Source organism: Apostichopus japonicus, chromosome 5, assembly GCF_037975245.1.
Source record: "Apostichopus japonicus isolate 1M-3 chromosome 5, ASM3797524v1, whole genome shotgun sequence".
NCBI lineage: Eukaryota > Metazoa > Echinodermata > Holothuroidea > Aspidochirotida > Stichopodidae > Apostichopus > Apostichopus japonicus.
This window is the reverse complement of record NC_092565.1, coordinates 2,194,580-2,307,028: the sequence shown is the minus strand read 5'-3', so window position 1 is coordinate 2,307,028 and position 112,449 is coordinate 2,194,580. Positions and strand designations below refer to the sequence as shown.

Here is a 112,449-nt window from a genome sequence, read left to right as displayed (position 1 = left end):
ACTTGCAAGGAAATGCAAAGAATGTTTCTATAGTTCACATTTTCTCATTGGTTCATTCCTTCCTTTTGATTCAGACTTACAACAGCTCAAAGAATACTTTGTAACATGATGTTTTTTCAAGATTCAATAAAGTTGCATGAATACATTTGGTCAGGTGATGAAGTGAAAGTAAAGCAGAGTTCTGGAGGCGATTCAAATACCTCTTTTCAAATCAGCAGAAGAAGGAAGAAAATGTATCTTTATTCTGTTCATCGGAAACTTATGCAATTGAATATTTCATTGTCATAGAGATTTAATATACAATGTTCACTGTTCAGTAACGTACCGGCAAATGGTATGGGAAGGAGGGGCGGCGGTGAAGGGAGGGTAGCCATGACCATGAAAGGGATGCTATTGCCTCCTGTAGCTTATGTTTTATATGAGTGATTATAGCTGTTGATGTAGTCGACCATGTCATATTGTCAACTTGTATTGCACATATAAAAGCTATAAAAACATCCAAACCCCGTCCTCGTCACCGTCCCTTCCTCATTACCTTTCAGTCTTTCAAAATGCAACAATTGAAAACGACGTGATCAAGTTGGCTGCTAACAGATCAAAATTTAATATTTATAAAGATGGTTCTAATATTTTGTATCAAGCTAAATATACACTTCTGTATTTATGTGTGGAACTCAGTCATTCGGGGAGGGTGGGGGGGGGGGGACATATCCACGCAAATGCCGCAGTTTCAGAGGATCAATAAGCACATCAAGTCACTGCGGACTAAACAAAGTCTTGTACGAATTCCCGATCCCCGTGTTTCCCAAATCTACTTGCATAAACTCAAAACCCTATGAATCCTGTTTCGGGTTTCGAATAACCGTGCTATTTCCAGCCATTCAGATCCCTAAATAAGATTAGTCACACGATGTTATCGTGTTTGACTTATATAAGTATTGTCCCTTCCTCATTCAAAACGGTACTGAGATGTGAATATGTATTGTTTGTTGAAATTTCAGGCTTACTCCAGTTCATGATCGTCTGCATATATGAATATAATTGTAAAAGGACACAACTTACAGCAAGAACTCTCTTTCGAGCATTATCTTAAGCAACCTATTGTGAATAAGAAGATTTCACGGAATCCGTTTTTCTTTTAATGTTTGCTTCGAAGTCATCGATAGTATCGGGGCATAAGCCTATTGTACATTTACGTATTGGAAGGAAACGACATTCTTACTGCTTGCTGCAATGTAAACAAAGAAAAGCGTGAGCTTCTTGTAAATAAAGATATTCAGATCCGTTGTTATAATGAGAGTAAAACAGGATGAATAGAGATTTCGTTGAAGGCAGTTTCGTTCACTGTTACCATTAGATTGTATCCAACCAACAATATTAATTTGAACTCGTTGAAAGTTAACTCGTCAAATGGTTCAGTGGGTGGAGCAGTGAACTGGTAACCTGATGAACTGAGTTCGACTCAATCAATGATTATACACGTTTAAAAAATCTTTTTCTCTTTCAGCAGTCCACGCTGAAGTCTTGATATAGTAATTCAACCATATAAATTACTAGCTGATGTGATGGCCGATGCTGTTAAGAGGGTGACGAAAGACTCATTCCTCGTCGGTCGTGTAAATCGTGGCTAGGGTTCAAGACAGGCCTCTGGCGATAATACCTCTGGCTGTGGCATGGTGCTTTTTTGTGGCCTAGGATCCCGTACCATGTCTCCCTTGTTGTCGCAAAAGAACCCGGGAGGATGCGCAGAGGGTCGGTCAAATCGACCAGAAGCGTACTAGGTGGCGTGCGTGAATCCTTGCCTTTGGCCAGAGGTGGTGACATCTCTGCGACCGGCATGCTTGCAGCCACCGTCCACTGAATACGTGGCCTGATGAGGCGCTATTCTCCTAAAAGTAAATCGACGGATGCTTTTAAGAGCCATATAATTATTTTATATTAAAAAAAAACACCCTGTTTCAAACTAGCGCCATCGAATTCTTTAAAAGCCGTTTTTCCCCCTTGTCACTCTGAAGGTGGAATGAATTTTATTGTAATGGGTCAAATACCCCGTTTTGTGTTTTGGTAACTTCAGGAACCATATTAACTTTGATATGCCGTGGACCGTTAAAAACCACTCCCCTCAGTCTAGCTAGGATTGTATTCTTATAACACAATTACTTATTTTTTGTTTGTTTTTGGAATGACCCTTTTGAAACAGTTGAGGTTCACTAGTTATATTGACTGGACCTTTTAGTTAATTACACAGCCCATCAGACTAGTTCCTCGGTTGCACTACAAAACTCAATGGGAGAAATTATGATTATATGGTCTCAAATGACATGTTTATAATATATTACAACTTTGTTAAGGGCAAATGGTGTTGAATGCCATCCAAGGGTGCTCTGTTGCTTATATGAAGTTTAACGAACATATTCTGGTTGACCTCAAAAACAACGGATTTACATGAACTATAAGAACTGCAGTGAGGAGCCGACGTCACCATCAAGTTAGCCTAAACGAATATTCCAGAAAATAAAGTATATTTAACATACATATCTTGACAAAATACTGGAATCGCTACAGAAATATTATTAGACTCAAAGTTGTCTGTTTTCTTTGTATTATAACATATCAAGACTAAAATTCTGTCTTATTCATTATTTAGGAGAGTTATCAAGTTAAAGCAAAATCTATCTGTCGATCATTCTCCCATGATTTAATATCGGGGATACTTTTAAGAAAAGTCACCCAGGAAGAACCTGGGCACGAAAACCAAACTACCGAACGTCTGATCCGCTCTCAACCCAGTCCCCTTGCATCGAGACTGTGACTGTGTGATCATCGTTAAGTGTGTATAACCATTCCCCTCGAAAGGGAACAGATACTACACATGATCTTCGGGGATGTCTTCAACTCTTTGGTCTATCTGTTCGTTGTACACGTCTCAGGATAAAACTTGTTTGATCTCGGAAGAATGTTATCCGATTCCTTGTTCTTTATTCTATTTGTTTCATAAGTCAATGAACTGCATTCTGTTGAACAATGAACAAATGAAGTTAACTGCCATTTCTGGAATACCATGTAGTCCCCGTTATGTCGAACACGTAACTCACTAATGGACTTTATCGATATACTTAATGACGAACCACATCTGCCTTATTTGAAACAAGTTTATAACAATAGAGATTAATGCCATAAAAGTGGACCATTTGCTTTCATACTCCTCAAACCTGTACGACAAGATGTTTACACTAAGGTGACCAGACGCCGATTACAGTGTGTTGTCCCCGATGAACAAGTGTCCCCGAAAATGTCCCCGATTCGTCAAAATGTTCAGGAATTTCGAAAATATCCCACATTTTTAGTAAAATAATTGTAAAAACAAAATTTAGTCAAGTGTGCAGTCGCAGAACGGAACTAACCAGTATTTCAGGTGGGCCAGTGTAAAGTGCTAGATCGATCTAGCCTAGCACTCTTTCGTAAAGTAAGTAAATTTCATCTAAGAAAAAGCTACATGTTTGAAAATAAAATTGATTTTAAAAGTGCTTCAAAATATCACCATTTTACATCAAAGCACCTTAGGCACTTGAAAATTTTCCAAAGGGGAGGGGGACACCACCTCCCCTTAGACCCCTCTCCCATATCAGTCACGCAATAAATGTCCCTGATTCCAGTCAGGTAAATATGGTCACCTTAGTTTACACTATATGAGCAGGCGAGAATTCACAGTGAACGTTCAGCGCTTTACCGGCTTCCGGTAACACGTATCAATTGAGCATTCAATTGATGTATGTATAACGACGAAAAGACATTAAGCATATGGACATTAATTTACTCTTACTTGAGGTACGTCCGTGAGGCTCATTTGCTTTCATTATTATTATCATTTGCTGCAAAATCAACTTTGGGGGCATATTTTCTCGCAATCTGGGAAATCAAACTCGACCTCTTCAAGGAAACTTAAGGTCCCTGAAAAAGGAGCCGTGTAATGATATCCCCTCGGTAGGAACAGGGACGATTATAAAAAAAAAACCTTTCATGGGTCCCAAATGAGCAAAATAGAAGACTGAAAATTAAATTCGTTTACAATTCGATATTTGTACAAGTGGATAGATCCACTTATGTTTTTGTATTACGCTGTTTGGTCAAAGTAACGTAAACCCGGTCACGATGTGGTTCAAAACGGTACTATTATCTGGCAACAGCACTAAAATCCAATGGCGTGCGCAAGGAGGGAGGGCGGGAACGCCCCCTCCTTCAAAACATCCTTCATTCGAATCTGGCTGTTTTCATAAAATTTCAGCCTCCTTTACATAATTCGCCGCATCTGTTAATCCATGTATATACACTATATGATTATCTAATAATATCTGTACATACCCTTCTTAGAAGAGTCTTAATTAAGGTTGCAGAAACACACCCAACCATCATCTGGTGTCTATGTGTTATATGAACGACATACCCCCCGAAAGGTAAGAACATGTTTATTCCACCCTGCAGGGAAATAGCAACTTAAAAGTTCTTTGACAGACAAAGGTGATAGCTTGAACAAATCAAGATATTACAGACCGATTCTCATTTGCATTGATTTTTTATAGACTTATTATTTATTGCAGTACCTACTTTCCGTTATAAAGTTGGTCTTTCCAAAATAATGGTGGATCGAACATGTTGAATTTTTGAGCATGTATCTAATAAGTTATGCTTTAAATGTTTTCAGTGTCAAGTGTGTAAATTCAGCTTGAAAATGGTAAAAAGAATGAAAATGAAAAGAAAAAAAGAAGAAGAATAGCTAAAGGAATAGCCATGTTTGCACCTCCTGGCAACACTTTGTTATCATGACCTGACAAAATGACACACTCATGACACAAATTTCAATCCTGATATCTCCCAAATATTTCGATTTGCCTCTTGAAATGGTAACGTTTTATAAGTTCAACAGACTATTTTGATCTCAAAATATCAACTTTCTTGAAACCTCGGGATAATGATATAATTAGGTGGTACTCAATAAAGTAGGAGAGTGTATGAGGGTATAACGAAAGGTCCAAATAAACGGTTGAATGATTTCGGTGTTTTCCTCAAACATTCGACCTTTTATAGAAGTTTTAAGAAAATACCAACATTTCCACGGACTTTGGTAGGCCTATAAAAAAAAAATTTAAAAAAAAATGATAATTTGGCGGTTAGCTAGCTGTCAATTTCCTCGTAGAAATGAAACCGGGCATTGCTTTGACGTCGGTGTACCAATGTGCTATGCATAACTACTTGCAACGTTGACTCGAATTTTCAATGATTACAGCAGCCTGGGTTATTAATACACATGTTTAGACCAGGGACGATTATATAAGAAAACCCCTTTTATGGGTTCCAAATGAGAAAAATAGAAGACTATAACTTAAATGCGTTGACAATTCGTTACTTGTTAGTGGATAGATCCAGTTATGTTTTTGCATGACTTTTCTCTGGTAAAGTAAGGCAAACCCAGTCACGATGTGGTTCCAAGCGGTACTATTATCTGGCTACAGTACTAAAAGCCAATGGCGTGTGCAAGGAGGCGGCATTGAGGGAGGGCAGGAATGCCCCCTCCTTTACAAGATCCTTCATTCGAATCTGGCTGTTTCCATAAATTTCAGCCTCCTATACAGGCATCTGTTTATGCTTGTATACAATATAATTCTCTAATAATATCTGTACATACCCTTCTTAGAAGAGTCTTAGTTAAGGTAGCAGAAACACACCCAACCATTATCAGGTGTCTATGTGATAGAGATGAACGACATCCCCCCCCCCCAAAAAAAAAAGGGTAAGAACATGTTTATTCCACCCTGCAAGGAAATATCAACTTAAAAGTTTTAATTACGAGCAACAAACTCAAACTGTGGGTTGGGGAGGAGGAGGGGGAAGAGGGGGAGGAGGGGAGAAGGGGAGGAGGGGGGATAGGGAGAAGGACTTGTTGATCACATGCAACTTAACCAGAAAAGATAACGATGATAATCGCGTTGGGTTTGTATAGTTACATCTCCTATTATTGCTTCCAATGTGTAATTCATAATGCTGCAGCAGCTGGGAACATGTCCAAAAACAAACGGTTCTGATATACCAATGGGAAAATAATTACATTTCTATGTAAAGGACGGCGAGGAACTCTAACCCCTGAGAAGAATGAAAAAAACTATAGTACGTCTTCATGTACAACGTATTTAAAGCATAACATATCACCAGATTCTAATTATATCTTAAATTTAATTTTAATTAATATTTTAATTATTTATTTATATACTTGTTTTCCAGGCTTTACAAATATAATCTAACATTATTTCAACTGAAAGCGTGAATGAAATTTTTTTACTGTTTGTTCCTTTAATAATTACTTACGAACTAAGCGTTTTCTTCGAAAGTTTGAGGATTTGTAAAATATCACAGACTGGGATAAACTGTCGATGTTTCTGAAGAGAAAAAGAACTGTATACACAGGCGTGACATGACTTAATCTTTATAAAGTAAGTTATATTTCATATAGTTTAATGTTTGTAGATTATAACATAACGGGACGATTCATTCTCTACCAAAATCCCTCCGTTCTTTGTTTAAATATTTAGATATCTGTGTGGTCTGCTTGTATCACAATGATCTGCATTTATGAGAGTTTGTCGGGAACGTCTTTCGACCTCGGTGCAATTTATCATGAAGTAGGTGTAACTCTTGTCCATGTAAATGACGTAGTCCTAGACGATTTAAGGGCACCTCTGTGAAGGCAAAATAGAGGATAAAACCACAATTTATATATGTATATGTTTTTCTTTGTTTTAATTGGTATCATTTTATTTTGACTAAAGGAAAAGGCATATTTACAATAGGATACTGTAAGGCAAAAACGCCCTACTTCTTTTGTCGAGTTGAGTTATTTGAAATGTTATTATTTCAGTTTTAGTCTTAATTTGCTTCTGCATGGTTTTAAAGTGTTTCTGTTTTGGCTGCCAAGTTACATCTTATAATCTCTGAAGCAGACGCTAAAATTATAAATAACAATAAAAAAAAATGTATCATCATAGATGTAACCATTTATATTTGTTATATTGTACAGTATAGGTAAATCGGTTTCGAATCGACCAACCCTCTCTCAGCCTTTGAAATCCTCTGCACTTCACTGCATGGTTAAATATTATATTGAACGAGTAGATTGGAATCATAGATGATACCGAGTTTAAGATCCATTAAAAACATTACTCCATTTAATTGGTTTTGAAATTTAAGCGTCTTGGAATAAGTATAGTCAAGATATCGGATTTATAGGAAACGTTTTTCACCTTATTGCGTTTCTCTTCACACTTGTTGTCGTCGGATTAATGGCATCTTATAATCACTCATGGTCCTTGGCGACCTATTCCTATATGTCCTGACATCACATGTCTTACACAATTTTTTTTTCTTTTCTGTTTTCAAAGAAATCGTAACCACTCATATTTTCACGCAACCGAAACAGTTATTGAGGGAATAATTGGAGCATGACTATATACCCTGAGTTTATTGAAGAAACTTGTGGTTGTACCTAGCGATAATATGGATTTATTACGCTTTTCCTCAAACAAAATCATACAATTCGAACATGGAATTAGGTCACTATATACTTTTCGGTATAACGGTTCGCTGCCTACGAGCTCTAAATTGCTGTTTGATATATTGCAAGGGAACACTCTTACCGAACTTTCAAAATTGTGACGGAGACCTCGGATTGCAAAGTCGGCAATCACTATAACGCAAAGTCGATAATTACTATTACGGTTCGATTTGTCCAACATGGCAGCATACAGAAACGCTATAATCAAAACCGAAGCCAAAGTGAATTAATCAGGTAACACACATGGAGTCTATGCATGCTCAGTTCTTCAATACCGTCCTTACCTTTGGGAACCATCTCACACTGTTGTTCTGACTAAATCTGGTGCTATTTTGGTTATGAATCTGACAACAGCAGAGTAAATGATGTCATCACGGCAATTTAGATGAAAATGGTTTTGTTTTAACTTCATAACATATAACACACTTATTCACAGAGGAAAATACAAAGAAATACAGAGTTCAGCAAACATGCTAAACGTATCACATTTCAAGGGTAAGTAATGATTATAATAGGAAAGTCAAAACATTTGAAGGGACCACCTAACCGTTTGTGTGTGTACGTGTCACTATCTATGTCACTGTCATTGTCATTGTTACTAAAATTACTAACAATAATCTCATATAATGTTTACAAGCTACATCAGCAAAAATGCCTCATGTGAAGCACAAAGAATCTCTTGACCTATTAACTTCTTTCTAGTTATTTTGTTATTAAGCAAATCCCATTCGAACATTCAGGTGAAAACCTAACTGATATTTTTAAATGTTTAAAAACCTGGTCACGTATTGTTTCAGTTAGCTTATTACATGACCCAAACATTTTACTCCAGTTGAGAGTATAGTGCCTTTAAATTCATCCTTCGACTTAACACAGCAACGCGGTGGCTCACCAGAGCAGGCAATTAACTTTCCCAGTAGCGGATTAAGGGCGGGGCAACAGGGCACGTGCTCCGGGCCCCCACATTTTGGGGCCCCCACATTTAGAGTATCATAAAATAACAAAGCTGTCTTAATTGTGATCCACAACATTCTTAGCATGTAACGTTGAAGTGATGCGTTTCCCATGCTGTTTTCGCTGACTGAATATTATTCGCTACTCAAATCAAGGCAGTCACTAATCAGTCCGAGAGAAACCATGGATCGAGGGTGTGATTTTCGTCTCAGTGAAATAGCCTGTGTACCGCTGAATACAAAATATTTTCAAAAGAACTAAAGAATGGTCAATGTATCTTTTAACCCAGGCAATTTGCATACTCTTAAATACAGACAGCAAACCTGCAGTGTGGTTTCGATATTGCTACATGAATAATCTTATATGAATGGGACACACTAGGCTGTAGCGTAAAGCCAGGATGAAGAACATGCTTCAATCTAAGAAGTACAGCAAAAAGCATTGAGATATAAAAAATATTATTCACAATGGCAGTTGGTGACCGAGATGGAAACTTTTCTTGTACTCAGCATACACATTGATCTCTACCAAAGACAACAGGCTGCCTAAACAAATCGGCAGTTCCTGGCTTTGTCATCGAAAATATTTTACCAAAATGACAGATCAACTCTAAAGGGGTCTTGTGTCATTAACTTATGAATTTTAATATCCCGAAATTTGGTATAAAGCGATTACAATAAAGCGATTACAACTTGTAAAAGTGTGCTTATTAGGCTTTAGTAATTTAATGCTCTTATATCTAAAGTTCAGAAAAAAAGAAAATGATTCTTGTGCTGAACGTGTCACAACTACATACTAACTATGATATTCGTCCAAGCTTCCCTTCTTTAGATATTGTGCTTACAAGGTTTTCACAAAGACAAATTAAGATCTTAAAGTGACCAAGCCGTCGTCCCGGTATAAACCAATGCTGTTCCGATTTAGCTTTTTCTCGAGGTCGCTGAGTATGAACAGACCAACAGTTACATATATAAATATAAATAAATATAAATAAATAAATATAAGTAAATAAATAAATATTAATAAATAAATATATATATGGATATAAATAAATAAATAAATAAATATATATATATGTATATAACTCTAAATGATACCTTAGGTCGACATTTACATTGACTTACACACTAAATTTTATCTAACCCTAACCCTTTTTTCTAACCCTAACCCTGAACCGACCCTAACCAAACCTTGTAAATGAACGTTTTAGAGGACGGAGAACATTATAAAGCTATTTCCGACGATAAAAAAGTTTCTTAAAATGGTAGCAAAAACATTAGGTGTACACTGAAATGTCGACCTAAGGTACACTGTCGACCTAAGGTCGCTTTTTTTTACCATACACTGTCGACCTAAGGTATCAAATAGACATATATGTATATATATATATATATATATATATATATATATATATATATATATATATTTATTATTGTCAAGGATTTTAATTATTATTTCAAGTGTGACTCAATATCATTTAAAGCTACACGACAAATCACCTTGCATGTTTCCGTCAAAATAATAAACTAATCTTCTAGATGGATACTATCCACTTTAAAATATCTCTTGATTAGTGTCAGGGAAAGCTATGGTTGAAAATACCATTTCCGTGAAACGGTCATCAAATTATGATTTTTTTTTTAATTTGATGTTGATGCCCAGTGATGATATTTCATCATTTCCATAAAGACATATGGTATTCCATTATGTATACTTGGGCGGGGAGTAAAGAAATTACTATTCCGTTACCATGACATATTTAAATATTACTGATTGCCTGAGTGTATTTGTTTGTAAGCTGTGTATAGATAAATACGTTTTATGAATGACAAATTAGGCATAGCGGCTGTCACATAGTAACTAAATAATTGCCTTAGTGTGACATTTGAAGCAGCAGTAATTTCTTCTGCTTCATTAAACTTTTAAAGTAGAAAGGCAATCCTAAAAAAAAGGTATTCATATGTCATCAATGTCCGATCCAAGCTGCTATGAAATTAGATGCTCAAAGCTTAATTTTCAAAACAGAATGATTCGACTACTACCATCAAATGAGTTTCCCTTTATTCGTCTAATTTATCTCTATACATTATCTTCGCATAATCTGAATAATATATATGTATATATATATATATATATATATTAAATAAATAGTTAAATGGATATATAGATATAACTGAAGTAAATTTTGAAACGTTGTTCTTATTATAGAGGCCCTCCTGAATAAAACTACAAATTGAAAGTGTAAGGATGAGCAACGCTGCTGCAATGCTTGTATAGGCCTAGCAATGTTAGGATTGGTATAACGTTACTGATGCGTTAACTTAACACTAGCCTACCATGGTGATGGCAACGCCTGCGCTTTTTCATCGTATGCAGATATATACCAGGTCTTATTACTAGAACTATAAGTTATGAGCATAACTAACGTTAGGTCTAATTTGGTAGGCTATGCTAATTTATGTAATACTCGCCTACCTCCTTGATAGGCATAGGACAGCATGTTCAATTAACAAACGGCTATTGGCTATTAGCCATCATTGTGATGGTTCGTAGCCCAATATTATAAAACTTAAAGTTGAAAGACTTTTGGTGTTATGCCTCTCTGTACGCAAAGTGCAATGCACGAAATTAGGTGTCCTTTGCAAGTTTATATTTGTAACATTATAGTGACCTACAATTATGAAATCTCCGTCATTGGACGCAGGGAAGAGTTATTTTGTACGGAATTTTGACAGTTTCGTAGCCAAAGATCACAATAAAACACGTATGTCATTCAAAAGCATTGGGTGAAGTAATTGTTAGTAACAGATAAATTCGTGGCTTAGCTGCACAAAAGTAGGGACCACCATATGTTACTGTTCAAAGGGTACGTTTGACTGTCTAGAAATTGTTGCATTGCACGTAGCCAAACATACACACATACACACACACAAAGCAAAAGCTGAAGGCTTAGGCTGGGATTATAAGCTATGCTGACGGTAATGCAATGGACATCAAATTTGAGATGTCCATATTGAGATGACATCATATGAGATGTCAAGATTGTACATATCCACAAGTGTAGGCCATAGAGTGCTATGATGTAGGGAAACTTTCCCAAGTATAGGCCTACTATATTTGGTTTGCATTAATCATATAATTGAACAACCCAACATGATAATGCTATTTTTTTATTTGCAAGCTTTTGTCTTAAAAGCTTAGGCACACTAGCATCACCTGCCAACATAATTTCTTGGTACTATCCAGGCGCGTATCCAGGATTTTCAAACCCGGGGGGCGCGAATTACTATCTAAGCGGAGCGCCACCATCGGTTGGCGCGCATCGTACAAGAAAATTTCTTGTTTTGAAACCCCCCAGATCACCGGAAACGGCACTTCTAGGGCTTGAAATGACCAACCAGATGTACACTTTTGCCTGAGAACCAAGTATTTCCTAATAGTTTTTTTTTCCATCCATAACCTTTTTGAAGATTGTCAACCCGGCACACATCATGTTCGACCTGATCGCATCTCCTGTGGGTCTTTGCTTTTGTAGGTGATTCTACGTCGCGGCCCACAATACCCGTCAGCCCCACTTTTCAAGGTTTTAAGCCCCATATTTGTTGAGAATTTGAAAATTCACATTTCTCGTGAATAAACTCACTTCAAAACATACCCATAATTTTGTACAAAATTTCATCTATGGACAACCAATATAGAAAAAACTTCCTTCAACCCCGAACAGACCGGTCAAAATTGCACGAGTAGAGGGAAGTGTGATGTAGAATGTTGGTCAGAAATTTTCGAAAATTCAGACACAGTTAATTTATTGGTGTACAAATATTAAAACCTGTTATAACGGCTATTATAAAACTTGGTTGAAGGAAATGAAAAAAATAGCAGATATTTCCGAAACCGAACACTACACACATAGGCGTAGGAGGCGCGGCGGCAGTGGCGGAGCTAGGGGTATTTGTCAGGAGTGGCGAGAATGGTCTGAAGGGGCGCTTCCGACACTATCTAAGCGGAGCGCCACCACTGGTTGGCGCGTAGCGTACAGAAATTTTTTGAGTAAAGATACTCCCTAGATCGCCGGAAATGACCCTTTCCGGGCCTAACTAATTTGCAGATAAACGAAGAATAATGTGTCATCACCAAATTACACCAACAAAATGTGACAAATGTCAATAAGTAGATGAGAGCGCAATAAAAAAGTCAATAATCTAGAATAAGTAAAAAGTGGTAAAGAGCTGAAAAAGGCGCCGGCAGTCCATTTGAGTACGTCAGGGGGGCATCCGCCCCCTGACCATATGGACGCTCCGCCACTGCGCGGTGGGGGTGCAGGCCCTAATTCGCCATTACTAATGTAAAAGAGAGTTTTGACATAATTGGACCTCCCTGCTTTTTATACATCTACATGAGACATGTCGTTGTTTACATTAGCATCCCGCGGTATACTGCGCAATTTTAACGGACCGTACGGTAAATGATGGCATGCGATGTAATAACCGATGCTTGCTTATATGATATTGACATGAACACGTTGAACTCGCGCTTTGCGCGCGAAAATTTTTGGTTATTTTTTCAGGCAAGTCGGACAGTTTTGAGGCTTTTCATCCTGGAACGCCATTTTCATGCTCACTGATATGATGTGATATCTGTTGTTTGCGTTACAAATTCGAACAGGCGCGTAGCGAGGAATTTGCCAAGGGAGGGGAGAAGCCTGTAGGCAAATTATCTAAGCGTAGCGCCACCATAGGTTGGCGCGAAGCGTACAAGCAAATTTTGGCCGAAAATGTCTCCCAGATCGCTGGAAATGACACTTCCCAGGCCTTGTAAGTTGCCTCTAAGCACTTTCTATTTTGAAATTTCTTAGCGATATCATTTAAAAAAATGAGTCCCAAAATGAGTCATGTTGCCCGACGACACGGTCGAGTTCGAGACCAGCCACAGTTGGTTTCATAGCACAATTCTACACACGCGTTATGCTAGACCATATATAGTATATATATAGATCATTAGTGAGAGAGGAAAATGGAAACGTCAAAAAATGGAGTTGTTGGTGTAAGGGGTAGGGTGAGTCACACTTTTGCGAAATCATTGATCCGTCACTGGCTACCCTTCAGCGCTGTAATGATGTCACTGTTCTTCCTTCTCTTCCCGGTGTCTTCGCGTTTTGCCTTTACTCCCTCTTTTTCTCCTTTTTCTCTCTTTCTTCTATTTCTTTTCCCTTCCTTCCTCTCCTCCTCCTCTTTTTTCCCCTCTTTTTCCCTTTTTTCTTCTCTTTTTTTCTCTTCTCTTTTTCTAACCCGGGGGGCGCGCGCCCCCAACGCCCCCCCTGGATACGCACCTGCTATCATCATTTGCTTCCCCATAATGATCAAACTTAAATCTGACCTCTCCCAGATTGACAAACCACACAATTAAATCCTCCCATAGGTATGAAGAAAATAGGATTGGCGGTGATTTCAGTTTGTCATAAATGTAGGCCTATGAAGTAACCACATATAGAACACCATTCATTACGATAACCAATATCTAGCTCCATGTTAGACGTTGCCTAACTAACCCCCCAACCCCCACCCCCTTCACATACACCCATCATGTGAATAAATATTGCAAATAACCTGCAGCAGGTAAAATGCCGAACTTGCATCATACATGCCTGTAACAACATGTACAGAGATTATATATTACGACACTTAACAGTTTGAGATTACTTTGTTATTTCTCATGAACCAACCAAAAGAGAACAAGAAGAACGTAATAATTGCAGATACTACATCTACATGTTTCATCTATTGCATCTATTGCATCTACAATTACATCTACAAAGATATTAGAATTACATCTACAAAGATACATCAACATGCAGATATTGCATCTACAATATTGCAGATATTGCATCTACATTGTATCTACATCTACATATTGCATCTATATATATTACATCTACATCCACAATACATTCACCTTCATGGAATTTTAAATTCTGAGCTTACTCCTTTAGGTGCCGAAATAGCATTTTCGGCAGTAGGTAATATCAACCAGTCGTAATTCTTATTACAATTGCTTAATAAATTCTGTACAAAAAGATAATTTAGCGTCATATCAACGCTAGAGCAGCCAAGACTGAAACAAAAAGGAAGTTGTCATCGACAATACAGCAATGCACTGGAAACATGTTTATGAAACCATTTATTCCGTCATATGCGTCTTTACATTCGTGTTATTTATAGTAGCCGCTACTTTCAAGTTGAAGGCGCCCTCTTATAAAGAAAATCAAATGTGTGTAACAATTCTTCTTGGCTGAGCAATGTCACTTAATTTGTAGTCTTAGACTGTCATAGGCTTACATTTTACCTAAATGATCTAGTTTGCATTTCATCAGTAAGTTAGTTAGTTGGACTAAGGAAGCTTCCCTGGACTGATATAGTTAACTGAAGATTGTCACCACGTCATAACAAACTGGCTACTTGTTCATCGAGCCTAACAAACCTTAAAATCCAGAGCTGTTATACTAATGGTTTTGTAACCAATCCCCACTCCAAAACAAAAGTAACAATTAATGAAAATATATTAAGAACATAGTAACACATGTAATGTATCTTTAATTTCTCGTTCCAAGCACCGTTTTCAGAATAAATTTATACCAGTATATAGCTTCAACAGTTTTTACTTTGCAGTGACATTTATTAATTCTATCAATTCATGCGACACAGTTAACAGTTACAACAATTGTGTTAATAGTTCACGCGAGATTATTGTAATATACAACGTTCTGCTCGTTTGTGCATTATAGTCTCAACATTTGCTTGAACACTTGTCTGAAGTTTTGATTAAGCCCACAGTAAACCAAGGGGTTTGTGACTGAATTCATTGTCACAGAGAACAAAATCAATACTATTTCCCCATGCATTAACTCTGTACCTCCAATGAGAAGAGAGAAAAACAAAGGAGACAAAAACAAAACATTTGTAATAAATATAAAGAAGTTGACTTTTGTCAGTTTGATTTCATAAGAGGAGAATCGTCTAAATGATTGTCTTTGGTTACCAGTCGTTTCATTATTTTGTCCAGCGGATGATGATGATGATGATCGGTTTGTTGATACAAGAATTACTGACAAGGTGTTTCTTACAGGGTCATGTTGTCTCACTCTTTGGCGACTTTTGCGTACAGTTCGAAAAGTCAGGACATAAAACAATGGAATTATTACAAAACAACTAACAAATGTGATAATTAATCCGTAAACTCTGTACGAACTCCTGAAAAGGTTATTCTTTTCGAAAAAGCAGAAATCCTTACCGAAGAAATGTTCTGTTCCATACGAAGTAACGGAGACTGCTAAATATATCAGTATATTGAAAATCCATATAAATGCGATCTCCAATGTTATAATTCGCTTGTTAAACAGTTTTTCATATACGGTGCGGCTTTTTGTCACAAGTACATACCTATTACAAGCAATCAGTATGAGATGTTGTATCGAAATAGGACCAAATATGCGACTCGTGTGGTAAACTAATTGACACAAAAATGAATTTGAAATCACAGTCTCTAATGAAGCAAACGCGACGGCCAGTAAAGGTAACACAAGGCAGCAAGATCCAAAATCAGAAACAGCTAAACTTGCTAAATAGCTATTTGCAACAATCCGCAATTTTCTGCTCTGGGTGATCGCAAGTACTACGAGAACATTACCAAAAGATCCAAAAATAAATCCTAAAATGCATGATATAATTAAGAAGTATTTTAAGATTGGTGGTATCGGCAAAGGTAAGTAGTGTAGAAAGCTTGGATCCAGTGTACTGTGCGTCATTACTAAGATTGGCTGGTCGGTCGTAACGTTTGTGTATATTCCCATCCTCTTTACTGGACGTTTCCTCCTTTATAATAACTCCAGTACCGCTGCTTTTACCACGGGGCACTTTGCGGGTATCCACTGAGCCTTTCTGAAAATAAAATCAATTTCATATAGGTGTAGGGTAGGAACTGCTATAAGTCCATTAAACAAAAGCACAAGTATACTGTTCAATTATCAGTTAATACTTTGTATGGTTGAAAATACCTGGGCGACACTTCCATAATCCCAAATGACGTTAATGTTGCAAGGTTCATGGTGGATCAAGAGGTTTATCGATTTCTTTGTCCTTTACAATACCCACAAATTGACAGTTGCAACAAATATGCCATTTCCAGTACAATTAGCAAACGTATGGTTCCAACCATATCACAACAACATTTGACAGTGGATGGATTGATAGACCTTGTCCATGTGCTTAAATTTTCAAAGTTTTACTAACTCAAATGACATGTTATTCAATAATGTCTTGCTTCCAGTGATTGAAAAGGAGGAAGTTGAGGAAACATCCTGGGCTAACTGTAAAGGGGTTTTCTCTGTCCCTTTCATTTTTCCTCAGAAGAAAAACATTTCACTTGTAATGACAACAAAATTTCACTTTCATTTATAAAAAATGAACAGCTCATCTATACCGGCCGCGCTCCTTACGAGGACTGCACATGTTTTGCGAAGTCCGATATATATATATATATATATATATATATATATATATATATATATATATGTATATATATATATATATATTTATATATATATATAAATACATATATATATACATATATATATATATACATATATATATATATTCTTGTCAAGGATTTTAATTATTATTTCAAGTGTGACTCAATATAATTTATCTTGAGTAAAGCTACACAACAAATCACCTTGCACGTTTCCGTCAAAATAATGAATTAATCATTCTAGATGGATACTATCCACTTTAAAATATCTCTTGACTAGTGTCAAATAAAGCCGTGGTTGAAAACACCATTTCCGTGAAACGGTCATCCAATTAATACCTTTTTTTTTAATTTGATGTTGATGCCCAATGGTTATATTTCATCATTTTCATAATGACATATTGTATTCCATTATGTCAACTTGGGCGGGGAGTAAAGAAATTACTATTCCGTTACCATGACATATTTAAATATTACTGATTGCCTGAGTGTATTTGTTTGCAAGCTGTGTATAGATAAATACGTTTTATTAATGATAAATTAGGCATAGCGGCTGTCACATAGTAACTTAATAATTGCCTTAGTGTGATAGTTACATTTTCCAACATGAAGAAATGTCCTGACCACATTTGAAGCAGCAGCATTATCTTTTTCTTCTTCTTTTTTCTTCTTCATTACACTTTTAAAGTAGAAAGGCAATCCTGAATAAAGTATTCAAATGTCATCAATGTCCGATCCAAGCTGCTATGAAATTAGATGCTCAAAGCTTAATCTTCAAAACAGAACGATTCGACTACTACAAGGGCGTAGGAACCGGGGGGCTGGGGGCGCCAGCCCCCCCCCAGTGAAAAATATGGTGGAGCGCAAGTATCATTCAAGTCAGAAAACCCCTTTTTCATTTCCAAATGAGAAAAAAAATCTCATTTGGAGCACCAAATTGCATCTAAGGCCAGGTGAAAATGCAAAATTATTTACAAAATGTAGTGGGTGTTGAAATGTGCTATATTGCACTAAATTGCATCTGAGGCCACCTGGAAATGCAAAAAAATTCCAAAGGGACACCCCCTCCCCTTAGACCCCTCCCCCAGGCCGGCCATCAGTCTTCAGCCCCCCCCCCCCCTACTCAAAAGTACCTTCCTACGCCACTGGACTACTACCGTCAAATAAGTTTCCCTTTTATTCGTCTCTTTAATATCTTTGCATAATCTCAATAATCAGAAAATTCGTGACATCTGTTAAGTGTTCTTAGCAATTGAGATTGAAATTGAGTTCACATTTGACATACATTTCAATTGTTTTCGACATCAATATTACATATAAACATGTACTTGATAAAACAAACGTTAAACAACAAATGTCTTACAAGAAATGTTATAGCAACCTTTCGTGGTCTTAACAAAGAACGTAGAACACAATCATAAGGAAATGGAAGAAAACGGGGAAAAAAAGAAGAAACAAATAAAAGAAAAGAAACCAAGGCAAATATTGTTGTAAGTCATAGTACATACCTGTCATAAATAGATAGATTGCATGATAACAAATCTACAATGGAAATAGCTATATATCTCACTAAGGCAGATATACCTTACATTCTGTGCTTAATGTATTTTGTTTAATGATTCATCAAAAGGAGATAGGTAGACTGTTGTCCGACAACTCATGTATAGATACATTTAACACTGAGAAGAGGATAATTCCAGACATTGGTAGCACGCTTAAGGCCGCCTACTGCTAGCTCGGCAATCAACATATGTAAGACATGAATAATATGATATGATTGGCATGGCTAGTATCATAATTGTGTGCATGAATATTGCTATGTAAGAAACATTTGAAAGCGCACGGTAATTAATGGCCGTTGAGTGATTTGTGTAAAACATGCGATATTTACATTACCTTAGGTAAAGAAATTACAGTGACTTAGTATTAAAGTTGATGCCATATGGTAGAAATATTTCTCTCTCATACCTGCTGCCATACATATAATTATGTTATATTTGACCTGTGTTGTAACTATATAATCATGAACATGTTGACAATTAACAATTCATAATCATGGACGTTAAATATGAATGTAGGAGACTGACTTCGGTCAGCTTGCGGCTTTGATAAGCCAATGAGGCTTCTTCGCGAGTTCCTGCTTGCAGGAGGATCTAAAATACATACATATATATACATACATACAACATTTGATCTGAAGTAACAGCGCACCACTAGCGCACAGTATTAGTTGGGCATTCCGTGCATTTGGAGATATTGGGAGTAAATTGAACGCATGGGGAATCACAGGAGCAATAGAGGATTACTGAATTAACTTGTTGATGGTTAGTCATTCATAAAAGCCTAAATAGAAATTCTCCCTTTGAGATAAGACACACTGTGGCTGACGTCATCTAAAGGAATGTGAGGTTATAGCTTTTCGATCATGATGTAACAGTTAGAACGTAGCTAAATGCATGCTCTCACGAACCTTTCCCCCTATGGTTGGGGAGGGGGGGATGAGGGTAAGGGTGTTCCTTAGACGTTGGAACTGCTGAACTAGTTATAACCATATAATGTCAAGTACACAAACTCTTATAGATAATGAAGTGTAAGGGAAATATTTAGGGAACGGGGAATAGTGACCATCGTTTCATATCAAGAAAATGCGAACTTTAACTGTCTGATCACCAGAACTGTGAATATGAAGGGTTTAAATTATATGCGATGATATTTTATCAATCAAATAGGCTAGTACCTTACATTCACAGGACGAGTGTTAATGCCTGAACAAAACTTCGCCAAGTTTGTCACTTTATGGTCTACCTTTTGATTACACAATAGATATAATATTATTTTCTTTTATTTATGAATTTTGTATTGTACATCTGACAATAAACGTCTGTTCACATGTCTTCTTCTTTATATCAACTTTCCTTTCATTATAGCCTCTACCAATATAATTACGTACTTTGTTTACATATCATCAACTTCATTGTATCCTTCGTCCATGACTTGTCAATCACGTTGCAATGCGTCACGTGATTAAACAACTACACAGCTACAGGACATGTCCTCGTACGTCTCGTGGTAACCATGTATACATCAATGAAATGTAGCGCTGAAAGCTCACATTCACAATCGGAAAACCCGTTTCTATGTTTTACAACAAATTAGTCAATTCATGGTGACTCGAGACGAAAAACTTTTCCTTTAACATATACATAACTGATTGGCACTGTTAAGATTTCCGTAGTGCTTATAGATATCAACTTCAGAAATGTTTAATTAATCTTGTTAATTATAAAGTGCACGGGAATATTTCTGTTTGGGTTTTTATTTTTTAAATTTGCAGTTTCATGTATGTGTTTGTTATCGTTATTATTAGCTGAAAATTGATTTTGTATTTAATGATTCTTTCTCCTCTTTTGAGTGCGGTCTATATAAATGTCTGCTGCCCTCATATATTTCTACAGGACCATCATTATCCAAATTGAAATCTCGATGTGCTAACGGTGTGGTACATTTTACATATTGATCAACCAGCTTATATATTTTTTTAATAATTCCCTCTATTGTTAGTTGAATTTCAGCTGCTCTGTTACTGTATCCCTTTGGGTGATCCTCCTTATCTACTCTGTATTTTTACTTATGTGTTTCAGTTATTCATTTCATTTTTATCATATGTGTCAACCATGCTCATTAAACTGTCTGTATTATGTATGGCGGGCCATCAGTCTCAAATCGTTGGGAATCGACTTATACCAATTTAAATCGACATATACCAATTTTCTTCGACTTATACCAGTTTCCAGCAGCTTAAATTGACTTATACCGATTTAAATCGACATTTACCAGTTTAATTCGACATATCATCGATTTAAATCGACATATACCAATTTAAATCGACAAATACCAATTTAAATCGAAATATACCAGTTTAAATCGATGATATGTCAATTTAAATCGGTATATGTCAATCTGAATCGATATATTTAAATCGATGATATGTCGAATTAAATCGGTGGAAGACAGTTTCCTTGGACTTATACCAGTTTCTAGCAACTCAAATTGACATATACCCATTTAAATCGACATATCATCGATTTAGCTCATTAACATATTCCAAATCCCGATTTCGATGATGATTGACATGTGAAGATACATCACGTGTAGTCACCTGACAAGGCGGGCGAGTAATTAAATAGTTATGTCACTGTTAATTATGGACAATTACTTGCAAAAAGATTTCGGTGTAATAATAAGGCTGAAAAACTGATATGTCAATGAAGTGCAATTATCTCAATGCAAACTGGGCTTGTCTACTCAAACACGTGGAGCTAGTATAGGAATACTTTAAGCTAAATACACATAGGCCTACAGTTTACATACACAGATGCAATTACCTACTCCAGTTACACCATGAACAAAGATGATATTGTTTTGCAGTGAAGCCTACTGTAAGGTTATGTTTTACTCTAGCTATATATATATATATATATATATATACTTGACATATATTGTTAGACACACCTGTTTCAGAGACTAAAGTGTACAGGGCGGTATTTGCTATTTTATTAGTCCGAAAGACTAACTAAAGTAATGTTTTGTAAATACTATACTTCCAATGCATCTTAGTTTAAACTTAAGTAGAATTAATATTTTTTAAATATTAACACAAATAAGAAAATCGTATACTTTAATCAGTTAATAAATATAGAAGTATGTACAGCCCCCAAAGAACAAAGACATATGGAAAGTGAACAGCTTGCAGTGAAATGCGATGAATCATATTTTAATCGTATTAAGCAAATTGTTTTTGTTGATTTTGGAGATTTAAAAGAAAAAATATATTCAAAAATTAATAACTGTGAAAAATAGTTTTAATATACTTGATGTGGTTTGTTGTATTTAAGTAGAGTCGGTACCAACAGTAACTGCACTTGATATTTCTTGTTCACGAGTAAGTTTCAAGCGCTTACATCATTGCTTTTTCTATGTAACTTGGCTCAGACCGGGTTATATAGTCTCTGGGCAATGAAGTCACTTTTACAAGTAAGGCGTATACACATGGTCCCATCAGATTTCATAAACGGCTGGTCTAGACAAATAAAATATTCTAAAGTCCCTCAAGGCGGTCCTCTGTCTTCTCTACTGTTCACAATTTATGTTGATTTAATACGATCTACTTCTAAATGTACTGTGGTGAAATATGCCGATGACACTGCTATAGTGTGCAATGTATCAAAGCGAACGCATCAGGCTGGCCAAGCAAGTTATCAAACTGATGTATCAAATATTGTAGATCTGTGTGATGGGAAGAATCTAAGACTCAATCGAAAGAAATCCAAGGAAATGGCTTTAGAGAATATAAATATTAAACATGAAGGTCTTGTATCATGTAAGTTAACTAAAATCTCAATTAAAGATGCAGATGTAGAACGCACTGATCATACAGTATATATCTAGGTGTTTGTATTGATGATAAACTGAGTTTCACTGGTCATATAAGCAGAAAACTGAAACGGGTGTACTTCATAGTCTCAACTCTATCGTATATAGTTCCATATGTTCATGTTGATGTATAAGGAAAAGAGCTTTTACTGCCAATATCTTACCACACCTAATATATGCTGTTTCTGCATGGTATCACTTTTTACTAATAACAGATAATAAGAGAATTACTTCTATTTTAAAGTACTGTTCTAGAATTTTTTTAATAGATTTTGACTTTCTTATGAGTACTGTAAACAATGCTGCTAAATATGAGTTCATTAGAAGTGTAAATTGCATACAGAGAAATGACAGACATTCTTTGCATACCGAACTTAGCTCTCTATTTCGAGAAACTACTAGCCTAGGTATAACTTGCGAAACAATGCAATAACACCAAAATTCAGAATTAACGTGTATAGAAAAAGCTTTATTTATCGTGCTGTTATTATATATATATATATATATATATATATATATATATATATATATATATATACATATATATATATATATATATATATATATATATATATATATATAACCTAACCCTATATATATATATATATATATATATATATATGTATATATATATATATATATATATATATATATATATATATATATATATATATATATATATATATATATATATACATATAAACAACGTGGAACTGTTTTGTTTTGTTTTGTTTTGGGGGCGGGCGTCCCAATCCCAAGAACCTCCCTCTCATTTCAGTTTTACGTACATATCATGTCCTGCGATAGTTTGTTGCAATGGAGCAGCGCCATACGCTGTTAACAGATCTTTTTGTATTGTATAGTATATATGCCAATTTCGTGCTTTTACACTAAACACACTATATACTCAACAAGAATTATCGCGTGATTGAAGTCAGTTTAAGCAGCAAAATGATGAGATAAGTAGATACAGGTGTAAAAATTTACACGATGGATTAAACGTTACTGGCTGCGACTTTGACACCTGCACAATTCTGTCTTCTGATATACGGGCTACAAGTGTTGAATAATTAGTTCAAGAGGTTCTAAGATGTGTTGCGACGAATACAGGCTAAACGCATTGGGAACCACACCATAATTATGTACAATTGATCGTAGCCTTACAGATATACCACTTGTCCCGATCTGTATAAGGGATGTGTTAGTGAGAACAGATCCTTTGATCATAAAAGAATTCTGGCATATATTAATTTAGCATGACACGGGTAACCAAATCCGCCGGACCCCCCCCTCCCCTCCCTTCATGAAAATGCAGGCGTTAGATCTGGGTGTAGGTTTTTTTTCTACACACCAGTAACTGTTGTAAAGCCATATGAAAAGACATTGCCTTGATACAAGACTGAAAACCTTGAACTTAAACATTTTAACTTGTTTTCATGTCGGCAATTGCTTGAGCTCCTCATTTCTCGACTTAACATGACAACGTTAATGAGAAAATACGATGGAACAAATATTCATTTCTTGATTGCAGAAATTTCATCAAGGCTAATATTCGCTCTCGTACAATGGGTATGTATGCAAGGCGGAGATTCAGATACAGGCTTTAAATTTTCATTACATATATTAAAGTAAGAAACTGTTTAATTATTTAAGACTTCGTGTACTCTGAGTTATGTTCACAGACTTAAAGTATGCAAATATTACAGATCTTTAAAAACAACAACTACCAATGAACATATGCAAACATGTTTAGTACAGTCCCTCTCAGAATCGAATTGCTTATAAATCAAAGAGGCTGTACTACTCTAGTCTTGCTATAGCATGCGGACAATTACGTTACATCCTCATGCAGCCAACTAATATGCTGAGAAATTATTATTGTCCAAACTTCGATAATGTACCATGGTCTTGCTGTTAATTTTTTATTTGCAAAGATAAGATATCCCGAGAAAGGGTGATTGTGGTTCTTACCACTTAGGTGACCACAGGTTCATATATTCCCACGAGTTGTTTATTATTACCTTACATTGCACAATCAAGTACACCTCTTGAAATCGTAAAGACTGTCATCAAGTACTCGCAAATACATGTTATAATTCATATGCATAACGTCGTTACTCTTAATACTGTTTCTTAAAACCAGTATTTTGTATCTGTCTTAAAAATTAAAAAAGAACAATAAAAGTTCTATTATTGAATACAAACTGAATATTTAAACAACACCCAGCTCTGTGACGTGTCACTTTGAGTAAACGTGCAGCGGTTTCATAAGCGACAATTCCATAATCCTTACTGATGGATAAAAAACACTTAAGCCATTTATAATACTTACAGCCAACACAGTTGTTGATACACACAATACATGAATTGCTATAAAATGCCCCTGTTATCTCACTGGCTTTACATTTCAGACTGAAGTTTCAGGAGTTGGTAAGTTTCTTTTGATATACTATTTTCATTAAACTATGTTTATATCTACGGTGAATCCTAATGGCTGAGAAAAATATTGCTTAAAGGTTAACACTCTGTCTTAATATGAAGTAAACTAGTAGTGTTGAATTTGCAAGTTGTAAATACTTCCACAAAAAGACTTGTTTTTCATCTGTTATACCAACAACAAGTGGCAAAGAAATGGTGCAATAGATTACTGCAAGTTGGTCGGCTATGAACGGATGGTATTTTTAGGAAAGAAACTTTGTTGAGGAGATTTGCCCTCAAAACAACAAACTAACTGAGCGGCATAGTAATGTCAAACTGTGAGACGAGTGTTATAGGCAAACATTTAAGGCGAAGTTGAAAATGTATTTTCTTAGGTAACTGTACTTGTACACCAAGAAAGGCTTTTAAGAGAATAAGATACCATAAAAATACTAACATTCATTTAATAAGATTTGAATATCCATAACATGAACTTACATTATGGATCAGCTTGTCGAGGTTCATGCATACCAGGTGCGTATCCAGGGGGGGGGCGTTGGGGGCGCGCGCCCCCCGGGTAAGGAAAAGAGGAGAGAAAAAAAGAGAAGAAAAAAGGGAAAAGGAGGGGGAAAAAAGAAAAGGAGGAGAGAAAGGAAGGGAAAAGAAAAAGAAAAAAGAGAGAAAAAGAAGAAAAGGAGGGAGTAGAAGAGAGCCAAGACCTCGGGAAGAGAAAGAGGAATAGTCATAGTTTAAGCGCTGATCCCTATTATATACACAGGGTAGCCAGTGACAGATCAAGGATTACGGAGGGGGTGTGCGCCTCACCCTACCCCTTACACCGACAACTCCATTTTTGACGTTTCCATTTTCCCTCTCTCACTAATGTATCTATATAAATACTATATATGGTCTATCATAACGCGTGTGTGTGTATGGACGCCTTAAACAATTGTACAAATTGTAGTACAATTGTGCTATATGGAACCAACTGTGGTTGGTCTTGAACTCGGCCGAATCGTCGGGGAACATGACGCATTTCGTGAAGGGGGCGACCGCCCCCCCCCCCCGAGCAAATTTTCTTTATTACATCGCTAGTAATTTCAAAATAGACAATGCTTAGATGCAACTTACAAGGCCTGGGAAGTGTCATTTCCAGCGATCCGGGAGGCATTTTCGGCCAAAATTTTTCTTGTACGCTTCGCGCCAACTCATAGTGGCGCTTCGCTTAGCTATATAGTTTGCCTACAGGCTTCGCCCCTCCCTTGGCAATTACTCGCTACACGCCTGTTCGAATTTGTAAAGCAAAGAGCAGATATAACATCATATCAGTGAGGCAGTGAAATGCATGTTCCACGATGAACAGCCTCAAAAAACTGTCTATGTGTGTAGTCAAAGGCGTAGGAGCCCAATTGGATTTGGGGCTGTAACGACTTGCCCGAAAAAAAGCCGAAATTTTTCGCGCGCGAAGCGCGCGTTCAACAAATCGATGCCAATATCATATAAGTAAGCATCGGTCATTACATTGCATGGCATCGTGTACCGCACGGTCCGTGAAAGTTGCACAGTATACCGCCGGATGCTAATGTAAACAACCAAATGTCTTATGTAGATGGAGAAAAAGCATACAGATCCATTTCAGTCAAAACTCTTTTACAGTAGTTATGACGGCCAAGCTTAGAACTTTATTTTAATTACCAAGGAGATCATTTTTATGCTATTCATTGCTATTTATTTTTCTTTCAGCAGGTGCCAGAAAAAAATGGGAAAAAATTGGTTGCGGGGGGGGGGGGCTGCAGCCCCCGCCTCTTACGGGACCTACGCCTATGTGTGTAGTGTTCGGTTTCGATATACCTGATATCGGAAATATCTGCTATTTTTCATTTCCTTCAACCAAGTTTTATAATAGCCGTTATAACAGGTTTTAATATTTCTACACCAATAAATTAACTGTGTCTGAATTTTCGAAAATTTCCTCACCAACATTCTTCATCATACTTTCTTCTACTCGTGCAATTTTGACCTGGCTATTAGGGGTTGAAGGAGGTTTTTCTATATTGGTTGTCCATAGATTGAATTTTGTGCAACATTATGGGTATGTTTTGAAGTGATATTTATTCACGAGAAATGTGAATTTTCAAATTCTCAACAAATAATGGGCTTAAAACCTTGAAAAATGGGGCTTTCGGATATTGTGGGCCGTGACGTAGTATCACCTACAAAAGCAATGATCCATAGGACATGCAATGAGGTCGAACATGATGTGTGACTGGTGAAAATCTTCAAAAAGGTTATGGATGGAAAAAACTTTTGGGAAATACTTGGTTCTCAGGCAAAAGTGCACATCTGGTTGGTCATTTTCAAGCCCGAGAAGTGCCATTTCCGGTGATCTGGGGGGTATCAAAACCAGAAATTTTCTTGTACGCTCCGCGCCAACCGATGGTGGCGCTCCGCTTAGATGGTAATTCGCGCCCCCCGGGTTAGAAAATCCTGGATACGCGCCTGCATACACCATGTCATTGTATATATTCCATGTCACACACGGATTGTCTTCTAGTTTAAGCAGTGGCGTAGGAAGGTACTCTTGAGTGGGGGGGCTGAAGACTGATGGCCAGCCTGGGGGAGGGGTCTAAGGGGAGGGGGTGTCCCCCTCCCCTTTGGAATTTTTTGCATTTCCAGGTGGCCTCATATGCAATTTGGTGCAATATAGCACACTTCAACACCCACTCCATTTTGTAAACTTAATTTTGTATTTTCACCTGGCCTTAGATGCAATTTGGTGCTCCAAATGAGATTTTTTTCTCATTTGGAAATGAAAAAGGGGTTTTCTGACTTGCGGAGCGGGGGGGGGGGGGGGGCGGAATGATACTTCCGCCCCTCCACATTTTTCACTGGGGGGCTGGCGCCCCCCCCCCCCCCCCCCCAGCCCCCCCCCCGGTTCCTACGCCCTTGAGTTTAAGTATTACAAGTTAATTCTACATAAGTATTAGCATTGAAAGCTAATTGCCTGACCGTCTAGAGCTTAGGACATTGTACCCATGTTGCCTATATTTATGACGGTGACTCAGGTTCGAATCCTGGTCACTTAACGATATCATTCCTGGTTAAGATTCATTCGCTTATTTCCTTATAGCCTATTCAGTAGACCACTGTGCTCTTTATAGCATGATGGCTTCAATTTTGAAACACGTAGCACTTGCAACTGGCAAATGATCTGGCAAATTAATTTCTCTGCTTTTTAGATATCTAGCTTTTGCAATGTTTTAACAACATACACATCTATATATCGTAATTCAACACCACTTTGATGAAAATGTGGGCAATTTCCTAAGTATCGTCACTTAATAAACAATCAGTTTCGATAGTTAACAGGCGCAATCTACATAAACAGAGTGATCACTTGCGTGCAGGTTCGATGACGTTATTGGGAGGGGATGTTAGCACTTTGGCCCGACAAAAATTAAAACAAAGTCTTGAATTTGACATAACTCATACTCCTATAGCTTCCTAGCTCAAGCGTCATGGATGTTGACACCACGCTATGAATAAATGAACAATCAAGTCATCCATATTTACATTCGTCTTTTAATCCATGGAAATTCTTAATCATATCACATCATATCAAGATTTTGAGATAGAACATCAACACTTCGAGATAAAATGTTCAAAATTTGAGATAAAAAAAACTTCGCAATTGAATGGTAAAATGTATAGGGGGCCTATTACATTTTCGAGATTAAATGTAAAACTTCTTTCATTAAACGTCCACATTTCCAGATGAATCAATGAATTTTCTCATAAAAAGTCGTAATTTTATGGTGAAACGTCACACTTTTGGGAAACTACACACTTTTGTGTATCTTGTCTGGGTTTGTAGCTTTATCATTTGTTATTATTGTATATATATATATATATATATATATATATATATATATATATATATATATATATATATATATATATATATATGGCATTACTTGAAATATTATTGTTATATTACATTTCAGAATATAAACTGTTTTATTCCTTTTTATTTCTAATGCTGCAGGTAAGAAGACATTAAGTGGGCGTAGCATTCCTCATATAACCTTCAACAACACCAACATGCGTGCTAATCTTATTTTGTGTATCTTGGCTGGGTTTGTAGCCTTATCATTTGCTACTATTGCACCTTTGTACCGAGTCAATGAAAGAATACAGGGCAGATATCTGGTGACTTTAAAGGTAAATAATCACAAATAATATTATATATATATATATATATATATATATGTTTATGGCAATACTATTAAATATTACTATTACTATTATATATTACAAGTATTTATTAATGACAGAAGTGGAATTTAACGGCTAATGATTACACAGGAATACAATAAAATGGCCTGCAAACACTTTCACCGCTACGTTTAATAATAAAATTGGGTTTGAATTACATCAATGTCATCGAAATATTTCAATTATGTCGACAAATTATTTATGCGAATAAAGAGTTGCCTTCTTATTCGTAGGCAAGAAGAGTAATTAATACTTCTGTGGATTTCAGTGTGTCTTTTTGCTAAAATGATATAATAATTTTCCCATTTTCCAAGAGAACCGTGAAACTGCTTAGCCTGCATGAGTAACGTGCACATGAGTCAAAGGTTGGGTGGGTGGGGCAAATTCTATACCCAGAAGCGGATGAAGGATTTTATATAGGATGGGTGTCATTATGGGGTCGTTAAAGCCGACTCCATGTGTAGGGGTTCTCTGGGTCTCCTTTTACCAAAAGTTTAGCCAACAAATACTGCTTTCTGCGTGATATTATGACTATAAATTAGGTCTAAGGTTGAACAAATAAATAATGTTGAATTTTCGTGCGAGGTTGCAAAGGGGGAATACACAGCAACCCCATGATCGGCCCTTTAGAACGTCTTGGGCACGGTTTTGTACCCCATTGATGGTGGAGGTTACCCCTCCCCGTGCACTTGTCACTGTTACTGCACTAGGCGTAAAGTACTATCATGATTAGAGTGAGGTATCACTAGAGTGAACTTGGTTTGATGTTCGTGTCTTTGCTCCTGTGTGACATATTTTGATATGTAAACTATGTATTGTTTTGGTTCAATCAGTGGGGATGGCATCAGTAGATTGCCAACATTTCGCCGGCTGAAGGCAAAATCACCCGACTGAACCACCTCCCCAGACAAACGATCGGAGGTGGGTGCATGGGGCCATGGCCTTCACCCTCTCCCTGTATACCTTAAGAACGCCACTGTATAACTAACAGATTGTAATATTAAGTTATTTAAAACCCAAAACATCACAATAGAAACAGAAGTGACTGTGTATTCTTTCTTTCAGGAAAGAGTCAGTTTGAAGGATGCAGCTGAGGATATTTCATCCGCATTTTCCGTATTTCAATTCAAATCCGGCAAAATCTTGAAATTTGTCAAATTGATTAACACTTTGTCGGTTGAGCTCAGTGATGACGCCCTTGACTATGTAAGTACTTTTAGCATTCATAGGCATAACTTATATCAAAACATTATGGAATTTAAAGTAACCGTGATAACGAATTTCATAGACACTACGGAGGTGGTGGGTGCATGGGTCTTTGACATACTTCTAATAAGTCGTGAAAATCTTGCTCTACCTCAGCTGCATGTCCTCGTAGACATATACTGGAAACATCTTGATTAAGTGCGCATATACTCGCATTTAGAGGCTTTGTACACGTGTCAATAACAAGGGCGATTCTGCTTTTAATCGTTCTTATATTGTTGTATTTTTATACTTACTACAAGTCTGCTCTACGCCTCATGATCCCGGTTCAGCTCCGTCTTCTACATAACCAAATTTAGTGTGTTTTAATAGTCTAAAGTTTTCCTATTAAGTTTTGGTTTTTAATCTCCTTCGTATTTAAGAAAGAGAAATATATGAAATCACTTTCTGATAGCTATGACCAGTGGCGTAGGAAGGTACTTTTGAGTGGGGGGGGGGCTGAAGACTGATGGACGACCTGGGGGAGGGGTCTAAGGGGAGGGGGTGTCCCCCTCCCCTTTGAAATTTTTTGCATTTCCAGGTGGCCTCAGATGCAATTTGGTGCAATATAGCACACTTCAACACCCACTCCATTTTGTAAACTTAATTTTGTATTTTCACCTGGCCTTAGATGCAATTTGGTGCTCCAAATGAGATTTTTTTTTCTCATTTGGAAATGAAAAAGGGGTTTTCTGACTTGCGAAGCGGGGGGGGGGGCGGAATGATACTTCCGCCCCTCCATATTTTTCACTGGGGGCCTGGCGCCCCCAGCCCCCCGGTTCCTACGCCCTTGGCTATGACACTAGATTCTGTATTCTGATTGTCATTAATACGACGATTGCTTTGAACAAGCATTTAATATAAATATTATTTAATATAAATATTATTTTTTCATAACGCACCGTAGGTGAGAAGCCTGGATAGTGTTCTATTTGTTGAAGAAGATGGCGTCATGAAGACCATGGCTGTTGAATCTTGGGGATTGGACCGAATAGATCAAAGGAATCTCCCTATGGATGGAACTTATGCCACTCACGGTAAGCAATCTACAGCAGGAAGGTGCGCTGTGTATTTACAGTTATAGTGATAGCGCCAATGCTTGATTAAATAACTTGGCAGTCTGTATGAGTCACTTGCTAGCAAAATATACAATTTACGTTGATACGTTTGCATGCAGAAGGTCATGTGAATAGCTGCCACCTAGACTGTAGCTAGGGTTGAGAATTAATTATTCATGCTGTCAGTTACCCTTCCTATATATGTAATGCACTGATGATAAGATATTGTACTCTTTCTACAATTGTGCAAACATGGTACTAAAGTTGGTGTCCTCCTCAAATTCCTTGAGGCACTGAACTGAAACTTGGTGGTGGGGGGGGGGGGTTTAGGGAGGGGGTAAACACAACAACATGGGATTGACTTACCATTTTTGAGGTGAGAGTCAAAAATCAATGTGTATGAGTTGCGCGTGTGTGTATTCTGACTGAGGACTTGAAAGGAATTCCAAGTCCTCAGACGACATTTGAAAAGAATCACCACGTCCTCAGAAGAATTCTATCATGGAGGTTGGTGTATACGTGGATTTTAATTGAATCGAAAACAGACCTTTATATATGTGTTTGTATGGGTGCGTGAACAAAATAGTGTGTCCTAAATCGTAAGGCCGATCGACCTGAAAATTGGTGCGTTGGATGAAGTGTATCTGTGACTTAACCAAACAAGTATTAACATATAATGTCAAAGAAAAGTAACATTCAAGGCTAATGTTCTTCACATCATCATGATCATATACCCATACTGTGTTGACATTTACAACTCAATGGTTTTTAACATATAATGTCAAAGTAAAGTAACATTCAAGGCTAATGTTCTTCACATCATCATGATCATATACCCATACTGTGTTGACATTTACAACTCAATGGTTTTTAACATATAATGTCAAAGTAAAGTATCATTCAAGGCTAATGTTCTTCACATCATCATGATCATATACCCATACTGTGTTGACATTTACAACTCAATGGTTTTTAACATATAATGTCAAAGTAAAGTAACATTCAAGGCTAATGTTCTTCACATCATCATGATCATATACCCATACTGTGTTGACATTTACAACTCAATGGTTTTTAACATATAATGTCAAAGTAAAGTATCATTCAAGGCTAATGTTCTTCACATCATCATGATCATATACCCATACTGTGTTGACATTTACAACTCAATGGTTTTTAACATATAATGTCAAAGTAAAGTAACATTCAAGGCTAATGTTCTTCACATCATCATGATCATATACCCATACTGTGTTGACATTAACAACTCAATGGTTTTTAACATATAATGTCAAAGTAAAGTAACATTCAAGGCTAATGTTCTTCACATCATCATGATCATATACCCATACTGTGTTGACATTTACAACTCAATGGTTTTTAACATATAATGTCAAAGTAAAGTAACATTCAAGGCTAATGTTCTTCACATCATCATGATCATATACCCATACTGTGTTGACATTAACAACTCAATGGTTTTTAACATATAATGTCAAAGTAAAGTAACATTCAAGGCTAATGTTCTTCACATCATCATGATCATATACCCATACTGTGTTGACATTTACAACTCAATGGTTTTTAACATATAATGTCAAAGTAAAGTATCATTCAAGGCTAATGTTCTTCACATCATCATGATCATATACCCATACTGTGTTGACATTTACAACTCAATGGTTTTTAACATATAATGTCAAAGTAAAGTAACATTCAAGGCTAATGTTCTTCACATCATCATGATCATATACCCATACTGTGTTGACATTTACAACTCAATGGTTTTTAACATATAATGTCAAAGTAAAGTAACATTCAAGGCTAATGTTCTTCACATCATCATGATCATATACCCATACTGTGTTGACATTTACAACTCAATGGTTTTTAACATATAATGTCAAAGTAAAGTAACATTCAAGGCTAATGTTCTTCACATCATCATGATCATATACCCATACTGTGTTGACATTTACAACTCAATGGTTTTTAACATATAATGTCAAAGTAAAGTAACATTCAAGGCTAATGTTCTTCACATCATCATGATCATATACCCATACTGTGTTGACATTTACAACTCAATGGTTTTTAACATATAATGTCAAAGTAAAGTAACATTCAAGGCTAATGTTCTTCACATCATCATGATCATATACCCATACTGTGTTGACATTTACAACTCAATGGTTTTTAACATATAATGTCAAAGTAAAGTAACATTCAAGGCTAATGTTCTTCACATCATCATGATCATATACCCATACTGTGTTGACATTTACAACTCAATGGTTTTTAACATATAATGTCAAAGTAAAGTAACATTCAAGGCTAATGTTCTTCACATCATCATGATCATATACCCATACTGTGTTGACATTTACAACTCAATGGTTTTTAACATATAATGTCAAAGTAAAGTAACATTCAAGGCTAATGTTCTTCACATCATCATGATCATATACCCATACTGTGTTGACATTTACAACTCAATGGTTTTTAACATATAATGTCAAAGTAAAGTAACATTCAAGGCTAATGTTCTTCACATCATCATGATCATATACCCATACTGTGTTGACATTTACAACTCAATGGTTTTTAACATATAATGTCAAAGTAAAGTAACATTCAAGGCTAATGTTCTTCACATCATCATGATCATATACCCATACTGTGTTGACATTTACAACTCAATGGTTTTTAACATATAATGTCAAAGTAAAGTAACATTCAAGGCTAATGTTCTTCACATCATCATGATCATATACCCATACTGTGTTGACATTTACAACTCAATGGTTTTTAACATATAATGTCAAAGTAAAGTAACATTCAAGGCTAATGTTCTTCACATCATCATGATCATATACCCATACTGTGTTGACATTTACAACTCAATGGTTTGCCTTCTTCTTTCTTGTTATGTTAAAGGTGACGGCACCGGTGTAAATGTCTACGTCATAGATACAGGTATCGCACCAAACAATATAGACTTCCAGGGGCGTGCCGTGGCAGCTTATGATGCTACTGGTAGAACTGACAACGGGGTAAGTTAACCTAGAATATTTTCTAGGTCATCGTAAAAACGAAGCTGTTCGTACAATCTGTGAAATAATTACACTCAGACAGAAAACTTTCATTTATTTTTGTTAGTCACAAAGAAAGACCACTTTACATTATTTGCAACAGCTATGCAGGTGTATGTTAGTTGATACGTTCAGGAAAATAATCTGTAAGGAAAGTCTTGTGATAACTTGAAGTGGATAGGCTTTGAATTCGATGTTATATCAATGTAGAATCATCGTGCTTTTAAAACGGCGATTTCAATCACTGTTTTTATTCAGGAAAGTCCGCGTATCTGTATAGTCTATAATAGCAACGACATGTTATATAGGCCTAGACTGCCTAGTACATTCTGTACAGTTTATTGCAGCTTTGTTTATCAACACGGTTAAAGCAGACAATCACTGAAATCCATTATTTTATGTTTTTTTACTTCTATTTATAAGTTTATATTAAAGAAAGGTCTCAATTAAAAGTGTTTATTTGATGAAACCTTACTGAACTGTTACTTATATAACGCATGTTGGCAATTTCAGCTCTTTCGAAATCGAAAATATATAAACATCCCTTCAGAACTAACTATACACATGATCCTTCGTCATATGTAGGGCGAAGATTGTAATGGGCATGGCACCCACTGCGCTGGTACAATTGGAGGACATCTTTACGGTGTAGCCAATAATGTGAATCTATTTGGTATTCGAACCCTTGGCTGTCTGGGATCTGGATCAACGGCAGACATTGTTGATGGTAAGCTCAGCTAGCTCTTACAGAAATATATAGAGTATAGCTATTACCGATGAGGGGAGGCGGAGAGGCGCGCAAAATATTGTATAGCCTACTGATCAATAACTGAAGACGGAAATATTTTCAAATATAGTAAGAAGGCCTGAAATATAACCGTATCGTTTTCACCGAAACCCGAAAAATCTTGGTCGGTTGCGAAACTTTTGAACTTGGTATCCTGTCCCGGCAGTGGCGTCACCAGACTTTTCAGTCTGGGGGGGCACAGGGGGGGGCACCAGCATTTGATGGGGGCACTTAGGTGGATACGGATCGCCGTCCTGGGGGAGGGGTCTAAGGGAAGGGGGAGGGGAACATTTTCGCATACGGAGGATGGGCTAGATGCAAAATGGTGCCACATTTGATGCTAAATTCGATCTGAAGATGTCTCCAGAAATTGCTATTTTTGAGGTAATGATTTTAACAACGCGCAGAATTTTGCAGAGGATATGAACCACATGCTATCGATATTATGCCTAACCCTATCAATAGAACCTACATTTATTGAATTAATGTGTGCATGACCCCCGACTCCTTTCTTGTCCTTCTCGTGTTCTCCCATTATCTATTAAGATGTAACAGGTTCCAGCATCGTTATTGGCTCCTATCAGGGATCTCACCATGCAATCCAAAGTTTGATCACACATCGAGTATGGCTCAGTATGCAGGTGTGAACATTCGCCATTGTTCCTACAAGCATCTGACCTCAAATGACCTCTGCACCCCCTACACAACAGGGTTACTATATGGGTCCACGAATATAGGCAAGTATGGTGCCTGCGGACCCTCACATTCTCACATTTCGTCAGCTCCTAACCTGTCAACCTCAGACCAAGGCAACATTGCGGTATACCCTCCCTTCTCACAGCAGGTCCGGATTTTCGGCATTTCACAGGCATCCAATTCACGAGAGGTAAAAGACACACACAGACAGCAGACAAACACTCTCACCCATATGACAAATGCACACAAGCAGCATGACAATGAGTCAACTGCATTAAAAAAGGAATAGAATGAACTTGGAAGAGTAATACCTGAGAGAAGAATAAAGGTATATATATGAGCACTGACACATTCAATGTAAATATCGACACCTGTTGTGATGGCGCGGGTTAGGACTTCGATACCCGACGGTCAAGGATAAACTTTTTCATTTTTTCGCAGCTCATTTGAAGAAAATACGAAATACTGTGCTTCTTTGTCCTTATGAAAAACCAACTCAGATGATGGGAGTTGAATATAACAAAATATATACATTTTTTTTATCAACCCAAATCTCAGATGGGGGGCACTCGGGGGGGCACTAGGTTTTCCAGGGGGAACGTGCCCCTACCCTCCCCCCCCCCCCTTGGCGACGCCACTGTGTCCCGGTATGTCCTAACAGCGGTCGACAATTGCCATAGTCGCGCGTATATGTTAGACTCCAGAACAGCAGTTGGAATCAGGTGAAAAAAGGGACACCATCATTTTCTGAAGTCAGTAGTTTCCTTTGGTCCCCTCTACTCTCGCTTCTTTACCTGGTGCTTTATGAAGGATATATTCTTTCAAGGACTTCCTCTAGATATTGTACAGAACTACGGGTGGTATATCTGAACATTATTTGCGACATAAACTTTTATGTTAGACTTCGAATGGCCCTGTGTTGTTGTTCCCATGCATGTGTCAGTTAGTAAACAAGGAAAGAAAATGAGAGATGAAATGCATGGGAGAGGCTTTGTCGCACCAAACTCAATTTGGTGGTTAATCGGTTTCTTTCTGGGATTTCTTCATCTCTGTCGAACAATGTATTGTTAGTTAGAGGTTAAATCACATTTTTCACCACACATTGCAGGAATGGACTGGGTGGCTACTAATGCCAATTTTCCAGCGGTAGCTTCAATGTCACTCGGGGGATCTGCCTCACAAACTCTTGATCTAGCAGTTACTAGACTCTCAGAGGCGGGAGTAATTGTCTCTGTGGCAGCTGGCAACAGTGATGCTAATGCTTGTTTATACTCACCTGCAAGATCATCAGATGTAAGTTAATTTTCCAAACGGACTTTTTAAGAGAACACGGAGAGAACGATGAGTGTGGGGATAGAGAGGATGATGTCTATAGAAGATAGATATATACCGCATGATAGCACTTGTATCAGTTCACATGATGATGTGAAACTTGGATGCACGATATTGAGCTGATCATGCGAACAACAGAATTTATTGAATTGGGAAAGTGAATCCATGTAATAAACATAAGATTCCGCTCTCGATATTACTGTACATATTTTCCGCGCTATATATCATACGATATATGGCATTGATTGAATTTTCGAAGTAGACAAAGGAATAAGTATAGGAACAAGCTGTTCTAACTCTACGTTTGAAATTTGAGACTAGTTTGGTTTTTAGTTGCAGATACACGCATCCCAGTCAGCAGTGTAGGCTACCATTTGAAGTAAGGAAACCAAGGCCATTGTGTTTGCAATGTCTATAGTCCGCAACTCAGGGATGCTATGCACTGATAGTCTAACAAACTGTTACATTATTCTGCTTTCGGTTCTAAATATATTGCCCATTAAATATATTGCCTATTAAACTATGAACAAAGTATGTGACTTGCATTCGTTCCGGTATGCTAACTGTTAACCAATAGTTGTATTTATTGCACTGAATCTGCCAAACAGTTTTTCTCTAGCTTCACATGTGACCAATGGGTGCCAAATTAATTCATCATTTTACTTGAAAACTTTGTGTAGTGGTTTATTATTTTAATTTTCAAAATTGATTCTACCAGGCTATCACTGTTGGTGCTACGGACACGGATGATTCCCGTGCTTATTTCTCCAACTACGGAATCTGTGTGGATATCTTTGCTCCTGGTGTCGGCATCACATCAGCATGGATCGGAAATGATGAGGCTACTAGTACAATTAGTGGTACATCCATGGCATGCCCTCACGTCTCAGGTAAATGACGTCATTCTCACCTCTTAAAGATGGGCGAACGTCTACAGTTTTGGAGCAAGTTACATGATTACGATGCATATCCCATACAACGTATATGGAACATTCATGTCTGTGCATCATACATACATGGAACATTCATGTGCATCATACGTACATGGAACATTCATGTTTTTGTGCATCATACGGCATTGCTTGTTGAAATATGTCATATATAATAGTGGACCAACAGACCGAAGAGAGGCATGGACGTTGTTCTTCATCGTAATTGGCTATAACAGCAGGCTCATTATATATATCATAAATATATTTCTACAATGTTAATGTAAAGATATTTATCTTGGAAGTGCGTGACTCCATTTGAATCTAATAAATGCAATAGGAATGGTCACATAAACATATTTCAACTGTGATGTTTGGCTGTAATGATGCTGAGGGCAGCAGAAGAGTGCTCAACCTCGGGAATGACACACCCTTCGAGGCGATACTGGAACATGTATCTTTCCTTTGAAGGGGCAAACAAAGGGGGTCTCAGAGTTCTCCGACAAATTAAATCTCTGTGGATGCCGTGCCACAAATTACAGTATTTGAATATTTTCCAATTAATGTGTTTACAATTTGATTTGATTTTTTCAACAAAAGGGCATTTTAAAGAAGAGAAGAGTATATTTTAATCACAAAAAGGGTACTTTTTACCAAATAGGGGCCCTTCTTATGTATGAATAGGGCGGGCACAATTTAGTTTTTTCAGAAAATATGTCTGCCTCTTGTTTCCCCGGCCGCGCCGCCAGTTCAGGTGAGATAATAAAATGAAAGATATAACATTTGCATACATACTTTTTAATAAAGTCAGAAAGCTTCGGTTAAAGAGCAAATCAATCTACACAATTGTTACCGTACTGTTTCTCTTTCCCCATCGCAGGATCTGCAGCCCTTATTTTGGAAAGGCACCCTGACGCCACCCCCGAGATGGTCAAGAGTACTCTTTTGTATGATGCTACTCCAGATCTGGTCACTGATTCTGGTTTCCTCTCTCCAAACTTGCTCCTGTTCAGTCACTAAGCTAATATACCAGAACGCTTAAATGGGAGATAAATATTTCTCTCTCTTCATCTATACCTTATAATATAATCAAAGTAACTGTCCTCTTAAAGTGCGACACGTTCACGGTCCCAGGTATTATTATATGTTTACAAAGTTTATCATAGGTTTACAAAGTTTATCATATCTTCATATGGTTACAAAGTTTATCATATGTTTACAAAGTTTATCATATGTTTACAAGGTTTATCATAGGTTTACAAAGTTTATAAGATGTTTACAGAGTTAATCATATGTTTACAAAGTTTCTGTCTTACATGTCATCGTATTGACTGTCACATGTCTCCATTGTGCCTTTGCTGTATCATTTTGCAACTAAATGCTCATTGACACACCCATGCAGCTTTTATTGTTTACATTTCTGGGATTATTAAACAGGTATTAAACATTACAAGCATCACACACCTTTAAATATTTATGTTGAATTTTCTTTGCGCCTTGCTTTTTTGTTTCCCAATATGACCATATCAGCCACAAATACAGTGTGGAATGATGAAAGGCTTAGTTACTATTATTTTAATGATTTTATTAAATAATTCCTAACTAAATGAGTAAGAAATTGAACCTATAATGGGGAACAATAATATAACATACAGCAACTGACTTTTGTACCATCTATTAACCAAACTACTAATTAAGCGAACTGAGGTGAATTTGAGAACAGTTAAAATTCGCATTCCCATCCCACCTTCACCCCCCCCCCCCCCCCCACACTCGCATACACCTCTTTCTCCTTCAGCGGTTTAAATGTTATTCTAATTATCAATCCACTATCTTTCAATAATGTGATCTCGGTTTCTAAAACTGACCTACTCCATAACTCGAATGCTAATGCGTTATTCACACTTTAGGGGGTTATTATGGGGTTGTAAGGGTTTTTTAAGCCCCCCTCCTCGTGCAGAAGTCGGTCTCAATTCTGAACAACATTCAGCAAACTTTTCACCCAAGAATGATCGAACAAAAATAAATAATAATAATTAATCAAATATGTTTTCCCTTTACATTTGCAATATTAGCGTACAAATGTGGAATCGAAAAGAAGTTAAATTGGAACTACTAAATTCACAACTATTGGATTAAAGCGACAACTGATAAGGCGGGTAACACGTTGATATTATCTGAACGCAATACGAGAGACGTACGACCTTATTCACATTTAAGAACGCAAGGGCGATTATCCCCGAGGAGAACTATCAATAAAGAACAAGACGCATTCACATTTAAGAACGATTGAGATTTGTATTAAGTCCGCTTGCGAGATTAATATACTGCGCAGGCGTGAAAACTTCATATCAGCTGTTTACCGTATTTCCCTGTGGTTTGACGTTGCCACATGTGCTGTACTATTTTGGTACGTACTACTCCATACAGGCGCGTAGCCAGGAATTTGCCAAGGGAGGGGCGAAACTCTAGAATCGGCATTGCAAACTATCTAAGCGTATAGCGCCACTATGGTTGGCGCGAAGCTTACAAGAAAATTATGGCTGAAAATGCCTCCCAGATCGCTGGAAATGGCACTTCCCAGGCCTTCTGAGTTGCATCTTAGCATTAGCATAAAAACATATAAAAAATATAAAAATATGCTCAAGAGGGGAAGTGGGGGCGGCTGCCCCTTCGCCCCCCTCCCCTTGGCTACGCGCCTGACTTCATACCACTGCGCCGGTGTAACGGTACATTCGCATATATCCCCATATTCAGTAGAGTGTTCTAGTCCACCTAGAACAATTTACAGTACATTTAGTTTCCCCGGACCTATTTTACAAGGCATGTTGGTACATACCCGGTTCGAGTCACTCCAAGATGTATCTCGTCCATTTACAGAGTGGTGGACAATTGACAATTGATAATCATGGACTTTAAATATGAATGGAATAGATTGACTTCGGTCAGCTTGCGGCTTCTTCGTGAGTTCCCGCTTGCAAGAGGATCTAAAATACAATACATACTGTCTCCTTACACGTGGGAAACGCTTACCCTCTATTTGCACAGTGATGCAGTCAGTCCCCAGCCAGAGACGTAACTAAGGCCTGATGATGCGGGGGGGGGGGGGGTGCAGTGGCTGAAATTCGAACTGGGTGGGTTATGGAGCCAGAAAATTCCGACTGCTGCCTTGTACCCCTCCCTCTGTACTACTCGTCAACAATATCATGTTGAACGCGCGCGTAGCGCGCGGATTTTTTTCTTCGATACATGTGTACCACTGGCCCTCACTTCACACACACTTATTAATCACTTTGGTTAAGCAAGTAAGCAACTGAGTATAGTTATCTGCTTGAAGGCTACATAGATTACTGACTTCAAAAGCTATGTTAATGTTACAAAGGGGAAAACTTTTTATTTTCAACAAATTATATTCAACGACATAGAGAATTACCCAAAAAATACAGTGCATTTTACTAGCACGCTTAATATTTTTTTCTTTGGGGGAGGGGGTGGGGCTATTTATCAGTCACATGTAAATTTTTAAATTGTTTACTTCATTCCAACTGAGCAGTCGGAATAGAGTGAACAATTAAAAATTTTGCAGAAAAATGTTGAGTTGACGAGATACGATAAGTTGTCAATTAAACATTTTGCAGAAAATTTTTCAATTGCTCAGTTGGAATGAAATGAACAATTGAACATTTTGCCAAAAAAAATGTTGAATTGACGAGATAAGATAACTTGTCAATTAAACATTTTGCAGAAAATTTTTCAATTGCTCAGATAGAATGAGGTGAAGAAATGGAAATTTTGCAGCAAAACTTCCAATTGACGAAACATGAAAAGTTAAAACATTAAACATTTTTCAGAAAATTGTTCAATTGCTTAGTTAAAGCAACTGAGCAGTCCAACATTTTTCTGATATTTGATAAGATTTTATCTTGTTATCTAAACAATTTACCGAAAATGTCAACTTATGGGGCAATTTTTTTCTTATGTTGATGGCACCTTTAAGCTTCCGTAATTTTCTGTTTAGAACATGTGAACTTATTACGATTTGTCTGTTTTGACGGGAACTTCAACAAGATAGGATGTATCAACTGAGTTTTGGTTCCATTTCTCTATTAGGTCCCTTAAGGGAAATTGCTAAATGTGTTTGTGTGTGTCTTGGTGGAGGGGATATGTTCTGAAACCCGGGGGAGGGTCCCCATATCTTTGGCATAATATTTTAGGTATCTTGATGCAAAATGATGTATAATAGTACATTTTACTATAATGGTTAGCTGGCATTATTTTATTTTTATTTTTTTTTGTCATACAGAGGGTGTTTTGATTCCTCATGGATCTTGATTCAGGACAATTAATGTTTGATTAGCATTTAGCATTAAACAGTCATACCATGCACACATACATCAATAGAGCACCAAAAGGCATCAAACTTCTGTTATATCCTAGCCTATTATAATTTGATAAATGTCTGGTATTTAGTTGAATTATTATGTCACAAATGTTATATTGGCTTGTATGGTTAAACATTTTCAATTTTTGTAGTTAGCTGTGTGATATAACGCCAAAATTATGACATGCAATCTCCAATAAAAAAAGTTGAGCCAGTAAGCCCGTAAACATGTATAAGTGTCACAATAAAAAAGATCATCCTATGAACTCAATCAATGCCTGAGATAGTTCAGTTGTACACAATACAGTCTACACTCAACCAATATGGTGAATGTTAATTATTTTTCATTGAAGTGGAGCTTAAACATATTAAAACTTTCCAGATGATAGTTTATTTTATGTATGACTTACAGCGTGGCATTTACTACTCATAATATTGCTTTCAACTTGCAATTTGCACAGATTCGGTTGCACTAATTCTAATCTCTGACCACCAATGGAGGGATTATGAAGTTAACAAAAGACATGTCTTGACGATTTTCTTTGCAGTCAACTTGTTGCTGACAATAATCCTGTCTTTCACTCTAACATATCATGAGAGAAAATTTCGTCGGCTGCAAAGACAGGCCATTGACATTTTGATGCGGTGTATCGCTCGAAATTTATTTTCACCTCATTACTTCATCAAGTAACAAATAAAAAGGCGTGTTTCTTGGTTCTGGAAATTGTGTTCAAGATAAGTTCTCATAGTAATACATTTTTTCCTCAGTCATGTTTGTGTGTTAATGAAACCACTTTTACATTACTCAGATGGGGATGAACAATGTTTACTGTTGTAGTCTATATCGGGGCGGCTAGTACTATACTCTACTGTGTGGGGCTGCCTGACCATAACCAAGCCATGGGGATATCCCTGTTTAATAACTTGTTTAATTGGATGAGAAATTAATATATTTTAGGGATGCCTTTAAAACACACTTACTTTGCAAGCCTAAACCGTTCCCTGTAATAAATTGTTATTTTAGATTTTAAAGGTTTTCGCTGTATGTTTAAAAATACGTTTTAAGAAAAAGTCACACAGGAAAGACCCTGGGCACGAAAACCAAACTACATAACGACTGATGCGCTCTCAACCCCAGTCCCCTTGCATCGGGAATGCAACGACATATGTAGTTGAGGGACACAGTTAAGCCAATGGAAGTTGGCTCGACTTCCTCTATCTACGGATGCCAATAAGCTAATTTCCGCTACATATACTGATATCCGATGACTATTTCCCGAAATGGACTGATTTCAACGATTGTTAGCCCGAATTACTGGTGTTTATACGAACCGCCTTTTGTAAGTCCCTGAAAATGTCCCGATATTGTCGTATTCAGGGAAAATACCTTCAAAGTGGAATACAGCCTCACTTATTTTATGCAATAGATTGGTTGTAAGCATTATTAGGGATAAACTATACCCAATTGCCAAAACAAAGAACCGACGGTATATGGACTTCGTAGTTTGCATTCATGCAATAATAGAACGAACACGTAAAGTAAGTCTCCTCTGGTGGATATTAACTTCCAAAAGTGACGGGAAAATTAAGATGGAAACCAAATACATTTTGCTACTGACACCAAAACGCACACTGGGCATGAATACTAAAAAGTTGAAAACAAATTTCACGATTCTTGCTTTTGATTGGTGGCCTACATATCATCATAACTGGAAACTCTACAGAAGGCCCTGTTTTGGACTCTCGCATGACGACAACAAAATATGTTTCCTGAACATCTTTGGTTCACCACAATTCAAATGTTATATCCACAACTGTTCAGCAGGTTTGGACAAAGGCTGAAGAAGTCTTTTTTATCTTTTCAGAAAGTGACGTCTCGGGACCTCAAATGACCTTCGCATGTATATGATATGATCGCATATATGTACATTTAACTCACACAAACCACTGACGAAATCTCAGCAAAATCGAATGAAAAATGACGAAATAGCAGTCATTTAATCACGGTGGCAAAAAGTGACAGAATTTCGAATTTTGTATAGCTCAGCTGAAAGCTACTGAGCTAATAACAGTTCCCATGGACTGCATTGAAACTAAGACATAAAAATACATAAATTAGTAACTTTACTGATACTTACCAAATTGGTATAGTTAAGAAATACAACGATGACGGCTCGTTTACTACCTTAAAATATGTTAGTTCATTTTGATTCGCCTTGAGAGAAACACGAATCCGTGACATCATTAAATTAATCAGTACTATATCAAAATATTGTGTCTAAATGATTGGCTTAGTTCCTATATGTTTACATAAATTAATACAATATGTAATGTCATTAAACATCTCCAAGTGAACTCGGAAAAGCTTTATTTATCTCTTTAGCCAAACCATCTGTTGATTCCCAAGAGAACCATACTCCTTGAAGGTTTGGAGATTACAGAGATGATAACTTGCATGGATAAAAGCAATCGAACTGCTTAACAACAGATTAATTACTCATCGAGTTGTAACAGAGAGATTTGGATGTTTGCTTGCGATAAAAGGTGACAACAGAAGGTAACCAATATTTTAATTTACTATATTTCATTTGAGTTATTACAACAATATCTCAACATAACTGTTAATATATTAGTTATAATGATATATATCCCAAAAGTGGTTGCATGGTCTAATGCTGCATTTTCGGTTAAATGTTAAATTCTGACCTATAGTCATCTCATTGTTATACACATGACTGTGTATACCTTCACTATATAGAAGATATTTGTATGTTAATTAGTTAATACAGCACTTATATGTATGATAAGCTACAAACGAATAAACAACGAGGAAATATTAATATCTGAACACGACGACACTTATCTCCGTTATACTAAAAATTTAAAACACGGTCAGTTTTCTACTATTCTTTCTAGCTTTATATCCTTGCTCTTGATACCAACTGTCTGTGATTTGTCGTACAGGTGCGTCAGGCATGTATATATATATGTTGCACACCGAAAGCCTGCAATCCACGTTTTCTACTTTGGTAACCAGCTTTCATTTTTGAAATGGCCTTACTGAGGCTCATCAATGAAAATATTGCAATATTTAATTCATTAGGTTAGTACAGTATAGATGCAACGCAACATTCAAAATCAAAACGTAAGATTTATGGCCTCAAAGCAACAACAAAAACAACATTTTTGCAATGCGATACAAAATTGACAAATACGGTGTGAAATGTTCTCCTGGCATGTTCTGTTATTTATAAGAAGTTATAGGAATACGTTTTGGTAGAGTTATTAACGTTTTAAAAGCATGGATTCATATTCAAATTTAAAGTGTACATACTAAAGTATTCGACCTTTCGTTCATTCAGCCGTAGAGAACGGAGCATTCGATAAATTCAGAGAGTCATGACAACTCTTACTTCAAGCTTCAAGGGCGCATATCACCGCATTATGAACAATCAAGGTTTAATCTCGTCATAATTCGCCGTGTAATTTCGAATAGATTTTTTTTTTCAAATTTGAGAATATACAATTTCCAGAATAAGTGGTAAAAAATTCGAAGAACATGACACGCACAGACGTCGCAATTGAATTAAAAATGTTTAGATTAAATGTCAGGAGTTCCAGATAAAACTCCTAAATTAGACACCAAACTACGAATGTATGTATGCGTGTTTGTATGTATGTAGGCATGTGTGTGTAGGCATGTATGTATGTATACACGGCTCATTCATGTTTTCTCTGCAGACAATATGCGCTTACTTTTCGTCTGTACGTTGCTGATAGCAGCCTCGATTGTTGATGGAAGGATAGCTCCGATGCACAAAGCACGTGCTGAGGACAAGATCGACGGTTCTTACTTTGTTGTGTTTCAGGTATGCTTTGTTTTGTCCATTGTTCTGCAATTAAAATGGAAAGGTAGAATGAAGTGCGTAGGTTACGGGCATGTATCGTACTGCCGTGAAGTGTTGGAATATACAATGAAGTGTTGGAATATTCAAATAAGTGTTGGAATATACAAATAAGTGTTATAATATACAATGAAGTGTTGGAATATACAATGAAGTGTTGGAATATACAATCAGTTGTCTAAAACAAAAATATTATGTCCAAAGCAAGACGCTTGTATGTTTTAAGAAACGAAACAATCGATTTGTTCCCAAAGTTCCCACACTAGCTAACTTAGTGGTTGGCACTGTAGTTCCGTACGTTGTCGTCGTCTTAAACAAAAACAAATGATCTCACTTACTGCAATATTAGTAGAGACGGGGGATACCTGCATATATCTACCAACACCTACTATTATGTATTAGTAAATGCATGATATCATAAAATATTTAAAGGCTGTAGCCACCGGTGTCATGAGGGCGCGTGCCTTCTCCCTCCCCGAACTATCTCCCGGATGGCTTATATTTATAAGACCCCCCCCCCCCCCATACAACGTCGTATACACTGGCAGCGTTTAAAATTTCACTACACAAATGTAGTTAATATGTAGCACTTTGTATCTAAATGCATCAACATGTACCACTTTTCATATAAGCCCTTTTACCGAAACAAACATTTCTCATTTGAGAGGGGGTGAGACCATTCCCAAGGACCGAAGTCTTCCAAAATTTGCTCCATAAAAGTCTATGGCTACGGGCCTGAAGTTATACCGTAATATAGTACTTGAATACATCAAAGAAATAATAATGTACGTGGTAAACTGGTAAACAGGATCGTGACCTAAGTTCACGTATAATGTGTGCAGACTGAAAAGTGTTTGTTGGTTTCAGGATGTGCACGATCGGGCATTTTTACAATTCCAGCATATATGGTGTCAAATAATGTCATATCAATACAAATTGGGACTGCAAATTGTCGTTGCCCCCTCACGCCACAAAGGCTGACTACGCACCTGTTAGGAAGATGTACATGTTGCGTTTTTAAAGAGCGTTTTGTTTTCAGCACATAAACATATAAATTCAAATAATATAGTAAATTCATACGTAATTCAGTCTTTCTAGATATTTAAAACTAGCATATAATATGAAGTGATAACTCTAAATGCTTAAGTTTGATTATGTCCTATAGATATTTTAACTTTGAAATGCTAAAGACAATTTCATCTTTACATATCAATAATATATTTTTATATTTATTATGTAGGACGGCGTAGATGTTCAACAAGGTATCGCTGATATACGGAGCTATCTCGAAGCCAGATTCATTCCAACTGGCGTTGTTAAACGCCAGTTTAATCTCGTATTCAAAGGTTTCACTGGAACCTTCAGTGACATCACTATACAGACGGTACGTGTGTAGCTTCTTGTGTACACATATACTTTTTTAATAAAAAAGGCGCACAGGAAAGAATCTGAGCATGAAAATCAAACTACCGAACGACTGATCCCAGTGGCGTAGGAAGGTACTTTTGAGTGGGGGAGGGGGCTGAAGACTGATGGCCGGCCCGGGGGAGGGATCTAAGGGGGTGTCCCCCTCCCCTTAGATTTTTTTTGCATTTCCAGGTGGCCTCAGATGCAATTTGGTGCAATATAGCACAATTCAACACCCACTCCATTTTGTAAATAATTTTGCATTTTCACCTGGCCTTAGATGCAATTTGGTGCTCCAAATGAGATTTTTTTCTCATTTGGAAATGAAAAAGGGGTTTTCTGACTTGCGAAGCGGGGGGGGGGGGCGGAATGATACTTCCGCCCCACCATATTTTTCACTGCCCCCCGGTTCCTACGCCCTTGACTGATCCGCTCCCAACCCCAGTCCCCTTACATCGGGACTGTGACTGTGTGATCATCGTCGGGTGTGTATCGAAAGGGAAGAGATACTACACATGATCTTAGCCAAAAGGCCGAGAAGCTTCTTGTGTACACATATAATACATGTACATGTAGGCTGTTCTTTCTTTGTTTACGCTGGAGAATTATATTGTTTGACAGTCATTATTAACGGTAAATGTCAGTTATATTCGGAATCTTAAAAGTGCCATCAACATAAGAAAAACTTTGCCCCTTAACTTGACATTTGACAGTAAATTGTTTAGATAACAAGATAATATCTTATCAAAATTTAGAAAAATGTTAGATTGCTCAGTTGCTTTAACTGAGCAATTGAACATTTTTCTGCAAAATATTCAATTGTTCACCTTATTCCAACTGAGTAAGTGAACAAATTTCTGCAAAATGTTTAATTGACAACTTATCACATCCGGCCAATTATCATTTTCTTGCAAAATTTTGAAGAGTCGTGTATGCGCGGTAGATGATTCAAGTGTATAGTAAAGTACGATAAATATATATGGAAAGCAACACGAGAAGTGTCTGCAGGGCCAGTGAGGGTCCGAGGTATGAAGCCCCCGGAATCTCAATCGTTTGCACAGATTCCTTGTTCTATTGTAACGAGTTTAGAGCAACACCATACACGCCGTGAGTGAGAACAATTACACTCAATCGAATTGATTTCGAAGCCTGTGAAATAACCAGATTTATATATATATATAAGGATTGTTTCGTTACCAGATTCGAAGACTACCTTTTATTAAGTTCGTTGAGGAGGACCAAATAATGAGAGTGATGAGTGTCGATTCCTGGGGCTTGGACAGAATCGATGATCGGGAACTTGCTTCCATGGATGGCGAATACAGTCCTCACTGTGAGTATAGTTATACTGACACGACTGGTAATCTTCCGATTTTGAAGAGCATTATGGAGATTATGGAACACACTGTAGGCATATGCAGCTGAGAATCTTCTGATTTGTCCAATTAGCATTTGTACCAAAATGAATTAAAAAAAGCTTGCAACAATAAGAAGCAACAAAAGTTAATACTTTTGAAACTACATCGAGTAAGAGGATATGCTCTTATTGGCATTCGTTCTCATGGAATTAGCTTCTACTGTTAGAATTTGTTTATCAAATTCTGTGATACAGTATGATAATCTTTGATTTCAACCATGCCGTTTGTAACCGATTCAATGTCTTATATAGACTTTCACGTAGTTTCACTTATGATAGACTAGTTGCACCTTGCATGAACGCTCCAGGTGTGGAAACAGGTCTTGCTATATAAATCTAATACCTCACCAAATTGAAATTATACATTACCATGTGGTGGTTTAATATCGGCGGGAAATAATGTGAAGTTAGCAGAAATCAAGTACAGCTTTTACAAAAAGCCAGACAGCGCCTTGAAAGGCGTCTTTTAACTGCTTATTTGATTCATACAGACAACGGTACAGGTGTTACTGTGTATGTCATAGACACCGGTGTCCTGACAACACATGTGGATTTTGAAGGTAGAGCGCTTCATGGTCGAGATATGGTTGATGATGATGTGAGTATATCAAGTGCAGCCTGCACGACACACATATTGATCCCTCACGCAATTTCTTTCTACACTTCTGTCCAACATTGTCAAAAGATAAGCGAGAATAGACAAATAATTATCAATCTAATTTATCAAGTAGTTATCCAGTCTTGAAGTGAGTATTCTTCATAAATCATTCTACTTATCGAGTAGCTATCCAATCTTGAAGTGAGTATTCTTCATAAATCATTCTACTTATCGAGTAGCTATCCAGTCTTGAAGTGAGTATTCTTCATAAATCATTCTACTAATCGAGTAGCTATCCAGTCTTGAAGTGAGTATTCTTCATAAATCATTCTAATTATGTATCTTTGGTGGTGTAACGTAGAATAATTGATGGTGTGTTGGTATTTAATTGTAGTGAAGATGGTTTTTGTCAATATAAGTATAGCGTTTTCTCAATACATTTGACTCTGCAGCAATGAATGCGTTGCAAGAAATAATACCTTCAACAATTAATATACTACCACGTGTGTATACCTTTTCGTACTTGTATCTTTGGATGGTATGCCACTCAAAACAGTATCATCTTTCTCTCTTTAAATACCTCCACGTTCATTCGTTGCATAAAACAAGAAGCCCGTTCACTCATACCTACCTGTGGTAGCGACAATCACACACCAATTACCTCGTACGCGAAATTGATTTGTATTTTTTTCTTGCCATGGTCATGTAAGGCTCTGAAGAGAACGATGTACACGCTGCTGGTTGAATTGGGATCCCTCCGTGTACTTTGTTCAGTGAGTTCATTCCATTTGATAAAGATTGCCACAACAGATTTAGTTTCTATAGTTGGTTTCACCATATCTCCATTTTGCTCTCTTATATCAGGATATTAGTACTGATTGCAATGGACACGGTACACACTGTAGCGGGACCGTAGCTGGAAAGAGGTACGGTGTAGCCAAGAAAGCAAATATAGTGGGTGTACGAGTGCTGGGATGTCTCGGCTTCGGTTCAAACGAAGACGTTGTTGGTGGTTAGTACAGGCATTGATATACTTACCATATGTACATTTCGGTTGACTCATTCTTACACACTTCCTCTTCTTTCTCTGCAGGAATGGAATGGGCTCTTGGAGATAGCCCAGGCAAGGTAGCCGTAGCGTCAATGTCACTGGGAGGAGGGCCGTCTCTGGCCACTGACAATGCAGTAGCTGCATTGGCTGCTGGCAATGTTTTTATAACCGTAGCTGCCGGTAATGACGACGGCGATGCCTGTTTAGGTTCCCCAGCAAGGGCCACGGATGTGAGTAATCAATGCAGTGGTCGAGGACTGGACAGGCCACGGCTCAGTCTTCTCCTCCACTCCCATCATATCCACAAATCCACTACTTATACAACGAGGCCCATAGGCTACATTGAAAACGAACGTGATCATGTACTGAATAGCCGTGAAAACTAAAAAAAATGAAAAGCCGTGAAAACTAAAAAAAGAAAAGAAAAACCTACTGGTCTTAAGAGTGGACTATGGCACCACTCAATATCATTTATAGCCATATTCTTGAAATGACTTCGGCCGTCACCTTTTTACTCACGTCTCTTTATAAGATCAATTTCCAATAAAAGCTACCCCATCCTCCCTCATACGCGCCTTCATAAAGCGTAACATCTGGCGTTGTGCCAAACAATTGTTCCGGGTTCCGAGATGAAATTGCGTTGTATGTCAAACTTCCACTAAAATGAATCGGCGAAAGCTGGCCAAGCATTAAATATAGGAACGTGGTACAGCATTCATTACTCATTTCAATTGAGTACTTTACGTGGCTACAGTGTCTTTTAAGTTTCATGAAACAAGTCACCGCATACGTAAGATGAGTGTTATTCTCCCTCATTCACTACCCTGCAGGCGATGACTGTTGGTGCTACCGACGACACCGACAACATAGCTTCATTTTCTAACTACGGTATGTGCGTCAACATATTTGCTCCTGGTGTCGCTATTACGTCATCCTGGATTGGAAGTAGTGATGACGCCATTAACACTATCAGTGGAACTTCCATGGCTTGTCCACACGTCGCGGGTATGTTTTGTCCATAATCTTATATTTATAATGTTTATTATTATTAGTAGTAGCATTATTAGTAAAATTATTATTATTGTTGTTATCACATACAGGTGCAGCTGCACTTATCAGAGAACAGAGCCCTTCGGCAACAGTCCCTGAGGTCATAGCAACTCTGTATGATAACGGTACCCCAGACTGTATCATCGGACTGGATGATGGATTTACTATTAATGTACTACTACACGTTCACAAGAAGTGAGTTTTCACATAAACTCTACTATATATCTCAACTTTGTTAATGTCAAACAAATATCAACAGTTTAGCATAAGCTTGTGGACTTTTCCTTACAGTAAAAAATACTTCTACGTGATAGTACAAACTCAAGCTGTTTGTGAGTAATTATAGGCCAATTATCAGGTGGTTGCATCGTTTTGGGAGAGTATAAATATTTCTCAATTTGCGTTCAAACAGTTGAATACAATAGCGTAAAGATACAATGCCACGGTGGTCGATGTATTTTAAGGAACGAAGCACTTCCCTTAATTTCTTATCCTTTTCCCAACCATCCTTGTATACTATACCTTTCATACATCTTCAGCTTGTCCAGGTTCGGACACAACTGTTTCCTTCAGAGAATCATATTGCATAGTATAAAACGATATATCAGTGAATGACGCAGAACCTATATAACTTATAAACTGATTTCTTCTTAAGTTGCGATCACATGACAGGCGAGAAGTGTTGTGCTTGTTCAAGTTTTGGACTCCAAATTTTAAAGGTTGTTTTCCGTTTTCGTGATGCAAAAAAATCAGAAGGCATTTTAGGATTAGAACATATCAAATCCTAATAAGTAACAAATGGATTCTCTTTTAGTTTGTTATTCTCAGGCGGGACTCACATTGAATTAAACTTACATCTGCCTAGTATAAACTATTGTGATTTAAACAGATTAATGTCTGTAGTGATAGTCTGGCTAAATGAGACATCTTATTTCTTCTTCTTATTCCCAAACATGTGCAAGTGTGTCTGAACCAGACAGCAAACCCGCAGTGTGGTTTCAATGATGCTACATAAATAATCTTATATGAATGTGACCCACTAGGCTGTGGGGTCTAGCCAGGATGAAGAACATACATCAATCTAAGTAGTACAGCAAAACGCATTGAGATATGACAAACAATATTCACATTGGCAGCTGATGACCGAGATGGAACTTTTCTTGTATTCAGCATACAGATTAATCTCTACCAAAGACAACAGGTTTTTTCCTACTCAATGTGGTACATCTACAAGCCCCACATTAAGCAGGCGCCAGTTGAATTTTACCCCTGGTCCCCAAGATTTTGCGTCTGGTTTGCCTCTAAAACATCCAACTAGGTGACAGTTAATTTTCGTAACGGCACCTGGTCATTTCCAAGTTTTATTTGGCAATGAATCTCGACAATTGCGAAATACGACGGAAAACTTCAACAACGGAAGCAATGATATAATATAAATCAATCAACAAATAACTTATGTAGCGCCTAATACCCAAAATTACAAAACAATGTTCAGTGGCGCTCAGTCAATTAGAAAATGCTCTCGAGAACAGATAAGTTTTCAGTCTACCGATTATCCATAATGATATCGTTCATTCCAATACAAACAGTACAACGTCACATTACATTACACCTTTATGCACTGTAGCCAGGGGGCGAAGGGGGCAACCGCCCCCCTAACTTGAGCATATTTTTTATGATATCGCTAGTAATTTCAAAATAAAAAATGCTAAGATGCAACTAACAAGGCCTGGAAAGTGCCATTTCCAGCGATCTGGGAGGCATTTTCGGCCAAACTTTTCTTGTGCGCTTCGCGCCAACACAAGGTGGCGCTACGCTTAGATAGTTTGCTACAGCTGTTACAGTTTCACCCCTCCCTTGGCAAATTCCTCGCTACGTAGCGACGTAAGTTACCGACACTCTTAAGTCAATGGAGATTTGGTCAAAACTTCTTGATTCATATCTACGGATGCCCTTAAGCTAATTTCCAATTGCCAACAGCCTCTAATGAGGCCTAACGCATATGTTATCTAATAGTGTGGTCGATGGGAGATACGGTAGATCAAATTGACACCTGGTGACGTCAAATGAACTTTGACCTGCACGTGTCACAACTACGTACTTTATATGAGATTCGTCTAAGCTTCCCTAATTGAGATATCGCTTTTACAAGGCTTTCACAATTTGACCCCTGGTGACCTCAAATGACCTTTAACCTCCTCTAAAAACAATAGGCCCTTCTACTCAATGTGATACTCCTATACACCAAATATTAGATTGGTCCAGGCTTCCCTTCTTGAGATATCGTGTTTATAACAAGAACACACGCTCATCCGCCTGCACGACTACAAAGGTTAGGATTATCATCGAAACAAAAAATGAAATTTGCTTCTGTCGTTCTTTTTCAGGTTCGAGGTTTAGAAGTGCTGGACTCTTCTAAGGTGGCTGGAAGGATTAACCGCAAAATCAAACATGATTGCATGGAACAGTGACGTACAAGGACGGAAAACGACTTAAAGTTAATTTTCATTTTCTCGCATGCGGGTAATTTACCCATTAAATGGTAATAAAAATCATTGTAGAAAAAACAATGAATTGAATAAAGTTAGATGCCGCATTACTGGGGAATGTCTTGTCTGGTCTCGTATTGATTTCAGCTGCGATTTCAATCAAATTTTCGTTTGCTGAAGCCGAGATGAATCATCAAACTAAGCAATTACATCTTCCAGGACATTAAATCATCGAAAAGGAAAATAGTAGGGCTTACATTTATTTTGTCCAATGATTGGAATAATCAAACTGAGACAAGCAGTGGCGGCGCAAGCCTAGTCAATCTCGGGGGGGGGGGGGGCAACTAGGGGCCAAGGAATAGTTTTTGGAGGGCAAAAGTATTACACTGATATGGGGGAAGGGGTCCAAGTGGCAGGTTGTGAGTATTGAGTAGGATGAATAAAACATATGAACTTTAAAAGTATACAGCAATAGAATTACACAATAAATGCACGGAATTGACCGAACGCAGGATTCTGTGTCCGTGGCGCAATGTTTTAGCCAGGGGTGCAAAACCTTCAAATTGCTTGCGTCCCGCGGACGAAACCTTTTTTATTACAGAACAAACCCAAAATTCACTCACTAACAACTAGGTCTATGTAAAACATAAAAAAAATTGAATGAACATCTTTCTTTCTTCGTTTAAAAGAAACACACAACATCTTCTGAAAAGCGCCAAAATTCCTTCCAACCCTACCGATGATTGAATTTGTTTGAAAACTAATAAATAATAACAATCAACCGCAAGGTATATGGTTAACAACATTTCCCATTTTACCGATATTTTCATGCTAAAAGTTGTCAATGATGCTTGTCCAAATTTCCAGTGATTTGACAATAGTCCCTTTCCCATTGTCTACAATATGTTTTTTTCTCTCTTATTGAGAGTTGCTTATGTAAAATGTCCATTCATTCCACAGTAGCTTCTTTCTTGCAAACTTCTTCACGGTCCGTTTGACAAAATGGTTCAGTCAATTTATTTTTGTGCAACGTTCGTGTGTAAACTACTGTACTTCATGCATCGTCTAAAGCAGAAGTCAATTTTTTTTATTGTTAAATCGAAATTGTGAAAAAAAGTTATTTACATAGGTCGAGTGTCATTTTCGTGGGGCTGGTAAATGTTGGATCAGGTTTTGAGGATTTGCGAATGTGTAGTTGAAAATGAAGTTCGAACAGGGGTATGTACATGCAGTAGTACAGTGAACTGTGTGGAATTTAGCGAGAGATATGCACACTGTAGGTAGGCTAACAGAGATTTGTGAAGAGTTGGTTGTTGGAATCGCTGCAAGGTCAAAGCCTGAGCTACTACCGAGTACAAGGGCAGATGAAAGAGGGGGGCTGCGGTTAAAATTGGTTGAAAGGGCAGGGTGGGCGAAAAGAGGGGCGGGCCGCCCCTTTCAAACAGCGATGCTAAGCGCTGGGCCACCTGCTCATTATATTGTGTAGACCATTCACACATTATAGGCAGTAATAGCCCGAGGATCGCATTTTTAAAAATACACTCGTAAAAGTAGGTCATACAATAACACAATTGGTGTTCGAAAGGGATCCAAGCTTTTATAACAGGACGCAAACTTTTTTAGGGACTTGTGTCCCTGGGACGCAAACTTCTTTTCTCAAGTAACATTACTGACTGTGTCACCATGACACTAGTTAGATCTCTTTAATACATTTGACGAACAAATACTTGCGACAGTACACCCCACAATGCATCATGTCACTGTAACTAGAAATATTTACTCTTGATGTGATGCCTACATGTAGGGGGGGGGGGGTAGGAGCAGAGGAGGAGGCACTGGGGGCACGCGCCTCCCCCACCTTTTGGAAGCTTCCTACCCCTTGCCTACATGAGATCTAGTTAATTCTGAGTCACGAAATGACAAAAGAATGTAATAATAACACAAAATAACTTTGTAACATTTAAATATTCACTATTTCAGTCCATGCACTGCTTTTGTTAGCAAACAGGCTAATAGTATATATACTGATTTATAATATTAACTTGAAATAACTCACCGATTACACGGAAATAGTCAGCCTCTCAAACCACATTCTATACTGTTACAGACAACATGTCATCACTGAAGGGAGGAGGTTTGCAGAGGAGTGAGGGAGTAGAAGTTTCAAGCCACATGATGGCTGCAAACAGACCCATCACCAGCTCCATAATAGACCTAAATCTCCTAAACACTGTATTTCCCCCAGAATCCCTATGGATGTAGTTGCTACTCTGCAGAGCACTACCCCACATACAAATTGACACTAAAAAGCTGCCAAAGAAATCCAATTAAATACAGGATTATATTAGTTCCTCCTCCCGAACAAGACTGTAGGATAGAGAAGAGAGGTAGCACAGGTCTCAACATGCATTGCATAAGGGAAGTATTTTTTTGTGAAAATTCGGGCAATATGCTGAGAATTTTTTCGGGCACAAAGTAATTTGCATTGTGTTTTTCAATGGTTAAACTGATATTATTATTATCATTATTATTGTAAAGACTTCCCCAATAATTATAACCAATATGGAAGGTTAATAACACGGAAAATGATTGTATGTTATTGGTATGCGATGTTATAACCTTTGCATGCCTATATGATACGCACATTATCATGCTGAGCGCGCGCGTAGCGCTCGAAAAATGTTGGTTATATTTTTCGTTCAAGTCGTTACAGCCCCACCCCCCCCCCTACCCCGATCAAATTGGGCTCCTACGCCTATGTGAATACATTCCACAGAAAATACTTCTGTGCTCAGGAACTTAGCCAGGGGGCGGGAGAGCAATGGCAGCGGTCGCTCCCACCCCCTTTGAGTACCCCGAAAAATAAAATTCAACTAAAATCAGAATATCACTAAAGCCCTCTTTTCAGGCTGAAGGAAGCTATAAGCGACCCTTCTCAATCTTCCCGGGACCTGAAAGTTCGTCTGCTACGTAATACGATACTCTTATTATTGTTTATTTACTGCAACGTGGGAGGCATTTTGGGCAAAAAAAATCTTTGTACATCATGGCGCTCCGTAAAGTGTTATAATGCTCCCTTTGTGAGAAATGCCCCTATGACAATTCTGTTGTAGGGGTACCACATAAAGTAGGAAATACTATAGGCTTCTTGTACTTAATGTTTCACAACTATACTAAATATGAGATTGGTCCAAGCTTCCCTTCTTGATATATCTTGTTTACAAAGTTTTCAAAATTTGACGCTTGGTGACCCTATATGATCTTTGACGTCCCCAGAAAGCATTAGGCTTCTTCGACTCAATGTGATACTCCTACACACCAAACATAAGCTTGCATTGGGTGTTAGGTGGACGTTAGCAGGTGCGTATCCAGGGGGGGGCGTTGGGGGCGCGCGCCCCCCGGGTAAGAAAAAGAGGAAAGGAAAAAAAGATAAGAAAAAAAGGAAAAAAGAGGGGGAAAAGAGGAGGAGGAAGGAAGGGAAAAGAAAAAGAAGAAAGAGAGAAAAAAGAGGAGGGAGTAGAATAAATATGCCAAGACACCGGGAAGAGAAACACGAACAGTGACTTCATTACAGCGCTGATCCATATTATATACACAGGGTAGCCAGTGACGGATTGAGGATGTCGGAAGGGGCGGGCGCATCACCCTACCCCTTTCACCGACAACTCCATTTTTGACGTTTCCATTTTTCCTCTCTCACTAATGTATCTATATATATACTATATATGGTCTACCATAACGCGTGTGTGTGTGTGTGTGTGTGTGTGTGTGTATGGACGCCTTAAACCATTGTGCTATGAAACCAACTGTGGCTGGTCGGAGTCGTCGGAGAACATGACGCATTTCGGGAAGGGGGCGACCGCCCCCCGAGCACATTTTTTTTATGATATCGCTAGTAAATTCAAAATAGAAAATGCTTAGATGCAACTTACAAGGCAGTGGAAGTGTCATATCCAGCGATCTGGGAGGCATTTTCGGCCAAAATTTCCTTGTACGCTTCGCGCCAACTCGTGGTGGCGCTACGCTTAGATAGTTTGCCTACAGGCTTCGTCCCTCCCTTGGCAAAGTATTCGCTACGCGCCTGTTCGAATTTGTAAACCAAACCACACCAGGATGAACAGCCTCAAAACTGTCGATGTGTGTAGTCATAGTAACCCATTTGATTTTGGGGACTGTAACGACTTTACCCGAAAAAATATAACCTAAATTTTTCGCGCGCTCCGCGCGCGTTTAACACGGTAATATCAATATCATATAAGTAAGCATCGGTTGTTACCTCGCATGTCATTGTGTACCGTACGGTTCGTGGAAATTGCGCAGTATACCGCGGGATGCTGTAAACAACGAAATGTCTTATGTAGATGGAGAAAAAGCATGGAGGTCCAATTATGTCAAATTCTCTTTTACATTAGTAATGTCGAATTAGTCGGCCAAGCTTACAACTTTATTTTAATTATCAAGGAGATATTTTTTAAACTATTCATTTCCTTTAGCTACATCATTGCAATTTATTTTTCTTTCAGTAGGAGCCCCTGCCTCCTACGCCTATGTGTGTATTGTTCGGTTGAAGGAAATATCTGCTATTTTTTCATTTTCTTCAACCAAGTTTTATAATAGCCGTTATAACAGGTTTTAATATTTCTACACCAATAAATTAGTGTGTCTGAATTTTAGAAAATTTCCTCACCAACATTCTTCATCATACTTCCCTCTACTAGTGTAATTTTGACCGGTCTGTTAGGGTTTCAGGGAGGTTTTTCTATATTGGTTGTCCATAGATGACATTTTTTGGCAACATTATGGGTATGTTTTCAAGTGAGTTTATTCACGAGAAATGTGAATTTTCAAATTCTCAACAAATAATGGGCTGAAAACCTTGAAAAGTGGGGCTGTCGGGTATTGTGGACCGCGACGTAGAATCACCTACAAAAGCAATGATCCACAGGAGATGCGATGAGGTCGAACATGATGTGTGACTGGTGAAAATCTTCAAAAAGGTTATGGATGGAAAGAAAACTATTGGGCAATACTTGGTTCTCAGGTAAAAGTGTACATCTGGTTGGTCATTTTCAAGCCCGAGAAGTGCCATTTCCGGTGATCTGGGGGGTATCAAAACCAGAAATTTTCTTGTACGCTGCGCGCCAACCGATGGTGGCGCTCCGCTTAGATAGTAATTCGCGCCCCCCGGGTAAGAAAATCCTGGATACGCGCCTGGTTAGGTGCATGTTTATGGGGCATCGAACTTGCAGCTATCATTATGGGGACATTAGTTACAATGATCACAGAGATTTCAAACTTCACATTTGTAATGACCTTTCCATCCACAATTAAGTAAGCTATTAATTACGTTTTTATTTTATTTTGTTAAAGTGTTACTATTTTAGACTTTCCCCATTGGGGAAACCCTGAACTGACTTTACACACATTGAATTGGTTTATGGGGACTTCACTTGAAGTTATGCGATTCCAATCTTACTCAAATATAATATACTTCTGTTCCATTGTCAGTACGTCCTGTGGAAGTAAGGGGGGGGGAATGATGAGGAAAAAAATTAATTCACATATGACATGTGATTGACTACTTCTAACTGTTAATGAAGAGTGTTTATTGTCCATTCCAGGGAGGCAGCAGGTGATATGAACTGTTAATGAAGAGTGTTTATTGTCCATTCCAGGGAGGCAGCAGGTGATATGGTGGGGAAATGGCGTGCTACTTGATCTCTAAGGACATTTAGATTTGGCAAAGGTTGATATACAAAAAAATATGTCACATAATTTCACTCTTTACCAATGTAACTATTTTCCAAGTTGTAATGGTGGTAATTTCTAGGGTAGATGATGAAAGGGCTGGGGCTGGTGGAGGCAGGGTGATTGAAGGACATTTGCTATTTTACATTTGACATGTGAAGACGCTACATTGAGATGATGCGCATGGAACTTCTTTCATGATACATCCATCAAAGTGGTATTAATTTCTTACTGTTACCACTGCTTATTCTGTAAAAAGGGGGAAGGGGAATTGGTTGTTAATAGTGAGGGAAAACCCCATAATAATTCACGCATGGCTTGAGAGAATGACAGTTGATTTGAGAATTAAAGGAAAAGAAAAATGCAATGCAATCTTTTCTTAATATAGGAAACTGTCATCCCAAGTTAGTATATGGAATTAGAGCGTCAACTTAGGTGATACTTTTTGAAATGATAAAACCCTCAACACTGGGCAACGTCATGCAATTTTGAAAGAACACAGTAATACATAAAAGATAACAAGACTGGACATAGATTTGTCGTTACAATTTTATCAAGTCTTAAGTGGTCACATTTACATTACTTTGGTGATAGGAAACTTAAGTCTCTTTTTCACTCCCACACAAAAACTTGAAATTGAACTGTTCACCTAAATAGCAGTTCAAAACCAAGTTGCTGCTCAAGTACCCCTGTTTCTTGACATTATCACTTGACTAAATTTGATCCAAAATAGGTGGATAATTTCAGCAGAATGGGGAAATATGAGGGGAGTGGTCCACCATCAAGACAACCAAAACAACAACCTATACCCTATTAAAATACCTATTGTAGCACAAAATAGAAAACCAGCTTTCATATGCATGTGTGCAACAGTAAAATATTTATTTTGTCCGTGCATATACCTACAATACAGCGAACGAGTGGTATTTAAACAGAGTTAAATCACAAATTACGCTCATAAGCTACAAGCACAGGTGTTTGAGGTAATTTGTAAACTAGTTTTGAGCTGCATTTAATAATCAGAAAAAAATTGTGTTAAATGTACGCACTGTATGCCTAAAAAGTCAATGTAGGCCATCCGTTCTTTTATTTTCTTTTGACTTGCTACCTTTTACTATAAATACTCCAGACGTATACCTTCTGTAATTCTACGATGTTACCATAGCAACGTAGCGTTAGATTCGAAACGGAACTATTCTTAGACGAATATACATGGAATTTGTCGTGCAATTCATATTTGTTTTGGTCATAATACGTAACATACAGAGCAAAAGCTAGATAAGGAAGAAATTAGATAGATTTATTCGACCAGAAGTAGAGTTTACCAGTAGAAAGTCCTAGTATGTCATAATTGAATCCTCCACGCTACTAGGTTTTATTCTCGGATTTGTCTGCTGTATCCGCATTATCTACTTTGTGTACTGTCATTATTACCGCATATTTCGATTGTTTTTAATGCGCGGAGAAGGGAATGCACTCCACGTCAACATGCTCGTGGCATTGTTCATGACATTACCGTACCTTTTTTATCACAGTCTTTCAAACACCTGCCTCAGTTAATCAGCATTTAAGAAATGTGAAGTTGTTCTAACAGGAGCAAAGCTGTTTCCACACTTAACGGTTTATAATACAAAGGCTAAATAATGACACAACATTCCCGAAGAAAAATATGATCAAGCTTGTCAGAAAAGATGTCGCGGTGGCTTTATGCTGTACAAAAGAAGCATTTCTTTTCATTGCAGGTACAGTTTTCGTTCCTATGTATACTTTCATTAAAATTTCTAGTGAAAGGCGACGAGTGAGACAGTAATCAAATTTACTACTCAGGTCTTAAGTTCCGATCGATTTCTATTGACAAGTTGTGCAAAATATTGCAATGACCAAAAAAAAAAAAAAAAACAATAAAAAACAGACAAACAAAGCGAAACAAACTTAAAACACCATGCATAGGCATGTAGATATTGACAACAACCAAAAATGTAAATTAATAAAAAAAAAATTAAAAAACATAGTGCTCCGGCGCGGAGTCGAACCTAGGCAGACATGAGCATAAATTTAATCTGAAATAAACTTTGATTACTTAGCGAGAAAAAGACAGATGAAAAAGGCAATAATTAATTTGAATTATCTCAACGACTCTCGACGTAATCTACCGGATGCTTTTGCTGACTAATGGAGGACATGGAATTCCACCTTGGCAATGCCATTACGATAAACAATGCAGTGCCTGTCATCCGATCGGCGAGATTCACACAGCCTGACAACAAACACCGACGCGCAGTGCTGTCTTCCTATACCGTTCAGGCCACCACCCTATAGCCTGGTGATTCTTGGGTCGAAATAATACTTATAGAGTTCCAGATGTAAAACAATGTGATATGAATGCATTAAGATACCATGCCCCAATTGGAGTATTGTACATTCGCACAAAAGTTTAACCGTGAAAAAAAAGAAGAAAAAAAGCACACACATACAGACCGACACCTCAGTGTTGGGACACCACTCTTGGTACATTATAAACCTATAGTTGGGGTCAGATTTGTATTTTTGGACAAACTAAGGGACCAAGGAAGAAACACATTGAAATATGGTTTCACACATCATAGTAAGGATCCCAGGGTGCTGATCCTCCCATTTTCTCTTACAAATACTCTTGTGTTGATCGATGCATGCCTTACTTGGAACAACAAGTTTCATACAATTTATTTCTTATTGTTGTAAATGAGAAATGTTATAACAAAATTACAACATAACTTAATACTGAAATTTGTAGGCAATCCTACACATCACCCTCATAGTTAAAAACTAAAGTTCTGGACCACGTAGAGCTCCTAATACATATAAACATGGTGAGAAAATATCAAACTTATATATTTTTTGGATGGAATTGGACTTGAAGTATCAGGAACTTCTGAAGAGTTAACACACCAATACCCCAGGTGTGGGAGAGCATTACCGGATCCTTTGAAGCCACTTTACTGGGAACCATTTTGTTACTTTGGGAATGATGACCGACTAGAAAGGAAACATAGTAAAATATGGCTTAGCAGATGAACATGGAGGGAACAGGCGGTATAATTACTCACATATATTGGCCAGTTTTTGTTTCCGATCTGCACCTATATGCTGTATGTAGTGTAAATCATGTTGTGCTATTTTTACTTTCGTTTTATTTCGCATGATACATCAACAATATGACTTCTTCATTGACATTAAAAATATAAATTGTTGTAAACAGGTTTTGAGAACTGTCAGCTATTGATAGTTTGATTGGAGAGAGCCAGCCTGTAATATTTCTTTTAAATGAGACATTGATATAAAAAAAAAAAAACTACATAAGCAAAACATACTTCTCCAGTGAGGTTTAGAAGGGCAGTCATGTGGCACCTGCTTATAATCCACCTGATTTGCTTAGATTTTTCTCTTACTTCTAATGTTGAGTAAACAAAACATAACCTAATCAGATTGTTTTGGACTTATAAGCCATACTGTTTGTAACAGCATTCTCATCAATCGTTGTGGTATAAAAACCTATTTCATAATAGGAATATGGTCTATATCACTATTATCAGTCTACTATGTTCAGCTGAAATCAGCAGAGTAGCAGTAGTGTCACCATGGGAATGTAAAATTATATAATAATGAATGAATCTAGAACATTATTTAAGGACAATATAGTACACATTCTGAGGCAACTCAGTGGAAAGTAAAGAAAACAATTGGGATTCAGTACTGGAAGATTTTAGGTAATCATGCATATTACAGTGTGTACATGGGCAATATTTACTATTTAAAATTCAGTATATTGGGATTACTTTAGGTAGGGGGGTCAGGGTGTGGGTAGGGAACTGAACAATAATCAATGATTCTGATGGGCCTTCACTGACCGATTTTTTTTAGTTTCACTATACTTTACAATTATGTGAAACTAATATTATTTAACCTGCAAAGTTCTGAAAGAATTGGAAGAGGCGAGAGGAAGTAACGATTACACAGAGTAGCAATAGTGATAAATAATGGACACTTATGCTTAGTAATTTATATAAGATTTGTTAACATTAATTTCTCTGCAACTTAGCTTTGCTCTCTCCATGGCAACTCAGTGGAGGTAAAGGAGACAATTGGGATTCAGCACTGGTAGATTTTTCATAATCATGTATATTACAGTGTGTACATCCGCAATAATTACTATTTGATATTCAGTATTAATGGGCATCCTTGTGTATCTGAAATTACATTTTGGAATATTTCTTAATAGGTTATTAGGTTAAATAACATAATAACACTATGGGAATGTGAAAAAAAAATATTCAAGTGAATGGATCTAGAACATTATTTGGGGAATACATAGTACCCAAATTAAAGTGTTGGTTCAAACAATGATTATACCTACATTATACTCACCGTACATCTCTGCAGATATACTTTAAAAGGACTTTTATACAATTGCAGTGAATCTAGCGTTTTATTACTGTAGGGAGGGGGTCAGGATGTGGGTAGGGAACTGAGGATAGGCAATAATCAATGATTCTCACGGGCCTGAAAAAAATATTCAAATGAATGGATCTGCAATATTATATGGGGACTACATAGTACCCAATGAAGGAGTTGGTTCAAACAATGATCAGAGTAGGCTACTGTTTTAACTTTTGAGTCCTTCTTTGTGACTATTTGAAGTTGCAACTCAAGTTAATATCTATGTCTGAACTCAAATATGTGTCTTTTATTGGAAACAAATCTTTGACAATTAAGATACATATTTCAGACAAGAAACTAGCAAACCTTACAGTATTCTTGAGATACAGTACAGTGTGTGGGTACTGATTTTTATTTTGTAGTACTGTTTCAAATTTGGAATCCTTGTTCGTGACTTTTTGAAGTTGCAACTCAAGTTAAGTTCTATGTCTGAGCTCAAATATGTGCTTTATATAGAAAACAAATCCTTGAATTAAAATTTTCCAACTTTTACCACATATTTCAGACAAGAAACACTCGCAAAACTCACATCATTGTTGAGATACAGTACAGTGTGGTGGTATTGATTTTTATTGTGGAGTATACTGTTTCAACTTTGTAATCCTTGTTCGTGACTATTTGAAGTTGCAACTCAAGTTATTTTCTATTTCTGAGCTCAAATATGCGTTTTTCATAGAAAACAAATCCTTGAATTAAAATTTTCCAAGTTTTACCTCATATTTCAGACAAGGAACTAGCAAATCTTACATAAATTTTGGTATACAGTACAATGTGGGGGTACTAATTTTTATTTTGGAGTACTATTTAACTTTAGAGTCCTTGTTCGTGAATATTTGAAGTTGCAACTCAAGTTAATTTCTATGTCTGAGCTCAAATAGGTGCACATCTTATATAATTATTTGTATACAGTATAGTGTGGGAGTACTAATCTTATTTTGGAGTACTGATTTAACTTTGGAGTCCTTGTTTGTGAATATTTGATTGATATTAAACATGGATAGTATAGTACCAATGAACGTCTCCATAGGTATAAAGTTTGGGAACTTTTACATTTAAAAGTATGTTATTGCGTACAGGCACATGTGGTGCTAACTTTAATATAAATTGTTAAAGAGCCAGTTGGAAAGGGGCTGGGAGAAGAATTAAAAGCCATAATTTAAAACAACAAACCCTTTTTTCACTAATGTTTCAAAGACTTATTGGAAATAAATTATTAATAGATTGTAGTGAACTGGGGAATTGTATCCATGTAAAGTACTACCATCCTAGAAGAAGGGATGCTTCCATCTTTCACATTCTAGCATTAGCTGTTAATAAGTAATGACATACAAATGAGTTGCAGACAAAAGGGCTTTCCCTTTGACACTCCCCACTAAGTTAGAGCCTTCTCTTAAAAATAACTCATTGCTTAAAAGGACTACTACCAAGTCATGGACAAAGAGAGCAAAATATCATTAAAAGCTATTTTGCTTTGTAATGAGTGAGCAATTAAACTATTATGACTCCGATAATGACCCCTGAAAATGCTACTTTGTACCAAAGGTACAGACCAATGCTTTAGGCATATACGCGTCCAATGATTCAGTCAGCTCTTCAAAGTAAAATGTAAATTGTCCACACCATCTAAACTAAGGTCACAATCAAGCAATGCAGTTTTAAACTAAGGTCTATAGTTGGTAGTAGTTCATTCCAGTCAAAATTTTGCTTTGTTCAATTCCAAAGAATACCATATCCTTCCCCTTATGAATTTTATAATAATTGAAATATGTTAGAATTAGAAGTAATGAAATTTCAAATCTAATTAACACAAGTAATGCGTACTATATTTGAATGGATGTAGCTTGCACCTTATGTAACACATTAGAGTGTTCACCTCACCTATCCCGGAGTCTGGTAGACCGTAGGGGGGCCACAGATGCCCTCCCAACTATTTCTTTCCATTTGTTCCTGTTCTCGGCCTCTCGAAGGGCATCTGGCAGTTTGAGGCCCGTCCACTCTGGGATGTTGTCCTCCCATCTTTTCCTCTGTCTGCCTCTCCTTCTTCCTCCTGGTACCGTGCCCTGCAGTATCGTCTTAGCCAGTCCTGTAGATCTTGTGACATGGCCATACCATCTCAATTTGCGTTTCTTCACAATGGTGAGGAGGTCATCGTAGGGCCCGATAGCCTGGGCAATTCTATTCCTCACTTCTTGATTTGAGATGTGGTCCCTGTAGGATATGTTGAGGAGTCTGCGGAAACATCTCATTTCTACAGCTTGTATCCTCCTTTCGATGTCTGCTGTCAGGGTCCATGACTCACAGGCGTATAGGAATATAGAGGTGACAAGGGAGCCTATCAGTCGGATCTTCGACCGGAGGGTGATGTTCCTGTCCTTCCAAATTAGCTTCAGTTTCGTTACTGCTGATGTTGTCTGTGCAATCCTGGAGAGTATTTCTGGCCCTGAACCTTCATCTGTTACTATTGCTCCCAGGTACTTGAAGCTCTGAACCGTTTCCAGCTTTTCGCCATTGGCCCTGATGTCTACGTTAATACCATCGCTGCTATTGGTCATCAGCTTGGTTTTTTTGTGCATTGATCTCCATCCCGTAGGCTGCCGAGGTCTTGTCGAGGCGTTCCACAAGACTGGAGAGCTCTTCTTCTTTTCCTGCAAGGGCATCAATGTCATCGGCAAAACGTAAGTTGTTACATGTTCTGCCACTGATGCTCACTGTCCCTTCATGCATATCTAGGGCATCCGACATGATTTTCTCGAGGAAAACGTTGAAGAGAATAGGCGAGAGCAAGCAACCTTGCCGGACTCCGACTGTTGTCCTGAACCACTCCCCTACTGCACCATTGAAAATGACTGCACTGGTGGCTTTATCATAAAGCTGTTGGATCACTCTGGTGAGGTTGACATTGAAGTTGTAGTGTCTCATAGTTGCCCATAGAGCCGCATGCCAGACTCTATCGAAAGCCTTTTTGAAATCTATAAAGACATGGTAGAGGTCTTGCTGGTGTTGTAGGTAGCGTTCGCACAGTATTCTGAGGTTGAAGATCTGCTCTGTCGTGCTGCGACCAGCTTTAAATCCAGCCTGCTCCTCCGCAATGATTGCTTCTGCTTGTGGTTTCAGTCGGTTCAGCAAGATCTTTAGCATTACTTTACTCGGGTGACAGATGAGGCTGATTGTGCGATAGTTCTGGCACTGTTGCAAATTGCCTTTCTTTGGAAGGGTGATGACCAAAGACTGTGTCCATGGTGTGGGCCAGTTTCCTGTCTGCCAGATCTTTTTGCAGATTGTGTGTAGTGTGTTGATGACAGCTTCTCCCCCTGCTTGAATCAGCTCTGCTGGGATGTTATCCACTCCTGCTGACTTGCCCTTTTTCAGTGATCTAACAGCTGCTTCTACTTCCTCCCTAAGGATAGGGTGATTGTCAGTGTTAGTGGCAGGTGGGACATCGAGTATCTCCTGGTCTACATCAGATATGTGGTTGTACAGCTCCGAACAGTACTCGGTCCATCTTTTAAGAATGTCCTGTTCTTCTGTAAGACAGTTCCCTTCCTTGTCCTGTGTGGTGGTGGCTCTACCCTGCTTTGTGCTGGTCAGGTCTTTTACCAGTTGGTAGGCTTTCTTGCTATTATTGCTCGACAAGTTCTCCTCTAAGTCTTGACATTGTTGTTCGATCCATGACTCCTTTGCTTTTCTCATACCCCTCTTTATTTCCTGGTTGACCAATTTATACTGATTGGCTCCCTCAGTCTCATTTCTCTTCTTCTTTAGCTCCCTACGTTTGTCGCACAGATTGAGGATATCGTCTGAAACCCATGGCTTTTTCACTCGACGTTGGTTGCCAAGAATGTCGCTGGCTGTTTCCATAATTGCTGAGTTGAAAGTGTCGGTCATTACATTCACGTCTGTTTCTTCAGAGTCAAGCAGATTGAGCGCTGCAAATTTTCCCTCGATCATGGCTTGGAACGCTTCGATGACATTTGGGTCCCTAAGCTTCTCGAGGTCGAACTTCATCCTAGTGGGTCCCTGTTTCTTGATCTTCTTCAGTTTGAGCCGGAGGGTCATCAAAACTAGATCGTGGTCACTCCCGATATCGGCTCCTGGGAAGCTACGAGTCCTTGTGATGTTTGCACTGGACTGGAAACGCTGTCTAATCATGATGTAGTCTATTTGGTTGTGCGTGATTCCATTTGGGCTGTGCCAGGTCCATCTCCTCGATGCTTTATGTGGACCAAATGTGTTTACCAGTTTCAGGTTATTATAGCTGGCAAATTCCAGCAGTCGGTAGCCCCTTTCGTGTGTGACTTTGTTGGAGTAGCGACCACATATCCCCCTCCAGTCTTTGCATGCATCCTCCCCCACTTTGGCATTCCAATCACCCTGCACGATAAGAATGTCTTTCCTTGGTGTATGGTCCACTACTTCCTGCAAGTGATCGTAGAAATCCTCGATCTCCTCGTCCGTATAGCTGGAAGTTGGGGCATAGCCTTGTATGATGGTGATGTTGAATGGCGCTGCCCTCAGACGTATAGTGATGAGCCGGCTAGAAATTGGCCGACATCCCATGACCGTGTTTGTGATATCTTTATGGACTAGGAACCCGACACCCTGTTCATGTTTGTCGTCTCTGCCGCTGAAGTACAGCTTGTGACCTTCAAGGGTGGATATTACTCCAGTTTCCTTCCAGCGGACCTCGCATAGTCCAAGAATGTTCCAGCGGTATCTGTCCAGTTCGTGAGATAATTCTTCTAGTTTACCTGTCGGTCTCAATGTTCTCACATTCCATGTGCCAATAATAGTATTGTTCCTGGCACGGATCCAGGAACAATACTATTATTGGCACCATGTTCACAACATTGATCTAAGTTACATGGTCTGGAATCTGAATGCTAAAAGATTCTCTGTTACAGATAATTGGAAGGGTTTATTGTATTAAAGTTAACAGTATTTTATTGTTATGTAAATGCAACCATAAATTTGAAGAAAGGGTATATAGGGTTCATGTTGTACATGTCTTGATGTGTGCAGACAAACGGTTTACAATGCTTTTATTACTACTGTATGGAGCTCATTCTTGAACTTTTCCATCTATAGCTTACAACAAACTGACAGTATATGGTTTAGTATCGGACAACTATTATAACACAATACAATGGCATCTGGATGGGGAGGGAGAGGCAAAGTTATCAGAAACTTTTTTTGGTCTTTCTTACATATATTTTACATTATTACATGTTATAATGTAGGAATCATAGGTGACCTTTTCATTTGGTCATGTTTTGTCTCAAATTTTCAAATTTTAAAGAGATGTCAAGCTAGCGTAACTTTGTATCTCGCCAAAAATTTAAAAAAATGTCGAGATGACGAATTTGGTGTAACATGGCAACTCAATGTTTCAACGAAATTTTACGGAAATGTCAATTTAGCGTAACTCGGTATATCTCAACAATATTTTGTCAAGATGTTGTGTTATACTAATATGGTAACTCTACATCACTTTATGACTGCGTAGATAAGTTGTCAATTAAACGTTTTTCAGAAAATTGTTCAATTGCTCAGTAGACATGAAGTGAAGAATTTACATTTTGCAGAAGAATGGTAAATTGTGGAATAAAATCAACTGAGCAATCCAACATTTTTCTGATGTTTGGTAAGATATTATCTTGTGATAAGATATTATCTTGTGATCTAAACAATTTACTGAAAAGGTTTACTTATGGGGCAAAGTGTTTCTTATGTTAATGGCACTTTTAAGCTTCCGTATAGATTTTACTTCAGGTATACCAAATAGTCAGCTAGTTTGAGTTCAAGAGTCATAAGTAATCATATATAGTAAATTAGTAATTAGAGTATAATAATTAAAGCAGTTACATCATCAAAGTTATCAACACATGATTTGTGTTGTGTGTGTGTTTGGGGGGGGGGGGTCGGGAAAGGGGTTCGTTTAGACTTTACATCTTTGGGTGACAATCGCTTTGATTTCATCACTTTTTAATATTTTACAGAGTACTAGTCTAAGAGTAGTTTACAAAGTTACAAGCTCATTAGTAGTTGGACATGCTATAGTATGAAGTTTGTGAATTGTATATAACATATATAATCCTAAATAGTAATCAAAGAGGATGAAAAAATGATATAGAAATGAATAAGTTTAGAACAAATCTACATGGTTCGATATTCATGCTACTATACTGACTGTGCATTGCATATCTGGAATATAAAATATTGAATTTATATGGTAAATTTATATATGCTGAATATTTTGTATTGAAGATTCAATTTATGAAGTAAATCTTCTTCTAGGTGAAATTGCAAACTAAATACCTTAGTGTTTCTTTTTGCGGTTGAAGGGAATTTTGGGAAGCTGAAAGTGTATTATAAAAAAAAGTCAATTTCAGAATCACTCATTCTAAAATGCCTGTTAGTTTCATACTTCTGGTATGACTGGCCATAAGGGAAGTAAGGATACCACATTCAAATTCTTCATGGTCTATCAAACTATAAACATTGATTGACCATCTCAAGTATTCGTATGAGCTAAAAGGAAAGATGTGGAAATACAAGTCAACGTTACCACAGTGAACAATGGCAACTTAGTATGGTAGTGAAGGCATGCAATTACCATCCTATTGAACACAACTTGGTAACAATATTGACTTTCTTTAATGTGACGAACTTTGGGTTATTTGGTTTTCAGCTACTTGATCAGATTGTTTGGCTACTTTTAAAGTTATTATCAAGCATTAAAGGCTATTCTAGTAAAAGATATTCATAACATAGGAGTGACTTTTACCTGATAACTTAATGTCTATTTCTAACTGTTTAAATAACTTACCCATCAGCTTCACATGGAACTGCTAAGTCTTCTCATACTGTTGATGACCAGCTGCAGATTACTGAGAAATCAGTTTGCCCACCAGCACCATTTCACACTTGCGAAGTTGTTCGCAAATTATAATGACACTTGTATATTTAGCATACTAAAATGCTTCTTGTACAGAAACATTAAGAAGATTATGATTTTAAACTCCTAACTCATTCTCTTACGATGTCAATTGTTGAGTCAGCTGCAGAGCTGGGATGACGGAGCAAGGAGGATATTTTATGAATCCAAAACAACTATACAGCAACCAGTGAAAATTTGTGATGATATGTTTCACTTTAAATTATAGATCTGCAGCTTCTGTATAAACTGACACCTACTCACCCACAAACATTTGTTACTAGATAAACTGAATAGTTAAATGAGTGAGATGTTATGGTGCATTCCATATAATCCCATTCATAAATGTACTTTCTCACCCTAGCTGTCTTTATTTCTCAATTGTACTACTTATAATTGATATGTAACAATGTTTTAATCCTTGATCATGTTGAAGGTTGATATCTTATTGTGCTTGCCCGCCAGCTTCAAAGCAAGGTACTTTCTTAATGGAACTTTCTGTCAGTCTCTGGTAATACCAATTATATCCTTGTGGGAATATAAAATCATATATCAACATTGTTTCATCATATGCTCATGTAGAATCATGTAAAATTCGAGCCCCATATACCATAGTCTAAGGATACATTTGAAGCATACAGGAGTGGTTAAATCACCCCATGTTCTCTTGTCTCAAATGCTTGACAAAGTTCAGTGGTGCCCGCCAATTTGTTTCTAAAATGGGTTGGATCATGTGGGGATGAGGAAAGTGCAATATAGTTCATGCTGGATATGACATGGCACTGACGTCTGTAGTGGTTTTGGCGAGCTCCTTCTTGGTATCAGGGGGGAAAGTCATCACCAAGAATGGCGGGAGCACATTTAGCGTCATGGTGGGATGAAATGTTGCTTTTGATGGCTTAATCCAGTGCAGAACATTACACTAAAATACGTATAGCTAGACTGGTGGGTATCGGTAGAGTCTTGTTAACTTAATCGGGGCTTCAATCCCCAATATCTAGCATAGCCTGTATTGGACAGTGCAGTGATTGCAGTGCAGTCGGGATACACAATGACCAAAGTTTCATGCATGTGAAAGATACTAAAATGATGATCAAATAAAACTAAACCTTCACCTGACCATTTTTGTAGTTTGAGGTCCACGGCGTAGGCACGCCCCATCTAACCAGACCTTTCGTTAACCCCCAAAAACTTTACAAATTACCAGTAATCTGAATACACACCCTCAACTGAAACCTTTTAAGAGGGCGCTGTTCTATCATGTTATACACCAATATTAGTGTGTTTTGTGTTTCAGATATCACAAAACAAACTGTTTGAATACACACCTCAATTACAGGACACCTAGATGTCCTCCAATTAAAAAATTGCCCCCCCCCCCTTCTAGGTGTGTGTTCAAACACAAGTCCCCTGATTGATGTGTCGGTTCAAGCACATGCACACAAATCATTTGTGTATAACGAATTGAATGGGTTTTTTTACTGTTTGATTGGATACATATTTGTTAATATTATCTGCCCGACGTTTCACTGAGTGACGTTACGCAATAAATTGTTATCAGATACCCACTCTATTTTTCAGTAACCTTTCAATGTGTTTCTGTCGGGGTGTTTAGAATTCAACGCAAAAAATGCAGTTTTCACATTACCCCGTGTGATTGAACAATCTGATATAATTTTTTTCAGATTATTTCACTTTCTGTCAAAGCCGATATAATTGTAAATAAACAAACTTTTATCATTCGAAAATCAGTTTTCATATCGTGGTTTATAATTGACATAATTTCGTTACTTAACTAACCAGGCTGTACATTTCGTTATAGATAGATCATCTTCAAAGGAGGTCGAGTCATCTGCAAGATTTTTGCTTAAAAGCATCTCAATAACATACCAAACGTTTTTGTATAACAGTTGGGAGAGGTGAGGTTGGCAGACGTTCTCCAATATTTTCTTCCCCACCCGCCTTCGACACCCCTCCCCCTCCCCATCTCCTCTCTCTGTACAACTATTCGTGTCAGTAGGCCAAAAATATGTCTTAAATGTGAACTAACGGAAATATGGTTGTTATGGGTTGGTTGTTTCCTCTGAGATGCAATGACAGCTTGTATCATTCTGGCTCCAACTTCTGCTCAGAAAATTGCTTGTTTCCGAAATCTGACATGGATACAAGTACTTATCCACCCTAAGAAACTGGCCATGATTCCAATACTTTTGCCGAGTTGATGAAAAAACAGCAAATGGTATATCAGCAGCTGATATACTTAGTCCCTACTGTACTTATGTAAACATGTTTTCATATAGGACGTATCAGAACATTGTGTGAATACACAACTGACAAAAGCGTAGGCAGTAAAAGCAAATAGTGTGGGGGTTTGGTATTTTATATCTTGAAGATAACCCCGCGCATCATATTACCATACTATTCAATTGCGGAGTAAAGTTCAGCATAGGTTACACAAGGGGGCCGAACATTACCTTTGGGTGTTGGGAGGTTGATGAAATATTCATCAACCATCAATTTCTCTCCTATATTTGCAATCGTTATGAGCAGTCTCAAAACACAAGTTCTAGGGGTGGGATGGGGTGGGATGGGGTGGAGTGAGTGGGGCAGGGGGTTGGTTTGAGGATACGAGGGAGAAGCAACATGGGCAATAACAATCACCATTTACTCAAAGGGCTGATTCAACTACGGACAGCTTTAACCGGATCGATGTCTTAAGCAACGGAAAATTCTGTTCCCCGACGTCACTGGGTATATTCATCTTGACTGCCCGTTGGGGAGGTTCAGGATACTGTAAGATGATATAAAGGGATCGTCTTTAAGACCTTGAAAGATAAATTTAGGGATAAATTTTTGTCTTGATAATAAAAGAAAAAGAGAGTGCTGATAGTGTTTCAATATATAGCTACTCGGGTTTTCAAGATCTTTAGCATTAAACTATGCTAAATCTCTGGATAGGTATATCTGAAGGCTATAACATTGATGATGACGTCACTTCCTCATTGCATATCTAAAGGTTGAGGTTAATCAACTCTACTATCAATTTTAATAATTCAGCCAAAAACATAATGTTCTTATTAATATCATGTAAACAACAGAGAGCATCATTGGATGACATTTAGCACTATCTGTGCTTGGCACATCTGTACATGCATTGTAAACATGTCATGTGCGGGCCATAAAATGTCTTATTTTCCCGTTGATTTTAGTGTTACATCTGATGGAACTGATCTAATAGTCGGTGTGTTAGACTACATAGTCCAGTCACTTTGACTGATTAACGTCAACTGCTTAAGGGTTGCAGTTGAAAGAAGAAATAGAAAAGGAAACAAAAATTGAATTCTATAAGGAAGATGGTCTAATAACAATGATAAGACAAAAAAAATAGAAGATGAAATGAAAGAAAAGAAGAGCTTTTCATTCCTGCCTGACTAAACTTAAATTAAAAAAAAACTAATCTGTTCATTATGATTCCAGCTCATATCAAATGTTACAAACAAAAACCCGTATATCACATAAATACGTGTGCAGTGGATTATGAAAAGTGAGAGTTTTCAGTGGAAGTTTTACTGTCTCAATGTTGTTTATTTTTTTCTTGTTTTCGAGACTTCATATGCAACTTCATATCACTAAATATAATACCAGTGACTTTCAAATCCTTTTACCCCACTTTTTTTTATGAAATTGAATTTTGACAACCTCGAATAATTTTAAAGATAAGATATTACATTTGCAGTTATCATCATGCAAATATTGGGATTATCAACTGCATTGATTGCCTTGTTGTTGCAACCATGATTGGTCAATTGTGTCAGCAGCCTGCAGTGTCTTTATCGTCTGTACTATACAGTGGCGTAGGAAGGTACTTTTGACTGCAGGGGGGGGGGCTGAAGACTGATGGCCGGCCTGGGGGGAGGGGTCTAAGGGGAGGGGGTGTCCCCCTCCCCTTTTGAATTTTTTGCATTTCCAGGAAGCCTCAGATACAATTTGCTGCAATATAGCACACTTCAACACCCACTCCATTTTGTAAACTTAATTTTGTATTTTCACCAGGCCTTAGATGCAATTTGGTGCTCCAAATTAGATTTTTTTCTCATTTGGCAATGAAAAAGGGGTTTTCTGACTTGCGAAGCGGGGGGCGGAATGATACTTCCGCCCTCCACATTTTTCACTGTGGGGGCTGGAGCCCCCCCCAGCCCCCCGGTTCCTACGCCCTTGGTACTATATCAAACTGATTCGAAAATCATCTGCAGAGGTTTTTGAGATTTGCAGAATAGTGTCGGAGCCTCTACATTTCTTTTTTTTTTTGTACGAAATACTCGTCTAATTTTTAATATAACCATGCTTTTCGGGATTTTGTTTAGGCAAACGTTGGCAGCATTCGCAACCTGATATTTAATCTTTAACTTCAGCTAGAAGTCTGTCTCACAGATACAATGTAAATTAGATTGACTAATAGCTCGGCGGTTTTTACATTTTTTTGGGGGGGGGGGTAAAGTTTATAAACATGAGATGGTAACGTTACAGACAGACACTGCCTACGTGCTCAAATCGTCGGGGATAAAATGCATAGCATCTATCATCGATGAGGCATGTGTGTGCAAGGTATATATAAATTCATTGCAAATAATCAATAATAAAGACAAAGCGTGTGTATTCGCGATTTGTATAGAGCCAATGTACTAATGATTTGTGAGTTGAGTGAAGAAAGCAAAAAGGCATGAATGAATATGAACATGAAGAAGACAAAAGTAATGATGAGTAATAGATTACAAGACCACATGGTTACAGTTGATGGCGAAATCATAGAAAAATTAGACAGTTATGTATATACTTGGGTACAAGAATATCCTTGGAAAATGACACAGTAGGAGAGGTAAACAGACGTATCAACCGGCGTGGGCGAAGTTTGGCATGCTCAGTTTCATATTTCGGGATGAGAGCCTCCCAATGAGATTGAAAAAACAACTCTTCAATCAATGTATTGTCCCAGTGATGTCTAATGGGGCACAGTCATGGACAACTACCAAGATGTTAGAAAAGAAGCTGAGAGTGACAGAGAGAGCAATGGAAAGAATTGTGAGGGGTGTAACAAGAAAGGATAAAGTCAGAAACCAGGACTTGAGAAACAGTGCAGGCGTGTTGGATATTATCCAAGTCATAAAGCAAAAGAAGTGGAGATGAGCAGGGCATTCAGCTAGATCATGTCAGGATAAGAGATGGAGGTAGGCAGAGTAGGAGATGGATGGATGACATGAGAGAATATGGTGGGGTCACATAGAAGAGAACAGCTCAGGATAGAGTTAATTGGAAAATTGGTGAAGAGGCCTTCCTTCTGCAGTGGAGCGAAATAGGCTAGATAAGACTAAGAATTTACTAAACACAGTTGTTAGAAGTCCAAACTAAAGGGGGAGAATGAACCAAAATGTGACGCAAGAATTATTCAGACAACCATTAGCGTGTGGATCGTGGACCACGAAAGTTCAACGTTACATGAAAACATAACATCCATCACAAAAGCTCAAGCGTTCGAAGCATTACCGTTTAATAGGAATGACTTTGCATCACACTTTTCTGCACCCGTTTGAACAATTCTATATATATAGCCTACTACAATCGCGTGCTGGTTATTCACCTTCTACAGGACCGACGATGAAGGGGGAGCTGAGGTGTGGAGTTATCCGTCACTTTTTGTTTGCCTTGTCTAAACATGTGTAATAATAACCCAGGCTGCTGTAATCATTGAAAATTCGAGTCAACGTAACAAGTATTACTGCATAGCACATTGGTATACCGACGTCAAAGCAATGCCCGGTTTCATTTCTACGAGGAAATTGACAGCTAGCTAACCGTCAAATTATCATTTTGTGTTTTGTCATAGGCCTACCAAAGTCCGTGGAAATTTTGGCATTTTCGTAAAACTTTCTATAAAAGGTCGAAAGTGTTAGGAAAACACCGAAATCCTTTAACAGTTTATTTAAACCTTTCGTTATACCCTCATAATCATACACTCTCCTACTCGAGTACCACGGGCCCTAATTATATCATTATCCCGAGGTTCCAAGAAAGTTGATATTTTGAGATTAAAATAGTCTGTTGAACTTCTAATTCCTATTAAACAATTTCAAGGAATAAATCGAAATATATCAGGATTGAAATTTGTGTCATGAGTGTGTCACTTTGTCAGGTCATGATAACAAAGTGTTGCCAGGAGGTGCAAACATGGCTATTCCCTTAGCTATTCTTCTTCTTTTTTTTCTTTTCATTTTTCTGATTTTTTTTCCATTTTCAAGCTGAATTTACACACTTGACACTGACAATATTGAAAGCATAACTTACGGTATAAGGTACATGCTCAGAAATTCAACATGTTCGATCCAATATTATTTTGGGAAGCCCAACTTTATAACGGAAAATAGATACTGCAATAAATAATAAGTCCATGAATATCAATGCAAATGAGAATCGGTCTGTAATATTTTGATTTGTTCAAGCTATCACCTTTGTCTGTCAAAGAACTTTTAAGTTGTTATTTCCCTGCAGGGTGGAATAAACATGTTCTTACCTATTGGGGGTATGTCGTTCATCTCAATCACATAGACACCTGATGATGGTTGGGTGTGCTTTTGCTACCTTAACTAAGACTCTTCTAAGAAGGGAATGTACAGATATTATTAGAGACATATTTTGTATACAAGCATTAACAGATGCCTGTAGCAGTGGCGAATTAGGTATAGGAGGCTGAAATTTTATGACAACAGCCAAATGCGAATGAAGGATCTTGTGAAGCAGTGGGTATTCCCGCCCTCCCTCCTTGCGCACGTCATTGGCTTTTAGTGCTGTTGCCAGATAATGTTACCGCTTGGAATCACATCGTGACCGGGTTTGCGTTACTTTACCAAAGAAACGTCATACAAAAACATAACTGGATCTATCCACTAACAAGTAACGAATTGTCAACGAATTTAAGTTATTGTCTTCTATTTTTCTCATTTGGAAACTATAAAAGGGGTTTTCTTATATAATCGTCCCTGGTCCTACCGAGGGGATACCATAACACGGTGCTTTTTCAGGGACCTTAGGTTTCCTCGAAGCGGTCGCGTTTGATTTCCCAGATTGCGAAAAAACTGCTAGCAAAGTTAATTTTACAGCAAATGATGATAATGGATGCAAATGAGCCTCACATACGTACCTCAAGTAGGAGGATATTGATGTCCATGTGCTGAATGTATTTTCGTCGTTATATAGTCATCAATACTTTTTAAGAAAAAGTCGCCCAGGAAAGAACCTGGGCACGAAAACCAAACTACCGAACGACTGATCCGCTCTCAACCCCAGTCCCCTTGCATCGGGACTGTGACTGTGTGATCATCGTCAGGTGTGCATCACCATTATTTTATTTTCGTGCCCAGGTTCTTTCCTGGTGATTTTTCTTAAAAAGTATCCACGGTAATCAATCATGGGCGCATATTCGACAGGTAGATTTTGCTGTAACTTGATAACTCACCTAAATAATTAAATAATGAATAAGGCAGAATTTTAGTCTTGATGTGTTATATACAAAGAAACAGACAACTTTGAGTCCAATAATGTTTCTGTAGCTATTCCAGTATTTTGTCAAGATATGTATGTTAAATATACTTTATTTTCTGGAATATTCGTTTAGGCTAACTTGATGGTGACGTCGGCTCCTCACTGCAGTTCTTATAGTTCATGTAAATCCGTTGTATTTGAGGTCAACCAGAATATGTTCGTTAAACTTCATATAAGCAACAGAGCACCCTTGGATGGCATTCAACACCATTTGTCCTTAACAAAGTTGTAATATATTATAAACATGTCATTTGAGACCATATAATCTTAATTTCTCCCATTGAGTTTTGTAGTGCAACCGAGGAACTAGTCTGATAGGCTGTGTAATTAACTAAAAGGTCCAGTCAATATAACTAGTGAACCTCAACTGTTTCAAGGGCCATTCCAAAAACAAACAAAATAGGAGTACAATCCTAGCTAGACGGAGGGGAGTGGTTTTTAACGGTCCACGGCATATCAAAGTTAATTTGGTTCCTGAAGTTACCAAAACACAAAACGGGGTATTTTACCCATTACAATAAAATTCATTCCACCTTCAGAGTGACAAGGGGGGGAAAAAAACGGCTTTTAAAGAATTCGATGGCGCTAGTTTGAAACAGGGTGTTTTTTTTTAAATAAAATACTTATATGGCTCTTAAAGGCATCCGTAGATTCACCTAAAGGAGAATATAGCGCCTCATCAGGCCACGTATTCAGTGGACGGTGGCTGCAAGCATGCCGGTCGCAGAGAGTGTCCCCACCTCTGGCCAAAGGCAAGGATTCACGCACGCCACCTAGTACGCTTCTGGTCGATTTGACCGACCCTCTGCGCATCCTCCCGGGTTCTTTTACGACAACAAGGGAGACATGGTACGGGATCCTAGGCCACAAAAAAAGCACCATGCCACAGCCAGAGGTATTATCGCCAGAGGCCTGTCTTGAACCCTAGCCACGATTTACACGACCGACGAGGAATGAGTCTTTCGTCACCCTCTTAACAGCATCGGCCACCACATCAGCTAGTAAATTATGTAGTTGAATTAATATATCAAGACTTCAGCGTCGACTACTGAAAGAGAAAAAGAAATTTTACACGTGTATAACCAACCATTGATGGAGTCGAACTCTGTTCATCAGGTTACCAGTCCACTGCTCTACCCTCTGAACCATTTGACGAGTTAACTTTCTACGAGCTTAAATTAGTATTGTTGGTTGGATACAATCTAATGGTAACACTGAACGACACTACCTTCAACGAAATCTCTATTCATCCTGTTTTACTTTCATTATAACAACGGATCTGAATATCTTTATTTACAAGAAGCTCACGCTTGTCTTTGTTTACATTGCAGCAAGCAGTAAGAATGTCGTTTCCTTCCAAGACGTAAATGTACAATAGGCTTATGCCCCGATACTATCGATGACTTCGAAGCAAACAGTAAAAGAAAAACGGATTCCGTGAAATCTTCTTATTCACAAAAGGTTGCTTAAGATAATGCTCACAAGAGAGTTCTTGCTGTAAGTTGTCTCCCCAACTATATTTGATGCAGACGATCATGAACTGGGATTAAGCCTGAAATTTCAACAAACAATACCTATTCACATTTCAAGACCTTTTTGAATGATGAAGGGACAATACTTTTAAGTCAAACACGTTACCTACATGTGACAAATCTTATTTAGGGATCTGAATGGCTGGAAATAGCACAGTAATTCGAAACCCGAAACAGAATTCATAGGGTTTTGAGTTTATGCAAGTAGATTTGGGAAACACGGGGATCGGGAATTCGTCAACTACAAGACTTTGTTTAGTCCGCAGTGACTTGATGTGCTTATTGATCCTCTGAAACTGCGGTATTTGCGTATATAGACACGAAGTGTGTCTTTAGTTTAATACAAAATATTAGAATCATCTTAATAAATATCAAATTTTGATCTATTATCAGCCAACGTTGTTTACAATTGTTGCATTTCGAAAGACTGAATAGTAATGAGGAAGGGACGGTGACGAGGACGGGGTTTGGATGTTTTTATAGATTTTCGATGTGCAATAAAAGTCAACACACTGACATGGTCGACTCTATCAGCAGCTAAGATCTCTATAAAGCATAAGTTATAGGAGGCAATAGCATCCCTTTCAAGGTCGTAGCTACTTTCCCTTCACGCCGCCACTCCTTCTCATTTCATTTGCCGATACGTTACTGAACCATGAAGATTGTATCTCAGATTATAGATATCTATAACAAAGAAGTAAACGAACGGAATGAAATTAAAGTTTCCTCCTCCTATTGATTTGAAAAGAGGTATTTGCGTCACCTCTCATAGAGTGTGGGTTTGGAATAATTGACATAATTCATCCAGAGCTATGTTTTACTCTTTTTAACAAAATATGTTGTATCATTGATAAAGGCGTGACATGACAAAAATCAGGTTTAAGCATGAAAGGTATAAACGTAGCTCGGTAAATTGGGTAACATTATGTACGTAACCATGGTATCGTCTTGTAATAGGATCTGATATTGCCATTGGGTAACAAGCAAATGTGTCACGCTCAATTTGATACGGTTTGAGGCAAATATATATTATCATCAAAAACGTGCAAAATTGGGTGGGACCATCATATTTAATTAGACTATGGGCCAACGGAGACCCCCACCCCTAACTAATTTTAACTCCATCACCTGACCCAAATTTATTCATGCAACAAATTTAATCTTGACAAAAAAGAACATTATGTTACCGAGTATTGTAAGTTTTGTAAGTGTCAAAAGGAAGGAAGAACCAATGAGAACATGTGAACTATAGAAAGATTCTTTGTATTCCGTTTCAAGTCATGGAGGATTAGAGATTACGTTGACCCCAAGAACTAACCGCCATGAAATGGAAGGAAAGCTAAAAGGGAAAGCATTCTTATAAAAAATCCCCTCTGAAAAATACACTTCATACAATAATAACATAGCTATATACTGCTTGATCCTTTCTATGGATTTAAAACTAACGACATTAGATCGAAAGAAAAGTGAATGATACAACCTTGGCACACCTGTTTTCAATCTTACAATCACATGAACTACGATTGGCAGAGGTCAGGCGAAGATTCCCTCCTCACTAGTAGGGGATTCTCCCCAGCAGGGGATTCTCCCTGCTTGCCTGCTGGATGTTCCTGCTCCCATTTTGCGTATGGGTAAGAGGATATAATTCTGTCTACAAGATCGATGAGTGGCTATATGCGAAATATTGTAAAGTCAAGTCAATTTTTTTCATGTTATTTACCATTGATTCCAGTTTACTTCCTTTTATTTTTGTTCCCATTGATTTGTGTTTTGTATATTCTCTTGTAGTGGAATGTAGCAAATGAGTAGCCTATCAGTTGACACAGCTGAATTAAATCATATGAACTGTAAGATATATACTATAAGTATAGTACCCATGTTGAGGAAAAAACAAAAGATGTTGTGTCATTGAAATAGGCGTGACATGACAAAAATCAGGTTTAAGCATGAAAGGTATAAACGTAGCTCGGTAAATTGGGTAACCATTGTATCGTCCTGTATTAGGAACTGGTAACTCGCAAATGTGTCACGCTCACTTCATACAGTTTGGCGCAAATATAACTTGTCATCAAGAAAATTGGGTGAGAACAAGAGAGTAAAAAGAGACGGTAGCAAAGCGAGGACTGATGCAGAGGCACGAAATAGGTCAACGCAGCGAAAGACCCCCCCCCACCCCCACCCCAAAAAGGCGAATCCCTTAGGGATTTTCACCCCACCATGATTTTCTTAGGGAATTAAACCCTACCATGTTTTTCGGTTAGCTAGGACCCTCAGCTATCACAATCTGCTTGCACTGAAAACTTAAATTGGTTCACCGACTAACATAACGTTAGTCCATCTGGTGCCTCTCCCGACTAACATAGCCTTAGTCAGTTGCTATACCGACTAATTTATTCCTTAGTCAGTTGGATTTTTTAGTCGGTCATCTTAGTCCGTCAGCTTAGTCGATCAACAATTTCTTAGTCGGTAAATGTATATTAGTCAGTTACATTAGTTGGTGACATTAGTCGGTCTTTACCGACTAATTTATATGAGCCACCGACTAGTTTATAGCAGGTTTTACATTAGTCAGGATGGTGCCTCTCCCGACTAACCTTTCTTAGTCGGTATCGACTGACTAGTTGCACTGACTAGAATCACTGAAAGAATTAAACCCGACTAGTTTCACTGACTAGCATCACTGAAAGAAAAGAGAGCAGAAGAAACACAAATAATGTGTACGTTGGCAGTATTTATTTCTGATAAAACTTCTGATGTCTACAAAAGGCTGACTTTCGACAGATAGAGAAGAAATCACTGTAAATAAAATCTGAAAATCTGATTTTTTTTCCAACAAAGTTAAGACAAGTTAATGGATCAAACATGAATCGCAAAAGTATAGCACTGCACAATAATGCAAATTTGAGTCTTGGGCAAGGGTTCCTCATGACTTTCGTTTTAAAGTGGTACCCCAAATCGACACCAGTTAAGTCTTCACGAACAAAGAGTGTTTCTCTTAACTACAAATGGCCTCCCACTTGTCTTCAGGAAGCCAAAATCTGCACCATTATTGACCTGTGAACAGAAAATATGATATACGTGTAAGCACAGATACAGCACATGATAACTCACATTATCATAAACATACATTTACATTAAAATTTTATAACATATTGGGAGGTATACATTTAAATCTAGGTCCCGCAAATTATAAGCCAGGAATAGCAGCTTTACCAAATTATTATTAGCTTTGCACAGCATAACACCAAGTTATTTCTCAAAGCTTAGTAATTATGTTAATCATGTTAATAATGATCCCAATAGACCGGGATCCCAGAGGGTTTGGCTAGCTGGGAAGGTAACCAATTGCCTTGTACATCACAATGTTCACAGTGCATTCCTGTATATGAAACCAGACGACTGGCAAACCGACTGTGGTGGGTGTGGCTGGGAGAGCAATTTTAAAGTCACCTGATAGCTAACCTAGATCAGTTTTCATGGTAACACATCAAAGTAAGTACAATATGTCAGGTATGGCCCCAAGAGCAACAAATGGCCATTGCCAGTAATTACTGGTGGTGGGGTACCCCTGCCAGTGATCTATAATTGACCCCTCAAGGCTGACCTAGGTCAGCTCATGAGGTAACCACTTGAAACCTACTGGAAAATGTTGGTTAGGGCTTCAGATACAAGGGATGGGCATTGCCAGTAATTTTTATTGGTGGGGTACCCCTGCCAGTAGACCCCCAAAATGCCCATTCCCCATTGACCTAGATGAGCTCATGATGTAACCAGTTGCAAACTACTGGAAAATGGTATCACTTCATATGTAAGGGATGGGAATTTCCAGTAATTTATATTGGGTGGGTACCCCTGCCAGTAGACCCCCAAAATGCCCATTCCCTCATTGACTTAGGTCAGCTCATGAGATAACCAGTTGAAAAATTACTGGAAAATGATAGGTATCACTTCATATGTAAGGGATGGGCATTTCCAGTCATTTACATTGGTGGGGTAACCCTGTCAGTAGACCCCCAAAATGCCCATCCCTCATTGACCTAGATTAGCTCATGAGGTAACCAGTTGAAAACTACTGTAAAATGATTGGCAGGACTCTATATATATGTAAGGGATGGGCATTTCCAGTAATTTATATTAGTGGGGTACCCCTGCCAGTAGACCCCCAAAAAGCCCCCCCCCCCCCCTCATTGATCTAGGTCAGCTCATGATTTAACCAGTTGAAAACTACTGGAAAATTATTGACAGGATTCTATATGTAAGGGATGGGCGGACTCTGGCAGTGGTGGCCCACCAATAAAAAATACTGGAAATGCCCATCCATACTGTACATATGAAGTGATACCTATCATTTTCCTGTAGGTTTCAACTGGTCAAATCATGAGCTCACCTAGGTCAATGAGGGGATGGGCATATTGGGGGTCTACTGACAGGGGTACAAATAAAAATTACTGGCAATGCCCATCCCTTGTATCTGAAGTCCTAACCAACATTTTCCAGTAGGTTTCAAGTGGTTACCTCATGAGCTGACCTAGGTCAGCCGTGAGGGGTCAATTATAGATCACTGGCAGGGGTACCCCACCACCAATAATTACTGGCGATGGCCATTTGTTGCTCTTGGGGCCATACCTGACACATTGTTCTTACTTTGATGTGGTTACCATGAAAGCTGCTCTAGGTTAGCTATTAGGTGACTTTAAAATTGCTCTCCCAGCCACATCCACCACAGTCGGTTTGCCAGTCGTCAGGTTTCATATACAGGAATGCATTGTGAACATTGTGATGTACCAGGCAATTGGTTGGTTACCTTCCCACCTAACCAAACCCTCTGGACTCCCGCTCTACAGATCAGTGAAAATTTGACCAAACTTATGAAGCTTGCACGTAAATGATATACTAGACTGTTTTTTTTTTAAAACAGGTTATGAAAAGTATCTTAAATATCATTAAACAGTTGGGTACAATAGTTAAACTCACTCTTCCATCTTTTTTCTCTATGGTACTTGTTCCTTTGCTTTTTGGACTCTTGGATAAACTCTTTTGTTCTGCGAAGGGTACCAATATATCATCTAAAACATGTCTTTAAGCCATATATAACACAGTTCTCCTCTTCTGTTGTTGCCTCCACACTGGTGTCGTACATCACAGGAAAGCTCGCCCTTGACTTAGATATTTGGCTTTTCAATTCCTGCTGGAAAAAAGAAAAAGCAAAGTATTCATCATTTGAAAAAAAAAAATAATAAAGTTGTCACCACAAAGTTATGTGAGATTTGCTTCCACTATAGTCTCAAAAAACAATCCCAAAGTTTGAAGCAGACTGTATAAAGCTGAAAATTTGAACGAGAGTGTCATCACCATTGCAACCAGAATCAAATGCCCAGAATACAGAGATAATAAAACATTGGCTAAATCTTTGTTTGTTTTTATGATCTTTAAAAATATAAACTTTTAGAAACAGAAATGCACTGAGCCAACTTATTTATAGGCCTAATCGTTTTTAGTTGTTATTTTGCTTGCGCACATAACAAGCCTGTTTAGACCTAGGCTAGAGGAGAATCAGTACTTTGTTACAATAAGTTTGTCTTCGGTCGTTTTGATTTAGTCTTACTAGTAGCACTAAAGTATATAATGGACCGGCGAAGACTAGAGAATACCCAGAGTTTTAGCAACTGCGTTAAACTGTATCATCTGATCTATTATTTACGCCAATGAGTTTCATTCAATCTAGGATCAAAAAGAGAAAACTAATTAATCTTAACCTTTAAATTTTGCTACTAAGCAGATATGCTTGAATTACAAATAAATGTCAAAAAACATCATAATCTAAGAATCGATGCATATACATATACATTAACAGAATAATTTGAATTCGCGCAAGTGAACCATGCACTACATTGGACAGAAAAAAAAAACGTGCAATTAGACCCGTGGTTTTCAACCTTGGGCTCGCGGGCCCATTTGGGCCCGCGAAGCCGATTTTGTGGGCTCGCGAGCATTGCCCCAGTAATGATTAAAAATTGTGGCATTTTTGGGGGCTGGTGGCGAAGGCACATGATGATGTTTCTTAGGAAGCCTCTTCGATGAAACCTTGTACAACGGGTAAAATTTACTCAACCCTAACCCTATAAGACTAGTATAAGAGAATTCGGTGACTCCCACCAACCACTGCACACTACGTATTTACCAAGGTTATGATGTGTGGAAGCCTTGCTTTGTACCATTGCCTTGTACCATTGAGGGTTGCAAGAAATCTTTGAGATAGGCTCTAATTGGGAAGTACCTGTCATCTGATCACGGAGGAACATACATAGCTCTGATTGAGTCCCCGGGTCACTTGTGTCAAGAATACACTAATAAACGCTGTGAAATTGATTTTATGAAGTTGATAACTTTGCAGGGTAGGGTATGGGCTCGCGAGGACGGCTCGGAAGACGAATTGGGCTCGTGATCGAAAAAAGGTTGAAAACCAAGGAATTAGACCAAACTAAACATACTAAATTTTCCGTTACTTCTACATAAAATATCAATACAAATACAACAACTTACTCTTTTGGCAGTATACTAAAAGCACATGTTATAATAACTTCAGACTATCAAGCTTTCCTGAGAAAAAAACGGTTAATACTTCTTACAGTAAGCAAGTCGACCGTGAAGGAATGTCGCAATTGTTTCCTAGGCGTGACCGAAAATTAAATACTAAAAAATGATAAATGAAAAGGTTAAATAGAACTGAAGCGTGCATCCTGACTGCTCGCAACATATAATACCGTTGACTAGCCAACATAATTTGTTCAGACTACTGTGACTGTACGTTTGAAGGTCTAGCCTTGCTTATTCGATATCACAAAGCCTACCCATTTAGATTCACATGGGAAATTACAGGAAATCTTTACCAAATGAGTGTAGACTTCAAATAAACTATTGAGCCTTATAGTTCCTCTATTTGTTTGGGAATAAATTAGAAGATTATGTGCCACTGTTCAATCTAGCCCAATACACACATAACACATTGTTAATTGGTGTTTAGAATGCACACTTTAGTGTTGAGAATGCACTGCAGTACCCAGTAGAAGCCTATAGGCTACTCACTGACATTGCACTTGTGTATTGCGAAACGCCAACGTGACAACGGTAGCGTTACACTAACCATAATACAGTGCTAGTGCCAATGGCCTAACAATTAACTTTAATTTTACCTTCAAGTTAAAGGAATAACAGGTAGGCCGATGATGCAGTTAATACCTCCATTCTTCTAAAGACCTTCTTGGGTGATTTACGGTTGAAAGTTGCTTAGAGTGATCGTATGAAACTATGCCAAGCCCAGCAAGCTGCCGTTGCCTCTCGGTTTCCAAATTGAAGTGAATCGAATTGAGTTAAAATACATTAGTCCGTCGACACCGACTAAGCTACGATTATAGCGTAAATCGGGTGTCCGTTTCGTTCTTAGTCCATGGGTTAAAATACCTTAGTCCGTCGCCACCGACTAAGCTGCGATTATATTTTCCTTAGTCAGTGTAAACTAACTAAGAAGCAGCGATGAAACGAAGATTTTTGCTAGTTCGTGTGCATTGACTAACGTTACAGACCAATTTAACGTTAGTCGGTAGCAATATTGACTAGTTTATTTTTTCAGTGTGTTTGCCTTTAAATTAATGGTTGGTGTGTACACACCGTAACTGTAACATTTCTCAACTTATTTTGACCTTTTACCTATTTTAAGTTGAAAAGTTGCATGTCGAAAATTTCAAATTTTCTTCTTGAATGTCGCATTGCTTTCAAGTCGTTAGTGCTTGCTATGCTTGCATTCCTTATTTGAAATTAGGCTGCTTACAGTATTTTAGTCGTCCAAATCTTTCAATATTTGACATATTCTTCTATATCCTTAACAAGTACGATGGTTCTGAAGGATTCTAATTACAGGATTATTTTAAGGCGAAAACTTAATTTTAATATGAGGGTAGACTTTTACCATGACATAAAAGTCTTATGTAATTCTATTGAGTTGTTTTCGGCATATCAAAATTGACTATAACCTTTAAACAGGGAGTCCCACACCCAACTCCTCGAAGCGAAAGGCGAAAAATGCCATAGAAAACATAAATAACAACAAGTACGGTAATGAAATCATAACATGACATTCATTTCCGAAGAAATATTGCATGTGTCTTTTATACCCGTTGATAATTTTTGTCTCCTGTGCTTTTCCACTTAATTAATAATTTCTGATTTTAAGGTTTATTTTGTTATTCTGCATTTAATTTCCTTGATATATTCAATGTTAGCTAAGTGATATTTTGTTAAAACGTGGTAGTTGTCACTAATTTGTTACTGTATAGTTCAGTGACGTCAACACTTGTGAGGTCTTTTTTCCAAGCTATTTACTTACTTTAGATTGTAATTGAGTTATCCTTGGTCAAGCTATAAACAAAATACACAACCCTTGTTGACACTGTTGAATTGGACGAGGGTTCAGTTTATATTTATACTCACTGAGTGGACAGCACATGAACGGAGCACTTTGTAACGTATTAAATTGAAAGCTAAGTGATAGAATTAAAACTATTTCAAGAGGTTTTAAAGGGCAAAATAAATCAAAACTTCGTTAAAAAAACCACAAGGTAGTAGAAAAGTGGGAGAAGAAAAAGGAGGTCATGCATGCATATGAATGCATATGTTGATTTAGCTGTGATAACCCATTACCAGAAGTTGATTGTTTAACGCATTAATTACTGCAAACAGGGATCTTTACCGTTTTTCAGAGGGCGCTGTCATATACCGTTCCTAACAGAGCCGTCTAAATATACGGCTCTGGTTCCTAACAGAGCCGGCTCTGGTTCCTAATAGGGAAATGTCTAGGTTCTGGGTCCAAACAGAGCCGTAAATACGGCTCTCGTTCCTAATGCGCATGATCGATCCTTTTTTAAGTTCTACAAAGATTTTGTATAGCACAGCTGTTACGTTCTCAATCTTTGTACTGGTTGTGAAAATATGTTTAAAGAGATCTCGTCTCCAATTAATTACGAGAAGAATACCAGTTGTAAGTCCAGTATATATTTCATTTCGGAGATTGGATACAATTTTAAAGCCGCTCAAAGCTCAAATTTGGTTAAGCAGGCGTGATTGAAATTACCTCAAAGAAGCTTTCTGATTGGTTGATTACCAGACGTGCATGTGTAAAAGTTGTCAAACAAACGATGGGCAACATTTCGTTAGGTAAACTGTGCTCGTTACAGGAGTGGTTAAAAAACCACATGTTAGTTCGAATATGTCACACTATATGTGGAAAAAGGAATGCACTGGTACTTTGCCCAGAAGTGTTAGAGATTCCCAAAGGCATTCTCAGATATTTCAAAGACTGCAGGTTGTCCACTTTCGCGGAACTAGATAAGACCGATATGACGTCGCTTCACCGTTAATTCTAGGCATGACTGATGATCAATAACCGTCAACATCTATTGGCCAAACACGGACAGGTATACTTATAGAATATGATATCGCGAAGATAAGAGTATTTTTAATTTGGGGATAATATTTGTAAATGCATCTGGCAACAGTAGTCTGAATGATGTAATCATGACAATTGTGTTGAAGTTGTCTTTGTTCTTCTTTATGCATATTAAAATCATGTATTCACAGAGGAATGTAATATGCTTAGAAGAAGAAGAAAATAAGTTGCACTTTGAAATTTTTTATACAGACCAAAAAAATAAATTGCGAATGTGTCACATTTCAAGGGGAAAATAGACAGAAGGTGTAAATAGGAGAGTAATACTATATGGTAGCACATCTACCGTGATAATATTTCAACACTACTGACTGATATTCACTTTCCCTCACCCTTCACCCTCCCCCCACTTTTGCAACTTTGCAATATAAAATGATGAATTTTCACGAACATATTCATGGACCCCCAATTTCGTGCTTGAAATCATTTCGTTGTCACGATCACTGTTGATTGAGAACTAATGTTGCGTCACAATATTATGTACGTTGCACCTTTTAGTTGTTAATGCTACTGATCTTTCTATAAATATCTCTGTTTTAAACGGCCGTGTTTCTGCACATCTGACATGCTCATACGGTTTAATTGATGTGGCTTCGTAACATCAGTTCAGTCTTCTGTTAATGCCTTAATTGTTTTCGGAATTCTGCTTACTCAACCAAAGAACATTCTCATAAAAAGTGGATCCCCCCCCCTCCTCCCTCCGTGGTTGATATCCGACACCATTTGCCCTTGAAAAAATTGTTATTTGTTATTCTTATATTGAATTTTGTTCGTTGAATTTTGGGTTGCTTCTGATGAGCTAAGTAGTCCAGCCGTTTTGATAGATGAGACTTAAACTAGGTTCAGTGGTATGTAATACAGTCCTCGCTACAACTTTACGGAAGCCAATAGATTCTGACTTTTGTTACAATCAATGAGTTATAGGTATGAGTATTAGGCAAAACTATTTCATATACGTTAAGCGGGTCGACATGCATCCACCACATTTTTGATAGTTATTTTCATTTGTATTTTTATTTGGCATGAATTATGCTTTCTGTTCCGAGTTTTCCGAGGGCGAAGACCAATTTACCCATAATTCCCAATTGCTCAGTCATTTTGTATCGCTTTGATTTGGCCTGTGTCAGGAAAAGTGGACACATGATTGAAATAAGATTAGTTGTATAATCCACCCCTGCGTCTCTGACTCTATCGTAGACTATATATCCCTATGTAGAACCCATTGGTTATTTTATTTATTACTTTATACACAGTACGCACTGCATGGAATGTGTATTTAGAAGCTCCAAATAGACATCTTTCACTGCTGATATTTAAGGCGGTTTCATGTCGTGGTCCAGACTTCCTAATTATTGGCTGCTCAGTGTTTAGAGGAGGTGAAAGCTTTACTGAGACATAGTTGGGTTGGTAGTTGATCGACGTATAAATCATTCTCAACGGGGTAACACATGCAAGCTATCGATCACAGTGTTGTAATTTCATCGGCATGTGCCCTCCACTGATATATGAAGCAAATTCTTCATCTCTGATACAAATGAACACAGTGACCTATCATGCATGGAAGCACACATGCATACTCTCCCCACTGGTGGTGGTGATGTGTGTATGTGTAGGGGAGGGGGGGGGGGTTCTCTGCTCTGCCGACGAAGCGACATTAAATGAATGGTGTTGGAGGTGTGGGTGATCTGGAGGGGGGGGGGGTGAGAAAGAGGGAAAAGCAAATCCCTCTCGTGGTTATAAAATGCAGTGCGGCGTGCTGTAAAGACGGAGAGTGCGGTACTTTGGAATGTCCTAGTGATGATGTTATAGTTGTTGGACACTCCCAGCTCTATGGATGGCTGGCAACATTATTGTTTAACGGTACTGCAGTTTTCAACAATTTTATACGACCCATCGAAGATTACTCAAGATAAAATAGTTATCTTTCGAAATAAGACATACCTTTTAAAAAATGTTCATCATGTGAAGGTCAACAAGGAGAATAATGAAGGAAAATTGATTCGATCCTCAACTCCATTCGCTCGCCCGATAACTTCCAAAACCCCCAAAATATATTTATTAGCACAACCATGTGTTAAGACCCGGTGGGATGCCCCCTGCATGGAGAGTCTCCAGACAGGAAGTCTGCCATATATCTTTTTTTTAAATCCTAGATATGCCGACCTGTTACGCATTTAGTGTAAAATTTACTTTTTAAAGTCCATCTGTTTTGATGTATGCTTAATTTATTGGTCATTATATCAAAAGAAAACGAGAAAGGCAGTTGGGGATGCTACTTGAATTGGCTGTATTATTCTGTATCTTTTACAACAAAATATGTTAACATAAAACAACAAATGTAGGTGACTCACTTTAATAAAAAAGGCAAACATCTGTTGGAACTCATGCATGGTGTTAGCTGAGCACTTTATGGTATCCACGGCAAGTGATTAGCAACCTCCCCCCCCCCCCATTCTCGAGTTACCAAACCCAAGGCAGGGACTACTTCAGCACCCCAGGAATGTCTCCCAATATGCATATCTGCTACTCAAAGAACTGGCCCAATTGCAAGGTGACCATATTTTTGAATTTGCCACGAAAAGGGCATTAGACATTCGACCGTAACAATTTTTATGATGCATTTTTTTCCTATAGATAATGGATGAGATGTCAAATGTTATGACAATGGATGAGATGACAAATGTTATGACAATGGATGAGATGACAAATGTTATGACAATGGATGAGATGACAAATGTTATGACAATGGATGAGATGACAAATGTTATGACAATGGATGAGATGTCAAATGTTATGACAATGGATGAGATGTCAAATGTTATGACAATGGATGAGATGACAAATGTTATGACAATGGATGAGATGACAAATGTTATGACAATGGATGAGATGACAAATGTTATGACAATGGATGAGATGTCAAATGTTATGACAATGGATGAGATGTCAAATGTTATGACAATGGATGAGATGACAAATGTTATGACAATGGATGAGATGACAAATGTTATGACAATGGATGAGATGACAAATGTTATGACAATGGATGAGATGACAAATGTTATGACAATGGATGAGATGACAAATGTTATGACAATGGATGAGATGACAAATGTTATGACAATGGATGAGATGTCAAATGTTATGACAATGGATGAGATGTCAAATGTTATGACAATGGATGAGATGACAAATGTTATGACAATGGATGAGATGACAAATGTTATGACAATGGATGAGATGACAAATGTTATGACAATGGATGAGATGTCAAATGTTATGACAATGGATGAGATGTCAAATGTTATGACAATGGATGAGATGACAAATGTTATGACAATGGATGAGATGACAAATGTTATGACAATGGATGAGATGACAAATGTTATGACAATGGATGAGATGACAAATGTTATGACAATGGATGAGATGACAAATGTTATGACAATGGATGAGATGACAAATGTTATGACAATGGATGAGATGTCAAATGTTATGACAATGGATGAGATGTCAAATGTTATGACAATGGATGAGATGACAAATGTTATGACAATGGATGAGATGACAAATGTTATGACAATGGCAGATCAGAAGTTGATGATCTTTTCTTCCAATGTAGTGACCAAACTGTCTCTGCCATGTTTGGCAAATACAGTCAAAAAGAGTACTGAAAATAAAATGATTTAAATAACCAAGACTAACAAATACCCCCATCCCCAACGATTCAACAACTAAATTTTTGGTTGTTGTTCTTGCTTTTGTGCTAATGATTTTCCTTTTGTTTTACATTCATTTTAGATGGACAGTGTAAGACATTTCTTAAAAGAGATAAATATTCCACACCGTCTTAGTTGGAAACAACATCATTTCAATAACACCTTGTCCCTTGTTATCTGTTTTGACTGGCTAAACCTTCTAATCTTCCTGCAGGGAGTAAATCACAGTTATTAATCTGCGATGCCATCACGACAAATGCGTCTTTAAATATTTACTTTCGTATTATAATATGTTGGTTGTGTTATCCTTGTAATCTGATACATTTTTTAAAACGTTCGCTTACCTGCAAGCAAAGTTTTTATCATTTCATTAAAGTAAAATTTTTGGGGGGCTTTGTAATCAATATTATATATTTTCCATTGTGGATAACTGAATGAAATGTTATAAAGAATAACAAAACATCAATTTGATGTGATGACATCATTCAGCCTACTGTTGCCAGATGCATTCCCACACTATCTTCTTATCTCACCATACAAAATGCTAGGCGAGAATGTGGGTTTTGAAATATAAATATATATATATATATATAATATAAAATAAAAATTCAAGCTTGTTTTGTTTAGCAACCAACTTCATCATAAATTTTGCTTATTTATTGAAATTAAAAGCAGAAGAAGACATAAAAGAAAAAAGAAAATCCCTTCAAGCAACTCAACTTTCAAACTCCAGCGATAAGTCATACAACCATTTACGTTAATTGCTATTGGCGATGATACACCCCTATTGACATAAGCAAACGTCTATCGTAGCCTTCGTAGGTCAGCAGAAAGAAAACAGAAATAAAATAAAATGTCCAATGCCATATGTTTATTACCATCTAGTGTTTTGTAATTTTTAAGCAAATTAAAATTATTCGGCTGGATTTGAAGACGAAACAGTTGTACTACAATTAAATACTAGAGTACCAATGGTATACGTATACCACCTGTGACGGGCACAGAATTTCAAAGGTTGACGGAGAGGAGGGGGTTGGCGGTTCACATTCCGCCATTGATTTTGGTAGGGGCATGAACATTTAATGAACGGACTGCCCAGAAAACAAATTCAAAGTTAAAGACGTCAAATGGTACATTTTAAGTAATATTTAGACTTTCAATTAAGTCTCTAACGAGCTCTATACACAATATTGTGCTAATAAAAACTCTTGAATTTTTTAAAACATCCCATGATTTAACTTTTCTCACCGACTGAAGATGGAGGTCGGTGTATTGCCCAAACCCTCCGCCCCCCCCCCCGCCCCTTGCGCACGCCACTGCACAGCGCGAACAGTGTAAGTACCGTACCGTATGTATCGTTGGTGAGTTTGTAAAAGCCGGCTGGTGATAAGACAGTTTTACATAACAGCTGGACAATGCTCATATCGAACTGTCCGATTCTTTAGATCGATACACATTCATGTTTGCCACGCGGATTAAAAAAAGAAAAATCACGGTGGCTCGTAAGATCCATTTCGTGTCCACCCCTTGCTCTATTTCGATCCCAATTTGGGTCTCATCAGCCAGACGCAATTATCTCGACATCTGTCGATTAATTTCTAATAAAATATTTTAAAATATCTACAATATGAATTCAATTTCTTGTCGTCGACATTTCTTGTCGTCGACATTAAATATATGGCTTATAACGAAGCGAATAAAAAAGCCTTAAGATATAACTTTAGACTTGCTATGTCACAGACCAAGGAGAAAGAAACTATTCAGTGCTAAGAATATATTGTTTTACAAGATAAACACCTTTCAAATATACTAAATCGAGGCTACAATGATCCTTTGAGGCTAATTTGGGTGATCACATCGTCTGCGCTGCGTAGGCCTTAATGTTAATCAGGCCTCGACAAATATTTTTAAAACTACTCGCCAACTGGCGACCGAGTATAAAATACTACTCGCCAAAACGTTAAATTTACTCGCCATTTTTTTTTCTCGCTAAGTGTTTGTTTGATATAAGCCTAGGTATAGTATGGCCTAACTTAGGATATCGCGTTATAGTGTTACTGTTAGTTGTTTACAGTAAAAACGATATATTTAAATTGTGTTCGCCAATAGTGTTTATAACATGATATATATATATATATATATATATATATATATATATATATATATATATATATATATATATATATATATATATATATATATATATATATATATATATATATATATATATATATATATATATATATATATATGAAATATAAAACGGTGAAACATTGTTTATGACTTGCTTCGTAAAAGTGACCACAAAAGTCAACAATGGCATGGCTGACCATCTGTAACTTTCACTGGACATGACATCAGACTACTGTATCAGTGTATGTGTTAGTATCGTTAACAAGTTAAGATAACGCTTGGTACTGACAATTATTATTATTATCGATGATTACTGAGTGTCGGACTTGCAGCTCTCACTGGTCAGGTCTCGAGAATTATCAAGTTTTTGGGACTTAACATTAATCCAATAAACTTCCTGTTGTTCATTTCGAGAAATGTAATGTTATTTCGGCAAAACTATTATATTACGTTTGTTTCCTTGAAAGTTTAAATTCGTATTAATACGGTTACATCTCTATGTTCCGACGTCTCTATGTTCCGACGTGTCTATGTTCCGACAATTTCTTTGGACCCTAACTTTTTTTGACCAAAACTTTTTTCGGACCTCGTTGAAAAAATAAAAAGCGATTTGGACTTGCTTCAAGTTCACTGCAATAAACTTTCTCATAGTAATATACATTTACTGTTGCTGACGAAGGAAGAAACCACCAAGCTCAGACAGCAGTTACATTGTGAGACTTTAAAAACTTTTTTTGTGAAAATACGCGGGCTTTTTTTTTTCCTTATTTTTTTTAAGCACACATTCTGTTTCTGCTAAGGTTCCCGCTAATACTGCTTGCTTACTTATCTTTGTGAAAATGAATAAATGATGGTGTTGAATGAAGTTCAATCGTTCGAAGATATGGATGGCAAACTAGTTCTTCATCTGATGAGTCGCTCGCTGGTGGTGATTTGCGTTTTGATGTTGTTTGGAAATTGATATCCGTCGGTGTGACGTCGCCCTTTACTGGAAAATTACCTCTTGTCAATTGATGTGGTCGGGTTCAAATCTGTTATGGGCGGGCCATTCTCAGAAATTTGCGTTAAATCTTTTAGAGTCTTGGGCAAGAGAGGTGTTCTGTGGGAAGTTTTGATTCTATTGACGGTTTCGAATACCCTTTCACAAGCTGCAGAACTCACTGGCAGAACCACCATTACTTTAAATAATACAGAAAACAGAGGATAGTTGCACCTTCCTGGATTACAAGCTGGGATAGGAGACCAAATGGAATATTTTTGCCACTGACTTGAGACTTGAGTTGAGCCCACTCTTTTTTAATTTCCTCCTTTATTTCTTCAAGCCATCTGGGTTGTTCTGATTATTTAGCAGCAAAGTACTACAATGATCAGCCATACTCCCAAGTTCTTCAACACCCGATGAATTCAAAGTTTCGTCTTTTCTTGCTGGCCATTATAAGGGTCAACAATTTGGTAACAGAACTGAAAGTTTGTCGACAAAAGCCGAAGCTATGCCTTATATTACTGACTTGTGAATTGGGATACAATTTTTTACTTATTGACATGCCAGGGAGGCCTTATCGCACGATTGCGGTTAACCTACTGACAACGTTGTTTTTATGTATACCGATCGTACACACAAGGTACCCAGTTGTCGTTACGCATTTATTTAAGTTTGTTATTTTCCATTTGGTTACACCATGGAGGTGAACATGTAGATGACATTCAACACCATTTGTGTTTCAGGCACTGTTTACATGTTATGTAAATTGTTAGTTTCCAATGGAGTTCTGTGTTGCATCGGGAGGAACTGACCTAATTGTCTGTGTGTTAGTCTAAGCATGGAGCTCTGTTATTAGAGCTCCATGGTCTAAGCATGGAGCTATCTGTTTATAGCTCCATGGTCTAAGTAACCAGTCATTTTAAATATAACCCCCGATGTTTAAAGTGGTCATCTCATAAATATTATAAGTCTCACTCCCATTTTAAATGAGATTTACTCGGGCTGCAAACAGTTTCAACCAAATTGGTGTGAACTGATTTACATGTCAAATAACAATCAGTCAGTTATACATAGGCTATTATACAAACTATTAATGGGATTATACAAACATGAATCAATTTTCATTTATCACCTTATTCCAAGTAGATTTCAGAAATGAGGGGTTAACGTAAAATTCTCAATAAACTAATTGTCAAAACATTGTCAAACAAGACTATTCATTGATAGAATAAATTCCGTAACTAATCCAATGCATGATAAGCACTTATTGGCTTGTTATCAACTTGAATCGTACTATTATTCCAAATTAGTTGACAACGAAATAGAGAATTCTAAGATTACAATTGAAACTAGATAGTAGCATACGTTGCATGAAAGACATGACCCCGCTAGAAAAAAAATCGTAACTTTTAAGCTAGCAAGCTTGATAAAAAACAGTAGAGATCTATGTTAATACGGTCACTTGGATGCTCCAATTCACCAACATATTTACCCTAACCCACCGACACACACACATACAAACACACGCACACACAATCTTCGCCTGCATGACTGCATAGGTTACGATTATCATCGAATCCAAAAATTCAACTTCAATGGCTACTTTTGACTATGCACGAAGTACAGTAGTTTACAAACAAACGTTGCACTAACATTTTTTTTTCTGAACGCGTGGTCAATGGGACCAACAAACAATTTGCAACAGAAACTACTGTGGTTTAAATGCACATATACATTAGCAACTCTCAATGCGGAGAGAAGAAACAAACTATAAGATGAAATATTCTTTTCAGGATTAGAGATGTTAGCTTCCCCAAAAGTTCATATATTGTCTCCACTCAAAGTCGATTTTGAGCGATTGTTGTCGAAACGTAAACGTTTGAGACAACTGACAACAAGCCTAACGTTATGCTATTTGAGTGAACACATTTTGACAGCATATACCATAAACTTCGTTGTCTCTACACAGGACAAAGTAACGTTGCAAGGTAATTGTTGTTGAACAACATACTTTGTGTTCATTGAGCACTACAGATGCAAGAATGTTATAATTTTATCGTAAAAATCTGATGTCTTTTACACGCATCCGTATATTTCGATTTGTCCTCGCCTACATTGATCAGGGGTTGTAGCACCAGCTCCACCTCAGTGCACTGAATTATTCATATCTTGCACGGGGTTGACGCTTATGTATTTTGGTTTTTTACTCCAGCTGAGGGTAGCCTGCGGCTCCACCTATTTCTATATAGACCCCGCCTTTTCTCCAGCTGAGGGTAGCTTGAAATGTCGATCAAATCTCTTTGTTAATGTCCATTGGCTTAGATATAATAGTAACGCCTCAATGATACATATTCATATTCCCTTCTATCAATCATGTGGCTCGCGCGTACAGCCGTCTGCTATAAAACAACATTCTTGCGCCGACTAACTGTCAAGTAATTTCACTTTTATTCTATGAAAACTGGACTGGGACAACATTGTATTCCTTTATGTAAAAACGTCTGATATCACTTATTGCAGGTAGGTGCTACAAGGCAAAACGTCGTTAAATTCAGTTATTTGCCATCAGTGTAACGGTCTTTACTTTAGGCTTGCCTTAGGTAAGCTAGGCTGTCACTGCGATTGAGATTGTACGTAGTTTACGTTTATATGAAATAGCAAACTATGAGTATTATTAGTATAGGCCTAGCCTAGTACAGTATCACTAGGTTATGTTGTACTTGTAGTGGGTTATGATATGGTAAATAATTGTCGAATGATGACTGCGTAGGCCTATGCCCACAGCTGCAGTTTAACAAAGATGTTTAACACAGAGCATCACATTTATCAATCAAATAATAATAAATACTCGTGACTTCACTGTAGGGTGCGTCGGTAAATCGATATATCCGATAAACCCTTTTTCTTTGGGCCGTGGCTATTCTTACGACGAGTCGTAACAATTATTTATAAACTATTCTTACGACAAAGGCAAATTCAAGAGCAGTAAAGTAAATAAAGCAACTGCGCATGTAGTAGGAGTAACCCTAACCCTAAACATAACCCTAAACCTCGATCCTAACCCTAACCGGAAATTATTGTTACTCCTCGTCGTAAAAATAGTACGCCTGGTCATGAAAATAGCAACTGCGCATGCGTAGTCGGAAATTATTCTTACGACTAGTCGTAACAATAGCCACTTTGTTTTCTTTGATATCCACACCGACGGTATTGAAATCTGCCATCTGAAATAAACCTTGAATACTAGTAAAAAATAATACTGAATTAAAGATAATGACCCATTAGTACCCCCGAGTTCGAGTATGTTCCTGCTGCAACTGTTTTTAGTGTATAACTTACCACCCCCGCAGTCAGGAAGTATTATAACATTCTTGCTGCACATTCTTCCTGCACCTGTTGTGTGTACTATACCGAACAAAAGTCAATGAAGGAGAACAATGATGTATTTCTTTCGTTTTCACCTTCAAAAATGGTTTAAGCCTACTCGGCCAATCACGATCACGGATGGGTTACATTTACACACGCTACTTATCATAATAATTTCATTCCCAAGTTACGAAGTTGTATAATAATATCCACACTGTGCTATGACAAATTACTTTAGAACTTCATCATAGTAGTAACCGTACCGCAAGTACAGTTTCCCGCCAAATGGTTCTCCCGATAAAGTCTCTTTCATTTCTTTTCTAGCTTGGTAACTATTGTCACTTGCTCTCCCACACCGATTATATGCCACAGTCAACTACTACAATAACATACAGCTTGTGGTTGGACTGGGCTGGCCTCACAGTGGAGTGTACTGTAACTGTACATTCGCGTTGTATTGAAGGAGGTAAACAACACTGATTTTTGTACTTTTCTTTTTGATCAAAGTTTTAGTAAATAAAATGCTGCAAAAGAAAGAGCATCGATGGGAAAATCGTCATTTAACTGCAAAAACAATTGTAGGCTAGAATAGTGTCCATGCGATGCATGCTAAGTGACTTACAGTTGTGTATGTATCGGCAAATTTTTCTTCTGGTATATATTCGATAATAACTGATTTTGGTCAGCTGTTTATCGGTATCTGTTATTGCTCACACCGACGCACCCTACTGCACTGACACTAAGTAAGTGATGGAGCTGAGGGTTCTTACTCTAGCCTCTAGGCCTTTATGATGTGTATTGTCAGGATCGATATGCCTGGGAGGAGTGGTGAGGTTTGTGCACATGTCATGATATTAAGTGTTGTAAAGTAAAAGTAGTTAATTTGTCAATTCTGTATGGTATCAGTTCTCAATGATCAACTCCAGTAAGTCAAGTTCATGTAATTATCTCTAGTGTTGATGTTGTAAACTACCTGTACTCTCCAACAGTTGGGATGATGATATAGTTTGCTGTTTGTACTGTAGCAATCAGGAGTGAGCCTGCTAACGGTGATGTTGTTAAAACCGGTGACTTTAATTATCTAGACATCAATTGTACTGAAGGCTTCATTATTAAAGCTAGCAGCTGGGGGCACACTATACAGGGCACACTGTACAACTTTCACCTAATTTTGAATCATCGCCACAATTTTGAGTCACAAACAGATTGCCTTGAACACTATACGACTGACTATGTGGTTTCCTAACTAAAAGACCAAATAATGTATTCAATTCATTTGTCTTTACTTTCTACCTGTGAAATTGTTTGGTCAATAGCCATATTTGAACACTCCTAATTTGAAACCCTTTGAGAAAGTGTTAACATATTACACTAAGAAATTGCTGTATATCTTTCCTCAGGACATCTTTTACAATGGATTTGTTTCTCTGCATCTGTTTGCAGCTGCAATATATTTCCTTCAGTTTTATGTATTAGTGGCCCTAATTGTATTTCAGAATGGCAGAAGACGTTTCCAAGTGTCATGTCTGTGGAGATGTGTATCCATCAGCAGCAGTGTTGTATTGGCATTATCGATGCCATCATCTCCATCCTCCACCAGTCTACCAAGGTACTGTACAGTGCTGTATAGTTGCAAGCTACAGTTTTCAATTGGTATAGCCACATTTTACTATTTGTGTTACTTTTGTTATCGACTGTTGTGTTGTTTTTAGTTATTTAACTGCTGCACTATTCTGTTTTACTATTACTGTGTTTTTTTACCATTTTTTTTCTTCTGACATGAGAAAAAAGGATGCCAATCCTGGTTAAAAGCTGGTTACACTAGCAATAAAATACCTCCACAATGTGTTAATTGCCTTGAGCTTGCATCACCCATAATTTACAACAATTTAAATTTGATGCCACTCTCACTCTGGTGTTGATATACTGCTTTCAATTGTCTATAAGTCCAATTATGCATTTGAATATAAAAGCAGACTAGAAACCAAATGAACTCTCTCAGTGCTGAAAGACAGTCTACACTCACACTGTCCCAATAAATACATGTTTCCTTTCCCCAAATTTGGCTATTTCACAATGTATGAGCAAATTCCGAACTTGGATCAAAGCATAAACAAGCATTCCTTCTGTTTACAAACATAATGCAGCAGAATATTTTTGTTCATGCCTGTAGGGAATGTCTTTCAGAACTATCAACACAACTTGATCTGAACATAAACAGAGATACAGGCCATGAATGTTGTTTTGTTCCTAGTTATGACTCTTTCAAACATTGCCAAAAGGACAATAATTTGGAAATCAGGTATTTCAGTGTCAACACGTCAGTGATGTTTTGCTACTGTACCTGTCAGCAAGGTAGATGATAGTGCAGTACCTGTTACAAGAAAAAATTGTATGACATCCATATCATGTCAGTTTGGAAGAATACCATGGCAGGTGTTATTGAGCCTGTTGTAAACATTTGAAATGGGTTAAGTACACATATTAATGAGTTCAATTTGTTCTCTAACTTTTTACTTTTTATGTTGACTCAGTGATGCAGTAAAATCTGTTCTGGTGATGTAGAAGTAATTTCTACAAGTGGTTCAATTCCATTGGCAGATTATGTGCACTTCACTGTATGCTTCATATGCATAAACAGGGCAAGCAAAGGTGTTATAACTTGAATGAATTGGAATGTTGGAAATTGGTTTTGCCACAGAAAATCTAAAATTGGATATAAGTAACATAAAGTCAACTTGTGTTGCTCTCCTTAACCTTCATTCATACCCTAGAAGATTTTGTTCACACAGGCTTGATTCCCCACTTCAGTGTAGTCGAGTACTACACAGTCCCACTACTTGAAAAGTTCTGCTATAACTTCCAATAAAGGAGATAGTACCAAATTTGTTTTCTTGAAATTTTGGACATTTGAAAATCGGGTGCTAACATATGTTTATGAAGCTCTGGTTTTGTTAGTAGCAGGTTTGTTTGCCTTCTTCTTCTGCTTTTGTTTTTTCTTTTCTTTTCAGGACTTATTTAGCCAATGTTCCAACATTTTATCAAACACAACACAGATGAATTATGTGAGACAGGAGCTATGAGACCAGAGTATTTCTAATTTTGAACAGTTGCTACATTTCGTTTTATTGAATTCTTATATTGAAATTGATGGCCAAGTGGTTAAGAAGATGGGCTTGTGGTCGAGTCCTGTCGTGGTCATTGCGTTTGTGTGTCCTTGGGTAAGACACCTAAACTTGATTGCTTGTCTCTTCCCAGGACTTTAAACATGCACCTGTGAGGTAACTTGTACTTGTAGTTGTGTGGCGGATTGTGGCAGCTCCTATGAGAAACACCGCAGGGGGCATGTTGATGCTTCAGTGTGCCAGGAGTGATTAGATTGAAGTTACCACTTGCATTGTGCACTTGAGGTGAAGTTTGTATATATACTATACAGTACGCTGACACAAGTATGGTAACATAGCAGGGATGTGAGGGGTATTTGCGGTCTTTTAAATATAGGGGTTTGCTGGAAAAGAAAAAGCCAGAAAGAAGAGATCTCCACTGGAGTTAAAAGTCAAGTAGTTCTTATTTATTGACAATTATCCATGTGAAAAATGCTGTCTTCACTATGATATAAGTTTACTTAACTTTTTACTAGCTAACTTTACAGACAAAATCTAAGGTCTAAATCTTCAAAAAACTCTTTCAGGGTGAGGGGACCTAGTTAGACCATCCTCTGACTAGAACCTCTACCACTCAATTGGCAGATCCTCACTCTGAGTTGATCAGAGGGTTACCGAACTCTTCCTGAATATCACACTCATTAGAGAAGCCAGATTGGATGAAATTTCTGGGATAACTTAAACATCAACAGTTTCGACTGTTACACAGTACGTAGCATAATCGAATGAGTAATAGCTGTAAAGAAATACATAACAGACTTCTCTAAGTTGTCAAAGAGAGTTACTAATATGCTATGGTATGTTACTAGATCACATAATAGGAACTAGGGCAAGTTGAAATTACAGGGTGATTATGTGTATTGTCATATACCCCTACGCAAGGAACCACGGTGCCCTTGGCTCTTGTTTAAACTACGTTGCGTACTAAAAAGTAAAAAGTCAAATTTCTGTCCCCATTTTCAGGCACATAGTGGTGGATTGCCGTCGTTAGGAAGGGTTGAACAATTTTGTTCTTCAAAAAGGGCTTAGATGCCAAGTGGTGCTTTTATTTACATTTTTTTACCTACATTCATGAACTAAAGAGAGTATATTTAATTTTTTTTTTTGCTCGCTTTGAATTTTCACCATCGGTTCCCCAAAAATTTCTGTCGGGGCACTCTGCCCCCTGCCTCTCGCTGGGTACGCCACTGGCCAAGGATGAAGGTATGTGCAGTCAGCTGAGCTTAGCATCATAATCAATGATAGTCTGGACTCTGGTTGTTATTTGGACTGTAGAGATAAACTTTGGATCAGCTTTCATGTTGGGGATATTGAGTACAAGAAGTCTGTCAGTTGCATTAAAGCTCAGATATATCATATAGCTGTCATTGTAAATACATTGTTACAGACCCCTAAGTAATCTCAATAATTTGTATGATTTTTGCAACAAATAGTTGTATTATAAATCAATATTTTAGAATATTATAAATTAATCTAAGAATCATAGTATAGAACTGCCTGGTGTGTGTGCATATCTGGTGTGTGTAGAATATTTGGAAAAGTTGAGAAGCTTCTAGAAGAGTTAGAACATTTGAGAATAATTTAGATCATTCAACACAGAACACATTTGAACATGCTAGAACATTGGAGTGCTGCAAAGGGGACATCCCCTGTGCTATTTTTAGAACACTAGGTGAGGATTTCCTGGAAAGGTGAAGTGACCTTTTGGATTGGTTGAACTGAGCTGGAGCTAGTATGCGTCTAGAATGGATGGACATTGCAAGATCTTTCTGGACTTGTGGAAATGCTATATAAGCACCTGATAATTGGAGATCAAAAAGTTTTAACCATCTTGGCTCCAGGAGTTTTATAACATCTGGCTCAAGTGAATTCTACAATTCCAGTGTGAGTAAATACTCACTTAGTTTGACAGTAGAGTTATAGCCGTCTTCATATTAGTGGAATTGTCACAAGTTACCAGCTTCAAAGTCGTCCATCGTTGTGTAGCCGTCTTTGGTTCTGTGCCAGTCAGCACTACTTATTGTGGCCTCTGAGTTACCCAAGGACAGGAATCCAAGGATTACAGGCTGCAAGCACAACTTGGACATTCATTAGTAGTAGACCTCCGAAGTGGAAATCATCGAGTTGGGAGCTGGATTTCTTCAATATTGGACATTCGTCCGCCGACAAGTTTCGCCATTAACCACAATGACCACTATGCTGTACAAGTTCAGGTGTCATATTCATTAAAGAAGATACTAATACCATATCATCAAAACCACAATGTATTTTTACATTCTGGTTAACTTGAATGGATGTCAACATACTTCTTCACATTGCAATGTGGTAACATCTCAATTTCACACATAGTTATAATAAGCTTTGTTTGATTTGAAGTTTTTTATTATAAAAGCCAGTACTTCCATAAACAAAGGTAAATTGGTGCAACATAGCTACTGTGTTAGTGTTAGCATTAAATATTTCTTACATGGTCCCTGTATTTTGTCTTATTGGCACCCTTTCCTTGGTTTTCCTTCTGCAGTCAACTGTCTTTTTCATTTTCTACTGGCAGGAGCAGTGGCGGAGCGTCCATATTGTCAGGGGGGCGAATGCTCCCCCCCCCCCCTGACGGACTCAAATGGACTGCTGGCGCCCTTTTCAGCTTTTTACCACTTTTTACTTATTCGCGATTATTGACTTTTTTATTGCGCTCCCATCTACCTATTGACATTTGTTACATTTTATTGACGAAATGCTCTGGCGGCTATTTATTATTCGTTTATCTGCAAACTAGCAAGGCCCGGAAAGGGTCATTTCCGGCGATATTTAGAAATAGCAGGTCCCTGATTAAATCACACAGCCTACAACAGTTTATATCTATGTCTAACATAATTTTGTAGATAGTAGCTACTGTTTGTTTGGGTTTCTATTTGGAATCAAATTTTAGTTTAGCTGTGCCTGCCAGGTGTTCTTTGAGTTTACTTGTCAATGTGTGGTTACTTAATAGTGGATTATTGGAAACAGTCATTCTGACAAATCAGTGTAAATGTTTTAAAATTCGAGCATGGTCCTGGTTTAGGTGACACGGTGTATTCATAGTTGGCTATCCAGTTGCAATATTTTTACTTACCTGAAAGTAGCAGGATCAGGTTACGATTAAATTAAATTATTTAATCGAGTTGTGGTCGGTATTCGGTAAGTATGCATTAAAACTGTTCCATATTACTTTAAGGTGTCAAGGTATCTTTTTGTTGCAGAATGTAGGAATCTTCTTTTGCTCATTGGTTTGGCTGTATTTTACGTATTTAAAGGGGGTAAAGTTACATTTCCAGAAATGTTGGGGGAGGGGGTGGGGGTGGCACAAGTACTGAAGTGCAATTTCGCAAATGTACAGCTTTACTTGATGAACTGACACACCTGACTCGGAATTAAATGTTATCGAACCTTTAAGAAATAAGAAACTCGGAAAAAATTAGAAGCAGTGAGGTGAGTTTAGTGCAAGTATTCCACTTGGTATAGTCTCTGCAACTTTTTATAATCAGTATCGTTCTCGCACTGTTGATTTGTGAAATTTCAGTCATTATTTCTTGGATGGTGGAAAGGTGATGAATTAGTACAGTGAAAGTTACATACATTTTGATAACGATATATTCTGGTTAAATTATACTTCATCGCTGTTGTCTTTTTGTTTTTGTAAAAAAAATATTATATAAAACAGTTGTAACCCTGAGAAACACCAAAAATATCCATAAATGTGGCTAACATTACTACATAGTGTATTTAACACAGTCGACCAAAAACAAAAAATAAACGTGTCCATTAGAGTCATACGTTATCGCAATTCTTCGTAAAAATGTATTAAATTTGGTCAAAAATCGAATTTTTGAAATTTCCAAAATCAATCGCGTTACTGAGCTACCCTGGGGTGGAGCTGAGTTTTAACCCCGAGAAACACCCTAATTGTCCATCAATGTAGCTGAAATTACTACATAGTGTATTGAACATAGTCTAAAATTAATAAACGGGTCCATTAGAGTCATAAGTTATCGCAAATTTTCGTAAAAATGTATTAAATTTGGTCAAAAATCGAATTTTTGAAGTTTCCAAAATCAATCGCGTTACTGAGCTACCCTGAGGTGGAGCTGAGTTTTAACCCCGAGAAACACCCTAATTGTCCATCAATGTAGCTGAAATTACTACATAGTGTATTGAACATAGTCTACAATAAATAAACGGGTCCATTAGAGTCATAAGTTAGCGCAATTTTTCGTAAAAATGTGTTAAATTTGGTCAAAAATCGAATTTTTGAAATTTCCAAAATCAATCGCGTTACTGAGCTACCCTGAGGTAGAGCTGAGTTTTAACCCCGAGAAACACCCTAATTGTCCATCAATGTAGCTGAAATTACTACATAGTGTATTGAACATAGTCTACAATTGATAAACGGGTCCAAAAGAGTCATAAGTTATCGCAAATTTTTCGTAAAAATGTATTAAATTTGGTCAAAAGTCGAATTTTTGAAGTTTCCAAAATCAATCGCGTTACTGAGCTACCCTGAGGTAGAGCTGAGTTTTAACCCCGAGAAACACCCTAATTGTCCATCAATGTAGCTGAAATTACTACATAGTGTATTGAACATAGTCTACAATAAGTAAACGTGTCCATTAGAGTCATAAGTTAGCGCAATTTTTCGTAAAAATGTATTAAATTTGGTCAAAAATCGAATTTTTGAATTTTCCAAAATCAATCGCGTTACTGAGCTACCCTGAGGTAGAGCTGAGTTTTAACCCCGAGAAACACCCTAATTGTCCATCAATGTAGCTGAAATTACTACATAGTGTATTGAACATAGTCTACAATAAATAAACGGGTCCATTAGAGTCATAAGTTATCGCAATTTTTCGTAAAAATGTATTAAATTTGGTCAAAAATCGAATTTTTAAAGTTTCCAAAATCAATCGCGTTACTGAGCTACCCTGAGGTAGAGCTGAGTTTTAACCCCGAGAAACACCCTAATTGTCCATCAATGTAGCTACATAGTGTATTGAACATAGTCTACAATAAGTAAACGGGTCCATTAGAGTCATAAGTTAGCGCAATTTTTCGTAAAAATGTATTAAATTTGGTCAAAAATCGAATTTTTGAAGTTTCCAAAATCAATCGCGTTACTGAGCTACCCTGGGGTGGAGCTGAGTTTTAACCCCGAGAAACACCCTAATTGTCCATCAATGTAGCTGAAATTACTACATAGTGTATTGAACATAGTCTACAATTGATAAACGGATCCAAAAGAGTCATAAGTTATCGCAATTTTTCGTAAAAATGTATTAAATTTGGTCAAAAATCGAATTTTTGAAGTTTCCAAAATCAATCGCGTTACTGAGCTACCCTGAGGTGGAGCTGAGTTTTAACCCCGAGAAACACCCTAATTGTCCATCAATGTAGCTGAAATTACTACATAGTGTATTAAACATAGTCTACAATTGATAAACGGGTCCAAAAGAGTCATAAGTTATCGCAAATTTTTCGTAAAAATGTATTAAATTTGGTCAAAAGTCGAATTTTTGAAGTTTCCAAAATCAATCGCGTTACTGAGCTACCCTGAGGTAGAGCTGAGTTTTAACCCCGAGAAACACCCTAATTGTCCATCAATGTAGCTGAAATTACTACATAGTGTATTGAACATAGTCTACAATAAGTAAACGTGTCCATTAGAGTCATAAGTTAGCGCAATTTTTCGTAAAAATGTATTAAATTTGGTCAAAAATCGAATTTTTGAATTTTCCAAAATCAATCGCGTTACTGAGCTACCCTGAGGTGGAGCTGAGTTTTAACCCCGAGAAACACCCTAATTGTCCATCAATGTAGCTGAAATTACTACATAGTGTATTGAACATAGTCTACAATTAATAAACGGGTCCAAAAGAGTCATAAGTTATCGCAATTTTTCGTAAAAATGTATTAAATTTGGTCAAAAATCGAATTTTTGAATTTTCCAAAATCAATCGCGTTACTGAGCTACCCTGAGGTGGAGCTGAGTTTTAACCCCGAGAAACACCCTAATTGTCCATCAATGTAGCTGAAATTACTACATAGTGTATTGAACATAGTCTACAATAAGTAAACGTGTCCATTAGAGTCATAAGTTAGCGCAATTTTTCGTAAAAATGTATTAAATTTGGTCAAAAATCGAATTTTTGAATTTTCCAAAATCAATCGCGTTACTGAGCTACCCTGAGGTAGAGCTGAGTTTTAACCACGAGAAACACCCTAATTGTCCATCAATGTAGCTGAAATTACTACATAGTGTATTGAACATAGTCTACAATAAATAAACGGGTCCATTAGAGTCATAAGTTATCGCAATTTTTCGTAAAAATGTATTAAATTTGGTCAAAAATCGAATTTTTAAAGTTTCCAAAATCAATCGCGTTACTGAGCTACCCTGAGGTAGAGCTGAGTTTTAACCCCGAGAAACACCCTAATTGTCCATCAATGTAGCTACATAGTGTATTGAACATAGTCTACAATAAGTAAACGGGTCCATTAGAGTCATAAGTTAGCGCAATTTTTCGTAAAAATGTATTAAATTTGGTCAAAAATCGAATTTTTGAAGTTTCCAAAATCAATCGCGTTACTGAGCTACCCTGGGGTGGAGCTGAGTTTTAACCCCGAGAAACACCCTAATTGTCCATCAATGTAGCTGAAATTACTACATAGTGTATTGAACATAGTCTACAATTGATAAACGGATCCAAAAGAGTCATAAGTTATCGCAATTTTTCGTAAAAATGTATTAAATTTGGTCAAAAATCGAATTTTTGAAGTTTCCAAAATCAATCGCGTTACTGAGCTACCCTGAGGTGGAGCTGAGTTTTAACCCCGAGAAACACCCTAATTGTCCATCAATGTAGCTGAAATTACTACATAGTGTATTGAACATAGTCTACAATAAATAAACGGGTCCATTAGAGTCATAAGTTAGCGCAATTTTTCGTAAAAATGTATTAAATTTGGTCAAAAATCGAATTTTTGAAGTTTCCAAAATCAATCGCGTTACTGAGCTACCCTGAGGTAGAGCTGAGTTTTAACCCCGAGAAACACCCTAATTGTCCATCAATGTAGCTGAAATTACTACATAGTGTATTGAACATAGTCTACAATAAATAAACGGGTCCATTAGAGTCATAAGTTAGCGCAATTTTTCGTAAAAATGTATTAAATTTGGTCAAAAATCGAATTTTTGAAATTTCCAAAATCAATCGCGTTACTGAGCTACCCTGAGGTAGAGCTGAGTTTTAACCACGAGAAACACCCTAATTGTCCATCAATGTAGCTGAAATTACTACATAGTGTATTAAACATAGTCTACAATTGATAAACGGGTCCAAAAGAGTCATAAGTTATCGCAAATTTTTCGTAAAAATGTATTAAATTTGGTCAAAAGTCGAATTTTTGAAGTTTCCAAAATCAATCGCGTTACTGAGCTACCCTGAGGTAGAGCTGAGTTTTAACCCCGAGAAACACCCTAATTGTCCATCAATGTAGCTGAAATTACTACATAGTGTATTGAACATAGTCTACAATAAGTAAACGTGTCCATTAGAGTCATAAGTTAGCGCAATTTTTCGTAAAAATGTATTAAATTTGGTCAAAAATCGAATTTTTGAATTTTCCAAAATCAATCGCGTTACTGAGCTACCCTGAGGTGGAGCTGAGTTTTAACCCCGAGAAACACCCTAATTGTCCATCAATGTAGCTGAAATTACTACATAGTGTATTGAACATAGTCTACAATTAATAAACGGGTCCAAAAGAGTCATAAGTTATCGCAATTTTTCGTAAAAATGTATTAAATTTGGTCAAAAATCGAATTTTTGAATTTTCCAAAATCAATCGCGTTACTGAGCTACCCTGAGGTGGAGCTGAGTTTTAACCCCGAGAAACACCCTAATTGTCCATCAATGTAGCTGAAATTACTACATAGTGTATTGAACATAGTCTACAATTAATAAACGGGTCCAAAAGAGTCATAAGTTATCGCAATTTTTCGTAAAAATGTATTAAATTTGGTCAAAAATCGAATTTTTGAATTTTCCAAAATCAATCGCGTTACTGAGCTACCCTGAGGTGGAGCTGAGTTTTAACCCCGAGAAACACCCTAATTGTCCATCAATGTAGCTGAAATTACTACATAGTGTATTGAACATAGTCTACAATTGATAAACGGATCCAAAAGAGTCATAAGTTATCGCAATTTTTCGTAAAAATGTATTAAATTTGGTCAAAAATCGAATTTTTGAAGTTTCCAAAATCAATCGCGTTACTGAGCTACCCTGAGGTGGAGCTGAGTTTTAACCCCGAGAAACACCCTAATTGTCCATCAATGTAGCTGAAATTACTACATAGTGTATTGAACATAGTCTACAATAAATAAACGGGTCCATTAGAGTCATAAGTTAGCGCAATTTTTCGTAAAAATGTATTAAATTTGGTCAAAAATCGAATTTTTGAAGTTTCCAAAATCAATCGCGTTACTGAGCTACCCTGAGGTGGAGCTGAGTTTTAACCCCGAGAAACACCCTAATTGTCCATCAATGTAGCTGAAATTACTACATAGTGTATTGAACATAGTCTACAATAAATAAACGGGTCCATTAGAGTCATAAGTTAGCGCA

At 37.5% G+C, this 112,449-nt stretch overlaps 3 protein-coding genes and 2 long non-coding RNA genes across 7 annotated transcripts; 3 read left to right on the top strand and 2 right to left on the bottom strand.

Moving 5' to 3' along the window:
- Positions 1-13,929: 13,929 nt before the first annotated feature.
- On the bottom strand, positions 13,930-45,035 carry LOC139967280 (5-hydroxytryptamine receptor 2B-like). Of its 2 annotated transcripts, none has more exons than XM_071970897.1 (2): positions 44,865-45,035; positions 13,930-16,491 (listed from the first exon to the last, which is right to left on the bottom strand). In XM_071970897.1, the coding sequence occupies exon 2, from the start codon at positions 16,401-16,403 to the stop codon at positions 15,333-15,335; it is 1,071 nt and encodes a 356-aa protein (XP_071826998.1). In that variant the 5' UTR covers positions 16,404-16,491; positions 44,865-45,035; the 3' UTR covers positions 13,930-15,332. The 2 variants fall into 2 exon arrangements, with proteins under 2 accessions (XP_071826998.1, XP_071826999.1); XM_071970898.1 differs by lacking the exon at positions 44,865-45,035 and adding an exon at positions 39,204-39,272.
- Positions 24,802-39,816, top strand: LOC139967279 (extracellular serine proteinase-like). Its single transcript, XM_071970896.1, has 9 exons — positions 24,802-24,943; positions 28,977-29,152; positions 30,272-30,412; positions 31,359-31,488; positions 34,447-34,562; positions 35,187-35,328; positions 37,193-37,377; positions 38,135-38,306; positions 39,226-39,816. Exons 2-9 carry the CDS (start codon positions 29,033-29,035, stop codon positions 39,363-39,365), a joined length of 1,146 nt encoding a protein of 381 aa, XP_071826997.1. The 5' UTR covers positions 24,802-24,943; positions 28,977-29,032; the 3' UTR covers positions 39,366-39,816.
- A 99-nt stretch (positions 45,036-45,134) lies between the features above and the next one.
- LOC139967278 (aqualysin-1-like) lies at positions 45,135-54,753 on the top strand. Its single transcript, XM_071970895.1, has 10 exons — positions 45,135-45,283; positions 46,468-46,595; positions 47,872-48,015; positions 49,239-49,371; positions 49,947-50,053; positions 50,918-51,065; positions 51,147-51,334; positions 51,935-52,109; positions 52,205-52,349; positions 54,542-54,753. The coding sequence occupies exons 2-10, from the start codon at positions 46,473-46,475 to the stop codon at positions 54,552-54,554; spliced, it is 1,176 nt and encodes a 391-aa protein (XP_071826996.1). The 5' UTR covers positions 45,135-45,283; positions 46,468-46,472; the 3' UTR covers positions 54,555-54,753.
- Positions 54,754-83,218: 28,465 nt separating this feature from the next.
- On the bottom strand, positions 83,219-88,412 carry LOC139968184 (uncharacterized). Its single transcript, XR_011793236.1, has 3 exons — positions 88,120-88,412; positions 85,901-86,114; positions 83,219-83,980 (listed from the first exon to the last, which is right to left on the bottom strand). It is a non-coding gene; the product is annotated as an uncharacterized lncRNA (long non-coding RNA).
- Positions 88,413-99,425: 11,013 nt separating this feature from the next.
- LOC139967281 (uncharacterized) lies at positions 99,426-107,494 on the top strand. 2 transcript variants are annotated; one of them, XR_011792959.1, is made up of 4 exons: positions 99,426-99,782; positions 100,953-101,094; positions 102,125-102,237; positions 103,640-107,494. It is a non-coding gene; the product is annotated as an uncharacterized lncRNA (long non-coding RNA). The 2 variants fall into 2 exon arrangements; XR_011792958.1 differs by lacking the exon at positions 103,640-107,494 and having other exon boundaries at positions 99,440-99,782; positions 102,125-103,604.
- The last annotated feature ends 4,955 nt before the right edge of the window (positions 107,495-112,449 follow it).

Bases quoted from the DNA above. Each gene is read 5' to 3' on its own strand.
- LOC139967280 (XM_071970897.1), bottom strand. From the start codon at position 16,403: ATGGGAATATACACAAACGTTACGACCGACCAGCCAATCTTAGTAATG.
- LOC139967279 (XM_071970896.1), top strand. From the start codon at position 29,033: ATGCGTGCTAATCTTATTTTGTGTATCTTGGCTGGGTTTGTAGCCTTA. The intron at 29,153-30,271 runs GTAAATAATCAC...TCTTTCTTTCAG, and splicing joins GATATCTGGTGACTTTAAAG to GAAAGAGTCAGTTTGAAGGA. The intron at 30,413-31,358 runs GTAAGTACTTTT...AACGCACCGTAG, and splicing joins GTGATGACGCCCTTGACTAT to GTGAGAAGCCTGGATAGTGT.
- LOC139967278 (XM_071970895.1), top strand. From the start codon at position 46,473: ATGCGCTTACTTTTCGTCTGTACGTTGCTGATAGCAGCCTCGATTGTT. The intron at 49,372-49,946 runs GTGAGTATAGTT...TGATTCATACAG, and splicing joins TGGCGAATACAGTCCTCACT to ACAACGGTACAGGTGTTACT. The intron at 50,054-50,917 runs GTGAGTATATCA...CTCTTATATCAG, and splicing joins GAGATATGGTTGATGATGAT to GATATTAGTACTGATTGCAA.